Genomic DNA, 144,179 nt, shown 5'->3' on the forward strand with positions numbered 1-144,179 from the left:
TAGTAGTAGGACAAGGAGGAATGGCTGTAAGATGAAGGACAATCTGTTTAGGTTAGATATTAGGAGGAACTTCTTTACTGTGAGGACAGTGAGGCACTGGCACAGGTTGCCCAAGGAAGCTGTGGATGCTCCACCCCTGGAACTGTTCCAGGTCAGATGGGATGGGGGTCTGAGCAACCCATGGAGAGTGTCCCTGCCCATGGCAGGAAGTTGGATTGATGATCTTTAAGGTCCCTTCCTACCCAAAGCATTCCATGATTTTGTACTCTAAAATGTAAGAATTAAAGTCAAAGTATCTGACAATCCTCACTTCTCATAGTATGTTTCTCTATTGCCATCTAGATTTGGGTTTAATCCACCCAAATCCCAATTTAGCTTGATAGGAATAAAAATACAAGTCTTCCTAAATGTAGATCTCTTATACAAATGAGATTCATTTTCTTCTGAACTGAGAAGTTTCTGTTAGAGAAGACACTGTGTTTATCTCCCCATGTGCCTCTGGACTTCCTCATTGTCTGAATGGGTTGCAATTTTCAAGGCTAGGTATTCTAAATGAGACTGAAGTGTAAGTGTAAAACCTAAAGGAGGAGTTCAGGGAGAGATTTAAAACATCTCAAAGTATTCATGTGGCCATCATGTAATATCTCATTTTTGTATTCTTGAAAGGAAGAAACTCGTTTGAAGTATTACTTTTTCCTCTGTAGTGTCTGTGTTTTTATACATAGAGGAAGGATCTGTTTTTGAGGTTTCCTGATTTGTGATTTGAGAATTCCCAGTGTGTAACTATTTGAAATGTTTTATAACATAATAAATGATTGGGAGAGCTGGAACTCTTGTTCACTTCTGCTATAATCACATATTTAGTAATTAATTAATTTGTGTTGCTGGCTATGTTAAATTTTTGGCTTTTATCTTCAGGATTGCAGAAAGCCTGTGGAGTCAGAAAGGTCTGGATTTTAATTCTGTCATACCTTCAGCTAATTTGAATCTCTTTTCTGTTTCACTTCTACAACTGAATTAATATCTAGCTGCACTACAAGCCAAATATCAGAACAAGGAAAACAAAAGCTAATTTCCATAGTTGTGCACCGTTGTACACAGTTTGTGCATCACCATTGGATTGCTTCATGTGATTTAAAATGGATATGTAACTAGTATTTGAAGGGAATATGACTCCAAATGGGTCCAGAGCCAGGGAAGCAAAGGGTCCAGCTCTTTAAGAATATTGACTCACTATCTTGGTTTTTAGGTCAAGATAAAAACCTTTCTGAGAGAAGTGAAGTATTCACATCTTGCTCAGCTATATATACAAGTCCAACATTCTGTGAGGATTACTTTACAGCATGTTTAATAGGCTGGGGAAATTTAAGGTTCCCCTCCCATCTTTGTGAAAGAGTAAGATTATCAGACTAAGAGCCTATTTGTAAATCTCTATTAGATGGTATAAAGGAGAGGTTTAAGTGACTCTGTGCTATTGAACCTGTTGCAGAGCACAGATTTGAAATTTTTCTGGTATAAGAAAACTCCCTTGATAAAAGAATCACACAACACTATCTGTAATTTGACAAATCCTGGATTTTGAGGGATGACAGATTTCCTTCAAGATTGTTTGTTGTGAAGGAAAACAGAAGTTTTATTATAAAACACTTCAGTTTGGATTTAAAAACAGTACTCAATCTGGGCTGAAGAAATTATGTGATTGAGAGCCCAGCAGAGTAGCTCTATGATCAAGAATTCTCACAGCTCAAGATTTACCATTGAAATTTTCTAGATTCCATTTCAAAGCCTGATATTTATGAGTGTCAAAAAAAAAAAAAAAAATAAAAAAAAAAAAAAAAAAAAAAATTCCCCCCATGCTGGTAATGAAAGCTGTGAGCTACACAGAACTTAAAAATCATGGTGAGCATGTGGGGACGAAGGGCATTGGTGGACCTCCAGCCTTACAATGCATCTTTGATTTATCTTTGCACATTGTTAATTCTGCAGAAAAAAAAATTAAAATATGTGTCAAGTAATAACCTCAGTATGTGATGATAATTATTAAAATAGTAGTGCTATTTCCTTATTCTCCTTGATCTATCTCTAGTTATCCGTGCACAGACTACATTTACACTGTTAGCTACAACTTTGCATTAGGAACCCATGTTTAACTGTTTTTTTCAAGGAATTTGCCTTTATTCTATAAGGAATTTTTCTTCTGTTGATAACCACACATCAGAAATAACTGTAGGAAACAGGAGCTCTATCTTATCCATGTGAAAATCAAGGTTTGAAGGTGTCAGTCAAAAAGGTAATTATTTTTACACTAAAAATATTGATTTTTTTTTTCTTTTTTTTTTGTATGATCTACCTTTTGTGAATGCAAATTGGAGAACAGTATTGACCTTCTAGAAAACCTTGGATGAATGGTTAGTGGAATGCTTATTTATGTAACTCACTATCTCAATTAAATTAAATTTAGAATGTTCATGTAGTGAAGCTGGTGATTCTGAAGTTGTTTTTAAAATTAGAATTTTTAACTTCTGAAGAAAAATAATACAAGAAAAATGAAATCTGTTGTTTTACTAGTGGAATATCATATACATCAGAAATTTACTGATTTGGGGAGTGCAGTTCTGTGTTCTCCATACTGCCCACCCTTGAGCATCTGGCTCAATATAGGAATTTCTGTTGTCAATTTCTCTGTTTTTATGCATGTTTTCCCAGGTCTAAGAAGCCTGTGAGGCTACTAGCTGGCAAAATACGACATGATCTAGCTCTGAAGAGCTGTAGTGTTCAGAACAGGACAGTTTGATGTTCTGACACAGATCTTGTATGAGCTGGGGCTCACCCATTGGCCTCCCTGGGCCCTGAAATGTGCTTTCTCCAAGGGCACAGTTTCCTCCAGCACATGGATCCAGGAGTGTGAGAGCAGGCTGTTGACAGCCACGCACTGAGTGACGGCCTGCAATCATCAGGCAACTGAAGTGATGACTCAAGTCCAGCATCAGCCTAGGAAAGCCAAACAGGAGATGGGACTGGAGACAATAATTCCTGGGGTATAGCTCTGCCTGGGCTGAGGCGCTTTTTCTTGCTTTTCCTGCAGAGCAGATTTCACTTCCCACTCCAGCCCATCATGCTTCCTTGTGCTGCTTCTCTCTTAGCTCTGCTTTGATTCCTTGTTCTTTCTTGGCTCCTGCTCTGCCTCCAGTCTGATTTTCCAAGCCCTCACAGTTATGATTACATGGCTGTGAAGTTAATGAATATTTGTATGTCATTGTTGTGTCTATCGTTGCATTCATTTATCACTTTAGAAGTAATCTATATTTGATAAGAATGCCTGTGAAGTGTTAATCTGAACTAGAGGTCATTAAAAAATCTATTACATCAGTTCAACACTGACAGAAGATCATGATCTTTAAAGACAGCAAAATGAAATGCCCCATCCCTTCCTCATGGAAAAGATTCCATGGTATGTCAGTTCAAAGGGAAAATAAGCAGTGATAATTCTTTAAATATTTTACCAATAAAGTTCTCTCCTTCAGAGGAAATTTTTAGTGGGGCTTCCCGTGGAAGGAAGTGGCCACATAGTAGGTTCTCAGCCTTCTAATATGGAGACAGACATTCTCTGCAGATAATATAGACTTCTCCTCCAAACAATTAATGAACAGGGAGTACATTGTTTGCAACTGATATGAGCTGCCATTAAGAGAAATAGGAGTCAAGTGATCTTTTATTTTTTGAGGACACAGAATTTCTCAGATCACTGTGGTCCTCTTCCTTTTCTATGTTTATCTCTTGAAATTCTGTAATTGAATTTAAAAGCTAATGTTTCTACAAGATTTTAAAGTAGTGTGTATTGGACATATGTGCTATACACTGGGAAAGGTCAATTAAGAACTGAAGTATTAGGGCATCAGTTTGTTTTTTTAGGTAAATGACCTCATGTCTAACACTGGATGGCTCTGAAGTACACACTAGGAAGCCAAGTAAGGTACAGGAAGTGGCTAAGTTGCATTACAAAGCTTAGTTATGCATGGAACTAACTGGATAAGGGGTTTTCATGGTATTAACCTCTCCCAAAATAGTATCTCTTTAAGGTGCTATGCAAAGAGGATTTGTAAGTCGTCTGTGAAGTCTGATTCAGATTTTATCCTGGCATTATGACAGAAACTTAGCAGGCATTTGATATAGTGACAATTAAAAATATATATATTGAGAATTCAAGGCGGAGTGCAAACTCTATCCTGACACAATGCTGGCTAAGTTTCTGTCTGGTTTCATGTGAACCTGTCTTACCTATTGACTGATACACATAGTTTGCTGCCAGTTGAATATATGCCTTCTATTTAAGAAGGCTATTTCAGTGTTCATTAATATGAAGAATTTGCAGTGGTGCAACCCAGATGAGGACATGAACTAAGCATGCACTGAATTTAAAGCATAGTAGAAGTCCTCTGGATATTAAATACCCTCTTGCTTCAGAGCTAACCATGTGAGAAGAATGAAGAACAAAGAATACAATACAAGCATCAGATGACTGTCAAGGTCTCCTTCCTGCCTTCTCATATCTGTGCCTACTGTTTATTCTGCAGAATAAAAGCCTCAAAACATTCAATTTAGGGGTGATTTTGAAGAAATCATCTAGCCTGAATTTTAAGTTTTGCATTTTTCTTACACTTAGAATTTCTGTGTCTTCAGAAGTCTTGTGTTTAGCAGAGCAATAACAGGGCAAGACCCCTCCTATTTTGTGGATGTCAAAGACCTTGTCAAGTCCCCTGTCATTTGCTATGACATAGAGGCTATCTGCAGGAGTTGGGCTGGTTGCTTCATGACACTCCTGTAAAAAAAAATCATAATATTTCAAGCAAGGAAAATACATAATTGATGTTGCAAGGAATACAAGTATTTCCCTTGTTTCATTGTTCTTCTTGAAACCATAATGATTAATTTTAGTCTTTTCCTTAATGGCATGAGGTTAGTTTTTATGCTTGTACTACCTTGCAATATGATCCTGTATTTTGTCAGAGATACATAAAGTATCAGAGACTGCTCGGTTCATACCAAAAAAAAATCATTTTCCTTAAACAGTAAGCATAGCCCAGTATATTAAGATTATAATTTTTATAGCAATCATTACCTGGATGAGGGGTCCCAGCTTCCTGTTTATGCAAAGTTTATTTGCAAAGTTTATTTTTCAACAACCTCCCAATGGCCTCTGGAACACTTTCTTAGTTATGACTTCAAACTGGAGGATTCTGTGTTGGTAACATAAAGAAATCAATCTATGGTACCTAATTTTGGTACCTTTGTCCACAGATTACTGAGATCACTAAGTTTTTATCTTGTGTCTAGCACATGGAGACTAGCACATGAAAATGAATGGCACATGGCAGCATCATCTGCAACCATACTAGCATCAGCATCTGGCTAGTAATTAATATTTAAAGTGACTGAATAAAGCCAACACAGAGATGTAAAGCAGTAGAGGTTCTAGTAATATTTATGTCTTACATCCAAAAACTGATATTTGGTGACAGAACTACTGTGTCCATGCAGAGGTGTGGAATGAGCGAGTCATAGTCCAAGACAGACATGAAAACCAGAGCTGTGTTTTCCAATGCTGCACCACACCAATCACAGATCATAATAAGATATGACAGTCTGTGAAGTTCCTCTTTCTGATGAGCACCCACAGGGCTTTTGCTACATCTTAATTCTCCTGTCATGCTGTGTTGTTGCAGCCCCCTGAGCTGGTAGGTTGTACATGAGATACATGACCTAGAAGGCTAGAGATTGTTTTGAATCTATGATCAAAAAACTGAAAGTTTTTGCAGATGCTATGATAAGGATGGGAAAACTGTCCAAAAAAGAGGTAAACTTATCTAAAAAGAGGCAGTTTTTAGAAGTTAAGAATTCATCTTAAAGTTCCAAGAAAAAGCACACTAATGAAGAAATAAGGATATGGTTTAAATATATATATATATATATATATTTATATATTCATAATGTGATATGCAAACATGTCATAATATGCTTTTTAGATTATTCAGTTTTAAACTCTAACATCAGTGAGCCATTCCTTCACTTCCTATTCCCTTAAAACTTTTACATGGATTTTGTGACAGGGACAAGGACAAGTAATGGCTATTCACTTTTAAGCTCTATTCTTCTGTAACCTGCCAACTAAAAACAATAGTGACTCATTGTTCTTGTGTGTAGTTCTTTGCTGCACAATATTTTTTGATTGTGTGTGAAATGCCACATACATAAACCAAAATAAATGTGTCTCGTGGTATGTAGTTTGAAGTCGTAAATCCTGAAACACTGCTAAAAATACAGTGACTTTCCTATGAGTGAATGAAAAGTGTCTCACCTTTTCATCAGCTGCTGATGTCCGTAAGTAAACAATTACTTGGTCTAAAAGGAAGTGTAGATGGAAAGAAAAACAAGCCTTCCTTCTTGTGAAATATCCAATGGCATTTACAGGGGTTGCACAGAAGTCTATCATACTGGGGAGAGGAAAATAAATCAATTGTAACATGTCTATAGATTGTCCCACAAAATAATCCTGATCGATGCTCATGAAATTTTCAGTGTAGTTCAACCCTGAGAAGCCTTAAATTGTTTCTGACATTGTAGTGGTTTATATATATATTTTTATTGGCTTAATGAAATATACATGTGTACATTCTTCCTTGCCTGCCCTTGACTTTTCCTAATGAGCTCATCTTTTTCTATTCTTCATTTGCCATAACAATCACCTTAAAGCAAAAGGAACAGAATAAATAACTTGCTAACTGGTAGGAGTTACACTTGATATTAAGATGTATTCTAGGTATTATATATATTCTAGGCTTCATTCACCCATTCAAGCTATCTATCTTAACTCTGCTTATGAAAAACTGGATTACCTTGATAAAAAAATTCTTAGATAAAATTAGTTGACCACAATTATGCTGATCATATTATTATTTACTGCTTACTAGTATTTATATTAAAAATTTATAACCCACTGTAAGCCCAAGAAAACAATCAGCAAGAAGAAGCAGTTTTTAATGAAGAATAGGACTAAGCTTTAGGTGTTGATTCCTAATCAAACCCAAGTCACAGGATAAATAATTCTGTTCATTTTGAATATGGGATAATTCCGAGATATTTGAATTTGGGGAACCAAAAGCAGGAGTGTATACCTTGCTGGTTGTTCAACCCACAAATGATGTTCATTTACACCATGGTTTTGGTACTACAGATACCAGAGGGGGAAAGTGCAAAGAACATTATTTGTTTGTTTGTTTGTTTGTTTTAATTTATTTAAATTCTGATGGTATTTCTACATCAGGATAGACTGATCACTGTATTCTATTTACCTTCTTTACCATACTTTGTTTTGCTGTGACACTGTTTTTGCCTCCAGTGTCTGATAAGTGCCATGATTATACAGCCTTTTCCGTTGACAGAGCTCATCTGAGCACATATATGTACAATGAACATGCTTTGCTGATATTTGTAAACTTGCAAATTTTATTTCTTGGTTGATTATCTTGGCTAGTAAGAATTGAGAGAAAGAGGGAGAAAGAAGAAGTTATGGTATTTGATCTTCCCAAGTCATTGCTAAATGTGATGGGGCCCTGGCTGTCCTGGGGATGGCTGAATATCACATGGGAAGTGGTGTATAAATTCCTTGTTTTGATTTGTTTGTGTGCACAGCTTTTGCTTTATCTATCAAACTGGTTTTGTCTCAAGCCATGAGTTTTCTCACTTTTACTCTTCCAATTCTCTCCCTCATCCCCCCAGAATGGTAGTGAATGACCAGCAGCTTGGGACTCAACTGCCCACCAGGGTTAAACTTGGCACCTGATATTGTTTCTTATCAAATTGGATGCTCAGTTACAGAGTGCTGTGAACTCTTGCATAGCTTCATTACAGACTCTGACTTCCTGTCCCTGACAGTCATATTGCTCTGTCAGAAATTCATTGTGTTCACCCCACCTGACTTAATCCATCATGTCTCTGAACTTCTTGTCCCAGAATCTGCTCCTGATCTGCTGTCTCAATAGGTGCTCACTCCTTCAAAATCATAAGACCGTTTCTTTTTTAATGAGGTTAGCCACATGCTCTTTTTAGCACTTTCCTTAAAATAGAACTTTTTTCCTACATTCCACTTTTTGTATGAAGTGCCATTCTCACTGGTTTTGTGGAATTCAGTTACCATGGCCCAACAACTAAAAGGAATTTAATTTATCATGTGCTTCAAACCCAAATATCATCTTTTATTCTGCTTGCAAAGTGAGGGGTTTTTTAAATTTTTTTTTTCAACAACCATGTCTGCAGTCCCAAAGCCTGTACTCATCTCTAGAGATTTTAAACCATATTTGGGATTTTAGCTGCTCCATCTTTCCCATAGGGTTTATTTCCTCTGTAAGAACAACCAGACAGCGTCGTTCTACAGTCTCCCTAAACCAACAGAATAACTGGCTGCCATTAAAGGTAATGATCTCTCCATTACTTCCCTGCTTTGGCTGCACATCCTGCTATTGTCTATGGTCTGGTGCTAGCAGCTATCTAGACAAATGAAAACTCAGTCTTTTTCCTTTTCTTTGGCTCCTTTTCAGCTCTGTAAATTTCCTGGTCCAGGCTGTTGTACAGATGCAGAAATCCAGTCTGTCATAGCATAGAGGAGATAGGATGGAAGACAGAAAATGCACAGGACTGGAGAGAAGGAAGAAGTGCCAGAAACTTTGTCTTAATCTTTCTGCTAGAAATCTATTTAACTTGTATTCACCTTGTACAGCAAGATGCTTCATCCAGATTCAGATGTAATACTGAGCTTTTAAATTCAGCTTTTTCTACATGGCAAGACTTTTGACAACAGATGTAAAAACCGTTTTGATTTAAATACAATAAAGATTTCACTTGGGGCAACACAGAAATTGAAGTAGTCCTTATTGGTTGTTGTGTGCCTAACATCTTTCAATCTGTTTAGGCATGTTTAGACTGCATGGGCCGGAGAAGATCCTGCAAGCAGAATTTGGAACCCATAGAAAATAAATTAGTTTGTATATGACACAGGCAAAGTAGTTCAGGCAAACTGGTCCCATTGTTAAAATACTGAGCTTTATAAACACAGTCCTCAGTTTAGCCTCTGGGTGTATGCATGGCTTCACCTCTGAGTCTGACCTTGGGTATGTCTACACTGCAGATTTTATAGGTCACCTCACAGCAGTGTAATAGCATGCTGGATTGACTCTGGATAGATACCCTGTGCTCTCCAAAATTGCTCCATCACCGCCTCCTCAGCTAGACAGGAGAGAGAAAATATAATGAAAGTGTCATGGTTGGGATCAGGTTGGAAAGGGGTCACTCACCAATTACTATCACAGGCAAAATAGACTCAGCTTAGGAAAACTGACTTAATTTGTTGCCAATCAAGGCAGAGTAGGATAATGAGAAAAAACCAAGTCTTAAAACACCTTCACCTCATCCCTCCCTTATTCCCAGGCTCAACTTTTCTCCATTTTTTTTTTCTACCCCTCCCCAACAGCAGCACAGGTGCACTGAAAATGGAGGTTGTGGTTAGTTCAAAACTCATCTGTACATCTCCTTCCACCTATCTCTTCCCTTCCTCCAGTGTGGTGTCCTTCCCATGGGACACAGTTCTCTATGAACTTTTTCAACATGGAATCCTTACCACAGGCTGCAGTTCCTCACCAAGTGCTCAGTGTGAGTCCCTCATGATTTGCCATCTTTCAAGACCAGGCTACTCAAGTATGGGTTCCTGCAGGGTCAACAGTTGTGCCCCATACCTGCTTCCGCCTGGGCTCCTTTCCATGGGGTCACTGCTTTTTTTGACCATCTACCTGATATGGTGTGGGATTTTGGATGGGTTGTAGCTGGGCATCTCCTCCACCCTGGGGCACAACAGCCTTATCATGGTCTGTACTAAGGGCTGCAGGGGAATCTCAGTTCTGGTGCCCAGAGCACCTCCTCCCACTTTTCTCCACTGATCTTTGTGTCTGCAGGGCTGCTTTTCTCACATGTTCTCACTCCTCTCTCCAGCTGCAGTTGCTGTTGCACAGTCTGATTCCTCTCCCTGCTCTGCTCCCCCTCCCTTCACTTCTTACAAGCTATCTCAGAGGTGCTGCCACCGTCACCAGTGGGCTGGAACTGGCTCTGTCAGACATAGGGACAAGTGCTGGCAGTTTCTCAGAAAGTCAAAAACAACCAAAACCCTGCCATGCAAACCCAAAACAAATGGCAAAAGTTTAGCAGGAGCATCACAAAATTTTCCAGGAGCCTTCTGCAAGTGTACCATCACATAGAAGTGCTCTGTGAGGTTCTAGTTCACAAAAGAACAAATCAGTCTCAAATTCAATAGGAAGGTGCTTATCTCCAGGAAGTTTTGGATTAAGTAGCACCCAAGATGCTATTTCAATCAGTTTTCAAAATAGTGACTGCATTATCCCATTAAGAACAAACAAACAAACAAACAAACAACCCCCCGAAGCAAATGCAAGAACAAGAAAAATCACCACTGTTGCTACAGCAGTGGTAACATACTTTGTGACACAGAGTTTCAAAATGTTTTAGTCTACCAGGACAAAAAAATCCTGTTTGTATCTGTAGAACTTTTCTTCCTTTCAGATGCATTTTCAAAACACCTGAAGAGTGCATCAGTTTGGTTTTCTTTTTCCTGGAGAAAGATATTAGAATGCCAGGGATATGTGAAGAGTTCACACCCTCACTGTAAAGATCATGACCCAAATAAAGAGTGCATCTTGAGTTAGCTAATGAGGTTGTAACTGCTCTTAACTCAGCCAGTTGTTTTAATTTGAAATCTGAACACAGGACACTGCTGCAGAATTTGTAAATATACAGGGAATAGAAATGAAGGAAAACTATTCTTCATATAATTGTTTAAAAAGCCAAATGAAAAATAGAAATATTCTCTTTCTCTATTTTCAGCTGAAAAGCAAAGTTGCCTATCCACTAATAACTAGTTCATAGTGGATTCAAAGCTGGCAAAGGATTTTTCTCCTGTGCTCAGTTTTCTCTCTGGAAACTTCATGCAGATTATGATCACTGTACTAATCAAAGAGGCGATCACTTTGGGAACCATCCCATAATTCTGTCTTCCCTTTGGAAATGACTCACTTTTACAGAAGTTATGTACTATTCCTTATATTTAAGGAAATATTAAACAGTATTCAAAATCTCTCACTAATCTTTCTCTCATCCAAAATAAAGTGATATGTGAATTTCCATCTGAAGCCTCTCCATACATTGGCTTTTATGTTTAGAATAAAAAAAATGTTAGTTACCATATCTGATAGAAGTATATACATTAAAATTTTACTTCATGGGATGAGCGAGACCAGACAATACAGTAATCCACTTCTTTTAGATGATATTGTGTTTGGTGCAACTAATGCCACTGTTCTATCTCTCAAGGAACCATAAACACAGGGCATTATTTTTAAGAAGTTCGTTTGATGACTTGGACATTCATTTTTCTAGTTTCCATTCTACCTACCATCAGAAAGAATGGTATCATCTCAGGTGCAGGTAACTTCCTATTGCATCATCGTGACTGAAGGGAAGGAAATGGAAATATCAAAGATGGCATACAGATGAAGTAAAATCTAACATGTAAATTAGAAAGCAAAACAGCTGTCAAGTGGAATAAAGACAAAAGTATAACAGTGCATCAAAAAGATAAAATATTTGGGGAAAGAACTATTATGAAAGAACAAAGAGAAAAAGATAGTAAGAAAATAGTTTAGTGAATGAGGGTCCGGAGGAAACACACAAGGGAAAACAGATTTCATGGTTGTGAATTTGTCAATGACTGCTTTGAAAATGTATGCGAAAGACTGTTCCTTGAATGATTAATACAAGTTGAGTGTCTGATATGATGCCTATTTTTATCCTCTTTATACAGTGGCATTACTGAAATTATCTAAATATGTGGTAAAAATAATGTTAAAAATAATGTAGTAGAAAGATCAGAATAAGAATAGGAGAGATTTGGGGCTCTTTGTAAGTACTCCATGGAATAACAATTGTGTTTGGTCTTTTCCCATATGCTATGAATAACTTCTGAAAGCACGATGTTGAGGTTTTTGGAAGTGATCTAAGGGTTTGTTAATAGCTGTAAGAACAAAGCTGCAAAATTTTTAGCCTAATATTCTTTGAGCACAGAATCACAATAAACAGTTTCAGTACTTAATTTCTCTGTGGCAGTTATGCTATACTGGTTTTTGCTTCCTAAACATGTCTACTAATTGTGATGATATGAGAGTTTAATGCACTGAGGTTTTTTTTCCTGTGAATGCTAAGCCACTGACATTAAGCAGCTTGAACTGAAGATATTTATAGTTTGGCACTGTCTGAAGTCTTGGATGTTGAAAGGGAAAGCAGTAAGTGCTTCCTTCAATTATTTGTTTCTGACTATCAGCTTAGACTCTTGACATTCCATCCACATCTAGGAGCAGGTGGCCTGTTTTGTCTTGTATTCACTAATGTTGCTGAAATATTTAAAATTACATTAGTGAGAATGGTCTGATGACAGCACTGTGCTACCTGACCCATGATCCAGGGTCAGCTTCCAATTTTCAAGTATTATGACAGAGGCAAGTGAAGAGCAGTTCCACTTTGAGCAGTTCTGAAGACCATAGGGGGTTCTGAAAGACCAAAACACAGATGGAAAGGAGCATTAAAGTGCTTCTCTTTATAGCAGGCCTAAGGCAAGTCTTATTCTTTTTCACTCTTCTTCTTGAAAAGAAAATAAAGAATTAGTTTTTAATACCTGGATGAATTTATTGCAGAATCTGCTTTTTTTTATTGTTCTATATTGGTTTTGGTTTTTGTTTTTTTACATTTAAATTCATGAAGCCAAATGAAATTTTGGGAGATAAAAATGAATCTGCACAATTTCTATCTCCTCTGCAGCAGGTCTGACTTTCTCACTAGCCTTAAACTTCAGTTTGTAAATGGAACTGTGCAGAAAAATAAGGATTATTAAAATGGATCTTACTTTTAATACGGATATTTAATTTAAGAATTATAAACCAAGAAGTAGTAGAAGGAGAGTTCAGGGCCGAATGTCAGTAAGACATTTTAGTTAATCTGCTGAGCAAGGACTGCACCCCTGAAAGTTTAAAATCATCTCTTAGAAGATCCTTCAAGTCTGCAGGGAAAGATATTTCCTTATATTGGATATCCAGACTGGCATAATTGGAAAAATAAGCCTTCTGCAAGAAGTTATGGACACTTGAAATGTACCAAAAACCCGCCTGATTTTACCGGTGTTATCCTTTGTTCTAACAACTTACCTATAAAATATGGTCTGTGAGCATTTCAACAAAACATTATAGGTACTTAATTAAATAGAGTTTATTTTTGCTTTTTACGTACACATCTTATGGAAGTCTCTTTGGGACTTCAGCAAAGCATGCCTCTATTTGTTTAACTAGGAGAGGAGATACCTCCCATGTTAACCAGATTTCTCTTTCCTTCCTCACTCACATATAATATTTCATTTAGAAAGTATTTTCAATAGTTTCCAGCAAAATAATACTTTTAAAATGTTGAATGTTTATATCAACATATTTTTATTGATTCTGAGGCATTTTTTTGGCAGTTTAGCAAAGCCTCAGTGTAAATTGCTGCTACATTTAAAAGACAAATTGACTGATTGCAGTGAATGTGGCATTACGGCAAAGAGGTTATGTTGCAAACATAACAAACTCACAAATGATATTTCTTTCAAGCCACGAGGAAAAGAGATTATTAGAAAGAGATCCTTGCTTCAAAAAGTATCATAAATTTTAAAGTTATGGTCTTATTTTAAGATTTTTTCTTCTAGAAGGCAGCCTTCAAAACTTGCCTCTCTAAACCTGCTATTCAACAAGAAATAAAGGTCACTTAAAGGTTAAAAAACATCAGACAAGTGAGTTTTTCAACAAGCAGCTGCAGTCTTCTAATGGCAAATTATGAAGAGTATCTGAAATAGATTCAAACTAAAAAGGAAGAAAGAAGTATTAATGAAAAGGGGAGGAAATTTCAGATTACAAGGATTCCCCAAATATTATAAAATAGGCAACTCAAATTAAAATACTTCCGCCTCTAACTATTTTTATAATTAGTTCTTCAGTCTCTCTTTTCCCCCTCCATCATTATGAGATTTTCAGGCTATTTTTGTAATGAATTAAATAATCTCTTTATAGCAGTTTGCAGTCTCTCTAGGAAAACAAAAGTATTGGGAAGAACCTGTGGATTTATCAGGTAAGCTGTGAATTCTGTGTCTTGAAAACCTAACATTATCCGTGTCTTGAAAACCTAACATGAATGTCAACGACTGGTTTAGTTATACAATCTTCAGTTAGTAAGAAGTGGAAATACCTGAATATATTTCTCCCATTGTAACAATCTATCTTCTGCATATCTTTTTATTAATATAATAACAAATGTACTTCCCTCCCTCTAGCCATGCAGTCTTCTCTTCTATTCTGCCCCCTGCAGTGTTATAATTAGCTAAATGCCTAATTTTAGGCATTTAATCACTAAAGAGTCCACATCTAAGCTGACAATCTAGTTATCTTTTAGACACTACTGACAGAACAGAAGGTAGTCATGTCATCTGAAAAAAGACAGATGAATCAACTAACTTCTGCTTTAGAAGTAGATCTATCTCTTTGTTATTTAAATAGAGAGATACAGAAATAACTTAGATGTACTCTCAGTGAATTTGCAGATGAAACCAAGCTGAATGATGTAGTTGATACTTTAGAGGGAAGAGATGCCATCCAGCTGCACAGTGACAGGCTTGAGAGGTGGGCCCATGTGAACCCCATGACAAGTGTAAGAAACTGCACTTGTTTTGGGACAAACCCAAATGAATTAAGACTGGGAAATGAGTGGGTTGAGAGAACTCCTGCAGAGGACTTGGGGTATTGACGGACACAAAACTGAATATGACCTGTAAATATGCACTCAGCCCAGACAGCCAGTTGTGTCCTGGGCTGTATCTAAAGGACTGTGGCCAGCAGGATGAGGGAGGGTATTCTGCCCCTCTGCTCTGCTCTGCTGAGACCCCACCTGCAGTGCTGCATCAGCTCTGGGGTCCCAGCACAGGAAGGACATGGGCCTGTTGGAATGAGTACAGAGGAGAACCATCAGCCTGATCAGAGGACTGGAACACCTGTCCTGTGAGGAAAGGCTGAGAATTGGGGTTTTTCAGCCCAGAGAACAGAAAGCTCCATGGAGGCCTTATGGGAGCTTTCTAGTTCCTGAAGGGAGCTTACAAGACAGCTGAGGGGACTTTTGACAAGGGCATGTAAGTGATAGGAGGGCAAGGCTCAGTGGTTGGTGTAAATTAAATGTTAGGAAGAAATTCTTTACTGTGAGGATGGTGAGCCACTGGAACAGGTTGCCTAGAGAAGCTGTGGATGCCCCATCTCTGGCAGTGTTCAAGACCAAGCTGGATGGGGCTCTGAGCAACATGATCTAGGGAAAGGTGTCCCTACCCATGGCAGGGGCTTTAGAAAAAGATGATCTTTAAGATTCCTTCCAACCCATTCTGTGATTCAATATCTCTCCTGTATATAGAGTGAGGAGATTATTATTCCTCAATTTTTTTCTTCTTTTCAATGCAATTTGTTTACAAAAATTGAGAAAGCTCGTTTAGTTCAAAGTTCATTTTGTTCCACCCTAGGGATTTCCATAGGCTCGTATACTGTAGCAGTTTCATGTAAATCAGAGTTGTACGAAAAATGTAATGTGGATTTAGCTTTGTGACATCAGACTTGAACACAAAATAAAGGAAGGCTACTTACATTGAAAAACCTGGGAAGATGCTTATGAATTTTCTAAATACTGTCTCTTTTGACTGTATAATGAACAAATGACTTGCAAAAGACACTTTTTTCCTAACTTTTTTTTTCTTTGTGCAAGGCTTGGTGGTTCAAATATCATACACAAGACTCTGAAAGAACAGAGAAATGTAATAACTGTGTGTGGAAAAAAATGCACAGTTCTCAAATAACAGGTGGGAGTGGTTGTGAATCCCTGCAACAGTTGGATATTAAACCACTGGCATAAGCATATCTATTCAAACTAGCTAATTTCTGGATTGTTCTCAATAGTAGTACTATCATTCTCTGGTATAATGATGGTTGTTATGTGTCTATATGTCGGAGATAAAACAGGAAATAAAAAACCAGTACCTTTTGGCTAAAATCTGGACAGGAAGGAATGAAATGAGCCTAGCCAGCGCTTCAAAGAAACCAGGTGTCACAGAGTCCCAGAGATGGTGTAATATTATATAAAATATTGTCTAGACAACATTGATGACCCCTTTAGGGATCTCTTTTACTCAGAAAGAGATGGATTGAGGAGTTTGAAGAGTTCTCAAATCCATTATTTTCTAGTTGATATTCTGCTCTACTTCTTGTGAGTCATTTACACTTACTGCATTTTAAATACTAAGAGGCTAAAGACTGGAACTTTCCTGGAAAGATATTATGCTCTGACAGGAATCTGCTGCCTGCTTTTGTGATGCTCTGTCTTGCCCACAATGCAGTGCAAGCTTAGAAGAAGCACCAGGAACTTTGTTCATTTCACCCTGTCTTACCTTCTGAGGTTGCATTGAGTCTCTCATGCAGGTATAGAAAAGGTTATGGGAAAAAAGGTTATGATAATCCCACAAAATTTTTGTGAGTTACTTTGTCAAATTTTGGGGAAAATGCCTGAGAGGCATGCAGAAAAGAAGCTGCAGAGAAGAGACAAGTAATCTTTGTTTCTGCAGGGCAAGACTGTTTTTGGGGGGGGTTTATAGTCAGTGGAGCAGCAGGACTTGTTTGTTATCTATTTTGTGTTTGTAGAAGCAGAAAAATTAATTCCTTTTTCTTCTTTCTAGTTTATATCTTGAGGTTAGTCCAAACAATGGTTCCTGATCAATTAAATTAAGCCAAATTCATTGATTGTATGACCTAGCTTTAGCCACTGGAGAGGCTTTGGTAGTTAATTCATCACTTTCATGGAACTGCACAAACTGTTATAACTCAAGCCCAGTCATACAATGATGGACAAAAAAACTACACGGGAATTCTGAAAGCCCCTCCTGTGCAGGGAAGAGAAGGAATATGAATCATCTTGGTAGCTGAGAGAAGTGTACTGGTTACTTAATTAACAGAAAGGAAACTATAAAGTGAAAGCTGTGTGGGTGATGCCAAGCCGTGGCTTGGATGCTCTCCCTGTTTCAGCTTCTCTTACTCAGTGAGGGGATGGAAACACAAGGCTGGGAACCTGGGATGTTCTAGGCTCCTATTTACACTGGTGCTTGTACAGTAGCAAGCCTCGTAAGTGTAGAACAGTCCACTTAATGAGAGCATGATGTACAAAGGCTTCTTTTTTTCCAGTGTGAACATCAAGGCTAGAGAACTCAAGGCATATGTGTTTGTGATTGAGGTCCCTGGCTCAATGCTTACCTGGGATCAGTTACATGGTGCAGTATATACCATTATTAGATGATAATTATTGCAAGATTTTTAGTGAACCTCTTAATCTTTACATAACTAGTGGAAAGAATAAAAAACAAACAGCATGAACTCAGAATGGAGGGAGAGGGATCACTCACAACACTTAACATCCAAAGCAACAGGTCAAAATCAAGGTGTTTAAGGATCATCTTATTGCAGCTGAAGCATTTGAGTGCACCCATCACCCTTGCATTGTTTCTTTTGTCCATTGTCTGGCCTTTTTGACCCATTTAAAAGTCTCAGAAATTATCTTTCTTCAATTAGGTCAAACCATGTTAATTTTCAAGCCTGTGGAGCCATGGACTTGCTTTAGTGTCTTTGCATTATTCTTTCAGTAAGGAACATTGGGAATTGATCCCAACATCTGTAAACTTTGTTGCTAATATCTGTCAAGAGTGGCAGATAATTCTTCCAGTATACCAAATAAGCACAGACGGAGTAGCCTCTAAACCTGTAGACAGCAAGATGAACAGACAACTGGACACAAAACTGACAGTTATTGGATATTCAATAGTACAGAAAGATCAGTTGGTGCCCAAACCTCACACAGATTTGTGGTAATTGAAACACAAATCTGGGCAAGAAATTTTATGACAGAGGTTAAGAGTTAATGGCACATCACTGAATCAGAATTCACTGCTTCAGTGACTGCTGCAAACCTGAAAGATCTGTTTCTAATATAATTTGTTATGAATTACTTTGGATGTTTCATGCTGACTGCACTGGTTATTTGAATCTTTGAATATTATTTTCACTGTAGTGAAGTCCCTAAAAAAGGATACATTGGAAGGTTCTGCAGTTTCATCTAGTATTTCTGTAATTCCCTTCCAACACAACTCCCAATACAAATTTTCTTGTAATGTTTTATCCTTACTAAACAACCTATGGTTTCATAAAAGAAAATAAATTTGAAAAGTGAGCAGAATCAAAGAACCATAGAATGGTTTGGGTTGGAAAGAACCTTAAAGATAGCCTAGTTCCAAATGCCCTACCAAATCCCCTAAACTTTTACTAGACCGGGTTGCTCAGAGCCTGGTCTAAACTGGCCTTGGATGCCTCCAGGGAAGGGACATCCAAAACTTCTCTGGGAAAGCTGTGCTGGTGTCTCACCATCCTCTCAGTAAAGAATTCCTTTCTGATATCTAATCTAAATCTACTCTCTTTCAGTTTGAAGCCCTTTGTCCTGTCACTACATGCTGTTGTAAACAGTCTCTCCATTTTTCTTGTAGGCACCATTCAGGTACTTGGAAGGTCACAATTAGGTCACCCCAAACCCTTCTCTCCTGGCTGAACAAAGCCAATTCTTTCAGTCTTCCCTCATACGAGAGCTGTTTTATCCCTCTCATCACCTTGGTAGCCCATTCTGAATTCTCTCCAACAGGTCCATGTCCTTCCTGTGCTGGGACCCCAGAGCTGATGCAGCGCTGCAGGTATGTTCTCAGCAGAGCAGAGCAGAGAGGCAGAATCCCCTCTCTCGCCCTGCTGTCCACACTGCTTTGGATGCAGCCTAGGGACTGCATCATGTCCAGCCTCTCATCCTGCAGCACTCCCAAGTCCTTCTTGGCAGGATGGCTCTCCATCTGTTCAACCCCAGCCTGTGTTGACACCAGGGGTTTGCCTGACCAAGGTGCAGCACCTTGACTTGGCCTTGTTAAATTTCATTAGATTACCTTGGGTACACTTCTCAAGCTTCTCCAGGTCCCTCTGGATGGCATTTCTAATGTCCTTGGATTTTTTTTCAGCAAGTCGAGAAAAAACAGCCTGCCATTGATTCTCAAGCCTAAGAATCTCAAGAGCCAGAATCTTCTTTAGAAGGTATGCATTGGCTTGTGTTAGCTGCTTGTACATCATGAGACAAAGAAAGTAGCCTAAAAGTATCTAAAGGATAAAAATACTTAGAAAGATCTCCACTGGGATTAAAAATAAAAGTAAATATAAAACTTCAGTCACTTTGGTACAGCTGGAATTACAGCACAGAATTGAAAAACTGAGTAAGAATTTTTCAACATGAGTATAATTGTGATAAGTTCTCACTCTGTATAATCTCTATCTGAAAGTATTGTTATACATCTATATATAATGAAGCTGTTATTAAGCAAACAGATGAAATATATCATTATGCCCATATTAGATTAAGCCATCTAAAATATTTAGCCTTGCTGCAAGTGCTTTGTTTGTGACAATCTTGCTGATATGGTATTGCAGGGAACTGCTTACCAACACAGAGATCAGAAGGGGCACTCATTAATTTTATGAAGAACAAATGATGCTTACCTTTCCATGTGCTCAGTTTCCTGGGAGTTAGGGCTGTGGCCATGCTGGCATCTGTGCAGCTTAGTAGCTCATCATCTGTTTCAAGGAGACAAAGGACAGAATATGAGCAATTTAGCCTAAATGTTCTGGCAAATAATTTTTTAATTCAAAAATCTAAGTTAGCTGCACACTAAGTCATGCTTCTTGTTGTTCTGTATGCACACAAATACAGACACATGTGTGCATGCCTCTTGTCTACACGAGAAACAACCTGAAGATGTCCAAAATCCACTTTCAGAACTTCTGGTTACTAAGACACAAATGCCTAGACAATGTATAAGTATATCAGCAACTGTGTAAGGTGCTCCAGCATCTCTGAGATGGATCTAGGTTATTCTGTGCTGCTGGGTGCCCTAGCCGTAAACTCATTTTAGATTTATTGGTCAAAGACTGTGTCTTGTCTGCAGGTATCTTTCTGGGTTTTTATGCTGAAGTGGCTGCTCCTACAATACATAACTAAAACTTCCTACTTAAAGAAATGAAGGTGGCTGGAAATTAATTTTAGATGTGATTCTTAATGATCTACTTATTATCCAGACAGGAAGTATTCAGTAAATGAGGGATCTAAGTACTTAGATAACTGTTTGTAAAATCAAAATTAAAGGAGATTTGAAGCTTGAAAAGAACCAATCCATGCTCTCTCTTTCATAGCTAATGGAGCAATAAACTTACTAGCTTACTGCTGGTGGCAAACCACAAAGACAAGATTCATGATTGCATTGTCCTACATTTTTCAAATATGTAATTATAATGGACAAGGCATGACCTTCATGCAGAGCAGCAGGATTTATAGCACACTTCATAGAACATAGACTGGAAGTAAATAAGTATCTTTGGGAATAGACAGGACAGAGATCAGCAATAATCTTACCAAAAGTATCCTGACAGAAAAGACTCTCATCAGTTAAGACAAACAAAAAAGTGCTTGTTACTAAGGTACCATGGAAAGAACACAGACCTTGTTTTCTTTAAGCATGGGGAGAAAAATCCTGCTGTGCTTTAATGAACAGTGCTTGAGGAAGAATACTTATGAGAGTAATGGTATTGTGTCCAGTCAAGCTTTTTGTACTTTTACAAAGAAGAACTCCTGGACAGTGTAGGAAACCTCATCTGTTGATCATCTATTAAGAAAGAAAATGGAAGTTGCAAATTCATGAAACTAGGGACAGATGATTTGGAAGGGTGAATCTACCAAATCTGGATAATCTGTGTTATGCTTGAAACACACAAAAATTCAGCTATTTAATCTCTATCTGCTGTGGTTGGAAGGGTAATAATACATAACTGATAAGGACAATGCTGTTAATCCTTCTTGATTTTATTGGTTTGTGTGGAATGAAATTAAAGGGTTCCTGTAATTCAAACAAAAGGATAGGGGATTTTGATATTTTTCTGCCTTGATTCTTTCCTTGTTAAATGTTTCCATCTTCCCTTGTTTGTAACTTATTACCTATGTCTTGTGCACCTTTTTACCTTCACAAGCTGAAAAAAAAGTTCCAAATCAGTGAAGGAATTAATTTTTTAAAGACAATACATTAATAGATTTTTTGTTTGCTTCTTTATGTCTCATCCTTACATGGCCATCTTTCACCCTTTTAAAAAGTCAGCATTATTTTAATGTTTATGCAATTATTCATTGCCTGCTGGTTTACACAGCTTGGATTTAGCTTTCTTTGCCAGCTGACCTGTAGTAGTGTAGCCAAAATTAGATTTGAAATGAGTGCTCTGATTTTTAATTTCTGGCCTAATTTCTGACTGAGATATAAAGTTCCTGATCAGTTGTGCGTAATTGACCAAACATTCTGTGAAGCCTTTCTTATTCATAAAGATGTTTATGTTTTTCTGTCTTACATAAGTATTGTGAAAATATCAACAAGTATTTAATTTAAAATTATTGACATAGCACCATAGGGAACCTTATAAATACCCAAATTCTTCCCCAGTAAAATATGAATGAATGCTCTAAGAATATTTTGGGGGTTTTTTTGGTGTTACTTATCTGGAAAAATTTGTATTCATAACGCTGTCTGGTTTCTTTTTTTGTGTCATTAAATTTATCTTTGGTTTTTCAATGTGATTTTATTACCCGAATGCTGAACAGAATGATTTGCTTCCATTATGTGCTGGTTTAGGATAAATTAGGGGAAAACCTCCAAAAGGAATCCCCTAAAAAGACAAATGACCACCACCCCTCCCCCCAGCCCTGAGTTTGGGAAGGAATTTCTCTCGGAGGAAAAGTGGAAAAAACCGGTTTATTGACAAATGAGAAAAAAACACTCCCCAGTACAAGGGAAAATGAGTTACTGTGAAGGGAGGGCTGTAGAGCTTCTTTCGTGGGCCCCGGAGATCCCCAGAATTCTCAGGTCAAGTCCGGCGGGAAGGGGAAAAGAAAAGGGGAAAAAAAAAGACAAACAGAAGCAGCAAAAGCCAGCAGCAGCAGGCAGCAGCAGAGAGAAACAGCAGGCAGCAGAGAGAAGCAGTCCCAGAGGCACCAGGCAGCAGAGAGAAGCAGCAGCCAAGAGACAGCCCCGCCACGGCAAAACCAGCCCGCCGAAGGGGGGGCAGCTGTTAGACATAACAATGTAGTCCACGATATGGGATAGGAGGCATTGTCAACCCAGAACATTCCACCCCTTATCCCATATCGTGGACAATAAAATCTTTCATCTCACTTACTCAGACCTTCGACACTTATACGTTTCCTTCTGTTTCATGTCTGACTGATCTAACGCACAGACAATGGTAGTAACATTCAGCACATGTGAGTCTCAACCCACATTCAGATCTCCCTGGGGAACACATCGTGTTGTTCCATCTTTCTGCATATCCACCATGTATAACCCGGTCCTTGAGCAGAGACAGTTCCACGGATGGGTTTGCCTGTACTCGAGGCAGGGTTGATCCATACTATCTTTCCCAACAAACCTCTAACATGGGCCACTGGGGCTTTATCTCCATCTACTATATTAAGGAGCTAGGACTGAGCAGGACCCGCTCGGCTGGTGGAACTTCAGGTGTTAACTAACCAGGTGGCCTTTGCTAAATGCTGCTCCCAATTTTTTAAGGACCCCCCACCCAATGCTTTCAGGGTGGTTTTTAACAACCCATTGTACCTCTCCACTTTACCTGCAGCTGGTGCATGGTAGGGGATATGGTACACCCATTCAATGCCATGTTCCGTAGCCCAGGTTTTAATAAGATTATTTTTAAAATGAGTCCCATTGTCTGACTCAATTCTCTTGGGAGTACCGTGCCTCCAAAGGACCTGCTTTTCAAGGCCCAGAATAGTATTGCGGGCTGTAGCATGAGACACAGGGTAGGTTTCCAACCATCCTGTGGTGGCTTCTACCATGGTCAGCACATGGCGCTTGCCTTGGCGGGTTTGAGGCAGTGTGATGTAATCAATCTGCCAGGCCTCCCCATACTTGTACTTAGACCACCGCCCTCCACACCAGAGGGGCTTCATCCGCTTGGCTTGTTTAATGGCAGCGCACATCTCACAGTCATGGATAACCTGAGAAATGCTGCCCATGGTTAGATCCACCCCTCGGTCTCGTGCCCACTTATAGGTGGCATCTCTACCTTGGTGACCTGAGGCATCATGGGCCCATCGTGCTAGGAACAACTCTCCCTCATGCTCCCAGTCAAGGTCTGTCTTCAACTCCCCTATCTTTGCAGCTTGATCTACCTGCTGATTGTTTTGCTGCTCCTCATTAGCTCTACTTCTGGGGCCATGGGCCTCTACATGGCGAATCTTCACAGGTAGTTTCTCTAACCGGGCAGCAATATCTTTCTACTCTTCAGCAGCCCAAATTGGTTTTCCTCTACACTGCCAGTTTGCCTCTTTCCATTTCTTCAGCCATCCCCACAGAGCGTTGGCTACCATCCAAGAATCAGTATACAGATAGAGCCTTGGCCATTTCTCTCTCTCTGCAATACAGAGGGCCAGTTGAATGGCCTTGAGTTCGGCAAATTGACTGGATCCACCCTCTCCTTCAGTGGCCTCTGCAACCTGTCGTGTGGGGCTCCAAACAGCTGCTTTCCACCTCCGACTCATCCCTATGACGCGGCAGGAACCATCGGTGAATAAAGCATAACGTGCTTCCTCTGCTGGCAGCTGGTTGTATGGCGGAGCTTCCTCAACCCGGGTCACTGGTTCTTGTTCTTCATCTGCGACGCTGAAACTTTCACCTTCGGGCCTTCCAAAATTCCAGAGCGATTCAGTTTCCCAACTCGGGCGCGTTGTGTAATGACAACCCAGAACCGTCAACCCAGAACACATAACAATTTCTGCAAGGACTTAGCATCCGTGCCATCTTCTGGAATTAGTTTGTGTTTTCGCAAACACTTTTTGCTAATTTTTTAATTGTATTTTTAGCATATTATTTTACTTTGGTAGGCAACTTATCAAGTGGATTTTATTATGCTATACATAACTTTGTGCTGAAATTATCCAGCTGCTTTTTAAGAGAAAAAAAATCTAAAAAGCTGTATCAATTAAAGTATGAATCAAGTTCTTTTAGACCTATTGAAGTGAATATTTCCACTGTCAGAATGAGAATGCAGTTCTAAATTGGCAGATTCAACTGTATGTTATGTAAGAACTATAGTGATTTACAACCTAATGCCATAACAGTCCATGAAAGAAAAGGCCTGGGCTTGCATCTATAAAAGTCTTTGTCCTTCTTGCACTTGATTATTTCTTGCAGCTGCAACAATGGCACCATTCTTAATTTACTGTTAGCTTTTTTTTTCCCATGTGGAATAAAAAAGAAGTGCTTAACCTAGTATACTTATTCATTTTAAAATGTGGTTTGGACTTATAGGTATAGATCTCATAAATACATAAAAATGTTTTAGAATCAGATGCAATACATCATAGGCAAACTTAATTTGTTATTGTTTGCTATAGTTTATTAAAACCAGAAGTCATGTCACTAAAGCTGATTTCTGAATTCGAAGCATTATTTAGATTTCTCCACTCCAGGAGAAGAAATCACAAATTACATGATATACCAAAGAGCAGGAACTAAATTAATTTCTCTTTGTCCAAAAAGTGTCACTAGTTGATTTACACAGAGGGGTTTTAAGTCCATTGACACTGATACACATGACCTGTGTTTTAATAAAGATACTACTTTCCACTCCCAGGAATATAGATATTCCAGAAGAAAAAGGGGAAAAAAAATAAAGACAAGAAGTGTGAGCAGAAGTATAAGTGTCAGATTCAGCTGTGAGAATACACAGACAATAATATAGGTGAGTCAGAGCCTTCAACTACAATTTGGGCTGACTTATAGCCAGGCATCATACTATCATTTCAATTAACAGGCAGTGGTAGCAGCAGGGGCCTAATACCCTTGAAAATGAGGGATACCTTGTATCTCCAGCTTACGATCCCAGTACTGAATTTGGCAGACATTTATATGCCTATTTATCTATTATTTATTTATAAAATTTTCACAAAATGTTTGTAGTGGACAGGAACGTACTCCTTTGAAATAGCCAGAAAAAGTTAGATCCCGAAATGTTACCACTGAATTCCACTTACTTAGTAACATGCAAATATATTCTTAATTTTATAAAAATAATTTAAAGATATGACATTTATAAATATCATAGGTTTACTTGTTAGTTCTAACCGTGTTTCCAGACTGAAATGCCCTTTCCCAAGTATTAAGTACAAATGGAGTTTTCTGTTAAAAGCACAATGGCTGGCACAAGAGACTCCCACTCTCTGCCTAGCATCTCCATATGGTCTTATTTTTCATCCTTTAAAACAATATAACTACTAGAGTGGATGGAAATGCTTCTGTGTGGAAACCTGGGACTAGGCCAGAAAGCAGTGCCTCCTACTTATGCTCAGGACGAGACTGTTGCCATCTCCCACTCTCCAGTGAGAAGAGAGGTATTCTCATTTTGCCATTCTTGATGATGAAAAACTTTATAATGCTTCCAAAAGCACTCACAGGACTTCCATTTCAGATCCTTTTATTCACTGCAAGCCACTTCCAGGAACTGCACTGTATCAGTGATCTGGCGGCATGGCTCTGCCTCTGGATGCTCAGAAACGTGGTATTTCCCCATACCTAAGAAGGCTAAGGTGGCATGTGTGCCTGAAGACTGCAGCTGTGCAGCTTGGCTAGGTGCAACAAGCCTGCATGGAGCACCATGGCAAGCCTTCACAGAAGTTTATAAACAGCTTTAGGTGCTTCTGAAAATGCTGTCTAGCTAGCTCGAGAGTAGAGTGTTTTTGTGACGGAATTAAACGCCAGTGTAGCATGGCTGCTTTCGAACAGCTGACGAGCTGTGAGTGTGCATCTGTGTTGTGCTAATTTGCAGCACACATACCCAGTGACTGGTTCAGCCTGCAGAGAAGGATCATTGTGTTTAGATCACATTGCTCATGTTGTTTAGTCTTTTGCTGGCAGAGCCTAATAATTGCTTATTACTGTTCTGCTAGTGTTTGTAACACTGAACTGCTGAAGTACATGACTTTTATCTGGGTTCTAGGCTTTTACTCTCCAGCCAACAGCCAGCAGGTTGGAATAGGTAAGAATTAAAAGTGCTTTTCTATGCATCTCTGACAATCTGGCGGGAGAAGAAAATAGCATTTGTCGAGAGAATCTCAATTAACCGGGCTTTGACTACCAACCGTGGTCCAACGAGGCACGATCAGGCCCAAAGATGCTAGAAACGTGGTGTGGTGTTGTTTTTTTTTTTTTTTTTTTTTTGTTTTTTTTTTTTTTTTTTTTTTTTTTTCCAGAAAACTGGCCTAGTGGCCTTTCAGAAAACATATTCCCTTTGCTACCGCTTTCCTGTCTTGCCCCCACTACCGCTCCGGCAATTTCTTTTCGGGTTCATTCGCACGGCTGATGTCTTTCGGGGACGAGTATCCCAACCCCTGCCGGGGAGGCCGCTGAGCCGAGGTCCGGGCGGGGCGGGGAGGACGGAGCAGCCCCACGCCCGTGACCCGGACCGGGGGTGCCCATCCCGAAGCGCTCGGTCCGCCGGCCGGACGCGCGTGTGCGAACGCTGCCTGCCACGGGCGGGGGTCCCCGGCGGCCCCACGGCGGCCCCACGGCGGCCACTGCCCGGGCACCTGCGGGGCGGGGGCGGCGGGAGGCGGCGCGTCCCGCCCTGACGTCACGGCGCTCCGGCATCGCCGCCGCCGTCTGTCAGCCTCCGCCGGGCGCGCTGCGGTGCGGTGCGGTGCGGGCAGGCTCAGCGTCCCGGCTGCGCGGCTCGGCTCGGCTCGGCTCGGCTCGGCTCGGCTCCGCTCCGCTCCGCTCCGCTCGGCTGCAGCGCGCTGCCCTCGCCATGTCGGTGGCCGGGCTGAAGAAGCAGTTCCACAAAGCCACGCAGGTACCGTGGGGCGGCTGGTCCGCGGGCGGCGTGTGCGCTGTGCGGGGTCGTGCGCGGGTCTCCGTTCGAGTGAGTGCAGGGTGAGCGGGTTTGCGGGTGCCGTGCCCGGTCGTGCGTGATGAGTGGGCGTGCGAGGGGCCGTGTGTCCGCGCGGGGATGTGTGCGGTGTGTGAATGTGCGCGGGAGGCGGGGGGTCTGCAGGGATGTCCATCTGCGGAGGCCGGGCCGCCGCGCCTCCCCACACTCGGCTCCGGCCGCGTTGCGGCAGCGGCCGGGGGGTCCCGGCGTGTGGGAGCAGCTCCTGGAGTGCCCTGACCTCCGCGTTTGGAGCCCGCGGGGGCAGTTGCTGGAGCAAACATCCGCCATGGGCTCGGACCTTCTCTACCGAGATCTGTGCACCGTGTTTTCATAGGCGTTGTTTTAGTCTGACTTTGAGAAAACAGCAGTAATTTGTTTTGTGGGTCTCGACCACAGCTGAAATCTGAGTAATGAGGTTTGATTCTGTTGCTTTAGGCATGGTGTGATATTGCAGGGAGGTCAGGGTGAGTGTTTCACCAGTAGTTGAGTTGTTTCATAATACAAAAATCTGTGTGTTACAGTCTGCAAGGGTACAGTTTCTGACTCAGTGTGCTTTGGGGCTAAATCTAAAATGGTTTCATAGAAGTCAGAGGAATTGCTTTGGATCTAGAGCTGACACCTAGACCCGTGCAGTGTTTTTTTGTGGTGTTTTGGTTGTTGTTGTTGTTGTTGGGGTTTTTTTTATTTGTTTTGTTTTGTTTTTAGGGGTGGGGTTGATTTTTTTTTTTTTTTTTTTTTTTTTTTTTTTTTTTTTTTTTTTTTTTTTTTTTTTTTTGTAACTAAATACAAAATCTCCGGTTATTTCCTTCTACTTGCCATTGCAGACATCTTCAGGTAGGAGTCTTGGTCTCTGTAAGCAATCCATAAATGCAGGTATACAAGATGCATTCAGCTGTAAGACTTTTCAACGCCCGTGTATTTCCCTTTCTCATGCATCTCATCTCTTGTGCACTATGGAGAAGTACCTCCTGAAAGAATGATCCTTAATCTAAGTATTTGCCTGATTTTCCATACCTTACAGTTACACCAGTACACATTATCATTCTGAATGCAATGATTTTATGCCAAGTCCTGCATGGGTGTCACTGTGTCTCACTTTTCATGCCACATTGTGCGGCATCATTGGTAAAATAAGCCTCACAAGAAAACAGCTGCACTCAAAACAGATGCCATAAGGAGCAGGTAAGGGTGCCTGAGCCCATCCAGCAGCGCCCATCTGCTGCTGCTTACTTTGTTGACTTTGTTGTTTCTTCCTCTGCTACCCATGGGTGGCAGGGGAAGCCCAGGAATCACCATTACTGCAATGAGTTCTGGTGCTGAAAATATAAATTTCAGTGTCTGCACTGTCCATGTTAAGAAGCAGGCAAGCTTTAGTACTAGAAGTCTCAGTTCTCCATTAATGTAAGCTAATGGGAATGCAACTGCAGCAGCGGAGGTAAACATCTTTTTTTGAGGGAGCATTGTGTGAAAGGTCTGCATGCTGTTTTTTCCTTCAGATGACACTCTCACACAGATTGTCAGCAGTACTGTCATTTAGAAAGAAGAGTTTTAGCTGTCTGGAAGCAAAATATTTAAGTCTCTGATGCCAGATTTAGCAGCCTGACATCTGATGACCCAGCCGTGGGCCCAGCCTTGACTTTCTCAGTTTGTTTTCATCCAGGCCACGAAGACACATTCATATATGAGAATGACTCACAAGTATGTTGAAGACAGATCTGCTTATTGGCTTGTTTGCATTATGAGTGAGAAATCCACGACGTAGTTGTGCTGACCTTGCTCCAGGGAGTAATCCTTTTGACTAGCGATTAAACCCCAGGTGAAATACAGATTGACATTGCTGCCATGAATGAAGCTTTCCAGAAAGGACAAGACAAATAGGAAGTTTTAAAAATTCTAAATTATTAATTTGGTTCTTATTCATATTTATTTATATGATGTGCTGTTTTAATAGCATCCTAAGTCATATCAAGAACACATCTGGATTGTTTTATGGAATGTAAGCAATTTGTTTTATTTCATTTTTTGTTTTCTGACTTGTGGAATGTCAAACTAACCTGCACGAAGTACTGTCAGTTTAGAAGCCATGCTGAAGAACTTAATGCCTGTCAACTTTCATGGACCAGCTGGAACAGCAGTGAGTCACTGAAAAGCAGGAGGATATTTTGTACCTTCTGGAATGAGTTGGCTGTTCACTATTTTGTCTTTCAGAAAAACTATTTCTCTGTGCAGCAGAGAAATAAAGTTTACAGAAATCTTCCTGAGTTTGTAAAAGCAATGTGAGTCTGGAAGTCCTGACATTAATTACAATTGCAAGATGTTAGACTGACCAGTGTGGAGTGGTTATTATTATTAGGTTATTCATTTAGTTCTAATACCCACAAGGTACGTAAGAAGGAGAAATAACCACATTTGAATGTTAACATGCTGCTGTAGATCTATAATACATCTTGAAGCTAGGAAGGTTGACCTAAAGAGTGTTTTTCCAGAAATGGGCAACAAAGTACTGTGTCACCAAATGGTCCCTTTTTCTTTAGACATGCAAACTCTTTTGCCATAGTGCTATGCCAGTGTGACCGAGAGAATATTGCTTCCTACAGATTTATGTTCAGTTTTAAAACTACCACGGTCACTTTGGGTGATACAGATTTGACAGTCTGGGGCATTTAAACAGACTTGTTTTAAAATAGGATTAGCTTTGTTTCCACATGACTGCATTGATTGCTTAAAATGGCTCTTGTGAAGCACAGTCAAAAGCTTTCAGAAAGTAATGTGAATGAAAATAAACATTCAGAAAGAAATAATTTCATAGGGAAAGAGATTAATGAAAATTCTGGGAATGGCCACATCTGATGTTCCATTGAAAACAAATGAATAAATGTGACTGACATTTAAATAGCAGTATGAATGTGGTGATTTGAATCAAAAGCTTGTAATATGGTTTATTTTTGACCACTGTATTCTGCTTTTATGATACATCATGATTGAATTTGTCTCAACATCGAGACAAAATTAACCAGTTTATACTGTTTTATAGAAAAAAAATGTTTGATATTGAAAGAAACATCTGAGGAAATTACTTCCACTCCACTCATCATTGTCTGTAGCTTGTTAGTGCCGTCACTTTAAGTGGAAAGTACTGTGCTTCTGTCTTTAACAAAGTAACCTGTGAATGGCACAGTTACAAGGATGACTCTGCTGGTTAATAAGAAGCAAATGAGACTCCTGCCTAGCTATGCTGTTTTCCATAAAATTCTGTGGTCTTCCTAGGGTTTCTGTGCTGATTCCGAGAGCCCGTCTACAGGTTCTCTTGTGAAGAAGAGAATATTAGGGTTCATCTGCCTAAATTTATTTTTAATTCCTTGGTCAGAAATGTGTAAAATGTTTTTCAGTGGAATGTATGATGCAATCCACTTACTAGACAAGCTGCAACTAACCAGTTTCTCCTGTTCTTTGTTGATATCAATATTTTTCTAAATCTCTAGTACACTGTGCTTTCATAATATATTCCTGACTGTCCTACAGTGTTGACTGGGAGCTGTGTGTGCTTTTCCAGTGATAGGACATCACCGGTCTTTTCCAGCTCACTGTGGTTGAAGCTGTCCTCATATTGGGTCTGCTTTTCTCCTTCCATCCTTCCATCTCCTATCCTCCCAGCCTCACCCAACAAATAATAGTCAGTTCCTATGCATGTGCAGGTATGTGTGGGAGGTGGTCTGGAAAGCTAGGCAGCATTGTATTTTTCTTAGTGCGAATGCTGCACTGTGTGTCGCTTATGAGGAACTTAATGAGCTCCCTTCTCCTGTGGTTTGTAAACCTGTGAGTAGTCTGAGAAAGGCAGGAGGAGAGCTGTGTGCAGGGTGGTGTGGCTCTGAGAATAGTGCCCAAAGGCTGGAAACCTCTGCCCAAGAGGCATGCACCACTGGCAGTCTGTACGTTTCTCTCAGTGTGGAGCGCTACCTTTTGAGATCAAGGAAAGGGAGCAAATTTTTGATCTGGAAATAAAGACTATTTTTAGAAAAAAAATACTTAATTAGATGCAGAGGGGATTATTTCCACAGCAGGTAGAGAAATTCCTTCTGTTTGTGCACTCTAGTTTGATTGCCAAATCCATTATTCACATTTGGCATAATTCCCATGCGTGCTTTTATTGATATTACATAATTGAAAGGGTGAAAAATTGACTTTAATCTAAATTGATGTTTAGTTGGATACTCTGAAACCCTTCTGAGTTGTTGATAGCTTAAACAGTCTGTACCAGTTGCAAACTCGGTTTCTAAATCTGATTGGAGGAAGTGCTATTTTGTATACTAAAAGACTATGCTTTCTTTTTTCTTTTTTTTTTAAAGATTCTCAAACATCTATTACTGTTGTATCTTTCCAACTGATGGATACACTTTTAATTTTTATGTATGTATATAAAACCTCGAGCACTAAAATGCACCCATCTCTAACTGGAATTATTACATAGCAAGGGAGAACTGGATGCTCTTGGTCACTCATGCAAAACTGTCTTTGAATTTTAAATGTGTTCTCATGACTAGCATACAGATAGATAACATGCTGTATAAAAGTGCTGGAGCAGCATAACTAATTTTAATTGAAGAAAATTTTGCAGAGGTTACTGCACAGAAAATTCTATAGTTTTACGTGACTCCTATTTGCAAATGGAAGGGAGATGCTGAGTTGGTCTGACATATTTCTTGTGAAGGATGGAGAGTAGGGAGCTTGAACATTGACTGTCATGACCTAGTAGTATACCAGTGAAGTCTTTGGCTTTTAAAAGCTGGGCAAGAGTGATGGAGTTGAAAATCTGTTTTGTGGGCCCAAAGGAGCTACTGCCGCTCTGAGTACATCTAAGCAGAAAACTGCAGACAGAATTTAGTGGGAAGTGCCCTGATGAAGGAGACTCTTGCCCCTCTTATCAGTGAAAGTCTGTGGTATGTTCAGGGACAGTCAAACCTCTTCTCTTAGAACTAAAAGGTCTTCCTTCTGCTGCTTTCCAGAAACTTCTGTGACTCTGAGTCTCAATTTTTTTCTCAGGTAGTGGCCCCTGATGGACAGTGGTAGTGCTTATCCTTTTTTAAGTATATGGAGATAATCAGATGAAAGAAAATTGAGCTATAGCATAGTATTATTGTGATGATGTTTGCCACAGCACAATTACCTTGCTTTCAGTACTTATCTAATCCTGCACTTAATCTTGGAGACAAAATAGTAGCATTTTTATAATCTGAGGTTATAGCACGTCACAGGAATCCGTCCAATCTGTCATAGAAGTGCAAGGAGTTAATTTTTTTTTCCTCCCAAGGTGGAGGAAAAACCTAATATATTATTACTGTGTTTACATTTTTCATAAGATTTCCCTTTATGGAGGTTCTTGGGACCTGCATAGTAGAGAATGAAAAATTACAAGTGGTTATTTGAAGTTCAGTATGTTTTCAACTTGTCTGTAGATGGAAATCACTGTGATGGACCTGGACAGAATGATTTGTGGGTATGTAGTTGCACTTGATGTGATAGTGATGATGTTCCTGTGTCCACAATGGAGGACCTGTCTTTATTAATAAACATATTTCAATTTTTTTAATATTCTGTAGGCTGAAATTGGACAGACGTAGATGCTGCATTATTTTATGGTTCACAATGAGTGCAGCAGTTTACTCTCCCTTCTTTGCCCATCATCATTCCCTGCAGAAAGGGAGTGTTATTTGATCCCAGCAAAGGTGGTGCTGAGGCAGCAGCAGCATAACCTTGTGGTTTGGTGTGAGGACCTTCTGAAAGAACAAGAAATTCAACCACTCATTTGGCTATTGCACCTCTTACTGGAGGAGGGCTGGAAATTGACTGCATATCTATTTCAGAGTAGATAGGTGCCACTAGCTGGGATCCTTGTCAGCATTGATGTGATTTTCATCAGGCTGTGTTTTGGTCCTGTGTTCCTTGGATTTGGTATCACTGTCAAAAGTGGATACTATGCTGAATCCTTTGTAAGCAGAAATTCTAAAACAGAGAAAAATATGGCTTTCCCTGCCTTTCCCCCACAATTCTATGACAGCAGAACACACTGTTAAGATGTTTACATTCCCCTCTGCCTCTGTCATATTTTTGTGGATTTCATTTTGATGTTTTTAATAACTTGTGTTATTTATATCTCAATTGTTACTCTTGATTGCCTAATTTCCAGTTTCTATTGGCTGCAAAAGGTCTTTACATGTGAAAAGAGTTTATCTAAACATTTTGATATAGGGCTTGTTTTTCACCTTTGTGTTACAAAATTCAGTGACTGTTGTGCAGAAACACCAAATATGCTGTTTATCTTTCAATTTAAGGTGTCCTTAAACACTAGACATTGCTTTTGCTCTGCATGTGTGGGAAAGAGAGCAACTACAATGAAACAGGGTGGTAGAGAACAAGTTTCATTAGAGATAAAAACTGGGAGTTTTTTTCTTTAGAAAGAAAGTTTTTCTACAAATCTCATTGATTTAGTCTTTCATGACTTTTAGTAGACTATCAGGATTTGCTTTTTTAAGTAACACTAAACAGATATTTTTGCTGAGTTATTTTCCAATCTGTACTTTTCAGCTTTAAGGTATGTGCCAGAAATTCCTTTTCATGCAAAATCAATTTAGATGCAGAAAACCAATTAATAATTCATGAGGTATAAATGTCAAAAATAAATGGTGTTTGCCTTGCCAGATGAGTCACTTAGAGCTTGTCTGCCTTGGAAAGTTAAGGTGTCATAATCTAAAGGCTGAATTGGAAGTGCTGCAATTTTACAAGCATGACTCTGAAATGGATGGGTTTCTTTCTGCTTGTAGAAGAACAGCTTTTCAACTTAATTGAGTTTTTTTGCAAAGGGGGTTAAGGGCTTCAGACTAAGCCCCATCCTTCCACTACAATGAGGGTGCTTGCACAGAACTGGCTAAGGCATTAGAAATGAGCAGTTAGAGTATTTTGCTCTACTAATTCACCATATTAATTTGTTTTTCTCTAGGAATGTTATCTTTGTCATCCAAACACAGTTGGTTAAAACTGTATTTTGCTTCAGTTGAAGTAAAAGGTGGTTTCAGTACTTACAAGCAGGTCCTAACTGAGTCTTCTGTTGGTTGCTTCATCCCCTTTCTTGCATTGGTCAGGAATAAATGGAATTTAGTTTTATTTTCTACTGTTATGAGAGGAATTAAGAACTTTTGAAATAGAGTGAGGCATGAAGAATGTTCCAACCAAACACAAACATTTTTAGGAACCAGAATGTTTGAATGGACCTTAATGTGCAGAATAACCACGAGTGCACATTCACTGGCTAGAGTCCATCATCCAAAGAGCCTTTCACTAGTATTAACAAACGGAAGTTTGTCTTTCAGAAAGAGTGGTTGGATCTTATGTTAATATTTGCAGTTCAAATTTGAGGTTTAAATATACACATGGTGTTCTGAGGCTGGCAGGGAATCTTCCTTTCTCACAAAATTGCCAAAAAATATATTGCTAAATATGAGGCAAATTCACCACTGTCAGAAGTGGATATGACTGTCACAAGCAGTAAACATAATATGCCTGTTTTCTAGACTGCCGTAAGTATAGACAGATAAAATATGAATTTTTGAAGCATGGGAAGATATAATTGCTGAAAGCTGAAGTAAGCTCAGGTAAATTATGTAAATCTTTAGCTTTTTAATGCAGCAAAGTATTTTTTCCCCATCAGACTTTTTCTGTTTTATTTTACCTATGTTAGCTGCTGCTTCAAAAAAGGCACTGGAGCAAAATATAATATAGGAACAAAAGTTAAGTTTTGCATGGTAGGGATAGGATTTCCTTACTAGAGAGAGTAAGAGCCAAAAATATATACAACATCAAAACACATAAAATGTCAAAAGGTAAATAACCTTTTTTTCCTTTGTTTTACAATATTTTCATTCAAAATATGTAAATCATGGTGATTTTGGATCTGTGACTTTTCAAACGCCTGAACTGGAATGTTTTAGGAAGGCTGCACTTTTATGGCCAAAAATCTGTAACACTTGAAATAGAATATCAAAAGCTCTACGGCTTCTGGAAAGTATCCTGGTTTTTTATTTAACTATAGATTTGGGTGGGAGTAAATAACGAGAAAGGAAGATGAGTGAGGGTAAAAGACTGGAGAGATGCACAACAGGAATCCTTGAAAACTGAGCAGAGGTGAATTGTCTGCTCTGGTATGTATAGGTGACTGACTGGAGGGAGAAGGAATGGCAGATATAAGTCAATGAAGCTAGCACTGGCTGTTTCCTGCTTCATTAACCTATTATTTCCAAGATTCCAGTTCCTGATCTGGACACACTGATAATGTGTGTTGTTCCAGCCCAGGAGAAAAGACAACTGTTCCCAAAACACATACAGCTTAAGTATCACCAATGGGTTAATGAGGTCAGCATGAATTTAATAGTGTCTGTCAGTACAGGTGGAATTGAATGTGACTAACAAGGGAAAACACCAACATTGTTTCTAAAATTACAACCCCAGCTATTGCAGATTTCCTGTCTCATAGGGAGAAAGAATAAGGAAAAGGCAAAACTCCATTGCTGCTCTGATTTCAGGATAGTCTTTTAACAAGAACTGCTGAACTGCCATTGAAAAATAAGATTTTTATGACTTTGTGCTTTTTTCTTTCCCTCAGGAGAGTTTGCTGTTCTGAGTAACTGACAGAGCCTTTATATTTTGTGTGTGGAAAGTTCCCCCGGCACAGGCTGCCAAAGGTTCTGCTAGGTTTTGATCAGCTAAGTCCCTGCATCAAATCAGTGACTCATTCAAACAGTCCAGTGACGCTCAAAACCCTTCTAGGCAGAAGCTGAGCTCTGGGCTGGCGTATTCCTGGGGCTCTCTGCAGTGCTGTGATGTGCTGGGGCCCAAGGTGCTGTCAGTGACTGAAAGTGCCCAGCCAGGCTGCAAAGGCAGGATGCAGTAACACGTACTGCCTATGCAGGTGTATAGCTTTTGGAGAAGAAAGGCAAGATTGTCCCAGTGTGTCTTGCTTCTCGATAACCCTGAAGGAGGGGAAAGACCCTTGTCCTTTAACATGAGAAAGCATTGCTGCAGACTCCTGAGTTTCTGTATATCTGTAGAAAAGGAGCTATCCTTGTGCTCTGTGCTGTTCAGTGCATGTCTTAAGTGACTAAACCACATATATGCGCCTTTGTCAGAAGAACAAAGGTCTCTGGACATGTGCAGTTGTGGCACTTGGGATCTGGAGATTCTCGACAGCAGGAGCTGGGGTTTGGCTGTCTTGTTTCCTGATACACAACCTGAATGTGTTAGCCAAGGAAGGAGACGAGCATGCTTGGGTTGAGCTTCTGAGTTCCACTGCAGAATCTATTCTAATAATAAAAAGAAGTTCCTGAGATAAAACCAGATTGAAATGTGGATGGCTTTCTATTTGAAAATGTCTGCCAGACTATAGAAGAAAATTCATGTGATGCCCAAGGGCTAGCCTTACAATAATTTCTTTTGGGCTGATATGGTAACTGCCGATTTACCCTTCTGATCTTAAGACCAAGACCACTTTCCAAATTTTACTGTTAATTTATACTAAAACAGTTATATTAAATTATAGGAATTTATATTGAAAACATCCATGTGGGTTTCTAGCAACTTTTGTAAAATGAAGGCAGTCTTACTGAGCAAATTTGAAAGCTTCTCTAGAGGCATACAGACGTGGTGCTGTTATATCTTGTTTCTTGTAAAAGACTCTTTCTCTCTTTTCTTTCACAGCACATTGGAGCAAGAGAGATTTGAAAATTTAATGAAGCTGCAATAAAACAGCCTATTCTACTTCCATATTTTTTTCATATCTGTTTGCAGACTAACTACATGTGTGCCCAGGGAAACTTCTTGACCTACAAACAGACTGACTGCTGTAGACTTTTTTTCCCCTCATTTCCTCCTGGTATTTCTTTAAAATATTTGGAAAATATTATTACAATAAATTGCATTTCCTTTAAATGCTATATTAATTTTCTTGCAATAAAATTAAAGTTGGGAAGGTAAATAAAGCAGCTGAGAGAGAAGCCATGGATGTCAAATGAGCTGTTTGTTAAAGAATGGAGACCAGATCAGGAATATTAGTAACAGCATTGTAGATGTCTGAGCCAGAGGGCTCAGGGCTAGAAACCTAGGGAATTTTGAAGTATGTGATGGAGCAGGTAGCAAGGAGCTACAGCAAGTGGGGAGAGTGGGATCAGGTGTTGCCTTTGTGTGCTGTGTTTTAGAAATTTTATTAGTACTATATGGAGGACTTAACAGAAGAGAATGTAAAGGATATATTTTTTTCCCTATTCTCTATTGCAGCATCCTGTATTTAATTATGATACCACAGCATATCATGGCTGTATCACTATCAGAAATCATCAGGTGCCTGGTATGTCTAAAGTCCACCCATGTTGCCCTTGAGAGTGACTGGTTTTGTGGTTATAGGTTTAAGAAGTGAAATATTAAAGCTTAGAAGCATTAATAAGCATGGATGAGATAATGCCAACTTGTTCCTTAGTGTTCGCAGGTGAGAGATGAGAGTGCTTTAAAATGCTGTTGCCCTGTTTTTGCTTTCAAGGTCTTGCCTTGGAGGTTACTTTCTATACATTGAAGAAGAAAGTAGTAGTCATTTCTGGTGCCTATGCTAAGTTACAGGGAAGACTTGAGAGAAAGGTATAGGAATTCTGTCCTATCACAGATAAACCTAAGTCTCTGACTGAAATTCCCAGGGAAGAATGTGGCAGGAGGTGGACAGACAAATACAAAATATACATTAAAAAAGTGTATTTACAGGTACTTTGTTTCCTGCCACAACCCTCCTGAGCCTGTGCCAACAAGAAAAGCTCTGCAGTGCCCTCTTCTGCAACTATTCCTTTCCCCACATCTCTGCTGCAAAGTGACCAGGAGGGCAGAAATAGAGGCGTTTTGCTCTTTTTCTGTGCCATCCTTTGACATCTGAGGGACTTCTAGTGAGTTTGTGGGCCTAATTTCTTCTGCAGCAGATCAGGGTGAGCAGTGAGCTGACACTTAAGCAATCAATTCATTGTTTCTATTATTGTGACTCCTTGGCTGTACTGAAATAATGTGTTTGGATAGCAAGCTGGAAAGGCTGGGTTTTGTTCTGATACCTTTTCTGTTTTTAAAAGCAAGAGTCCTGTCATTAATTGTTCTAAATTATAAAGCAGTGTAGTATAGCTCTTAATTCTTTAATGTAATATTTTTAAAGATGGATAAATCAGTTTAGGAAAGCAGAAGGCATTTATGTATTATCACAGGTCTTGCAAGCAAGCAGTGCATAATCAGGATTTACAAAAATTTTCCCAGTATTTTGTTTTCAAAGGAGACTTGATATGAATGTACAATGGAGGTGACCTTGTTCTTAATATGAGACATTCATTAATGCATGTGGTATATTACTTGAGTCAGCAGCAAGAAAACCTTCTGCAGACTAAATTCTGTAGATCTGGATATTCTTGATCATTTATCTTAAGCATTCAGAGGTCATTTTTAACCAAGCTTTTAAAAATAATTTTTATTATTATTATTATTAACAGTGTTTCAGCAGCGTATAATCCCAAATGTTAAGGAGACATTACAGAATCCAAATATTTTAAAATTAGTAATACAAGAGCAAAACCTAGGGTTTTTTTATAACCACATGGTTATAAGACATATGTTTTGAGGGGTAAACAACACATAAATAACAGCAGACAAATGACAGGCACTGCAAAGAACCATCAGTAATTCCTCTGAGCCATTTTGTCTTCTTAAAGTTTATGTCCTTTGAGAGCTGTTTCAGTTTAAAATGTGTACCAAATCTTTGACAGCATGTGATTGTGCCCCTCCCTCTTGCTTTCTTTCAGACACAGTGATGTAGCACCTGACCTGAACTTTGGAGGCGATGTGTATGTTGAAAAGTCAGTGCAAAATGCTTGTGAAAATTGCAAGAAATATTCAGTTCCAGATGGGTTTTTCTATGTCATGTGAATATTTAAAGTTTTTTATTTTTTTTCAGACACCTGTGAAGAGCTCTGTGTTCAGCTGATGGGTTGACTTGAGTTTTAAATTTAATAAATTGGTTGGCTACTACTTACTTCCTTTACGAGCAAGGAGGTAGGTAGATGCAGGAAAAAAAGTAACACCATCCACACAGAAAAGAAATTATGTAGATTTATGGCCCAAGAGGTCTGTATTTTAAGAAATGGTATAATAATTAACAGATGTAGCAGAGCAGGTTTCTTTACCTTCACCTCATTTTAAAGAACCAGATTATACTTTCTGAGGCACGGAAAACACGTGACTTTAAAGAGACCAGGATGGAACTCCTGAAACACTCTCTGTGATCTCTGGTGGTCTTGGTAGCACTCCTGATTTGCCATCTAGGAGTGTCATCTTCAAGAAATCTGAGGTATTGGTACTGGAAACCTGCTGCAGCACTGACTGTTCACATCTCCAAGGTTTGAGTAGTGCAGTCCAGGAGGCTGGTGAGGAACCACTCTTGTGCTCCATCATGAGTTTTTATGTCTACCACAACTGGCCTAAGAAGTGAAGAATCCTTAACCACTTTGTTTTTGTGCACCTGGACATAAGCTAGGCAATAGGTAGTTGTAGTAACCGAGGGTCCCACACTGGCAGTGCAAGCTTTGCTCAGAATTCCTCTCCCTTCTTTGCATCACTTTTGTCTCACCGGTGTGCAGAAGTTGTGACAGTGGAAAAGCAGCTGCAAACTCACGAGGAAACTGTGAATTCATGATCTCTGGGTATGCCAGGGAAGGTAAATGTCTATTTATCCTGGTTTTTTTGCTTTGTACTTCTTTGTATTTTCCTGATCTGAGCCATTGCTCTCATGCAGCCAGAACCCAATGACTAGAGTGGTGTATGATCTTGACTGATGCTGGTCTTGCTGAAGACACATGCTGTGTAATTCTGACTTGCTAATTTACCCAAGTGTGCAGTGCTAGTGCATAATGGTACTGCCATATCTGTTTATTGTCAGTGACTTGATATACATTGTTTTAAAACCATGCTTTGCAGACAAAAATAGACCTATGATTTCTCCATGACATGACAACTGTAGTTTCACTATTGATCAAGTCATCAGTGGGACTGGAAGATCTGATTAATTTAATCTGCACTCAACAAGCGAAGCTCAGTAGAAACTGAAATATTTTAGGTGAGTATTGGAAGACCCTGGATTCTACATCCCTCTGAAGAGTCAAGAACACGATGCCTCCTGGCCTCTGGAGGCTTATCTTTCCAGTAAAGCAATGCACTTCATCAGAGCCACGTGCCATCTTGATGAATTTTAATCACCTTCAAATTCTTTATTTGCATTGCAACCTGTTTTTGTTGTGTGTAGCAGAAAGATGTATATTTATGTTATTTTTAAGGCCTTATATTTAATTTCTTTGAAGAGTTGAAGATTTAATTTAAGAGAGTGTATTTGGAAAGGTAAATTTTCAGCACTGAGAATTAATTGATGATAATGCATCATCTGTTTTAAATCTGGGCTGTTTGGCTACACTTCCCAAAGTTCACGCAAAAGCTTGTTAAATTGTAATAAATACCATTTCTCATGATTAACACTTTAATTAATCAGGGAATTTATAATTTTGTTCATATATGTTGGTGAGAGCCGTTCTGTATTTAAATTGATTGGTGTACCCGCTATTTAATCATAGTTTTCCTCATGTCATTACATATCTGTCTGGTTCTATAGAGTCATTGTGGTCTCTGTAACCTTGCTTGGTAGGGGCACGTGCATGGAAAAACTTTCAAGGCTGCATGGACTTTTGAAGTTTACAGAAAGCCCTCTTTGTTACTGAGAGCAGTCATGTGAAGTGGATAGTTTTGTTTTTTCCTTTAAATCTTCCTAAAGCAAATGTTGTCATTAGTGTACTTTACTGTCACACTTCGGGAAGGATGCTTATCTCTGCTTATGCAAATAGCCTTTGTGGGAGCTCTGCTCCTTCTGTTTTCATGTGTTTCTAGGGCTGTTATAACTTTTCTTCCCATGAGACCTAATGACATCACTGAGCAGCATTACAAGTGATTGTCATCCTTTTATTTGAACTAATCAGTCAGACAGAATTGTCCAAGGAGTAGACCATAACCTGAATAACCTGTGATGTATTTTTTCGGTGTTCAATGAAGTTGGGCACAACAAGGTCCAAGATCACATGTCTAAGTAATCACACAGAGATTGCTTTGTCTTCAGACTGCTATAGCTGATGCTGCGAGTAACTGTAAAGACTGGTGTATCCCAGTGGAATCTTACATATGCACCCAGCCCTCTACCTGTGTCCTTGCTGCTGTGAGGACAAAAATAGACAAAACTAGACTGTGACAGACACTTTCTTGGTTCACTTCCTTCAGACTGAACATATATATACACTAAGATGGTGTGCACAGTTGTGTCTTGATTTCTTGAGTGACATCATTAAAAGTAGCTATCCCCCTGAGACTAACCCAGCTCTACCTGTTTTCAGATGTCTTAGTATTTGTCTGCTTCTGGGGTGATGTGTATGTGGCAATTACTCCCCTTCTGGTCCTCCCTGTCTCAGGAACTAGGAAGCTCTTTAGGAACCATATAAATACATTACTTGCACTTGCTTTCTTACACTACAAATGTATTTGGGTTTATAGCATTTCTTCTGCCCACACAATCTGATTTTTTTCTGCTAATTTCACATATTCATTCTCTATGGAAAGACCTGTGAGTCAGTCTTTGCTTCTCTGCATTTGGCGATGAATTTGAAATTTTTGAATCCATGTAGACATGCAAGCCTTTTTCATTTTATGTTCTTCTGGTTTATTTGTCCATGTGGAACAAGAAGTGAAATTACTGTGGTGCATCCCTGTTCACGTATCTGTGTATGGTTATGTATCAAGCAGTCTCAGCCACGAGGGATATGAATGTAATACTCAGACAAAGGAGATACGTAATTTTGTGTATATGTCCATATTATTTATGTATCAGCATGGGAGATATTTAGATATAGACATCTTTCCCCTGGTAATCTGAAGTTCCTCTTTAGGTGGTGAAGTGGTACATCAGAGAAAAAGACTAGCTTTTGTTACCATCTGACCAGTGCAGAATATCTGAAAATGATGTATTCATTGTATAAATGTGTGCTGCAAACATAAACAGAAGGGTAGATGTGGATACTAGTAGAAAAGATATCATCAAGCTTTTTGTAGCAATCTTAAGCTTGAGCATTCAAATCAAGATATGAAAATGCCTTCTGAAGTGATAATTAATATTTTATGTTTTATATCCAAGTAGCAAATCATGGTAGTTTAATGAGACAAGGAGTACTATTTTGATATGTAGTATAATCGGCTGTGAACATTTAGGTTAGGGTTGGGGTCATTATGATACTGAGAGGCTGAATTAAACATATGATTTAAAAAAAAAATATATATATATACCAAACTGAGTTTGCATTTTTTTGTTCATGATTCCAAACCTTTCAAGCAGTGAAGGGGCCAAATGTATTAGTTTAAAACTCAATGAGAGAGATATTTTCAACTAAATTGTTTACCTCCAACATCTGAAGCTTTATGAAAATAAAATTGCAAGACTTCACAGTTTAAAAATCACAGACACTTCATAATCAAAGTGAATGCCTCCCTAGACTAAGTGTAATATATGGTCTTTTCGTCCCAATGTTGGCATTGGGATAATGACCTACCCAATAAGTGATGTTAGCTGCTCTTTGTAAGTCTTTCTCTGAAGATCTTTCACCCTCTTGGTCATCTTCCTTGGTCACGAATCTAATTTTTTAATGTCTTTCTTGAACTGAGCTCCCAGAACTGCACACAGAACTTGAGGTGAGGCTGCACCAGCACAGAGTAAAGAGGGACAATAATTTCTCTTTCCCAGGTGGAGATGCTGTGCCTGAGGAACTCCAGAACACAGCTGCCCTCCTGGCTGGCAGGGCCCTGCTGGCTCATATTCAACTTGCCATCAGTCCAAACTCCCTCTTTTTTTTCCATGAGACTGCTCCCCCAACTTTTATGTACACCCCAGGTTACCCCATGACAGGTAGAAAATCCACTACTTGCTCTTGTTCAATTTCATGTAGCTGATGATTGCTCACCTCACTAATTTTATTCATATCTCTCTCTAAGGCCTCTCCATCTCTGATGAAGTTCACAGCTTTTACTCTTTTGGTAACATCAGCAAAGTACTTGACCTACTTCCAATTTCTTTGTTCAGATAATTTATAAAACCATCAAAGAGCATTGGTCCTAGCACCAAACCCCATGAAGCCTGCTGGTGACTGTCTGCCAGCCTGATGTGATGTGATTTACAGTAAGCTCTATCCATCAGTCAATTTCTCGCCCAATATATTACTGACTTTCCTAGCTGTGTGCTGGATGTTTTGTCCAGCATGCTACTGTGAGAAATGGTATATTATTCATGCATAATGAATGCTTTCATTAAGTGCTATATATCACATCCTCTCCATTATATAACATTTTAAAACTATTTATATTCACAACAGGGCGAGAAAATTCTTTAGCCAGTTCTTAAGACTGTTAAATAAAGTTTTCTTGAGTGCTATATAAAATTTGCATTAAATCTCACCTCCTCTAGTTCTACTGTGTGAATTGTTTTCTCATGTCTAAAACTGCAGAGATGATTCACCTGTGCTGGGTGATATCTTGACCCCAATTAAGTGGTTTTATAAAAACAAAAGCATTGCATTTTTTTCTGCACTGAGAGAGAGACAGCTGCAGATACACTGCCTGTAGGGTGTTGTGCAGTGACAGAGGGAAAGGGAACTCTAGCAAAAGAACGGTCGCTGTCACCAGTATGGAAGCATTAGCCTGTGGCACTGATAAATAACTGTGATTGCTGTATTAAAAACATGCTGGGATTAAAGCCATTATGAAGCTCTTACAAGTAAAATGAACTGTAGAAGAAAAAATTGCTTTGCTGCTTCTGTGTGAATGTTTTCTTTTGGCAGAGGTCTGGAGATCAGGAGTCAGTTCCCAGCCAACACTTAGCTGTGTTAGGGCAAGTATGCAGTGTAGATCTGCCTGAATTGTGGGAGAGAAAAAGGAAGGACAGGGGTCTGGTCACATAGTGTTACACATGCTGGCCAAAGAGCTTGAAGCAATAGTGAGTTATGAGTAGCTTGTGGGGAAGACCAGGCTGCAGGAAGCTGCTGAGAGGAATAATGTTGGCCTGTGTCATGGGGATCAACATAAATCTTCAGGGTCTTGGAGAATGAAGGGCCTGGTCTAAAGGTACTGTACAGTTAAGAAAATAGAAGGCTTTCTGAAATTCTCTTTTGCTTTCAGATTTTTCATCTAGGTTTCAGGTTTTGATTTAAGGCTAGGAAGATAGATGAAACATTGAAGTGAATCAAAGCTTGTGGGATAGATATTTATACATAACATATCAAACATTAATGCATAGGCACTTTCTTTAACTTAATTAATTCCAACTACAGAAAACATGCAGATGTTTTAAGTTCTTAGTATCCTAATTTTTATTATCAATTTACTATCATGTATAATAGAACTTCTGTTTTACATAACTTGGGAAAGAAAATACATTAATTTTCTAATTCAAGTTCTGCCCATTGATTTTCTTTGAACTTGAATTCTCAAGTAAATGGTTCTTCAGATGTGTTAAAGAATATTCAAAACCCAAATACTTTCAAAATTTGGTGAGGACATGAAATAATATATCCAGTGATGATGCCAGATATTGTGATTATAGTAGGAACAACTGTCTGTGATTCTGAGGGGAAAGATAAGTAAAACTGAAAGGTTAATGACATCTTTCACTACTAAGTGATAATTGAGCAATAGTTAATATCTTGTTAATCTTGTATATTTAAAGCACAGATATGTATGGGAGATTAAGTATGCTTTTTCATGTCTATGTGAAATACAAGTTGACTGTTAAGTTCCTAATTCAGTGTTTCTTCTTTTTGCTGCAGGAGCCTCTGGATGATTTGTCTTGTAGAGGTGGTTCTTGCTAATGAGTAATCACATGATACAGGAGTAATGTTTTAACACCATCTGTAGAAGGAGCACTTTTGCTAAGAAATACAGGTTTTCACAAAATTTAATAAACTGTAACATTTATAAATGAGATGTAGAGGATGTACAATAAAGTCCATATAAGAATTTGATTGGGGAACAGAAGTTTCAGTTTGTGTTTCTAGCAGTCTGTAAGTTAGTGTGTCAGTGATTTCCTGCTCTTCCATCTTAATTAAGTTCAGTTTCTTAGAGTGGAAGAGGTAATTTAATTTATAAGTGAAAGGCTCTGAAAGCAAGAATGACCTCCAGTGATACAGCCTACTTGTGAGCAAGTAGGTGTGTAGTGTTGTAAGAGCAAAGGAGCTTACCTGTTGAAAATTTCTGTCTCTCCTTCCACAGTGGCAAGGACCGTATCATCTGGACCTTTGCCTGAAGTTTTCATACTGCTGCCACCAGCAAAATCAGTTTTAGTTCAGATGTCCAAGTGAGCAACCCCCTCACCACCAGGGGCAAGTGGCAGCAGAATCGCTGTTGGAAGAAAAGAAGGAGAAGGCTTCATGGAGTATCACTCTGGAAGACACTTTGTCAGGAGACAAACCAGGTTAATGATGAGTGTAACAGTGAGGATTAGTGGACAGGGCTGGTAAATGAAGCTTCACTGCCATTTTAAACCAAATAACTATTTATTATCCTTCATCTCAGCACCTCATGTGGAAGGCCTCTAGTTGTGCAAGTATGAGAACTAGGGATTTAATTCTAGTTTAAAAAGTGAAATTGAGTAAGTTCTTTCATGTAAATAATTGTTTTTTCATAGGAAGAGGAAAAAGACCTCTTTAAAATTTGTGTTTCCATTCTAAGCTGAATAAAAAAGGGCAACACAAACATTATAAAGACAAATTCTAGGATAAAGAAAAGCAATTTTGAGTTGTTTTGAGGGAGGAAAATGCTGATGCATTTCCAAATAGGGATGCAGCATTTATAGGAACTTTTGATATGCCACAATAGTTCCCTTAATGTTCACACAAATAACTTTAGGAAATGGTAGCTAACAATTAGTTAAGAAATGTGTAATGTGTGGTAATAGACAAACACTTTTGACTGTACAGTCCAAATTACACTAAAAAACAATTGGTCTTTCAATAACAGTCTTATTTTGTGTGATGAGAGTTCCTTTGTGACGTGATGATGGCTTAAGTTCTGACATTTTCAGGCTTTGAGACAGTCATTGATGCTCATTATCAAAATGCCACAGCACAGCTAAGCCAGAGTGACTGTTGTACTTCATCTTTTACTCTGCAACAGGCCCTATCCAACTTAATTTGGTAAATTACTTTAAACTTCTTTTGAGTACTCTGCAGAATCAAGCACTGTCAAACAAGGATTGGTTGTTCATTGTTCAAGGCTCCACTATGTGGATGCCTACAGAGGAAATCTGAAGAAAGTAGATCTGGATGGGAGATTCAAGAAAACGGTTTTGTAGGAATGTCATATCTAATTAGGACAGAAATGGGAATACTTTTCAGGGTACTTTGATGTTCAACTGCATCAAAAATATAATAATTTTGTAATTGAACTATACATAGAGAAGTTCATTTGTTATTTCAGTCATATTCGAAATACCTTATTCTCAGTGTGCATTCTTCAGATTTAGGTAGTTACTATGCCAAGTAGAGGCATTATCAGTGAACTAAGGGTTAAAGGAGCTCTGATTTATTGCAGTCCAAAGGTAGAGCAACACTAAAAAAGGTTGCCATATTTGTCACAGGAGTTTTCAAATGCGGCAGTAAAATAAAGTACATTGATTTGTTGGCTTTACGAACAAGACTATAAAAATATGAGCTTTTTTTATTGAGCTTTGGCAATTGAGAAATCGCCACAAAAGATATTCTGCAGAAAAGCCAATACTGACCTGAAATTTGGATCATTATGGTAATGATCCCTGTCCGTGGGGCATTTCAAGGTCACATTTCTTCTAGGCTTCTCCAGAATATTGCTGATTTGAAAATTGAAGTTTTTCACTGTTTTTTCCTTTCCTGCTTGCTTGTGCAGACATCACTGACATTGGAACAGTGATGCCTGTTCTGACACTCCCATCAAATCTGTGGTTTCCAGAATAAAGTATGCTATGTGTTGGAGTCCCAGAGCATATTGCTGCCCTGTGCTAAAGAAGCTTCACTTACTTTCAGCTCTTGCTTTTGTTTATTTCAGCCTAAGGAAAAATTCTCTGTGGAGAAGTTTGTCTTTAGTATACTTTTGCCTTCCTTCCAGCAGAACACTATTTATTTTACATTCTTTTTCAATTCAAATATATTTTAAATGTTCACTAAAAGAGGAACACTCAAGGAACTGCTGTCTTGTATTTCTTTGTTCCATTTTTCTTTGAAGTCCCCCAACACTGTAAGAAGGCGCTGTAAAAGTATTGATTAGCAGGCAACATATGATAAGAAAAGAAAAATCAGACTTGTTGAGAAGTCTATCTGGACATAATAATATTGCAACAGACTGGAGCTGACTACAAGAGTGGCTAGTGATTTGAACAGCTATGTAAATTGGGCTCCTTGAGGGAAACAATGACATGGTCAGGGTAAGTGAGTTGTTCAATATTATTGTCCATTCAAACCTCACTCTTTTGCAAATATATAGAAAGTTAATAACACTTTGCTGTTTGGACATGGCATTTTCAGGATACAGAGAAAACATCTACAGGTCTTTATGCTTGTTATTCCTTGACTTTCTTGCCACTGATAGCTTGGAAGCAGAAGCACTTGGGAATTTGCAGATAAACTGGGTCCTGCAAGGAATCACTAAAGAAAAAGGAGTTCTCTGCAATACTTTTCCTCTCTTTGCATGTCTGGCTATAAATGGATGAACACCACATCCAAGACTATATTTTGAAATGAAAATATCACTTTTTCACTGTTAAGTGGTCAATTAACTTTATATGCATATATATAGAAACACCTGTTACAGTCTCAGCTAGAAACCCTGGCTCTGACTCCTGCTTTAATGGTGATTACTGTTGTGGCTGACTGTAAATGAGGAACATCCGTGCCTAAAGATGCAAGATGGTTTAGGTTAATCTTGGATCTGTAGGCTCCCTGTCTGTTTCTATTGTCAGTTTACGTGATGCAGAGATACAGGATAGGAAGAAGCCATTGTTATTGGATCAGAGCTGATTCATTCTGTCCATTCCTTCAAAAAAAAAGTTGTACCCTTTGTGGCTGGCTCAAGCTGAGATGCTGACAATACAAAAATAATTGCCATTGTTTTTCTAAGAGGCACAAGTCATTCAATTCCTGATGAGCTGTACTTAAAATGTACTTCTGCTGTAAAGAGTTTGTCAGCGTCCTCATCTCCAGACAGTCAAATACTCTATTGAGGCTGTGTCAGTAACACTGATTAACATGTTCTCTCCTGCTAGAAGCTACAGCAACTATGCTGAAATCTTCTAAACTTATTTCTCCAAGACCCACATTGGTGTATTTTTAGGGTGTTGAGCAGCACGTCAGCACTGTTTGAATAGTTTTAAAGATGGCACCTTTGATGCCTGCAATGTCTGTGCCTGTAGAAGATATATTTCCTGTGTCTTGTACTGTGAGCACGTTGCCCGTGTTTGGTGTGAGGTGAGGCAGCAGAAACCAAGGGCTGATGGCTGGGGAGTGGCACTGCATTCCTTGGCAGCTGGGAGCTGCTTAGTGACTTCTGTACAGCATCAGTTCAGGCCCCCACTTAACAAATTTCAGTTACCATCAGTTAGGAGCGCTCAGGGAGAAGGGGGTCATGGGAGACAGACTTCACCCTGTGTCTGGCCTTTTCCAGTTGATTTAAGAGTATTACAGTGGTTATATAATGCCGTGTCCTGAGAGGCATGGGCAGCAGATCGCGTGCAGGAGGTTGCCTGATCAGAGAAATTCTGGCTTATGACATTCTTTGGGCATTGTTGGGCAGCCTTGTCCCCTGCCCTCCTGAACTGAACAGTATTGGAACTGAACAAAACAGTTCAAGTTACTTTTATTCTCTTGATTTGTCTGATAGGTTGTTAAGATTGTATTTAGTCACAGGGTATGAGAAGTTCTATGCGGTTTACCTGTAGGTTATGTAATGCCCCACAAATACAGGCTGGAGTCTCAGTTGGACCTGGGCTGGCTGTGCAGGGCTTGTGCTATGGTACTACTGTCATGGCCTGTATTTATCCATTTATTTAGAAACAGTTCTTCTATTTCGCACAGTCTTTATAAAAGATGCTAAGGACAAGTCTTAAGAAGTCAAGGCATTTGGAATAAGACTTTTTTTTTTTTTTTTTCATTTTTTTAAAGCTATAATGCTACATACATAGAAAGTGAAAAGGTGATATAGTTGCTATTAGTATTTTGCCATTCCTGAACTTTCATGTACCTTGGTGAGACCCATTTTTAAATATTTAAGAGCATTGTTACCAAAAGCTGATACAGTATTCAGTAATAAAAACCTGAATCCTTGGACAGTTGATATAAAGATCATTATTGAAATTTAACCCTGACAGGATTTTTAATCTGTTTTCTTTGTGCTTTATGAGCACTGCCCTTTGACCTTTAAAAAATCTGTTTAATGAAAGTGAACTAAAATCAGATACTGTTGTAGGTATTTATGAACTTTGTTTTCCTTCTGCAGTTCATTTATCTTATTATCTTTATAAAGCACTATTTTTTAAGGCAACTTCAATATTTCCTTAAAGTATTCAAAGGCTGCTTAGAAGACTTTTGCTCTTAATTAAAAGAAAGCAAAAAATAGGTATGGAAAGAGAACAGTAGCATGGAATGATATTATACTGTTTAGATGCTGTTTAAAGACATATTTCCTGTGAGGAGCTTGTATATGGAAATGTCTTTCAATACATATTTTTCTCCACCTTGGTATACACTGCCTTATGATTGTATACTGTTTGAAAAATCACTGTTTCTGAAATACATTTCTTGCAAACACTGCATCTTATGATGCAGTACTATATAGCACTGCTGTAATGATGATGAGGAAGAGGCTGTGGATGTCTCCCTGGACTTCAGCAATGTCTTTGACACCACCCCACAGCACTGTTCTAGAAAAGGACAAGTGCAGCCTTCATTCTGTTAAAATGGTTGGGCTGGATGGCCAGGCCTAGAGAGTAGTGGTGAATTCAGTTGGCATTCAGTTGACATCCAGGCACTGGTGGCATTCCCTAGGGATCAGTGTTGGGCCCAGTCCTGGTTAATATCTCCACTGATGATCTGGATAAGGGAAATGAGTGTGCCCTCAATAAATTCACAGATGACACAAAGTGGGGCTGAAGCATTGATCTGCTGGAGGGCTGAAAGGCTCTGCACGGGGATCTGTTTAGGCTGGGGATCAATCACATGATGTCCAACAAGGCCTGATGTTGTGTCATGCCCTTGGGTCACAACAACCCCAGGCAGCACCACAGGCTGGGGCAGAGTGGCTGGAAAGTGGCCCAGCAGAAAAGGACCTGGGGATGCTGATGACAGTGGCTGAACACGAGCCAGGATGTGCTGAGGTGGCCAAGAAGGCCAATGGCATCCTGGCCTGGATCAGCAACAGTGTGGTCAGTAGGACCAGGGCAGGGATTGTCCCCCTGAACTTGGCACTGGTGACCCACACTTTGAATCCTGTGTTCACTTCTGGATCCCTCAATTTAGGATGGACACTGAGATGCAGGAGTGTATCCAGAGAAGGGAAGTGGAGCTGGTTTGGAGGACAAGTCCTGTGAGGCTTGGCTGAGGCATCTAGGGTTGTTTAGTCTGGAGAAAAGGAGACTCAGGTGACCTTATCTCTCTAACTACTACCTGGGTGGGGGTCAGCCTCTTTTTCCAGGCAATTAATGGCAGGACAAGAGAATATAGTCCTAAGGTACATCATGGGAAGTTAAGCTAGGACATCAGGAAGAAATTCTTCATAGAAAGGGTGATTAGACATTGCAATAGGCTGCCCAGGGAGGTGATGGAGTCACTGTCCCTCAGGGTGTTAAAGGAAAGACTGAATGTAGCATTCAGTGCCATGGTCTAGTTGACATAGTGATGTTTAATCACAAACTGTACTATGATCTCAGAGGTTTTTTCCAGCCTAATTGATTCTGTGACAATACAAGTATCAGCCTTGACAATGTCCTTTTAAGTCTGTTGGCTCTTGCCATTCACTAATGCCTGATTCCTAATCTATTAGAAAATCAGCTTCAGCCACAGATCACAATACTACTGTGAAGGATCAAAAAATTTTGAGAATCTGCTACTGTAATGCAACCAGTTAACCAATAGTCAGCAAGTTACCAGTGTACAGCAAGCATTTATTTCTCCCAGGATTATTTCCTTTTCAGCCGTGAGCAATGATAGAGCAGTGGCCTTTCCTGCAGCTACTTATATATGGTGAATAATATTTCAAAAGCTTTCAGATCTTGTAGAAATTCTTCTCATCAGGTTTTGACAGATGAACTTTTGATAGCTGTAACGCTAGTGTGCATTGGGAAAGTACAATATTCAAATGGAAGTGAATTGCTTACCTTTGAAGACTTACCTGTGAGCTTTCTGTGGTGTAATTTTAAGTGCTTATTTATGTTAGGAATATACTACTTTCTGTCTGAAAGAGAATATTCTTGTATTGAAAAGCTTCTGTTATGCAGATGCTGTTAAAATCATTGTTTCCAGGGAAATGCCACTAGAACTTAAACATGAAAATGAAGAATGAGTGATAAAAAATTATTATCATGCTGTAATTTAAATGATTCTCAGGTTCAGACCCAGAAACCAGTTAATAAAGGAGAGACTTTTTGTTTCCATTTCTGAATATATGGAAACTTTGCAAGCAGCAACTGTACCAAAGTGGCATTATAACTTGTCATGGATTCTGTATTCTTAAGGTTATACCGGCTTACTAATTGATGCTTTTAATCAAGTTATCAGTGTACAAGAATGGAGATTTAAAATTTGCAAATAAGATAATCCAAAAGTAGCTATCATGATTGCATGAAAAATAAAATATGAATAAGCAGTGAAAATGTAAAAAGTTGAAGAAGAACCTCAAGATGTCACAAAAAGTTCAGTCCATATCAGAAAAGCTTCCATCACTTAGGCTTTGATCAAATTACAGGAGCCACATTTTTGTGTGGAACTTAACCATGTGTGTTGCTTTAGCCATGGAATAGTTTTATTCAGTTGCTTCAACATTTGTAAATATCTTCTACAAATAAATCAAACTGCAATAAAGCAGTTGGATAGTCTTGCAACAGTATTAGTACTTCTCCTTCTCAGCTGTGTCAAAATATTATGAGGGGTTACCTGTGATAGGATGCAGCCTAAACACTAAAGTGGACTCTTGATAAATTAAAATATCTAGTTAAGATAGACATGTGGAAAATATTTGGAGTCAAATATGAGTAAACAATGAACACATTTTACCTTAAGCTGTCCTTAACTATTGCAGCAGAATCTGGTGTCTTGCTTGCTGTATTCTGGTGAAGAAAAAAAAATCTTGCTAAAATCACAAATCAGAAGATTGTTGTAAAAAGTAGATGGACTCATATCAAACTCTAGGACTTGTTCTTTGAATACGGATTTTTTTCTTTATAGCACTAGAAATACGGCAGTGAATCTTCTAGTGCTTTTATGCAAGTCAGTGTGTAGCCACTTGAGATTTCTCACAGAAAAGGACTCAATAGACATTGAAATTGAGAGAGCAGGAAAATGGAAGTACATAGATTTGAAGGCTATATCCACTCTGGAGTAAACAAGCTAAATAAGGAAAAAAATATACCATTGTTTATAACAGTAGTTCCTTCACAAAGTCTATCCTTCATGAACAAAGATTTTGATTGGAAATAACAAATCAGTCAGAGAGTAAAATATAGACAAGGTATGCTCTACAAAAGTTGAGAATGTCAAATTTCTATGCTTTTAATCTCCTTAAGAGAGATTAAAAGGAGCATTAAGAATAGTATTTATTTTTGATAAACAATTGTCATTGTTTAGGAAATAATGTCTTTTTCTCCACTGGAAATGGAAGCCTATTTCCTTAATGTTCTAAATAGAAAAAGACTGGACATAGCAGCAAGGTTCAGTAATGGCATCAGTTGTGGCTTTCACCAGCCACATCTTTTTGCATGTAGGAGTAATCTGCAACCTAAATTGAACCCAGCTGTCTTAGCTTGTTATTTAACTGCTGCAGTTTCTGGAATAAGCATGTGTTCAGCAGAAGCTTCCTGGGGATTATCCATGCCAGTGAAAAGGAAATTGCAAAACTCTGGTATGTGCCTCACAGTACTGGAAAGATTAATTTTCGGTTAATGATCTGGGCCAAATAGGTAAAGTTGTTTCAACTGCCTTCTAATTCTGATATGTTATGATTATGCCACTCATCATAGAGATGAGAGCTTTTCTTTATGTGTCCTCTTCATAGGTCTTTTATTTATTTTATTTTTTTCCTTAGGAAATAAACTTTAAAAAATTGTGCTTATTAAAAAAAAAAAAAAAAAAAAAAAAAAAAGGATAAACTTTGAAATCTCTGCAGCTAGCCAGAAATAGAATCCCTGGAAAACTGATATCTTAAAGATGCCATTTCTTTCCCTCTCTGGTTCTCACTGTCAACTGGTATCAAAATGGAACATTGTCTCAAAAAAGTTTCCATGATTCTTTTTTAAATTAAGGACAGATTTTGGGGAATTCCAGAAAGTCCAGTTTGGAATTATCTTGCATGCTTTCTAGACTTAAAAATGTATAAACTTTTTAGTTTTTATTTTTGAGTCAGTGAAACCTACCATATGTATAAATAAATGTTTCTCCAACCACGTCACATCTCACCTATAAGAGATGTGCCGTTTAAAACAACATTCCTTTAGAATGGCTTTTGTAGTCTTCCTAAGCTTTTATCTGTTAATTTCTTGAAAAGATTTTTCCCATTGTCGGTCTTAATTTTTGATTTCTCTATGGAGCTTCATTTTGAAATTGTGTTTTATAGCAAAAGCTATGTGAATTGCATGTCAATCTCTTATCTGTTAGTGATGACTTCTAGTTATTGGTAAACTCTGACTCTTCCACTCCATTAAATTTTTAACCTGCATATAAATAAACAGGGCCACAAGAGGATTTTTTTTCCTTCTTACTTTCTATGATTCTGATTTGTGTTTCATCTTAATTAAAATCATAGCCAGAGGAGAAGTTAGAAGATGATGACCCATACAAATTTTCCACTTTACAATAGTACAGTTTGTGTTATTTACTTGATAGAATACATGATGATCATAGAGCTTGGGATGTGTCTATTTTACAGACACAAATAACTGTCTTCAGAAAGAAAGATTGTTTGGTTTGGTTTGTTTATTTTTCCCCTCAGCATTTGGATAGATGTTGTATTTTGGATTTTTGGCTGGGTGGGGGGCGGAATTCTTGTTTTTTTCACTTAGTGCGGGGTCAGTGATCTTTTCTGGAAATTAATTCACAGACCATGTTCAGTGAAGCTGGTAGATGAGATTAAGCAAGCAGATTTGGCATGCTTGTGGTAAAACTCAATTTCTTAAGTTTTTTAATTTTGTCCTAAAAATAAAACTATTAGGTAAACTTCATCTTCACAAGAACTGTCAGCTTCTTAAGTAAAATTTTAACTTCTTTATTAAATATAAGAAAGTATGATTGGGAAATTTCAGGGAATTTAACTCTAGGAGATATATTTCAGATGTGTTTTTCTCTCTATGGGCTAAGCTCTCATTTTGGGACTAAGTTGTATGAAAATGGGTATGGTCTGGTATGCTGTGAATTACTTTGCTTAAAAAGCCCTCCAGAGAAGGAGGGGCTGTATGAGATTCTTAAATTTAATTTAAGGACACCATAATACCTTTTTTGAGTTTTCTACCTAGGAAAGGGTAAAGATAATGTATTTTGACTATATTTGATTTGATACTTATAAGAACATTTTAAGGTAATTATCAGACAGTAAAACTAGCTTCATTTCTCAACTCTACTAGTTCTATTGAATTCAAGACAGGGGAAGATGAAGATAGTACAATGAAAATTATGTAAATGGTGCTTCTTAATGAAGTCCTTTGAATTAAAATACTAGTAAAGATTTTTGTAGAGTAAGGCCTTTTTTAAGTCTTTGTACAGGAAACAGATCAATTTGCTTCAGTAAAACCTTGCTAGTTAGTAACTGAGAAAAACTGGACAATTTATTCGGCTGAGAGTGGGCAGCTCTGAGTTTTGATCACCTTGTAACATGGTGGAAACACCACTTTTGTGACATAGTATTTTACTATATTTTCTTTTCCTTGCTGCTGATTTGTTTCTCAATATATGCAGACAAGTAGTGACTGTGTCTTCTCTGCTTTCCTGAAACATAATAGCTGCTAAAATAGTGTGTCACATAAATGTCTTTCAATGTCTGCCATCTGTAATTTCTGCATTTATCTTCTGCACACTTACAGAAACAGAGGCATAAAAAGACTAGCCTTTTTTTTTTCTAATTTTTTTTTTTTTAATTTTTTTTACACGGCAGCTTAGGATTTACCCACAAAAGTCACAGAGTCAGTGTTTATATCTGTCACATTTGCATTCCCATACTTAGGTTAAGTGTATTCCAGTACTTGTAAACATGTTTGATTGTTGGAACCTAGGTATTTTGAGGGGATATAGTGTTGAGTATAGAATTATTTAAATCACCCAAATGAAGAGATTTGAAATCTGCCATGTGACGCTGTTGTACACTACAACGATACAAAGACTTCCACTTTAGAAAGCTGAAAATGACTCTTATTTCTGGGATGTGGTTTTCTTCTTATACTATTTTACACATATCAATTTGATTGGTGACAAGAAGACAAACTTCTTCAATCATATTGGTCAGACTAGAGGGACATCAAGAAGTCCCTCCTAGGGAAAGAATGTAAACAATTTATTGTTACGAAAACATGTCTCTGGTTTACAGAAAATTCTCTGGGAAAGGAATTTCAGAAAACCAAGACTTTCAGGCACAAACCAGGGCTACAGCCATGAGGTACCTCTATCTGTTGCTTTATTCAGACACAGGTAACAAAGAATCCCAGCTAATTGGGAAAAGCTTTTCAGCACTCAATATTGAAATCTATTAATGGCATGCTACTTATTTGATATCCAAGAGCAAACCAAATCATCCATCTTTTCCCCCACTTTCCCACTTGGAAAATTAGTGGAATGATCATTCATCTTGAAATCCTATTTGCACTGATAAGTAGATATCATCCACTGTACCTCTAAAATGAGAATTTTACCACTTTCTGCATAGAAAAATATAGACAGAAGTAATACTAATGAAATTCTTCATTAAATAACATAATATGATGATACTATTAAAACATTAGGGAATGCAGCAAGGTTTATCTGCTATATAAGTGATTCTAATTGCTTATACAACTAAGTGTACACATCTTGAGCCTCCTTGTAGCTCCTGAGAACTACAGAAGAACCATTTTGGGCTTTTTATCCATAATTTTTAATTTTTTTAAGCTTTGGTTGTTGTTTTTTGTTTGGTTGTTGTTTGCTTTGTTTTTGTTTTGTTTATGTTTGCTTGTTTGTTTTTAAAGGGGAAATGAAGACATGGTCTTTTTGTTAGGCTTTTTGTTCAGACACAAATCATAATTGAAAAGCAAGGAAGAAATAGACATTGTTACTGCAATGGTGTGAAGTTTACAAATGCAAAACATCTTGGTATCATCTGATGCAGTCTTTTCTAGGTTCCTTTGAGATCCAGACTTTCTATCATTTAGACACTTTGGTAAATGTTTATTTTGAATTAAGAAAAAGGAGGAAAAAGTTTGAAACATTATGGATACTCCAGAACAGATCTCTGTGTTCTATAATAAGAAACTTTTTGCCATATCTGCTGTGTTAGGAAGGAACATACTTATAAGTTATGTCAGAAGATCCATCACTTCTTATGATGTAAATTTTTTTTTTTACTAAAATAAATTGTGGTTTTGAGATAGTTAGAGTTTTATCCAGCAAAATAAAAATGCGCCGTGGAGAAAGTGATATGGAGTTTATTGCTTGGCTGATGACAGTATTTCAACAAATACAAAATAAGTTGAATAAAAATGTTGGAACCCACAGTAAGTCATTGTCTCACTACAAATGAGTGAGTTTTGTCTTTCTAAAAGCTTTCAAGTTTTTTTGTTAGCTGCTATATTAAGCAGACAACAGCTGCTAGCTGGGATGTATATAGGTTTGTTCTTAGGCTTGTAATGAGTCATTCTGATTATGCTTACATTTGGGTTACTTAAAATAAGTTATCTCACCTAGTTATTCCTGTGTCTGACACTCATCTAGTTATAATACCATTTCTTCAGTCTGAATTTCTCATTAGAAGATACATTGTCGTGGCCTCATAGCAAAGAATCTTCTTAAACTTTGGTATTTTTCATTACAAGAGATAAATGCTTATGATTCTTTCTCAGATGGTAAAAAATTCTGCTTTCAAACTGCTTATAGGAACAAACTGTTCTCTTAAGCATAAGTTTTGACTAAAAATATAGGATTTCATGGAATTTTGATAATACACAAAGGTTTATAATACAAATCCAATGGGACCTGAAGTAATAGATACTCTGTATGTTTTGATATTGAGGACTAAGAACAGAAAAACCCTGTCTCAGCCACTGGGCTGTGTCCCATGTAATTTTTCCTTGTCTGTTTGGATGCAGTTTGCACTGGTCTTGGACAATAGGTCATCACTTCTTTTAGGGGAAATCATGTCACTTTTGCTTCCTCCAGTCAGAAGATGAGTCAGCCACAGTTGCCTGGCAGTTGATGTTTTGGCACTTTCTGGGGTAAGGTCAGTCTTACTCTCTTTGACTGAAGAGGTTGTGCTCAGCCACTGATGAGCTCAAAGATCAGTAATGAAAGAGCCATCTGTTATTTTTCATTTGGGACACATCAGGGATAACAGCTTAACTTATAAGCCAGTTTTATTCCTGCACAGGTTTACCATTCTCTGAGTGCATGAAAGGAATGTCTATATAATATTGTCTATATAATGTCTATAAATTGTCTATATAATATGACTTCTTGACTAAGTTTCATGAAGGTGCTGCATTTCAATGTTAGGAGATGCTTACAGTGCAGTTGTAGTTTTACTTTATAAGGTAGCTAAAATTGTCTTTTGGACTCTAGTTTGGATTTTTTGGCATCCTAAATGCAGTGATTTTTCTTACTTAAAAATGTCAGGCTTATTTTGATAAATTCAGTCAGATTCTTTTCTCCAGTACATATGGACATATGGTAATAGTACATGTTTTGAAGGCCTTTTGCCCTTACAGCTGGATCTGAAAGCAGATGTAGCTGAAATCTGTCCCCCAAATTCCAAACTTTAAATCCTGAAAAATCCTGTTCTGCTTACTCCTAGACCGGGATGCCTGCACAATTTTACTGGCTTTTGAATTCTTGTGTCACCTAGTCTTCAGTTTTGTGACTACAGTCTGTCAGTGACATTAGTTCTGTTTCTACAAAAAACCAGCTGAATTCTAAGCTTTAGGCAATTTAGTACCTGAGCACCTTGCTTATAATTCAGAAGAACAGGAGTTAGAAAACCTGGTTCTTATCTGTCTGAATCAGTCAATGCTTCATGCCTTTGATATAGTGAGAAAATTTGGTCTCATACTCACCTTGGGACTATCATCTCTCTTTTTGTGGCGGATTCATTGTACCCCTTCTCTTACCAGGACCTAAAACATTCAGAAAATGGGAGAATTCTTCTTAACACTAGTAATGTTCATCGTCTGTGCCTCCTGTTCTTCTTAGCAGTCTTTCAGTCACCAAAATGGGAATATTATACCTTATTTCTGAATCAGATCTTAAAAATATACAAGTGATCTTTCGAGTGACTGGGAACATGGCTGTGAGATGTGATCTTCTCTTGCCTGGTTTCTCCATATTGGATTTGGAAGATTTGTCTATGGACTGAGAGTAGGGCAGTGAGTCAACATTTGTAACATCTCTTGCTTAAGTTATTTTACTGCCACATAATTTTTGTTACACCAAATTTTAATTTAACACTAACCAAAACTCTGCACAAGGTCTTAAGGATTAGTGTTATAATTAAAAACCTAACATAAACCATAGATGTGCACAGTTACTGAAAATGTTTTTCTGCACTCCCTTCCCTTAAATATTCTCTGAGGTTTTTTGAAAGCTGCAGATGGAACAGAAAGCTGCTCTGCAGGTGGAAGGTGAAACACAGGAAAACAAACAAAATATTGTGGTTTGAAAATTGAGCTTAGTCTGGTGTATGTGGGTGTTAGTGAAGCATCAAGTGGTCTCCATAAGAGTGAATCCGTACATTTTTCTTTTCAGCAGAACATCATAAACAATTCATTCCACAGGACACTAAGGCCTGCTGGCATCTGTAGAGGTAAAGCAAGCAGGTTTTAGTAGTAAATGCTGTAAGAAAAGGAGGATTGGGGTGGGGGGAAGGAAGTGTAATGTTTTGGCTTCATCACAACAATATTTAAATGCCGACTGTGTCCTAGGCCATCTGATTACAGTTAATCCTGTGCATTTAGAGCAATTGGGTCACACATGCTCTGGAGACATCTGCTGCAGTATAGGAGCAGGACAGTGGGGCAAGGAGGGAAGTCTGTTTATAGAATATGCATTGATGTGTCCAGATCCTGTGACCCAAAAGGTACCCTGTCTGTCAAACAGTCAAGCAAGGAATTTATGTATCTTTTCTATGCTCTTTTATCATGCTGGTGTAGCAAGGCCTCCGTAGTAGAACTCAACCGCTTTTCCTCTTTCTCTGACAGGAAAGTGTGTAATATAGGCTCTGCTGAATCTTAACTTCACTCACATTTTGCTTTACATGAAGGAGTTCCCTGTATTTTCCACTTCTGTGAGTATTTGTGGATGCAAAGTTCTAGAAATCATGTGCAATCATTTTTGTAAAGTCTGTTTTGAAAAAATGAGGAGAAACGTAGAGAAAATGGCATCAATGGACACTAGGAGATTTAATTGAGCAAATACTCTTTTATAGAGCAATAGCACTTTTTTCTTACTGCCTCCTGTGACAGTGCCTAAAAGATTTTTAACTCTTTTCAAAGGTGAGGAAACCAAGGCAATGGTATAGACAATTTCCTTGGCTCTCCTGTGTAAGTATCATTTGTATGGGATGTGCATTTTAAAAGAGTAAAATCAAAAGCTATTTTTTTAATGCTTTTAGTGGGAAAATGGGTCATGCAGAGCTGTCTTAGGAGTTTGGACACAGCATTACTGAGATCCATTTCCATGTGTGTAGAAAACCCTAATAAACATAGTTTGTTTAGCAAAGTTATATCATTGCTGCTTATGTGCAGGCAGAGAAGATGCTTCTTATATAGCTGTTGCTCTTACAATTTCATCTGTAGAGTTAAAAAGCAGACTAGGTTAATGACATAAAGATTACTAAAATGTTAGTTTTACCCTCCTGGACTTTTGAAGACCTTAATGAGGAAATTGATGTTGCTAATAATGTTTTAGCCTTCAGTTTAAAGAGATTTTATTTGTAGAAAGAAGAACTCTTACTAATTCCTGATTTTGATAAAAATATGCGCTTTTCCATTCTGATACTGATGCCATGATCACAGACACCTACACTTTCAGTTAAGTTGCCTAAACTTAGCACCAGACAGGATCACTCTTAACAGAAGTTTTATTTAAAGACCACTGTGGGTCCGATAAAATTTGTCTTCAGAGGAATTCAGGGGCAGACATAAGAATACAAGTGGAGGTGTGATTATCTCACAGCTACTTACATCTGTATTAGTCAAAATCCCTGGTAAAATGCCCAAACTCACTTGTTCCTTTCCAAATAAACAGACGTTGCATGTAAGTGAACAGCTTGTGTTAAGAACATCAAGCTGCTAATTAAATTCTGCAATACTTTATTTCATTTAATCACCCAGTGAATATAATCCTAAGAAGTATATTGCAAGAAGAAAATTGTACTTTGTGAAACTTCATATCCCTGACAGAACCAGAGCAATGACTGGTTCTTGACATTGTTATCTCCCTACCTGCATTAAAAATAGAACCTGCAAGTACCTGAGCTTATATTTGATTATTTATGTATCATCCATAACAAACAGAAGCAATAAAATATGTCCAACTTTGATGATTCTTCGTAATATTTACAATTTCAACCTTAAAACTTTCTAAAAATAACCATTCAACAAGTAACAGAAGGACCACTCTCTTTTCTCTGGTTTTTCCTTTATGATCATGAACTGGATCAGTGAGTTTGAAATTAACTAATAGGTGGCACTGAAAACTCATTAAGAAATCAGTTTCTTTTGAAATTGAACATGAGTAATGTCCACCCCACTTACAGATTGTGCCACTTGGGAATGGCAATGATGGACTATGATCATAGGAATTGCCTTATCATGAAGACCTATTGTGTAATTAGAGACTGTGTCTAGGTGTCTTCAGATCACTGGAGAGTATTAGCACCTGTTTTCAGAAACTAATTTTTTAAAAAGACCAAATATTGCAAAACAAGTCAGTTGAGTAATTTTTTCACATGGAATATCACAGGAGAACATGGTATGAAGATAATGTTATCCAGACAGGGAGTCTTCATAAGTATTCTGTTTCTTTTGGATCTGTCTTTAGCAGAAAGATTTCATCTGCTTCTTTTCAAGGAAAAATTAAAATACCTATCTTCTTAAAAATACAGAAGACTAGTAAGTGATGCTTTTTCATGTCTTGCTGTTATACCTTGTTTACTTAGAGTGTTTGTTTTTCCCCTATTGCACTGTATTTTGAGTGTGTTACTCCAGAATAAAAGGAAATGTATAGGAAATTTGAAAAGCATGTTCAGTCTCATCTTTTAAATGCAAATGCATACATATGGAAAGAATATCTGCTGTTGTGGTGTTGTATTATATATTGTAAATTAATTACATTTGTACTTCAAGCACTGACTTCCATTATGTCTGGCTACTATCATGAATGGCATATGGAGCCATAAAGAAAGGATAACTGTGGAGTAGGCATTTAGTCATTCTCCTTCAGAGAAGAGGTGATGGCATCAGATCTCCTTTGAGCAAGACATCCTTGGGAGCTATATCACACCAGTGTAAGTGCAAGGTCTTTCTACAGCTGCAAGGCACTGTGTCCTACATTTGCAGACTGCAGATGGCTTACCTAGATGGCCAGGACACGTTTTAATATGTATTTCAAATGGCTGACTGTCTGAAAACTCAGCTGAACAGCAGTCAGCATCCTTGAAGTTGACTCTGGATTTAAATGAGGAGGACAGCAGTTTGCCCGGGCTGCATGCTGCTAGATTTTGCTTCTGTCTGTGAGTTCCAGCTCTTGCACCACTCTGCTTTGTGGTGGGATTTGCCCTTTAATGAGGAAGGGGACCATGGCCAAAATTATCTCTTTCTGAGTCAGTTTGCCTAAGTTGAATTCTTGAGATTTTTAATAGAAAATGTAGTTGTGTATATAGCAAGAAAATGCACATTTCATGGAGTAAGTACAGATTTGCCCACAGCTTTACTGGCACATTTTTGTCCAGATTAGTTACATCTGGAAAGAAAAACTATTTTGTTGATGGTGCAGCCTTGTCAAGACATTCACAGCTAATTAGGATGCAATTAGGATCCTCTTATCTGTTGCATGAGAGGTATCTGGGTTAGTTTGTGTCCCAAAATTGTGGGTTTGGTTTTGGGTGCCTTGTTCATATTTGTGCTGGTAGTATCCTGAGAATGGCAGTGTCTCTATGTTGATATGTTCTTAGCAGATTTAAAAAACAGCTAAAGTTTTACTGCTGCAGTAAAATTTGAGACCCAGTAACTTGTATTGCACTTTACAGTAGCACCCAAGCCAGATGGTCTAATGGGACATTGCAATGCAGTTACTCTCACTAGGACCAGATGGAGCTGCATGGTCACGTTGCAGTTGCCAAGGGTTGCCAACTGCAGTAAAGGCAAATACAGTGTTTGGAGGCCTGAGTTCTGTATCTGAGTATTCACACGGGGTGTGTGGACCCAGATTCTCTGCTGTCTTCCTCCTGTGATCTATCACTCACTTCCTGTGCTCTATATTCTTACAAAGTAATGCTTAAGCTCACTGTTAGAGTCTTTCAGTAGTATCTAAAGGTATTTTGCAATGATGTGAGAAGCAGATACCAAATGATCATTTCAGATAATGAATGAAATTGGCACAGTGCTGTTGAAGTTGTGAAGAACTTTAGAAGTCAAAATCAGCTTTGCTTTGTACCCTTTGCCTTCATCCAAAGTCAGGAGTGGCAGTTGAAGCTAGCTCTTAGGATTCTCATTTGCTGTTGGTATCAGGAGCATTTACATGACCAGCTTTTATTAAAGCTGATCAATCTGAAGCTAGATCCATGCTGAGCAGATTGCACTTTTGATACAGTTGGTAAGTGCAACGTCTTGATCAGAAATTAAAATGTGTAAGTATTTAAATTAATTGAGGTGTAAGATACTCAGTCTTAAACCAGTGAAGAAATAGAACTTTGCTGCACCTGTATTTAGCATGCCTCTTTTTCCTATGCTTTGGGGCATTGTACCTTAGACCAGAAGAAAACAGAACAAGAAAGGAAGCATAGCTTCTGCATGGAATAGTGTCAAGCCTCCACAGCTTAAAAAAGCAATTAGTACAAACCTTTTTAAAAAAGCATACTGCATTATCAGGTTAATCATTCCATTAATCATATTCAGAAGTGTAGCTTGCTTTTCAGCCCTTTAATGCTGAAGTTAGATGGTTCTGGTAGACCTTCCTGTAAAGTCCAACATGCATCTACCAAATTTAACAAAATCATGACCCCAAGTGATTTATTTTCACCTCAAAGTGTCTATCTTCTTTTTTGAATGGTAACTCTCTGGTTTTCTGCATGTCAATGTTAAATATCTCTCTAACAAAGGTAATGGTTACTGCAGATGTCTAGCAGACATTATATCCTAATATATTTCAAAGATTGGTAGTTTTGTGCTGTACATCCTTCAAATACTAATTTTTGTAAACTTGCTGCGAATTATATATATGTATAGTCACAGATCCACAATATTTTTTGAACATACTCTCTTTTAAGAAAGGCTTGTTTTGGTTTGGTTTAGATAATTGTAACTCAGTTCATTTAAAATTCCATTAAATGTTATAAATACTGCAGCCACATATGGCAGCCAAACTCGTCTTACAGCTAGATAATCTTTCTGATGTTGGTTTGGGACACACTGCAGACCAAGAAGAAGAGAAGAAAGGCCTTGACCTTTTCTTTAATACTCAAAGATAGCCCCTCAAAACTCACAGAAATGCTTCTCCACAGCTCTTACTCATTGTTTTGCAGAACACACCTTCAGCCAGTAAGGCAAAGGAAATTTTCAGCAAGGAACAAGAATAAAATAGCATAAATAGTAGCCAGCCTAACCAAAAAAGTGGGTTTATGTTCTCTCCAGCTGAGACTCCATCAGAGTTCAACCGATGCAGAAATAGTACAACTTAAATTGATATCACAGGCTCACAGAACTTCGGCTGGGAATTGAACTCTCACATTCTAAACCCTCTTTTTACTGACTATAGCTACCCTAATAATATCTTTAGGAGGAAGAAATGTGCATTGAAAAGAGTTGAAGGTAAATTAGGGTCAAGACCTAGGATACAGTAATGTACCTCAATGCTGCAGTGTGTAGCAAGCTTTTACGTATTCCATTAAAAGGTAATGAAGGCTCCAAAACTGGCAGTTCCATCAGGGAGACATCCCCATGACTCATCTTGCGTAAGCAGAGCTGAGTCCTCATGCCAAATATAGAATAAAATACTCCCATTCTATGACGTGAACGCAACATAGTTGTGGAAATTTTTTTTCCTTTTTAAATTTTTTTTTCTTTTTTACCTTTAGCTTTATTTTTAGTTGTGATTTTGTGGCTTTTAATTAAGCAAGATTTTCACAAACTCATAAAGTCTCAGCATGGAACTAAAAAAAGTCAATCAGACGTATGTGTATGTATAACATATTGTTACCACAACCAGATCATTCAGCACTATTTTAATTGTGATAGTTTTCAATTTGGAGGGCATTTTATTAAAAATGTACATTAATTTCCCTGTGTTCCATCATGATTTTAGAAAATGTGTCTTTTTAAGGGCATTAGGGAGTACATTTGTTAGATGTATAGAAAAACAATCTAAGTTTTTTCTTTTATATTGTGTGACTGTAAATGGTTAGATTAAAAAAAAGAGCCATATTTTTACTGTGTTTTCACAGCACCATGCCCAAAGATGTATTTTTTATCTTTTATATTTTGTCATAATACTATTTTTAAACATAAGATGTTAGTCATAATAAGTCAAGACTTTCAAAGTAGCAGTAGCCATGACAACCCTCACTCTTGGGGGTGCAGTACAAGGTATGTCGTGTGTCGCTGGACATATACTGCACGTGACTGGATGAAGTGTTACTGTGTATGGTAAAATTACTTATGACTTCATTAAAGACTGCTTTTTCTAGGTCATGCAACAAATTAGCCATAAACTGCAATTCAGAAAATCAGTTGTCTCTGATGTACTTGTTCTATCAAACAGTAGATAAAGACACTGTTTTGCAAGCAAGGTCTACTAAAAAGGCCATGTTTTGTTCTTTTTATTTCTTTCTATTTTCACTTTTATTCTCACATTCTTCTTATTTTTCTTTATTTCCTCCCTTTCTTTTTCTTATTTCTCTGTTTTTCTTTTTTTCTGTTTCTCTGTTTTCTGCTCTTCATCATCCTTTGTAATTAGCACTAGTGAATTTCTAAAACAAGTAAATAGACTCTTTTTTTAAATTTACTTGGAAAATGCACATGTTTTTTAACCTCATCTGAGTTAACTCATCTGAGTTGATCTTTAACTGCATAATTCTCACTGCAGTGAGTTGGAATAATTGAGATGTCTTGCAATACCTACCTTTAAGTATTTCAGAATTGAAATACAACACATTTTCTGAAGACATGTTTTCCCTGAGGACATGTGGGGCTCACCAAGGCAGTATTTCGATGAATGATGTTCTCTTGAGCACCATCAGTATTCAGCAATGCAGTTAGAAGTGTCTGAATGAAACTCTGATGCTCCTGTCGCTAACTGTACTGCAAATAAAATAATTCTGTGAGCAGGGTTTAAGCATTGTATGTAACAGCAAAGGTGTTTATGATCATGTATGCTTGTCAATCTATAAATACCAGATTAAAAGAATATCAGAACGGTATTTAGCTAACATAAAAAAAACGAGTTTTCTACAGTTTTTATCAAATTCAAACTTTTTTAGCTCTCAGGTAATAATTTATATGGTGGGAAATGATGTTATGAAGAATTTATTCTTTATGCGAGTTATGGTTTTGTTGTAAGACAATTCTGTACAGTAGAGATGAAACAACGTAAGATCCATGGGTTTTTAAAATTAATGCTGCCCATTCTACGTAGTGAATGAGAAAATGATATTGAAACTGCAAAAACTTGTAAAAGTTTATACACTTTAGTAATATATTCAGAGAGCACAGTAGGAGCTAAATTAAAGTTACTTAGAAAGTCTAATTGCTCAATTTCCTGTATTTTTGAATACATCTATAAAACCTTCCTTAATTTTAAAATAATTTTATGCACGTGGTTTAGTTTATGTTTTTATGTCACTAAAATACACTTACATAGACAGTATTTTAACAATAAATATAGATATAGTATTTCAGATATAATTTTAGATTGCAAATAACTCATTAGAAATACAATTTATTATTAAAGATACATTGATTATTGTTACATACTCTTATAAACTTACATAATATTATAAATTTAAAATAGATTTTATTTAAAATTTTATATATCTATTTATTTAATCAAAGAATGCAAATCTTCAAGTTAAGGCAACTGCTGCATTATGTCTCTGAATATTAAGGAATTTTTACTTTTCAGTTGGACAACTTGAACAAAGCTAACCTAGATTTTTTTAGGAAGTTGCTTGGGAATGAAATTGGGAAAAATTGTATCCAGGCAACAGTATCTTAGGTCTTAATTTTACAGCATATTAGATCCACTTACTCAATATTGAAGCCATCTTCTGATCAAAAAAGAGCAACTTAAGTAAACATCTTGTTTTGTATGTTGTTCATATGTCTGGATTTCTGGTAAATGTGGGAGTTCCTCCACATTAATACACAGCTAACAAGAAGTTAGCAGGTAGTTCACTTGCTCTGTATTGTTACAGGCGTGCACATCAAGCTTCACTGACAGCAGTGTAAAGTGGGGTGTTTTGACAGGCAGTGTCCTCTGTATTGAATGTAAGTATTACATTAGCTTTCAAATGGCATCAGGAGGTTAATGTAAAAACTGTCCTCCCCTGTAAGGATCTGGTGGCACCTGCTTCTCAGGAAAGCCAGTCTGAGGATGTATTATTCTTGCACTGTTGAGGTAGCAGGGACATGGAGTCTCCTGTTCTTGAGCCTGCGCATGGTGACCTTGACTGCTCAGAGGGAGGATGATGGGACATTTGCTCTAGTCCCCAGAAACAGTCTTGGAGGGCAGGGTAGTGATGCATATGGACCATGACATTTAACAAAGTTATCTGTGCTAAGCAAAACAACTGGAAAATTCCAGACAGGAAGGGAGGAAGAATATGGGGAAGAGCTAGGTCCACTGGGGCATTTCACATTATGTGAGGACAGACTGGGCATGGCAGCCTTTCCCCCAAGAGAAATGAAGGGGAGCCTGGCAGTTTAGGGTGGTGCTGTCCAAGAGCTGTCAGTACCAGCTTCTTTTTTGGCCTGGTCAAATTGGTCTCTAATGCAAAAAATCACAGAGGTGACAATCTTGCTTGTGATCTAGCATCTTCCACTGGAGTTTGCTTTTCAGTTTTGTCATTTGTACAAATTAAGAGATAAATCTGATTTACCTCTCTTGAGATAAATCCCAGGAGAGTTTCTTGTGATCAGCACAGAATATTCTCATGCATTGCTTAGGCCAGTTACATGCTGCATGTTTGTATCTCACATGACAGTATGAGCAAACTGACTCATATCAAAGATGATAATAGTGGTACCCCTGGCATATTAAATTATGTAATGACCCTTACTTCTTTGCTGAACTTGGACATAATCATGTTAATTATTCTGGTATGTTTGACTTCATATCTTCAAGATAGACCAGTAATTTCTCTACTTGCAGAAAATCTTCTCTAAGGTATATAGTATTTGAGCATGTGGAAGGTGAGTGTGTTGTTGTGGAATGTGAGCATTATGTTTACTGTAAAAGGTGATAGTTGGGTTTTTCTTTTGACTTGTGGCAGATGTGACTACTCTGTTCACTTCTCCTTGGCATTTGTATATGTCAGAAAGTCAGTGATAGCCTATGTCTAAATCTATCTTTGATAGAAGGATTGCTCCCAATATTATATTTTGTCAGGACTACCTATTTCTTAGATAAAGTTCTGTATTTATTTTTTTTCATTTACAGGGCTGTCCCTTGGATTTGAAGGTGGTCATTTTAAGATTTTTTTAAACTATAAATTCAGCCGAACCAGCTTAAAAGAAACCTGTCTCATAACCCAAAAGAACATTAATCTGGAGGACAAAATGTGGAAAAGGATAAATACAGGAATATATTGAGATCTTATGCTTTGTGATGGTAAAGAGTTCATAATTTTTTTAAAGGAATACTGTAGAGGTTTTTGTTGGTTGTTTTTCTAGCCTGTAATTTTGTTGTTGTTTTCAGCTAATTTATGTTTTCAGCTAATTTAAATAAAATGCTCTGACATTTTTCTGAGTATTTATGAATGGCTCAGGAAGTTTATTAAACAGCCTAGAACAATGCTGAGATACAACAGTGGAGAGAAACCTGTTCATAAATAAATTATATTTACTGACAGGAAGTCAGTGTACTTCTCTGGTAATGATTCTAACTTGATAATGCAAAGTATCCTGTAGTTCTTAAAGGATAGGGGAATTTTTATTTATTTTTTTTAATTGTATACCTGCTTGAGAATATCTCATTTTGTAAGAATTTCTTATTTTGGAAGAATTTATCTGTATCTTAACTCTTGTGTGAAATATTTCTTTCAAATTCTACCTCCTTGAATGCTTTTAACAAAGCCACACAGTAAATTTAAAATACAAATTATTTATTAATGATCAGGTAATGACTTCTATTTTAAAGCTGGTAAACCTTGTTCATGGCACAAGTGATAATGTTGAAGTTGCATGTCTATGTAGACATATGCTGTGTGCTGTATGCAGCAATTCCGTGTTATTTATTCTGAATAATTCAGGGAAAAGAAGGGCAATGAAACTGGTGAAGGGTCTTTAGCCCAAGTCCTGTGAGGAGTGGCTGAGGGAGCTGGGGGCATTTAGCCTGGAGAAAAGGAGGCTCAGGGAAAACTTTATTGCTTTCTACAGCTGCATGAAGGGAGAGTGTGGTGAGGTGAGGATCAGCCTCTCCTCCCAGGCAACCAGTGGCAGGGCAAGAGGAAACAGCCTCAAGTTGCCAGCAGAGGTTTGGATTGGATTTTAGGAGAAACCTTTTCACAGAAAGGATGATCAGACATTGAAAAAGTCTGCCTGGGTTGAATCACCATCCCCAGGAGTGGATGAGGCACTTAGGGGCATGGCTTAGCAGTGGACTTGGCAGGGCCAGATTAACTGGTTTGGACTTGATGGTGATATTTGAGGTCTTTTCCAACCTAATTGAATCTATGATTCCAAGACTACCTGTGAAAAAGGTGTGGTTTTAGTAGTAATTTACCTAAGTAATTACCATGGAAAATTGTTGATAAAATAAGGCTGTCCAAGTTTCAAAATTGACTTCTGGTTATCTGTGCCTGCTCTCTCACTATATTGAAGGTAAGAAACATCTGTCCGTGGACAATGTTTGCTTCAGAGACTCCCAATGCCCACCTAACCTCTCTGCTTCATATCTGCATGAGTAGCATTGCACTGGAGATGTGTAGGAGATATATCACATGAGATTCAGGCCTGGTGGATTAATTCTCAACCTCAATGGGCCACATTCTGGTTTTGCAATGTGTAAAGCACTGTAGAGCTCTAGAGATGTCATAGCTTACTGGATTCTATATATTTTTTTCAGATAACCTATTTTCTTGTGACATATATTACTCCTATGAAACCATGCAAAGTTGGGAGGGAGATGTGGGACCTCCATCACTGATAATATCACAAGACAATGGTTTCATCTTAAAGATAGTTCAAAACTTCAGCAAAAGAGAGAGAACAGACTTGACTTGCTGTTCCTAGTGAGGATCTGATGAGCTGTATTATATATAACTGGAGCATGTCAAAGACCCTCTGAACCTTGCAAATACTGAGTTGCAGTAGCAAATCTGAGAAATAGCAGACTGTCAAATCACTGTCTCAGGACAGTGCCAAATAAGCACTACAGCTTGAAAGCATTCTGCAATTGATTAAAGAGCTCTGCTCAGTGCTATGCTAGAGAGCTATGAGAAAGCAGATACTTCCTGCAGAAAACAAAGCAGAATTTAAAACCTCTTTAGGGCTCAGAATTCAGCATCCTTGCTAAGTCAGAAAATTTTTATAAGGTGAGAATAAGGACTTGAAACTTTATTGAAGCAAGAATCTGTTTGATATGAAGAAAAGATGATTTAAGACTAAAAGTCTATACTCTAAAGAAACAAACAAAGATTTGTCTGTCTCATCTTTTATGTCATCAGCAGTCACAGTGGGTCTCTGTAAGCAGAGTGCAATCTGTATATAATGTGATCATAGTTTTTTTTTTTTTTCAGATAGTGGTAGGGACAAATTTGAGTTATATTTCTGATTTTGTACTTCAGTAAAACACAAAGGTTTTAATTCTTCTTAATAATTCTGATGCTACGGAAGCAATATTAATTTATAGTATATACAGGAAAAAAATATGGAAAATTGTTCCAGTAAGTTGAATTGAAGCTTACGTGTTTGAAGAAATGTTCTCTAAAGTGGAAGTAAAATAAACCAATTAATGTAACCTAGGATGGCATATGATCTGTAAATATGTTATTATATGAGTTATTAAGGTAATTAAATGACCTGTCTCAAGGTGCTAAAATAACTCAGTACTGGTAAGGAGGTTAGCAAAGTTTCATCTAGAAGTCACCAGCTTGTATCAAGATGAATTGTGTAAGTGGAGCTAAAAGTAATGACGCACCTGGTCTGCTGCGAAGCAGTCCACTACTCTGCTTTAAAGCAAAACTGACCATGTTCAGGGAATTAGTCTTCTGACTCCCAGGGATGTTGCTGTGAGCACTGAGTGACATAGCATCTTATAAACAAGCTTCACCCGTCCAGGAATTTATGGCCCCAGGAAAAAAAAAAACATTTTTTTCCAACAATTTATAAAAAATTTCAATTAAATAATAACAAAATGTTATTTCTAATGGGTTTTGTTTAATAATATCTCTGGGATTGCATGTTCTACTGTGTCAAAAATATTATTACTCAGTGCAGGGTTTTGCCTGGGCTTTGTTCGAAAGAGAGTGAGGTAGTGTAGTAAAATTTTATGACAATTTGTGACAGGAATTTGTTTCGCATGATGCATTAATGTACAATTATATCAATAACCTGATTCAACATTTACAAAACAAGAGCACTGTTTTTAAAGTTATGTTCTCTCTGGGCCAGTTTCATAAATTGAAATCGCTTGATAATGACTCAAATTTTTGTGGGTTTTTTTTTATTCAGCAATATTGTATATAGATCCAAGGTTTCTCTCCTATGCAAAGGGATTGGTATTAGCTGGAAGCATATTTTAATATTTTGTTTACACTGCAGAATTCAAAATATATTGTTTACTTTTGCATTTTTTCACATAGACCTCCTTACATTTTTACCGATTGATAGAACTGACCTTTGCTGAGTTAATTGGTAAGAGAGTCAGCATTTGCTAGACTTATTCTAACAACTGGACAATTAATTATCATTAAAGCTAATATGATTTAGGAAAATTAATTCAACTGCATATTTAGTTGCCAAAATACATAAACAAGTTTTAACCTTAATATTTATAAATGAAACTGAAGCTATCAGCTGAGTAATAAAATGCCTTTAGATGCTTCAGAACTGGAACAGAGTGCTGGTATGAGAAAACTGTTGTGTTGGTGATGTGATGTGTGGAAGTGCTGCATCATTTTGTTACAAAGGTATCTTTTTACTTGGAAGTAGGTGAAGCGAGTGTTTTTTGTGGCCCTCACTTTCCTCTCAATTTTTTGTATCAGTGTAGCAAGGTGGAACCAAAATGTTTATTTGCTGAACTGAAACCCTATGGGCTTGCAAACTGATGCAGTTTGCAGGTACTTTCTGCAGGGTAAATGGTGATAAGGCCAGTTATATAGGTGATGCTTTGGAGTTATTTAATAAGTTAGCAGTCAGTTGTTTTGGGACATTGGTATGATAGAAAATTTCTTGCTAGCATACTTTGGGATTGAAAAAACTATAGTAGAGTTGTGAGGCTTCATGTATGTAATGGAGAAAAATTTGGTGAAGTTTTTATGGTCTAGTAACTCTGGGTTGGCATTTTTCAGTTGTTCTTGCAAGCTGCATGCTGTTCTTTATTTGTGAGGAAACATGTATATTTTTGTGAACAGCTATTGAACTGGCATAAGTTAGCCTGCTAGTTAACTGCTCATCATAATAAATGCAAAAAACCTACCAAGGATAAGGAAAAGATCAGAGAATAATGACAGGCTCGGGAGCCCTTCTAACCTACTGCAAAGTACACTGAATCAGGGACTTATCATCATAAATTACCAAAAAAATACTATCAGAGGGGGAATGTTGAGTCATTATACTTAGTGCAAAATCTAAGATGATTTAAAGAAAAAAAACCTCACTTCACTAATTGGGGCACATTCCCCTCGTGGTTTGAACAGACTGCAGAGAAATCCTTTGCTTGGACAACTCTTCCATAACTTAGTTTGTTCCAGTCTATGTCCCTTCAAAAGGTAACACGTGTTTCTTTGACCTGGAGACTTTCCATCCACTGCATGCATAATTACTCCTCTTGTGGGAGGTCTCTGAAATCAATTTTAATGTGTTGCTAAAACCATTGCCAAATGCTTAGATGAAGGTAAGATGAAGGCAGATGTGGAAATACTCTTCCAGGGCATGGTCTTGAGAAATTGTTTTTATTGCCAGAAAGATATCTTCTACCATGAGAAGCAATGCAACAAAAAATTTATATAGTGGAAAAGACTTAGATAAATTTCATTTCATACTCAAAAAGAAAAGTGCTTTATGTAGTGGTTTATTTGCATATACTTCCGGTGCAGCTAGAGAAATTACTTAGGTAACTTCTCTATGCAAAAGTACTAACACTCAGAAAGACGTTGTTACAATGACAAACATCTTTTTTTGCTGTTATTCAGCCAGCTGGTGCACATGGACATTAATCTGAAGCAAAGTCGAATCCTTTCAGGATATTGAATATTTGCTTAGGATATAATCCTTGCCCAGTAGCATTAGGTACTGCTCAGAAAAAAATGGTGTTAGTGTGAGACTGAGGAAAAATAATAATTTGAAATTTGATATAAGTGGTTACTATGAGACAGAAGGACTTCTGTTAAGAGCATTATAACATAGTTTAACACAGTAGTTATTCCTTTTTAGATCAAAGTTAAAAAAATTAAATAATTGCTGTTTCTCCAACATGTACTCTTCCTATGTGACTACTGTAATAGCACAAAAATATCCTGATCTCCATGGTTGGTAGATTCTGATCCTATAGATCTAGGGATTTTTTTAATAATAAAACCCCTTAGTCCTGACTCTCTGTCAATACATACCTTTCCCATTTGTTTTCTACTTAGAGGAATTATTTTAATTCTACTGGTGCCTCTCTAGAAAGCTTAACTCAGACACAAGTGAAAACCGGAGCGTGGAGCACGTGAAAGATTCAGCTCTGCGGCTCTCCCATACTTTTGAAATTGTTGTGTTAGCTCCTGAAGGTATGAGGAATGCATCTTTCTGTAGGCAGGTGTGACTGAGTCATGTCCTTGGTGCTGCAGGTCTCAGGTCAGGCTGTTTGGAGCTATTGCTGTCTTTCTCTAGCTGAATTCCAGCCAATCCTTCCTCGCTACCCAAGGCATTTTGATGCCTGCTACAAAGGTGGGTTTAGCTTCCTTCAGGACTATATGTTGGAGTATAAGCTTTCAATTTATAAAGAGAGGTGCGATTCATCCCAAAAATATTCTCTTTGAAATGAAAGTACTTAAAGTTCTCCCACCTGTCCAGTTTAGCTCCATCCACAGAGTCTAGAAAATTGCACATAAGCTCCTAATCTAGCAGAGATTTTACTTGTATTTCCTCCCTACCTATCAAACACCAACTGTCATTTTCTACACTCTCTGGGACCTTCCTTCCTCATGTTCAAGCCACTTGGACTCATATTTTTTATGCTGGTGCATAGGAGCTGCACAGCTCCATGCTTATATTGCAGTTACAGCTATTCTTTTCCGTTTTAGATTTATGTAGCTGAAAATTCTCTGCATGCACTGGCTGCACTGGCTTTTTTTTTTTTTTTTTTTTTTTTTTTTTTTTTTTTTTTTTTTTTTTTTTTTTTTTTTGTGTCAATTGTTTTATTCTTGTGCCCAGCAATTTCTCTTTATTTTTCTGTTTCTGCAGTGGTTTAATTTTCTTGTTTTGATTGTTCTAATTTTCATCATTTGTTTGATAGTAGATACTTTTCTTAGATGTATCTTTGGATATTGTTTTTATTCCCTTTACAGTTCTGTTCTATGTGTTTTTTTGCTTGTACTTTCCAGTAAACCTATCTTTCATTTCATAAGTAAGAAAAGGAAAAAAAAATAGGTTATATTTCTTAGACACAATAGTATTGGTGACTTTACTGACAACTCAAAATTTTTAGGATGGTTTGAAAAGCTTTATAGAACCATCCTTGAACCTAGCTTGAGACACTTAATGTGTCTTTAATTGTCTTTTACAGAATGACATTTAAGCATCTACTACTTTTAATTTTTATTTTATAGCTACTCTCTGAAAAGACTTTACATGGGGCTTACAAAATTCTAAAAAACTTGTGAGTTTAACAGTGTTAGATGTTAGCAGTGTGGTGAACTTGAGATGAATCAGTGGCACATCCAAGCGTTAGAATACCCACCACCATCTGTAATGAGGAAAGAACTGTGTCCTGATTATGAAGAAAGGCTCAAAGATAATATTCTGAGTCATACATAGCTCCACCAAAGTTTGTATAGCTGGTGTAGCTGAAGCTAAACTGTGTACACAGATATAGCTACTATTCTTCAAGTGAAAGATTAGCTTTGCTCAGGTACAAACACAGCATCTTGCAAAACAAAGCTGGAGCATGATTCCTCCTGAATAATCTTCAGACATAGACTTTTGACATGTTCCTAATATCTACATCAGACAATAGCAAAGCATGATCTGTGTATTAAAAATAATGAATAGAGAGCTTCGTATAATGTTGGTACTGACAAGAAAATAAGATCTTCTCATCATCTTGAATATCAAAGAATATTTACAAGGTCTCCCTGTTGCTAATAGTAACTGGCAAAATTGACAACAGCCATTACTGACTGTACATCCTTATTATGCAATTTAAAGTTCAATGAACACAGACTTATTTTGAGGACCTGACTGTAAGAGAGATTCCTAGTAATTGTGCCCCTGTGAATAGGAAGGAAGGAAGGTATTTTAGTGAGTCAGGTACTACAGTCCTGAAGAATGAGTCGAGTAAGAAGTAAAATTAGGCCCCTGAACTTAAGGAAAGCAGACTTCAGCTCTTCAAGGAGATAGTCAATAGGATCCCCTGGGGAACTCAGGGAAAAGAGTAGAACAGAGCTTGCAGATCTTTAAGAAGTCTTCGGTAGAGCACAGCAGCTGGCAATTCCCAGGACCAAGAATTCAGGCAAAGACAGCAAGAGATTGGTATGGCTAAGTAGGGAACTGCTGGGCAAACCAAAGGAAGAGAAGCAAATGGAGACAGTGAAAAATGAGGACTCATAACCTGGGATGGGTATAGAGATCCCTAGGTTCAGTTGTGTAGGGATGGGGTAAGGAAGGACAAGGCATTACTGACCTGAAACTGGCAAGGGAGGTAAAGTATAAGAAGTGCTCCTTCAGGTATGTTAACCAGAAAAGGAAAAAAGGAAGGTCAAAAGAGATGATACCCTCCCCTGCCCTACGCATCTCCATGTTAAGCTCTGATTTGATAAAAATCATTCTGTCACCTTGTCTTTGCAACTCTATTTGATGTAAATCATGTATAAGTATGATCAAACTTCACAGCCAATCTAAAGATTTCAATGCATTTCCTCCTGTGTCATCAGAGCAGCAAATTGCATATTTGGAGCTTCAGTGTTTGTGATTTCTGTTTCTCTAGCGCCATTTCTGCTGTACATAGATTGTTCACCCGAAGTGTAGTTAGTAAAGTATTCCAGTAGATGGGATCAGTGGAAGATATTTCTTTTCCACCATTTGTTTTAGGGAGAAAGACCTCTGATAGGGTGGGGGAGAAATGTCTGCAGTACAGGGCAGTTGGGATGCCAAGAAAGGAAATGTAAGCATGTGGAATGGCTGAAAACAGAATGGTTATGTGTTGACAGTAAAAAAACTACTGAGGAAACTCAGGAGGAAGACTAGAGTTCCACAAGCACTGGACATTTGATTATTATTTTACCATAGGCTAATGGTACAATATGGACAGCTAAGGGAGCTGACCATAGCTGAAGACTTATGGCTGAATGTCAAGTATTCTTATAGTACCTGCTATCTTGCATCTTCTACAAAGATAACTTTTAAAAACACCCTGTGCCTCCTGCTTGGAATAAGAGAAGATCAGAAAACAATTACTTCAGCAGTGGGAAAGTTTGCACACACAAACCATTTTGGGATCCATTTTGTATCAGGACTGGGACTGTTCCAAGATGCTTCAGAAGTTACCCACAGAGATTGAGCATTTTTGGTTTTTTTCTCCTTCATCCTGTTTTGTTGGGGTTTTTTTCACAGCATTGTATATAATATTTCTCTTATGACTCATGACTTACCTGACATCTTCCCAAACAAATCTATGACAGCTGAGGCTGACCTGATAATAAATAGGACTAGGTAGAAAGAAATGCCACTTATGTGAGAAGTGAGAGTGAGATTGTTTGTGTAAGGCTGGATTATGATACCTCAGAGAATATTCCTCAAATCCAAACACTGGTGAGAAAGCTGTCAGAATGGATGTATAGCTGACAGCATACCTGAAACTCTTCCGCTCTTTAGCTGCCATTGACAGTGCTGGCAGAAAAACAAAACTCAGTTGTGGTGTGGATAGTGAATAGTGGATATAAGCCTTTATACTGCTATGTAGTATATTTCTGCTCTGAGAGAGTAATACTTATAAAGCATTAATTGTACAAGTGTAAGAAAAAGTGAAACAAATTTTGAATGATGGTACATTTTACTTCTGAGTTATTGCAATAAAACTCTATGCTAAACTCTATCCAGTAATGGTTATTAAATTGATGGTAAAAACCTCTATATGATGAATACTGTCCCCTGTATGTGCAGTCCTAACTTAGGTCTAACTTAGATCTATCTAGGAGTGTTTTGTTGTTGTTTTGTTTTGTGTTGTTTTGTATACATACATACATACATATATATATATATATAAAAATTGGTTACAGGTAGGTTTTAAAAATATAGCATATGTCCACTGCTTTTCTTGAAAGCTCCCAGGGAGCTTTCTGGGCAAGACTTCAACATTTCTTCAGATAATTAGTGCTTTTTTAAGAAAAAAACCATGAAAAGGTTCATTCTTCAGTCATTTGAGGGACCTGTCTTATCTTCTAGGGTTTACAACAGGCATCAGTATTGGAAGTACAACTGTTAAAAAGGGAGTTATTTGGGGGATTTTTCACTGTCCATAATTTTGGATCTTAGAACTCCCTTTTTTATGTTGCACCTACTCAGTTTATAAATCAGCAAAAATGTGCTGTGTTTCTGAAACTTCATAATAACCTATGGTGCTTAGTGATTGTCAGCCTTGAAGCCAGCAGATTTCTTTTTCTGCATGCCTTTTTGAGTTGATGCTTCTGTAGCTCTGCATTGCAATTGTGTCTTAGTTATACCCTGCTTTCTTAAAATTTCTTCTTCTCTAAATATTTAACTTTATAAAAAGGTGCTGAACAGATGGTGAGATTCCAGAACATACCCTTGATCATATCCAAATGTTATCAGCCTAGAGGCAGAGTATGAACCATTAGTCTGTGAGAGTGATTGAGCCATTTTTCATTCATCTGTTTGATCATGCAGACAGTAGAATCTCTGACTGTTTACTGGGATAAACTCAAAAAGTATCAGATTAGGAATATTAGGCATTAGGAAGATTAGGAATGCTAGGCATTCTGGCCTTATCCACACCCCTTGCAGTTGTTCCCACCCTGTTCAGAAAAGGACCGCCATTTATCCTAACACAATGTGTAAGAAGCTTTTCCTGCATTTCTTGGTGTTCTTTGCCAGTTCTGGCTTCAGCTGAGCTCTGAAGATTTCCAATGCTGTTCCTGTATATGCAGTCAACATACATTCTTTCATTCCTTCTTTGCAGCGTCTAATAGTTGCCATTTCCTGTGCATAGAAGCTCAGCTGTGAGTGCCTGCTTAGTCAAGCCAAACATCTGATGTGTTTGCCTGTTCTCAATATGGAGACCCTACTTGTGCTCGGAGGTGGCTGCCTTTCAAGGTGTACCAGGCTTGCTGGCACAATCCTGTACTCTGTCTTCCTGTACTGCCTTCTGTGCAGTCACATCTATCATATCCTGGCTCTTATTGATGAGCCAGCTTTCCCAGAGGCAGCTGGGTATATTTGTCTTGGGGCTGCATTGTGCAGTACAGACATACACATCTGCCCTAATGGTGTCAAACAGGATACGTTTGATAATTTTAATTTGCAGCTTTGTCAGCATCCTTAACATCATCAAGTTTTGTTACCTCTGTTAGTGAAAGTATTTCTGTGAGGTAACTAGAAATACAGGAATGAAAAGAAAGCATGGGAGTGGGATGTCTAGATACAAAGGTTCTACTAAATGACTTAGTCCTTAAAAATTTTTACAAATACTGCCTAGGATAAAACCCAGCAATCCTTTGCACTGCACCGATGAAATTGTCTCAAATATCCACAAAACAGCAATATCTGTCTGAAAACTCTTATTACCATTTTCTCCATTGATAAGACTCACAGATGTAATACAAAATTACCATTATTACTTTATCCTTTGTAAAAGCAAAACCTTTAATTGGGTAAGCAGGCTACCATGCAGTAATTTTAATGTCTCAGTACAATCAAAATACATAGTTTACAGCTTTTTGTTACATACAAAAGAAAGTAGGATGTGCTGTGTCTTAGGAGCAGCAAAGTCTATAATGACAGCCAGAGTAAGAATGGTTGGTCATTTAACTCATCAAGAGCTATAGATTAATGGATTTTTATTGGGTAATTAAATTAAGAAACACTATATCATTAAGCTCATGGATCATGGAGAATATTCCTTGATATTTTTGTTTTGCAAGCAAGTTGTCTGTCTTGTGTATTTAATTACTTAGCATTTTCTGGTACCTTTTTAAGTGGGAATCACTAGACAAAATTTCACTGGTGCTATGATAAATTAACAAGACTTGGTGGCATTTACACATATGGGGGGATTCACACATTCTGCATTTGTAATGTTGTCTTATGCCTTTCTTACCTTGCTTTGTAACCTGCACACGTTCACTGATGACTTATTCTCACCACTGCCAATATCATGTTAGAAAAGGGGTTGGTGAATTAACAGGTCACCAATCTCTAGCGCAAGGTGTCTTCCATAGGATCTGTTAAAAACACAAGAAACACTGTAAGATACAAATTCATCAAACCAGGAAGAGCATGATGTTCTTGCCCTGTGCAGCCTTGCAAGGTTACAGAAAATTTCCTAACTTGCATGACCCTGAAAATAGTTCTGAGGCAGCAGAGAATTTTTGTGGAAAACGCTGTGAGCAACCTACTTGAATGTGTGCTGTCAACACAAGTTTCTCCTGTTCACTAATTGATCTTAATAGTGTCTTTTGGACCCTCCTCCACTTTCTGTGAGTTCTTTCCTCCCTTCACTTGCTTCAAAATTTTAATTCAAACTGTTCGAGAAATTCCTAAACATGCCTAAATCTCCTCTATAGTGTACTGGCAGTTACTGTTTACAGGTACTGTTCAGATGCCTTGAACTACAAAAATCTTTCTGCAGTTATTAATGGTGCTGATCTTGTGGGTTCCTAACTATCTTTACAAAGGGAATTTGAATCAGAAGCTATTACATAGAAGAGATTGCTAGGAAGAACAAAACATCATCATGCTCTATCATTTGACCTGTTTGAACAGAGCTCAGATCAGTCATCTCCTTGATTGTATCACATGAGGTGGCCAGTGTCATAAAAGCTTCAGTTTTATTGCTTTTGTCTGCAGCTTGCAGGAGACTTTATAGCTTCATGAAGAACATGAGAGATTTTTAGATGTATCCTTTTGCTGCATTTAGTATGTCAAAATTGAGGTGTACCTTTCCTCAGTACTACTGCCTCAGCAGTGGCAAGCATACAGTTCTGACAGGTTTAACTAGCATGATGATATATATATACTGTGTATAAAAATAGGCCCAGTGCTCCCTAGGCAGACTTACAGCTCCAGGATACAAAAGAGAGAAAAATTGAGGAAGTAGATACTACTCTTCATACAAAGAACAATGACATAGAAACATTAACAGCCTCATTTAAAGAAATGGCTAGCTCTGTCAGTATGTAGGTTGACCTGGTCCCAGTCTTGCAGTATATTGGAGTAAAATTTCTCAGAATTTTAAGCAGATTTTTTTCTGTTCCAGGAGAATAAAATTGTAACTTGATATTGTTTTCTGTTGATTGATTTTTCCAGTTTCAGATTTTAGGAGGATTGTAAAATTGGTTATTGGCAAAGCTATTTCAGGGCATAATGTCCTTACTTTAGGGTGTTTTTTCATACTTAAAACTTAGGGGGTTTTTGCTTTTGGGTTTTTTTCTGACACTCCCACAGTATAAGAGAAGGGAGTACTCATTTGCAATTCTGTTTGTTTTGCTCTGTTTGATAGAAGCAACATTGTATGTAAAGAAAAAGTGTCTTGGAAAAATCCCAACTTTACAAAAGAACTTTATACAGCAAATAAGAATTAGGAACTTATCAGTTACTCCTAAAGATAAGTAAAATGTTTGTTATAAGAGCAAATTACATGCTCTTTTCCATTAAGCACAGTAATTCTTTCTTCAATTTCCTCAGTAATTTAAAGTAGCATTATCCTTCAGAGTGGCTGTGCTGTGTTAAGATAAGCTTGAGAATGAAATAGAAACTGTAGAGCAGCAAAGCCTTTTCATCCCCTCACTTTATACTAAATAAAATGGGTCATCATGAGAGTGGAGTGCACTGCCAGGTTATCTTAGCGAAGGTTATACCGCTGCTGAAACTGTGAAAAAACAAAGCCAGGGTAGCTTGTGGCAGAACTGATGCATGAACAGATTCTACTGTGGTATGTAGTAATCAGAAATAAAAGCAAATGGTTGGGTGGCCACCAGAACAAGAGCTCATTATGATTTTTCTGACAGCTCCACAAATAGATGTTGCCTCATGTTTTTGAAGTACAGGAGATAGGCTACCCCCAGCTATACACTTTCTTCCCTTAGAAAAAAGACTTTGGGCTGTGCATTTTTACCCTCTTTTGACGTGTTTAAAAGGAGATGCAGTTGGCTTTAGTTTTCCTACTTCCACCCCCACATCCCTCCCCGACACATACCACTGTCCCCTTTCACAAGTGTAATGGCTGAACCAGCTGTACATTTCTGTGGTGCTGGAAGGAGGTCTTCTCCAAGTTCCTGTTTTTCAACCACTGCAACAGCCACAGCTTGCTTTCCCATATGTCTCTTTTGAAACTTCTAATACAAGCAGGATTCAATGGATCATGGCCCGCCTTGTCATGGTCCATTTATTCGTAGTGAAGAACTGTCATGGTCCATTTATTCGTAGTGAAGAACCTAAGGGTTGAAGAGTAAGAAGTTAAAAATAAGTCTTAAGAGCACCAATAGTACATGTATCCATGCAGTTTTTTCCCCCTGATTTGTCAGATTGTGTCTATCAAGCTAATTTTCACAGTGTCATTATATGCGATGTTCTTTTAGCTTTTGAAAAGTGCTGCTAAACTTATGTGTCAAGAATCTCTTTTGTACCTCTTGTTTAGCATTTGTCCATGTTTATATTGGCATAGAGTGTCTGGATATGAGATTTCTGGACCTTAATTAGAAGGTATAACATGACAGATTTGTAAATCCATTAGAATTCTTGCATATTTGAAGGAAATGATATAAAGATGGTTTATTTTTCTGTATCTTACCAGTCACAGAGTAGCTAAAGGATTAGATCACAGAGAAAATGTTACTCACAGTTCAGCCATATTCACAACGTGGCTTATTTATTGTCCACCAGTCTTCAAAATCAGTGACATATTCAGCCTAAATGGAGTATGAAAAATGAGATATTGCAAAATCCAATATGATTTGTCTCCATACTTCCTAGTTTCATTTCTAGATAGTTTTCAACCACTAAAATCCTTGATTTTGAGTTGCCATTAGCTAATGGTGAAAGAGAGAATGCTAGCACTTATATTTATAATATTTATATATTTATAAATATATTATAGATACTATTTTTGGGTTTTTTTATTATTTAAAAAAACCTCATTCATCCGTATTGATATGTATTGTAATGCCTGTATTACTCTGACTCCAGCCTGTGGTACTGCCTGGGATTGTTGTAACCAAGGTTGGGACCCAGCACTTGGCCTTGTTGAACCTCATATACTTGGCCTTGGCCATCAGTCCAGCTGTTCAAGATCCCTCTGCAAAGCCTCCCTGCCCTCCAGCAGATCAACACTTCTGCTTCACTTGGTATCATCAGCAAACTCACCAAGGGTAAATTCACCCCTCTCATTAGGATATTAATGGCCCCACTGGTGAATACCCACTGGTGACCAGCCATCACCTGCATTTAACTCCATTCACCACCATTCTCTGGGGCCAGCCATCCAGCCAGTTTTTCACACAGTGAAAAATGCACCCATCTGATTTCTTTGGGCCTCGTCAACAGCTTTACTAAAGTCCAGGTAGACAACATCCACAGCCCTTCTTCTCCCATCCATGAAGCAGGTCACTGCACCACTTCTGCTGCTTTCCTTTTGTAATGTCAGTGAGAATTTTTCTGCTGATCTCTGTGGTAAAAGGTCAATTCTGGCAACTTCAGCATGTTTCCTAATAAACAAGTTTTGCTACCTTTCTGCTGAGAAAATTTGTACTTCGTGAACATTCTAACTCCAAGATGTGTGGTGACTGGGATCCTCATTAATCCATCCTTCTGCTGATGTGGTGTAGGGAAGAATGTGTATGTGCTGAAATCTGGTTGCAGGTGATTACAGGACTTGGCTTAAATTAAGCTCATTCAGTGAGATACCTCACTGTAAAAATGTTTCAAACACAGTGGCACCCACGCACATGTGAGAAGAAGTGTGTCTTAGTACATCTGTATGTCTGTTTCAGCTGTAATACACGGTTTCCTTGTTTACTGGTTTCCTGAAGACTGTGAGGATAAATGAGTTTAAAATATTTTTTTAAGTATGTGTACATAAGACACCATCACAAGCAGATAACAGTGCAAAGTCTTTACTCCTCATGGACTCAGCAGCCTTCAGGTGGCACAATGCAATGGGATTCTGCCTGTCACTGAATGGTTTGTGCAGGCTGGTCTAGGATTTTCTCTAGATGGAAGGTGATAAGGTAGTTCAAGACTAAAAAGCATATTAATATATTTGAAACTGACCACTTCTGGATATAATTTTTGCTTGCATGTTTCTTTCAGAAACTGATTAGAATGTAGTGTTTTAAAGCAAGAAACAACAGTATAAAACATTTAGGACTTCTCAGGAATTACTTTTTACTTTGGATTGTGTATACTGCTAAGCAACTGCCAAGGCAGAGGAAACCAATGAAGTATTTAGTGGCCTTTCTCTCTCTGTGTTTCTTTTACAGCCAACTACATGTATCAAGGCTGTGTAAGAACACAGTCCAACTTATTCTTCCCCTCACCTCTCCAAGATTAAACTGTTTGGGTGAAATGAACACGTTAATTGTTTGCAAAATGGACAATAGCTCTGAACGCATTGATAATTAGGCTAATTAGTCTCATTCATTAATTACATTAAGAGGTATTTTTATTTGTGGTTGTGATGTTTAAATTTTGACATTTGAAAACCTCATCTGCTTTGCATTTTTGTTACTTTTTGCTTTTACATAACCACAGAAGGACATGTGGTAAATTTCATATTGAACATAAATGTTCTCTATTTAATTAGCAGATTAATATAAAGGATCATACATGCTTTGGTATCCCATACAGACTGCAATGTGTTTTTATCCTAAAATTCATGACATGTTTTTATACTTGCCAGTATGGAAAACATGGGGAGGACATATATTTTGATTACGTGCTAGAACCATAGACTCACTACTGCAACTACGGCAGAGTTTGTTGTGTTTCCTGTGTAGCATTGTGATCAGATGTGACAGTAGTAATGAACCAGTTGGTGAGATCAATGCTACTGTATAATTTTTTTCAGGGGGATTTTATGGTCATTTTTCCCAATTTTTGGTACCTTTTAGAGAGCAGTACCTATCAGAGAGCACCAGACTCTGTTTTAGCTTAGTACAGGTATGTTTGTGTGGCTGTGTGGATGTCAGAGGTGCTTTTGGTGGGTCTCTTGTTTATTTACGCAGGTTTTGTTTCCTTAAATTTTAAAATGACCTTCATCATTGGTAGCTGATACACATGGTGTTGAAAAGAGAAAAATTACCATCTTCAAATTTAAATATTAACCCCTAAGGCTGTGGCTATGCCTTTGTTTTGGTAGGAAGAGTATGCTCTTCCTCCATGCCAGGGATACTGACAGAATCCCTTTGCTGACCTTGCTGCAGCTGCAGAAGAAAAGCTGCCTATGCTCTGTGTAGAGTGCTCATAACAGTACAGTGTCAGGCTAAGTGGTGCCTCCAGTAATTTCCTTCTTATATCTGGGCATGTTTCATCCAGTCCTAACTCACTTAGTCCCCCTTCTCTTCTTTTTCTCTTGTATACATCTCAGAAACACAAAAAGCCACCATTTCAGTCCATCACAGGGATCACCACAGAAATGCCCAGTGGCTGATGGAGCATTTCTGTTGTAAGGTAGTGTTCTCCAGCCCTGAGAACAGGCCAGTGCTTTGGAATGTATTGCTCTTACATGGTGAGTTGAGACACAGGACATCAGTTTGGGAAGGCATTCAGTTTAATTTGTATAGTGCTCATGTAGAAAAAAAGAAAGCTTAAAGCAGATCTCAGTAATTTATAAATGGGCTCCTATCAAACTGAAAGTGTTGGATGGGTTTGGCTTGTTGTGTATGTAGTTAATAAGCTATCAAAATTGCCTGCCAACAATATAAGAATACAGTTTGGACTGGCACTTTGCTCTGTAGACTTTTAGATGAAGTCGTAATAGGAAAACCAGAAATAAAAGTACATCAGTACTAGCAACAGCTTATGGAGAGGATTCTCCTCACAAACTTCTTTTAATATCTTCTCTTAGGTAGATAACAATTAATTCAGTGAGAGTTTCCAACAAACTCTTTTCCAAATGTAGCAAGAGCAACTTCACAATAGCACAGTTTATATGGCTGCTAAATTGATGAATCAAATTTAAGCCATGTTCTCTTATCCTCTAGCAGCTTCTGAATGTTCCCTGTGTTCTTACATTTCCAGATGTTAAAGACTAGGCTAACTTTCACTCATCAGAAGACATGTAGATTAATATACATTATGTAGAGGTGTAAACTATACCCTAAATGGAATTAGTGGCTGTAAATTTCTCATGCTGTTATTTTGCCTGCATTTGGTTGTTGGTTTGGGTTTTTTAAGTGGTTGGTTTGTTTGTGGTCATTTTTGTTTGGTTTTGTTTGGTTTTGTTTGGTTTTTGCCAGGTTATGCCCTTTTTATTTCTGCTAAACTTTAATTCATTCCTGTATTGAGAGAAAAATTACAAGGCTTTGATGCTCTATAAAAATGGGCAGTTTATTTGCCTAATAAAGTCATGTCTGCTTTACCAATCAGTATTGTTGCATCACTGCTTGCATAATACTGATCAAATATTTGGATTCTGTATTGTGGAGATCTTAGCAAGCTGTAGCACTCTTAGCAAGAGTGCCCTAGCACTCTTTACCTACTATGGCTGTTTCTCACTGCCTGTGAAATACTTCAGTGTTTTTCAAAGTTGATGTCTAGCACATGTAAGTCAGCTGGATCAGTAGCCAAGACTGAACATTCTTCATGAAGACTGAGCAGGAGCTCAGCCTCTCAGCTGGCAGCTTAAACCACTGCTGCAGGAAACACAGTTTTGTGCTGAAACGGAATAGGTAAGGACAAGCAGTGTGGTGACATAGTTAAAGGAACCATGGGATGCTTTCAATTTCTCGTGACCTGTGCCCAGATTGCATCTGCTTTGTGGTAAGGTAGGCATGTGCCGAGTGAAGTAGTGTGATTGTAGAGATCATTGTTTTTGCTGAATTTAGAAGCTACATGGATGAAGCAAATGTGTTAATAGGTGTAGTTTATCTAAGATGGATCGTGGCCCATAAACATGCTCCAGATTAGGATGCTGACTAGATCGATACCTGGTCTGTGTTCTTTTCCTCTGTTTTTCCACTCCATATATTGTACTTGTGCCACTCATCTGCCCTAAAGTACAGCAACAAAATTTAAAACTAAAATTTATCTACCTAGAGGAAGCAGCTTTCCTTTGAAAGCCTCATAAAAATTGCTTTGAAGACATGTGAGAGGTATGGAAATTTGAATGAATATATCATTTTATGGTGTATGCTCTTTAAAATACAAACCCTGTATTTATACATGATAGTAGAGCATGATAGGTCAGGAGCTGACAACTGGTAGCATTCCAGATGAGAAAGCCAGTGCTGTGCACCTTTCTAAGAAAGAAACCTGAGAACTCCAGAAATTTTTAGTGGGTTTGGACTAGTTTTGCCACTCTTAGAATTTCCTTATCACCACCCAGCTGAATGATCTGCTTACATTAAAGAAACAGGCAGCTAGCAAATTTTTTTGGCACTCTGAGAAATACAGGACAGATGTCTTCTTTCTCTGTGGCAGTGCAGTGTTAGGACAGGGCTCCCACTACTGATGTGTGGTGGTGTACTTGTAAGAAATGTGGGTCTGAATTCAGATTCTTTGCACAGAAGTAAAAATCTTGTGGGCATTTTCTTGCTCAGAGGTTCACTATAGAGACTGACCAGAATCATGGTACTGTTGTCATCAGAAGTAGAGATATCATATAAGAATAGATTCTCTGCTCCTTTCCTGTACTGCAAAAAAGCAGATATTGGCATGTTTTCCAGCTAGCAGCCACCTTTTTAATACCAATTTCTTCCTTTTCTCATACTGGTGTCCTGCTGGGGACAGAGAGTGTTGAAGAAAGCACACAGTGTTCTGACTGTCTTCAGCTCTCTGTCAGCTTTTGAGCTTCTGCCAGCTTCTCTTTGTCAGCTCCCAAAGCCTCTCTAAACTTCAGAGGTGCTGGAGTTGTGACCAGCTTTCTGGCTGAACTTAAACTTTGCAGAGAGCCAGCCTCCTGAAGTGTGTGTTTGGTAAACAGGCAAGACTTCAGTAATAAGTTTAAATGCATGAAATTAATTCTATTACCGTGGATGTATTGCAGTGTCTCTGCTGTGGGCTCACTTCTGTCACAGGGCTGCAGAACGCTGATTTCAATTTTTCTTGGCCATAGGGCAGTACCTTCCTTATTTGTCATGTTATGGGTGCCTCTAGGCAGCGACTTCCCTTACTGAGATACTGCACGGGGCAGTACTACACCAGCACTTCCTCAGCAGTTCCTTCCCTGCCCTCACTCTGTTTTGTTCACTTAGCAGAGGACAGCCTGCAGTGTAATGCAGCAGCATTGCAGCAGAGACTGTGCAGTAGCTCCTGTCAGTGCAGAAGCTTGCGGCAGACTTTCACATTGTGCACTAGCGCTGAATGTGAATGACTTCCCCTGTACTGCTGGAGTTGCAGAAATTCTGCAGTATGGTCCTTGCCAGTAGGTAAAAAGCAAAAAGCTAGATCAGAGTGAAGAAAGGATTGTTCCAGCCACCCTCTTCTGTCCCCTTTGAATACTACTCTAGGTGAAGATGAGAAATAAAAAAAGGGATTGAAACTAAATGAAAAGAGTAAGAACATGGGACAGGTTCACAGTGTGTATTTCTTACCATATAACAATGCTGGAGGTTGGAATTCTGAGCTTTATGTATCTTTCTTGAGGAGAAATGGTTCGATTGAGATATTTTGCTTTTGCTGCACACTGGCATTACTGGAGAGCCTATCCCACAAAGAGTTTCATTCATGGTTTGACAGGCTTTAGCAATGGCTTATCTTCCACACTGACAGTTCCTGTGTCTTATGTATGTCACATCTATAGCCAATTTCCCTGGCTTTCTGATCTGCCTTCAGACTATTAGTGGAACTCATAAACAAGGCTGTGGGCCCTACTACTAGCAGCTGTGAGGACTAGCAAGGCCAAGCTATTGTATATATAAAAAGGGTATTTAGAAGATGCTTTGTGAGAGAAGAAGCAAGCCTTTTAGAGTGCAGTCATAGCCTTCCCTGCTTGAGTTTCCAAAATTCAGTTTATTTCCTGTTCTTTGAATAGCACACTTTATTGTTCACATTCTGAATCCAACAACAGAGTCAAGGGAACTTTTAAGGGTGAATAAAGCTTGACAGCCTGTGGCCAGTTTGGTGTTGTGGTGGAACAGGCCAGCAAACAAAGATTTCTTACAGGAAGAAAGTGATTTCATTTCCATCAGAGGACAGAGTATATTATTCCCTGATTAAATATATATCTACTGAGTGACAGAAGGGCAAAAGAAAAGATAATCTCAGGCTTGTCTGGCAGATGCTTACGTAAAATACATCACGAACATTTCTGTTAGATATGCTGCTGATGGCAAGCAGTAGCAGGTGCAAATTAATGCTAACCATTTTCCTATTTTCCTATGTGCTTTGCAAGTGCATTTCTTCATATTGCCTTGGAGAAAGCCATGCCTCAGTGGCATGATCTGTCTCAGTGAAAACAGGAAATAAAAAATTGAGTTCTCTGGAGATTGTTGGATCTGTAGGTTTGGAGGGTTTTTTTACTGTTGTCTTTCACACTGTCTTCATGACCCATTACAGCTTTTGTGATAGCAGTGGTGTCAGTCACTGTGCTCCTCAGTTCTGTATGGGAAAGATCTTCTGGTGCTGAGCTCCAGTTGGCATGGTGGCCTGCCATTGTGGCTGTATGGCTGAAGAAGAGAAATTTACTAATTAAATGTAGATGGACATCACTGTAACTTAAATGTATGTTAAATTTGGATCCTATTTTCATTTTACTACTGAAGTGGCTTTTCTACATTCTCATGTTGTGTTCTGTTGACAGTCTCTGTTGTGCACAAGTTGTTTACATATTTAAAAGAAAAATAGAATAAAATACAAGTAATTTTAAATGCAACTTTGAGTGTGATAAGCTTTCCTTGTGAAATCTGTTGCATTTAATAGAAGTTTGTGGTTTACTCAATTTCACTAACAAATAACTACAGTGTGAATGTAAGGCTAATCCCACATTTTGGGCTTCTTGTGAGATTTATCACATTTGATGTGTTTCCTGAAGGCTTTCCAACACTAATGATACTGAGTCATTTGACTACCCTTATCTAGATGGTTCTGGAAAAATTGAGTGAGATTGCTCTATGTCAGCTGATATGATTTTCAGTATATGATAAAGGGCTGTGAATCAACACTAATGTTTTCTACAACCTCTTAATGTTTCTCAGGTAAGGTATCTCCATATTAATCTGGAAAAGTCCTTTTGTTATTCTATATTTTAATGCCAGTTGAGAAAGAAAAAGTATAAAATGCAGCTAATTTACATGTGGGTTTTTCTTACCGTTCCTGTTCTAATTTATCTGAAAAAGCAGAAGAGCTCCTCTCTTGCTGACTGTTATTGCTGAGAATGTGATTTGCTACAAGATGTTTCATAACCTACAGAGAACCATGATTATAAATCTTAATTGTAGATGTCACATGTTTTCTGTCATAACGAATTCTGATACCATAAATGCCAAACAGTGCAGTATCAGCTAGACACAAAAATTAATCTGCAAGTGGCAGGTTTTTTCTTACTCTAGTGTGTGGAATGACAGAATTTTAAAAAAGTCTTGGTTAGAAACTGTGGGTTTTTTTAAATAAAAATGTTCTTTTTCAGCTGTTTTCTCCTGAAAAGCCTGCAATGTTGGAAAATCTTCACCATATACACACAGACTTCTTCTGATTAAAATGTGTACTTCTCATCACTTTCTTTTGCAAGTCAGCTATATCTTCATTGTGTTTGAAAAGTTCACAAAGCATCACAGCATTTTAGAGCCTATTTGAAAATTTTTAACAAACCTAGAGATAATTCTGTCACTGTGCTTCCTTGTTGTGACAGAAAAAACCTCAAAATGGTAAAAGGAGCATGGAAAAATATAGAAACGTGTGGAAGAAATACTGAGCAATCAGGAATTAGAAATCAATAGGGTGGCTTGAATTTAATGAGCATGAACTATGGAGACCATTATCTTTCTCCATTGTGAATTTGTAAGCTTCATTCATTACTCTTTGCCGTAGCTTTCATAGTAATAAAAAATTTCTTTCTACCAACCTGTTCACTATGTGAAAATTTGATAGGACTGTGCTGTCAACAGCCTTTCTTTGAGGAATAGAAAATTGTGCCATGGATACGTATTTGGAGTTAGGAATGCATTCAGTAAGGAGACTGTTACTCTTCAGTCTTACTGTGGTATGACCACTTTGCAAACAGGGTATTCAATTTGCATGATAGGGAAAGGCAGTGTATTGTGTTGGTAATCTGTTTAAAGCTGTTTTTCTCCTCCTCTATAGAAACAAAGCTGCTATCTATACTTGCTACTAAGTAAACTAGTGGGTCATTAAATGAATGGAGCTCCTTCATGAAACCAATAGGTGACTTCTAGTGTAGTTTAGTGCAGGTCTTATCTTGTCTTCAAGTTTGGGTCATGTTGTATCATACTCTTCAGGATTTTCTGGTAGCAGTTGTTTGACGTGTGAGTTGCTCAGAACTCTGGTTCAACGCAGTGTCCTGGAATAGCTGTTTAATGCCTGTTTGATTTATATTATTATTTTGGGAATAGTGAGAGATGACAGCATCAGAGACACATCTTTAGAGGACTGCTGTATGACATATTGAGTGAGTGATCATCACTGTATTCCATAAAAGGTTACTGGAATTTTCAAGGTATTCATACTGAATGCACAAGAATTTTTTGTCCTTTGACATGCTACATCATAACACAGCAATACACCAAACAAAAAGGGTTATTTGCAGAAATATATGAAAAATGGAACAAATGGCTTCATAATTATGACTTAACAACTTTTGTTATTTCTCATGAAATCCATCTACCAAATATCCTTCATGTTACTATGGGTTATATTCCAACTCCTGTCAACATTTACCAAAATCTATGTTCTATATTAACTGCCAGGAAAAAAAAAAAAAAAAAAAGAAAAAAAGAAGTTGTTTTTTTTCCCCTATGCGTAAAGAATCATGCTATTTTTTTTTGTTCCTACTGAAACCATTCTGACCAGCAGATGTCAAATTCATTTTCTGCCTGGGTTCAAATAGGATCTTTATAAAATTGGAATTTACTCTAAGCAACTATATAGCACTGTTTTTCAATCAAATAAAGTATGAAGATACAAACAGTAAAACATGACATTATTAGGGGTAGAAGTCTGTATATTCTTGATTCATAAAAATGTTTTCAGGAAATCCCCTCCTTCCTTAAAAAGCCTAATTTTCAATCTGTTGTAGAGCAAGAACAAAAATGTTCATACCTTGAAATGATGCCAGGGAGACTTTTAGTTTCTGGGTAGATGTAGCTGTTAGCTGATGACATTCCTGAGAGCTTCTGAAATCTTTGGCATGAGAGCAGATCCTGAAGCTGGCACGGCTTCATGACCTATGATAATCAAATCTGACAATCGTAGATACTGATGGAGTGGTAGCCTTATTGAAATGCTTTAACAGTTGATTTGGAGGATGACTATAAACAGACTGAAAAATACATCTAAATTTAGCCAATACTACAACAATTGCATAGATGTAGGCCCTATTGCAAATGCCTTTCTCAGGCCCAAACGTCCCACCTAACCACTTTTGATTTTGACCTTGAAAATGGGGTATGATACCCTCTTTTGAGCAGATTGTCCCCATCTACCCTAAGGGACAAGAACTGTTGAGGGTTTGATTTTTTTTATCCTTAAATCTGAATTCGTATTTTGAGTTCTCATCTCTGAATGCTTGGGTGACTGTGATCTTCAAGGAAAAAAAATCAAAACCAAACACTACTTAAATTTTTAAGTGGCACTTTGGTTCATCTGTTTTTTCCCTGAGGTCTCTCAGTACTTCTCCAAACCAGAGGTTTGTCTGAGAAATGGCGGTGAACACAGTTCCTTGGAGGGCTGTGATGTAACTATGCTGAGAGAAGAGACTCCTAGCCCCAGAAGGCCTGAAGTCTTAACAGCTCATCTCTCTCTCTCCTTTGATTCACCCTTGTTAGTTACAGAACTTGTAACAGAGCTTTACAAATTAATTTTCTGCTTAGCACATAGTTTTTTTAGCCACCTTGAATGAATGACTCTTGATGGTAACTGTGAGCCTAATATTGACAAGGTGAACAAAAACTGAAAGCAAGTTTTGAAGAGAGGGGTGACCTGCCTTTTTGACTTTACCACTCCAGAAAACTGTTGGTCTGTGCTTTTAAATGTCATACATTGCTAAGCTAGAGTAGTGATAAGTGTGAAAGAAAGGAGCAATTGCTATGCTTTATAGATGTGAATTAGGACATTTAGGGCATCTGTGGGGATGAGAAGATATGTCTTGTCTTTGCAAATCCTCATCAACCATGAAAATATTTCAAAATGATGAAATGATGATGAAATGTAGAGCTACAGCCAAAAAGGGCTGGGAGATTAATTAATTTTGAGTACTTTCTAGCATTAGAGTTGAACTACAGATATTAAAAATCTATTTTAAATATTTAAGTGTTAGTGTATTAGCATACTGTTATTTTCAGGGATATGAAGTCTTTATGGTAGGAAGCTCCTGTGCAGATTTAGCCATATTGTCTATAGTAGGATATCCATTTGCAGAAGATTGATTCTTGTAACTAAAAATTAATAAAAGCTTTTAGGACACTGAAACTATCCCTTGTCCACTACTCCTAACAGTACTGTGTTTAATTCTCTTGGGGCTCTTCACTCTACCTCTGACAGGCACAAGTTTGGTAGTACAGACCATACAAATTCATTTGTATCCAGATTATTGATAAGAGGGTGTCTCTATGGTTTTGCACATCCCTTTTGTACGGGAAAGATGAGATAAATATTGTTCCTTGTTTTTGTCATAGTATTGTTGTTTCATTAGTGCACCATTTTGGCTACTAATTTGTGAGAAGCTGACAGAAAACAAACAGAGCTGATAGCTATTTCCAATTGCACAGATAATTACAGCCTGCATTAGTAAGTGCTTGGCCATGATGCACTTGCAGCTTTTTAATAGTGAACTGAAGTGAATTTAAAATCATACAGATGTCTAGATTTTACTAATTGTATGTGAGTGACTGTGGGTACTTCTCCTCTTTATACTAAAAAATAGTATAAAGGACTTACCACAGTAGTTTAATCAAGAGGGGAAAAGTGAATTTTTTCTTTTCCTTTTTCTTGTTTATTACTGGAATCACTTCACTGAAATCAGTAGTTAATACCTTATATGGTGATTAATTTCTTATGACAAATATCATCCCAGTAAACGATTAATACATTAACTGAGTCATATGCACCTGATTTAGCTGAGGGATTATACCACTAAAAGACTTTGTGACTGACGATGAAGTTGTTAAAATCCATTTTGAATGCTGCTGCATAGCAGTTATCGTTCAAGTCTATTATAGTCAATATTACTGACTGTAAAGGGAAGCATAGTTCAATGTATTACATTGTATCAGGGAAATGAAACAGGAGCACAATATAATTTTCCAATTAGTTTTCAGACTGAATATTTTATAAAAAACTCAGAGTATTTGCTAAAGTCATACTACCAGAGTTCCCTTTATTTCTTTCTTTCTAGATAAGTGAGTTGTGTATTTTATATATTACTTACATAACACCCAAGCTCTTTCATGGTGTGACTATAGGGGAGGGTTTAAAATCAATCTCTCGATCTATCTCTCTATCAAGTTTATATATAAACTCTTGATTTTTTACTGATGATCTACTTCAGGTTGAATCAATATCTGAAAGTTCTCAGGCATGGATGCCTCTTGCCTTCTAGATGGCTACAGCCAGGCCTTGGGAGCTTTGTGCTGCCTTGTGCTTAGGTGCAGTTTCTATCCTTGGTCAAAGATTAGGTCTCTGAGGCTTAAGCAGTGATATGTTATTTCTGAGTGTTTAACTTTAGAGTGTGTTTGAAATAAGTTTTTCAAAAGGAATAATAAGTCTGACTGTTGTACTGACTTAACAGAAAAAACCCTAGCATTTCTACAAAAAAATGTTGTAGCTAGATTTTTTTCTGTTGTTGCTGAATCTGTTTGTTGTTCTTTTTTTATTTGCAGAAAGTGAGTGAAAAAGTAGGAGGTGCAGAAGGAACAAAGCTAGATGATGATTTCAAAGAAATGGAGAGGGTAAGTCTCATTACGCTGTATATTCATTATTAGCATGCATATTTTTTTCTTTCTAGGACAGGAATTTCAAAGATTTTGTTCTGGAATCACTCAGAAAATTTTGAAGTACCTACTTTTTATTCAGCAGGGCCTGAGAGGGCTGAGTTTCCATTTTCTATTTGTTTTCTAACCAAGGGATATGTAATGTATAGCACTCTATAATGCAAATATTTCATTCAGAGATTGAGGCTGAAGTCAGCTACAAATTATCTGCATTCAAACTATTGTACAGGATCTCTGAAAACTGAGTCAGTCTACATGACAGCCATTTAAGTGGCAAAGGGTGTTGGTAATTCTCGGCTCCTTGAGTATCAAGGCACTAGGCTTGACAGTGGCACTGGGGTATTCATTCACAGGTTCAGAGGTCCTGTTAGACAGCCTCCACTGGCTTCAGGTAGATGTGTCTAACCCTCCCACAGGCTGCTTGGTGAGGCTAGCAGTGACAGCATTGAGTGTCTCAGTGGAGGGAAAAAAAAAAAAAAAGCCACAGTGTGTGTGGCAGTGACAATATTTCACCTGGAAGGATTAGTAGGGGCAGCATTATTTCAGGCTTCAACTTTGAAAGGTACTACCAAATCTTGTAATAAAAGCTTGTGCTAGGAGATTTGTAAAATATGTATTGATTATATAACTCTCATTAAGAGAAAAAGAAGCTATTTATCTGTACATTTGTATAACAAGGTGGAGAAAAAATTTTGGATGGAAAATAAAGGGCATATCCTTTATATTTCCTATAAAGAGAGCACAGAGCTGGTTTCTCCCTCTCAGCTTCCGTTTGAATGGGTAACCTGTATAGGCATTTCTACTGGAAGATGTTAACAAGGATTCAGGAAACTGGGGTAAAATTTTGGGTGGAAAACAGGACATTGCAACAGCCAGTTGTGTGTCCCACATCATGCTTGTGGATGGGATGGATTGGCAACCCAGGATACAGGAGCATTGGAAGCTGAGGAAGGAATGGAGTAAACTTACAGTTGCCTCCACAGTCCTCACCTGGCACTGTGTCCACTGCCAGCTTTCCTGCAGGCAATGGACATGATCCTTCTGCACGTCCCTGGCCTTCTGTTTCCTCACCCCCACTATCCTCTGCAGCCTCCTAGTCATTTCTGTTTCCCTGCCAGGCAGTTCAGCTACTTACTCACCCAAGTCTGGCAGATCTCTCCTGCTTCTCTGTGTAAAGGATTGAGCAAGACCCAGCAGATGGCAGTGGCAACAGGAAACAGAAAGACAGCATGATGCTATCTCAGGTGTTCTTTTTTAAAATAAGAACTTGCCATTATGATAAAGGAGTTCACTCTGTGGGACACAATCTACCCTGCAGAGAAATGCAATGTGTCTTCATAAATACAGAGTACAGGACATTATGAGGATACTCCAATCTGCCAAAGTAGAATTTTTTCTCTGAGACCTGATTCTGAAAGTACAAATGGTGGCATGCCTTGCTACATCTAGGATGTACATCTACATCTAGGATGTGGATAGGGACTGCTTCCTAAGAAAGGAAGACTTCTTAATACAAAATAAAGTGGAAAAATGTAATTTTATTCAGTTCTAAGTTTTTTAAAATCCTAAATATGGGAATCAGCCAGGGAGAAATAAATGGTCAGTGCATTCATGCTGATAGGTTTCTTGAAACTGGGAACTGAGGGATATTTAGTCTTCCTTACCCCAATTTTACCAGACCTTGCTCCAGAAAGAGTAAACAGCCCATTTTATTGTTAGCAGTGACTTCTGCTTTCCTCTCATTTTGCCAGTTATTAGGGAATGAAAGATAGACAGTTCTCAAAAAAGTTGTCTGTTACCCCTGCCTTTAGAGGGGCAACACGTTGTGACGTGAGTGCGGACCCTCACAGAGGGCAGCATGCAGCAGCAGGATCAAACATGGAAGGCCCTTTATTATCTGACTCCAATAGGCTTATATACATTTTGTACAGAGGGCCAAGATTGGCCCAAGGAGGTTACAACCTCCTGACTCCATTGGTCAATATGACCATCAGTCAAGTTCTCCTCTTAGAGAACAACTATCCAAAACATACAGATAAGTTCTAAGAATACAATATTGTTTACATGAAGCAGCATGAGAAAGCCGCTTTTTGTCTAACTTTCATGTTTCTTCTTGTTTAACCCTCTGTCCTCTAGAAAGTGGATGTTACCAGCAGGGCGGTTGTGGAAATAATGGCAAAGACAATAGAGTATCTTCAGCCAAATCCAGGTAACCTAGTTTCACAATTTTGCAGCACGTTTTGAAAATACTCTTTCTTACCAGTATTAAGTCTCACAGATCTCATCCTCACTGGTGCAGTTAAGGTTGACACAAAATTGATGAAGTTACTGTAAAGTAAACAACAGAGATGAGTACGAGCCTCTATCCCAGGTTGACTTGGTGAATGGAGACTGGCTTCGGAGGGCTTGTTTCCCTTTTGAGTCTTCCTTCTTTAGGGAAATGGGCAGCACATGCCCATGAACTGGGTGCACTTACTTGTAGGAACCAGCATGTCAGCACTGTCATGTTGACAATTGAAGAGATGAGGTCCATGGTTTGCATGCATGAAGCCAATTTTTTTGATTACAGATGTTAATATATATACCTTTTCAGCTATAGCTAAAATCAGCAACAATCATGTCTGTTAGTAACCTTGCTAAATCATAGCTTTGCACAGACTCACACAGGCATATATGGTCCTGCATGATTTGTCCCAAACAAAGCACATTATCTTTTGCTTTCTCCTTCAGGGTTCTGCCGTGACTTGCCAGGGCTCATGGCCCACCAAAGTAGCATGTCTGTAATGAGCTGAGCAGTACTCTGAGACCCACTCTTTAGCTGTATTCTCATGCTGTGAGCATGGGGGACTCCCTTGAAGCTGTGGCTGCCCCAGGCAGCAGGGCTGACAGTACCCATCCCTTGGCTCCAGCCAGGAGCTAGAAGCGCTGGGGCAGCTACAGCCCTGGCATCAGGCACAGCCCTGGGCATGGGGCAGCTGAGGCCCCACCATCAACCCACACCTGGGGATCAAGAGAGGCATGATAGGACTGTCAGCATGTGGTAGCTCTTTTCTTTACCTTCACAGTCATTTGCTATGTGAAGGAAAAGGACCAGGCAGTCCTTGCAGACCATAGAAAAGCAAAGTTCCAAAGCAATTTATTTCATAGCACAATATGAAATACCACTTTTTCTCTGGTCCTCTGGCAATTTCCTATCCTTATTACAGAAAAGTGATGGTGTGAAGGAGCTGTTGATGTCATACTGTAGAAAAGAACAGAAAATCAAGTGTTATCAATCATGTCTAAATTGAACCCTCAAAATAGAAACCAATGAGTCTTTTCCATAGGGAGATGAAAGAACACGTTTGATTGGGCTGATGGAGAACTACACGTTCCTCTTTTGCCAAAGGTTTCTCGCAAGGAAGGGTGATCTGGACCTGCAATAAACAAGTAAACCATTACAGTGAATATTATGGAGATTTCTGTAGTGATCTAGGAATGTAAGTGTTTTGACACTAGCAGAAATCAATCAAGCATCACTGGTGAGGTCAACAGAGTTAGCTTGTGATGAATCACAGAATCACAGAAAATGCAGAGTTGGAAGGGACCCTTAAGGATTATTGAGTCCTGCCTCTGCACAGCACCATCCCCAAGAGTCATACCATATGCCTGAGAGTGTTGTACAAACATTTGTCAAATTCCATCAGGCTGGTTCTGGGTCTTCCTTGAAGGTAAAATTAGGTGTTCTGTGTACCGTAAGTGTCTTAGAATTTCGTGGAACTACCAACCAAATTCATACATTTACATTGAAATTTTACTCTAATAGCTGGAGGTAAATTTGAACTGCTGTGAAACATTTCAACTCCAGTGTGGGATGCTGAAGGACTATCGCTGGTACAGATTAATTGGTGATATTTTTATGTTGGACCACAGAAGAGAAGATAATATTTTGATGATGCTGACAGTGGAATAAAAAAAAAAAAACAAAAAACAAAAAAACAAAAACCCAACAAAACAAAATATAGGACTAGTATCTACAAGTTCAAGAACTGCTAGAAAGAAAATAATAATGACCAGAAGACTTTCTGTGTCAGCAGATGAAATTCTGTTTATGACTTGAGTCCACAGGTTCATTGCTTATCATAATGTACTCTGCAGGAAAAGCAACAGGACTGGCAAACATTATGAGGATAGTGATAAAATTGTTAACTGCTGTCAAACTGCTGTTTAGCAACACTGTGTAGACTGAGCAATAAGCTTTGGGTGTTTAGTGCTTCTCTGACTGCCTTCTTGACACATCTGAGTTGTTATGATTGCTGTGAATCATGAAGCAAATTCACAGCAAAAGCAGAGAGTAAAATTTCTGCAGGTAGTTAAGGGTGCGATTTCAGGCACTTCAGGCAGATGTAAATTTGCAGTGCTGCATGAAAGAACAGTTTCCATAGTCTAGCTTCATATCCCTTCATCTGCTTGTGGCACATGCAAGTAGAATCAAAAAATTAACATAGTAATAGGCAGGAGGAAGATTCACTTTTGTCGTTCAACACTTCATGTTGTTCATTCCACAACATGGAAAAGGAAAGGAGGACTAAACCTTTTCCACACTCACCTACCTGATCTTAGATTGTTTGATATAAGTTGCAAAAGGGCTCCCTATAGTGAGAAGAATTGTAATTTATTTTTTCAATGAAATAAAAAAAATTCTCTTTTAAAATTCTCCCTACAGCTGTATTGTTTGTTACATGGGTCCCCAAAAATGCTAGTTTCTAGTATTTCCCATATGCTTTTTCACTTTCATAAAAATTAAGAATATTACATTGGAAAAGAAGAGTAAATTTAATTTAAAAAAAAAACAACCCAAACCCCAAACAAGCCACAAACAGGAAACAAACCCTTTAACATCAATATTTTAAAGAAGATTAAGTTTACCTGGGGTTGGTAGGAAGAAGGAAAGTCTGGATGTAGCACACATTCCTTGATAAATCGGATGTGCCTGGAAAACACTTGGATAAGATAGTACTGTGATATTACTGATCACCTGAGTCCATGGTGTTTTGAAACATCAATAAAAGAAGTATGCATCATTGTCTAACTTTTGCTTTCTACACTTACCTTGCTGTCCAAAATATAGTCACTTCATTTTTTCATATTCCCTCTTGTGTTTCTTCCTTTAATTTCTGAAAATATTCCCATTTGCTCCTGATTTAATTCAGCTTGCTGCCTCCATTCCCTTGACTGATTTTGTTTGTGCCTTATTTTCTTTTGTACTTCTGTATTATCTTATTGCCACCACCATTTCAATGACATTTAACTTCATTAAAATGCAGTTTCTTATACTGAAGAGTCAGCAAGTCTGCTGACTGTAGTTTCGTAGTGGGTAGAAACAGAAGACATCAAGAAATTCAGATGTTGAAAAGCATAATCTGATTGCCCTCAAGGGTAGTGGGAAAACTGAAAAAAACCCATAATTACTAAATGTTAAAAATACATTGCTATTTCATAGCTGCTTCTCAGGCAAAATAAGTATTGTGAGACTTGCCTGATTTTCCTATGTCTGTTTCTATGTCTGTATCTGTGCAAACAGATACATAAGCTGCAAAGTGAAACATACTCAACAACAAAAACTCTCTCTTGATATGCACTTTAACAATAAATATATAAAAACATTTGTTGACTCCAGTCCACTAATACTTCATTTTGATGAAGTAATGTGTGCAAGGTTGAGTTTTGACCAATGAAGTCAGCACACAACAATGTGAACTATTAATGTTTTGTAAACAAGAAAACTAATTTTAAGAGCACCTTAAAAAGTCAAGCATTTGCAAGGGGGAAGGTGGAGGTATTCTTAGCTGCCCTCCAGCAAACACAGTAATGTAGATAAGAAACATGCTCTGAGTCTGAATTGCTGGCAATAGGATTTAGCTGGAGAAATACAAAGTCAAGTGGCATTAACTAATTCACTCTCTTCAGGCCATTCACATGCTGTAGTTGCAAAAATTCACTAAAACACATCAGCAAACAAATTAGTTCCTTTATATTTGCTGTCTTTGTTTTCATCCATTATGATATTTGTGTCCTTTTTTTTTAATATTTGTTCTTCAGTTGTATATCTGATATAAAATGCAGGCTAAAGTATAGTTGAAAACCTTATTGAAGTAGGAGTTTCCCTACATTCCCCATAAGAAGCAATAGGTGTTGCAAAGGTTGCTGCACATTGCTTGGGCACCTAGACTTTCCTTAATGTTCTACAATAGAAAAACTTTCAAACATTTAAAAAATGGAGGGTACCGCAGTTTCATCATGAGTGTATCTAGTCTGGACTTTTCCTTGAGGGGAAGGCTGGCTCAATCTGATATCCATCTGGTACTTAGGGATTTTATGATTAAGAAGAATTTGGAGATATCTTAAAGATTTTCTTCTCTGTCACATGTCAAACATGCTATCTTGGGAGTGTTCCTGGGCTTACTTCTGTCTAAGTCATTTTGAGGGAAGCTTTGACTTAAAAGTTCAGGATAGACTCCTCTCTAGTCTGCCAGCAAAAATAAAAATGGTATTGACCAACAACATTTCTTTCCTTTGCTCTAAAAAGAAATTATGAAAAGCAGGGCTTAGTCCTACACTTACATAGTGTCTTTTAAATACATTTTAAGTTGCTCAGATAAATTTAAACACAAGAATGGATTCATGCCTGTATAGGCAAATGATTGCATGTTTGTAACCTCTGTCACTTGCCTTCTTCAGCTTCCAGAGCTAAACTCAGCATGATCAACACTATGTCAAAAATTCGAGGCCAGGAAAAGGGACCAGGCTATCCTCAGGCAGAAGCCTTGCTGGCAGATGCGATGCTGAAATTTGGCCGAGAACTTGGTGAAGAATGCAACTTTGGTAACTTGTTCACTTTGCTTTCCATTATAATGCAATAAAAATGGTAGGAAAAATTCATATAGCTTTCATTATTAAAGGGCTGCACTCTTACAGAGGAAGAACATCTGCAAGAAGCATTAGAGTTCTGCTTCTCTGCAAGAAGCGTTAGAGTTCTGCTTCATCTGACTTTTCATTTAAGGTTGGTCTAGGCCTGTTTTGAGTATCTTTTGATTTCTCTTTCGACTAGAGAAATTTTTCTTATAAATGAAAGTCAAACTGTTTCTATTTGGACCCATAGGCTTTAGCTCTCTGTCATAAATTGTGATACTGTGGCTGTGTTGGATTGAAATATGTACATGTACAGAAATTTTATTATTGTCTATGCATATATAGAACAAAGCACTTTTTTCTTCAGAATCCTTAAACTGTTACTGTCATCGCTGCAGGTAAGGAATAAAAACTAATAGATTTTTAATAGGCTTTGGCCTTTTTTTTCTGACCAAATTTCACATTTTAAGGCACTAGTGAATACCCCTGCCTCATCTATTAACTGCTCCTCCCTCCAAGCCCAAATGAGTTTACCGTTGTCTGATTTACAAATGTTAAATCGACTGTTAAAACTATGTTCAACAATAGAGTTCTGATTATTAAAAAATGATATTCACAACAGCGTACTTTGTCTTTCTATCTTGTTTGTGTGGACTTCTGTGTGGTCATTTTTACATGACAACATACAAGACCCTCAAATAGGAATGTGAAAATACTATTCTCTATTTGAACCATCATAAAACTGTTTTCCTGATATGAAGACATTTAGAATGGAAAAAGTACTTTTTTAACTTGTTTTATGTAATTCACTAGTAAGCTTGAGAGATGTATTTTGATTTGTGCTAAATACTACTGATTATTTTTAAAATTCGTTGTCTCTCATTTACTAAATTCAAACATATTTTTAAAAGGAAAATAAAGAATTAATATAATCTAGTTTCTGCAAATTGCTTTATATTCTGTAATAACTGCACTACCATGCAGCAGAATAGATATGGTAATTATTTTCAGATTATTCAATAATAGCAGCTATTATGGCTATTTGTCCCTCTTTGTCCAAATCTGGAAGGCTCTCTCATTTTGCAGTGCATTACTGGCATCTGCTGTTTGGGAGACAAAGCTTCTTATGATTTCTCACTTATTTTGGTTTTTCGACCCTTCGTATTCTTTGGAAGTGGTTTTTTTTTTATCCCTAACCTATACCTCAAACCAGGAGGGTATGTTTGAGCTTCTTGCTTTTCTTTTTATGCAGCAGAAGTAAAACAGAGTGGTAATTTTTGTGACCCTCAACTTAATCTTGGAAGAAATTTCAAAAGGCAGTTAGGATTATTGAAGTTTATGGCTTCATACACCTACACTTGAGTAGTCTGGGTAGTAGACCTCTCAAATGTAGTAGTACTATGAAGATTATAATCTCATTAAAACAAACTTTTATTTAAAGAAAACAATCTATGAAATTGTTACGAATTTTTACATTTGGTACTATCACCAGTCTCACTAATAGAAATCGGGAGACCTAGACTCAAATTGAAACTATTTTTTAATGCAGTGTGGTCATGATACCACTGAGTAAATACAGTTAATTCTGTTCTAGCATATTTATTTCAACAGAGTGAGGAATGAGCGAACAATAAGGGATGTGGAGGAGCCTCTCTTGACCTCGCATAGGACCACAAATTCAGCTGTATTACAAGGCATGAACTCGTGGCTACAGGAGTGTGAAATCTCTGTTGCTCTTTCACGTAGTGCATCATCCTCTGTTTCCTTCCTAAACTTGAGATCTAAAATTAAATACTAACTGAAGTTGCCATGAAGTTTCCATGACTCAATTTCATTCTACTGTGATTCAAAACCAAGTTATTTTTACTGCATTTTTTCTTTCAGGACCAGCACTTGTTGATGTGGGAGAAGCTATGAAGGAGCTTTCTGAAGTCAAGGACTCCTTAGACATGGAAGTGAAGCAAAACTTCATTGACCCACTTCAAAATCTCCATGACAAAGATCTGAGAGAAATACAGGTATTACCCTCAATGCAGCATTTTAATAATGCCAAATATGTCTATATGTTTAGAATTTTTGTTAGTTGTGTAGTTTAGGCATTCAGGTTTGAAAATGACCTGATTTTTTGGCTTGAATTTTACTTTTCAATTCTGTCTCTTTTTTTGATGAAAGATAAAAATTTGAATATTTTTTGATGGCAAAATTTTCAGTCTTGTGCAGGTATGAACACAGTATTCTTGTCTTGCCATTTGAAAGCTCATTTCACAAAATAGATGTACCGATGTTTACATTCCATTTTCTAGTGTATGGCAAGTGCTTGTCTGTGTAAGTAGCAGCTCTTCTCAGGTCAGTGAGGCTTTTGTACTGTTAAATATATGTGGGTCAAAGGTATCTTAGATGAAAGGTATCATGTTTATATAATTTAGAAAATGGGTAGTTATAAATATCATAGTGGTTGATAAACTGATTCTTCTGAGAGAAAGTAAACACCTCAAGTAATCATGTCATGCCAGTAAGCATTAACTTCTGGCCAGCTGTACATGGCAGCTGCCAAAGAGATGAACCTAAATGTTGCCTCAGTTAAGAATTTAGGAAGTCTTCGGTAAAAGATAGCATTAAGATAATTTAGTGGTCTGATAGAAATTATAAAAAATTTTTTCTGTGTTGCTTTGTCTGTGAATACTGTTACACAGACAAAAATGTACTAACTTTTGCTTTTAAAAAGATTTTCTCCTGAACATCTAGGGAAAAAAAGCATAGTGTTCAGGTAATTCTTCATTTGAATTAAAAAGCAAGAAACCTGCATATTGGTAATTGAAGGTGTCCATTCTGCATGGCCTTTTATTAGTGTTGGTCTGTCATTTAGATGACATTGCTTCTTAAATGATAAATAAACCCACATATTTCATTGTTCTGTATTTCTCTCCACTGGGAAAGGGTTAGTAGCAGCAGTGTATGCTTCCAAGTGTGCATGGACTACCTGCTTACAATGCAGTATCAAGAAAGTTGGGGAAGGTCCTTTATTGTCCGCTTGCATTTGTGTTTTTTTGATTTTTAGCATCACCTGAAGAAAATGGAGGGTCGACGCCTGGATTTTGATTACAAGAAGAAAAGACAGGGCAAGCTTCCTGATGAAGAACTTCGTCAAGCTCTGGAGAAATTTGATGAATCAAAAGAAATTGCTGAGTCAAGCATGTTTAACCTTTTGGAGATGGATGTGAGATAACCCTTGTTAATCTTTGACCAGTCTTAGAAAGATAGTGGAAATACTTTCCTCCTTATTGAACATAGTGAAAGGCTCAGAAGCTATAGTAATGTACAGTGTGTTCATGTAGGAACAATTTCTTAGGTATTTTATAGGTAACCGAGCTAGAGTCTTCTGTAGCACTGATGTGCTTCTTAACTGTAAAGTGTTATTTAGAAATCCAAAGAACTTTCTTCTTAGAATTATGTAAATATAACTAATTATGTTTACTTGTGGTTACAGGGTTTGTGCCAAGGCTTTTTTTCCTGATAGATTGGTTAGGATTAAGCATTTCCTAGGTTTATCTAATGTTACATTTATAATTATTGTTGAAATTATAAAATGAAGCAAGAAAAAACATCTCTATAGCACATCGACTGAGATCTGTCTTACAGAATATGTAGTCAAGGGAAATTAATTTTAAGTATTTCTATTGATGTGAATTATTTGACTTATTTTCAGTACACACCTATTCTAACTCCTCATTTTGTTACCAGATTGCTGTAGAGGAGCTACCACAAACCTGAAAATATTTGCATCTAGAACTTAATATTTGCATAGGTGTTAAATACAGCTGCACTGAAATGAAAGAAAAGTAAAAAGTTTGTTGTTTTAATCTTTGTAATAACATCCATGCCCATGTGTGTAAATACTGTTGGCCTGAATTTCACTGTTGTGGCATTGTGCACTATGGAAATTGCTAGCAATTGCATTGCCCACAAAGTGAGGGCCTGGATGTTTTTTTCCCTCATGAAGTGGAATGCTCTCTACCTGCACTACAAATATTCTCCATCCTAGAGTATGTAGTATCTTTCTGTTTTGGTCTGCTTCACAGGTCAGAATACAATTGAAGCATGACCATAGTCCCTATGGTTCTGCACTCTTCAAAGGCAGGGAGGGAGAAGGTGAATTATACTCTGATTACAGTCTTGTTTTTACTTTCATAGTGTTTGCTGAGTGTGGTAGGTCTGTAGGCTGCTGTTCATGAAAATCAGCCATGGGGAGATGAACAGTGGAGAAGAGCTGCAGTTACCATTCCAAATCAGGTCATAACCTGACATGGTAATAAATAAAGACTGATACGTAAATATTTACTGCTAACTACAAAGGTGAATCAAGGTTTTAGAGAGATAAGTTAAACTGCCTTTGCAGTGGACAGTGGTCTTTATTCTCTATTGCCTGAGCTGTTAGTATTCTCCTAAGATCTGATGTTTTAATGTCAATCCTCAGATTGAACAAGTGAGCCAGCTTTCTGCTCTTGTGCAAGCCCAGCTGGAGTACCACAAGCAGGCCACACAGATCCTACAGCGAGTTACTTCCAAACTGGAAGATAGGTAATGCACTTTTTGTAACTTTCTTGAATAGTTTATTAGTTCTACAGAGATAGAAAACCTATGAGTAGAATGCAATCCTGTTATCTTTCTTGACTTGGAATTTTTACTTTTATGAAGTTAAGGGCCATTTCATTAGGTGATTGCAAACTGAGTTTTGAATGTTTAGGAGATGCATCTACTTCTGAGTATGAGTTCAGGAAAGCACCTCAGCTGAGTAAAGCTATTAAGTGTGAGTTAGCTGAAAGTGTTTATAAATACTCAATTCTGTGACACTTGGATTCCTTGCTGTTCGTGCGTGTGTTCACAAAGTGTGTTAATTCTGAAAGAAGATGTTAAAAATTGATTTTGCAAGAGTATCTTGTTGCATTCTTGTTTGCCTGAAGATCTTCCTGAGCCAGTAATGAGACCCTCCTTATTAACTATTTTATTAAATACTCCTCCTATTATCAGATCAAACTTAATATAAGACTTGAGCTACCTCTTCCATCCCCATTTGTATAACTGCATATGCTACCTGAATTCTTACAACATCTTTTTGGAAGAGTTTCATAGTTTTTACTTTAGAATTTTTGTTTCCATCAAAACTGATTGATCAGCTTCTCACACACGTTCTTCTAAGAAATTTAACATTCAGGAAAGGTTTCTCTGTGGTTCTGGAAGACTTAGTAAAAGCTGGATATAATTCCCAAGAGGAGATAATGTTCACATACTGTGTGAAGGCAGCTGTTTTCTTATGTCATTTGTATAGATCAAGTTGCTAATACTGCTGGGTCTGTCAGTATTAATTTTCTCAGAGCATGCAGCCTGAAAACCTCATTCAGTTCTAAGTCTTAAAGTCTTTGTGACTAGGAGCAGCACTTGTTTGGGTGGGAAGGCTGTCCAGATAACTGTTCCTGGATACAGTTTGCAGTACTGTCTAAGCAGCTAACAGAACAATTTTTAGCACTTGCAAAAGAGTATTGCAATTCAGTTTCTTTATAGAAGCATTAAAAATTCCTCAGGTTTTTTATCTGTAGCACATAAATTATGCCATTAAGTAAACATACATCTCTACAACAGATTTCTCTTCCTGTATCACTTCACATGATCCTTTGCCATTTTAAAATTTCTGCTCAGTATTTTTGCTTCAAGTTTCAGCTGTGACTGATTTTATCCTTTCAAGGACCTTGCATTGGAATGCTATCATAATTCAGTTGAACTAATGAACTAACTTTTGCATCACTAATTGTAAAGAGACTGCTGGCTAAATCATGCTTTATCCACACCACTGGACACAAATTGAGCACTGTGATGTATTCACACCAGAGATGAGTCAGGGGTGTAGAGCTGTTACTATCCAAACTACTAGTCTTTCCCTGCTGGTAATAGGCAGGTAGCAAGCAAACCTTATCATCGATGGGGTTTGGTTGGGGTCTTTTTTTTTTACTATAGGGACCAGAAAATAAATGATTATTTACTTTTAAGCTGAGCAAATTTGTTACTGTTGACTGTCAGGACAATGTCTTATAACTACCAAGACTGTCCTGTGTAAAATATTTACAAAAGAATTTTTTTGAAGTGTGAGTGAGATCGCAAAAACTATGAAAAATTTAAAAATGCACCTGTCTTCTATTTTTTCTGGGCTGTTTAGATTAGACTTTAAGGCTTTCTTCAGAAAGTATGAGTGAAAGAATTTAAATTTTTTCTACACATTAGTGGAAGGCATAAACTTCCTTAAAATTTTCATGATTCCAGGAATTGGGAAATATGAGCTTGGCGAATATTGGAAAACTTCTAGTAAAATTAATGAAAACTGGAAGGTCTTTTTAAATTCCCTTTTTCACCAAGTGAATTGAGGATTCAGTTTTCACAACACAGTATCATTACAGAGCAGCTGGGAAGCAGGAATGGTTTCTGTGGACGTATTTTTTTTCTTAAGAAACATGGCTCATGCCTGAGCTTTTGGTTGATTTTAGCAAGTCATTAGAACTGTCACATTCAGTTCATAAGCTGAAAAAAATGGTGTTTGTTTCATGAAAGCATTAAGTGTAACATAACTAGTTAAAGGATTTTTTAAAAAAATTGAAAATTTTTCAAAAATTCTAGAAAAAAAGTCTTGAAAAAACAACTTTTGCTGAAGAGTGAAACAAAACAATTGACCGCTTCAATTATTGAAGTGTTTTGTGGGGGGGGTGGGGGTGGGGGGGGGGTGGGGTGGTGTTTGCTAATGGATTTGGTTTTTTAATGTGGAAGAAAGGCACTCTCTGGGAACTGATTTATATTGGTATTTTGGATGGTGAGAAAAACCCTGTTATGAGAATCAGAAGTCAGTAAATTAGATGCAGATCTTTTAAACAGATAAATCAAAATGTGCTACCAGCAGCAAGTCTTGGGTTGATACAGAAAAGGTGAGAGAAATCAACTTGTCTTTTAAGTACAGATTAAATGTTCTTTCATATGTGGAATTAGAAATACATGTGGTAGTTGTTCTGCATAAGCTGTTCTGATTCTGTTCATACCTTCCTTGGATTTTACCCTGGAATCTCTAAACAGAAATTTCACTAGGAACTCTAGATTTCTCAATTAGAAAAATAAGTTGAAATTAATAATAAAAAATGGTTATTTTGAGAGTCAGGAAGACTGGGGTTTTTTCCCTTTGTGAAGTAAGTGTTCCAAATTGCAAATTACCCAAGCAAGTAGCTGAAGTCAGTACATTCCCACAGAGTCTTCTTGCAAATTGACAAGAGTTGGCATCAATCAGCTGAATAATTAATGTTTGCAAGGGTTAGAAGCAAAAAGTCGTGCTAAAAATGGGGACACAGATATTTGTAAAGCCCTTCTCTAAGCACTGATATTCACGTAACAAGTTTTTCTTTATTATATGCTCTTTTTTTTTGTTAGATGAAAGGAAGATAGACAAATTGCTAGGTTTCTAAAAGGAATGAAGAATTAACAAATTCATGGCACATCGACTGGTTTTAGTAATTTAAACTACTATTGTAAACAAAAACTACTCCAAATGACTCAGCTTGTTTACTATGGAAGATTGGTGGATGAGAAATTCAGCCTTGGAAATAAAGGTATTTGATGCATCTAATCTGCTAACAAGATATTAACTCCTGACATTTAATTTTCATGTTTTGTCAGAATAAAAGAGGCATCATCTCAGCCCAGGCGAGAATACCAGCCCAAACCTCGTATGAGCCTGGATTTCTCAACTGGTGACAATACACAGCACAATGGTGGAATATCCCATGCCACCACACCCAAACCATCAGGTAATGTCAGAGCTTTGTGTCAATGCAAAAGTTGCATGCTTTCTTCTGAAGATTAGTTTTTCCATGAGAGAAAATGAGACTAGGAATAGTACATAGGAGAGAAATGTTTGAACTGTTGTTTGTGAAGTGTTTATATCCTCAGGCAGGAGGACAGAGATGGATTTTTCACTGCTTTAAATGTGGGTTTTGGTCAAAAATTTCTTTTGTCCTAGAAGATTACTCTGAAATACAGATCTTTACAAAATAGGCATTTAGAAAGCCAAAATAACAATTGAAAGTTTTCCATGAAAATGCAGAAACCTAAGGCCAGCCACACCTCCATAACCATATCCTGCTTTTTAAAATCAGGTATTACAACACAACAAGCCTGAAAGTAAAAATAACTAAAAAAGAAAAGCTAAGCTATATAAGCTATTTTCTTTGTCCAAGTGGGAGCAGCACAAGAAAGATTAAGCACTAGTATGAATATGCATAATTACTGTCTTAAAGAACAGTTTATTTAATATCAGCACATACCACAGAAAGCTTGTTATTTGTTTTTTGCACAATATTGATCTGTTAATCCATGGTAGGGTGAGGGCTGGCCTCTTTCCAGACCCTAATTTTAATTATTGCAGTTTACCTCAGTGACAATTGCTATCATGTTCCACCTTGCAAGACTAGATTTTTTTCACTAGACCTTTAGTTAGGATTTCCTTTCTTTCAGTCACATCCTGATGTGAATGTTTGATTTTCTTCCACATTTAGACAGAAACAGTATCTCCATTTGGCACTGGCAACTGGAAATTATCTTACGCAATCTTGCAATCTCCTAGCAATTTCCTCACTATGCTAATAAGGAGAAGTAGAGATAGTAGAGACTCCTTGTGCATGAGTGTGACTCGAGTGTTGCATGCTGGAGATCTCCTTGTTCCACCAGTAATTTTCTTCTTCACTCCTTTTTTGTAGTGTCATGAACACTTGTCTGTGGTAAGCCAGAGCAGACTGAGGTTCATGTTTCTCTCCAGCATCTATATTTCCCTCTTCAGAGAGCAGTATATAACATTTTCTTCAATAGGGGTTCTTTTTTTTGAAATGTTTATTGGTTTTAGAGTAATACCTTCTTTGAAAATTCTTGAATATATATTTGGGAGTGATTAATTCAAAGCATTTATTTGTTAATTCTTCTAAATTTCAGCTGGTAGCAATGAGGATACCAAACACTCTGTAAGGCTTGTTGATATCAGCACAGTAGTCTTCATGACAAAGAAACCAGAATACACTGTGAACAACATGTAAAGAAAAGAAAATAAGATTTCACTATAGAATTTCATAAATTAAATCTGGTGTTTGAAAAATTTGCTCTATTGATCTATAGAAATGGAAAGTTTTTGTCCTAAAATAACTCAAGCATATGGGCTTTCTAACCAGAGCGAATTTTCAAAATGAATGTGCTGAATGTTTGAGTTTTAAAGCCAGTATTCATGAAAAAGTAGAATATATATTCTTAGAGCTATCATTATGGTGAAGTGGCATGTGTTGGTTCATTTAGAGCACTGAAAGTGCATGAGCTTTTCCTATGAAAATTCAGGTGGAGATATGATTCCTTGCAGTTTTGTGCTGCTAAATCCTAAATATTTTGACCAGTAACAATTTTGGTTTTGGTAGACTTGAAGCTATAGAGACTTCAGGGGGAGGGAAGAGGGAGAATATTTGTTAATTTCATATAACATATGAAAATCCAATCAAACTAATGACTTACAATAGTATCCATTAGTTATCCTAAAGAGTTTATGGTCAGTAGCTCATGAACTAGCGTATTAGAAAGCTCTCAATTTCAAACTTTTTCTGAATCTATCCTGATGGCCCTGCAATGAAGTGTTTTGTGGGAATGGGGAATAAAATGGAATCTTTGGAAATGTGATGCTAAAATTCAGAGGACTAGGAGTGTAAAAGTGGTATAGCTGTACCAGTGAAATTTACAAATAAAGGGCAAACACTCAGTTGTAGTTTCACTATTGTTTAAAGCTACCACTTACAGTACTTACCTGAGGTAAATAGACAAAGTATCTATCTTCCAATAAAGCTGGAAATATGTTGCTTTTGTTTAATTTTTTGTATTTTGTAAACAGAAAAAAAATAGATTCCAAATTGATCATAGCTGTGCTTATAAGTCTGGGCTTGACTATAGCTTGGTTCTTTTGGGATTCTCAGATTTTACCAGTGGGCACTGACAGTAACTGAAGACTTTCAGAAACTGATGGTTGTCTCCTAACAAAGTTTAGCAGTCCAAATGCAGATGTTATTGAAGAACTGTCATCAGAATATGAGTGATAACAGCAAACAGCAAAATCTGTCATAGGTACAGTAGTAAAATAGGTACTCTTAAGTGTTAAGATTTTTAAGCATGTTGTTTCTGTGTTTCTTCTCCTTAGGTGTTCACATGGATCAGCCATGCTGCCGAGCTCTGTATGACTTTGAACCAGAGAATGAAGGGGAGCTGGGATTTAAAGAGGGTGATATTATTACCCTCACTAACCAGATTGATGAAAACTGGTATGAGGGGATGCTTCATGGCCAGTCAGGTTTCTTCCCTATCAACTATGTAGATATTCTGGTTCCATTGCCCCATTAGGAATGCTGATCCACCACCTCTGACACAGGTATCTGTGTCAGTACCACTGCTTTCAAAATGCTGCTTCTTACACCTTACAAGTGCAAACTGCAGTGGTTAGAGTTACCGATTCCTAATGAGCATCTTTGGTTTACGTGTTGTCCTACTGTGTGGTGGTGATGCGTTGTATCTTCAGAGCCAGCACAGCGTGGGTTAGTTTATTGACTGTGCTCACCTGGTAGTAACCAGAGCCATTAGTGAGATGAAACGGGGAAGATGATGGCAAGCAAAGCAGGTAATTCATTGTGAAGTAGCAGGAAGTGAAGGTGGTGGGAAGATAATGCCTATCACCACCATATTACTTTTTCAGTCTTAGTTCTCTATAAAAAGAGGGAAAAGTTCTTGCCATTCCATCTTTCCATTTCTAATTGATACAGTTCATACAGGTCTAACATTGACTAACCAGAATTGTATCTTCCAACCAAACTGGCTGGCTGTTCTCACAGAGAGAGCATAAGTGTAGATCCTCCAGTTTTTCAGAAAGTGAACCACTGTACTGTGTGTCCTGCTGCTCTCTGCTAAGTTTTATATTCTTAATTATTGTTAAAAGGCCTATTTCCCTCCAGAGGTGAACTGTAAGCTATCAAATGGGGATTCCTGTAGTAGAAATGTTGGACCACGAACCACCTGAATTTGCCCTTCAGGAACTTTTAGCATGCTCACCAAAATGCCAGTAAATGGGCAAGATGGGGAATAAAACTGGCATTTATTTAATGTTTCTTGTCAAGTCTTGGCACAAAACCTTGCTGCTTAAGCACCAGATATCCTTTGTAAACTCATTCACTGAGGAATACAGTAACCAACCAAACACAACCCTCATTTCATTTGTTTCTGTCTGCCATGTGTTCTTTGAACATCCTTTGTGCATACTCTCTCCTCAATGAGGACAAAATAAAACATGCTATTTTTTTGTTGAGCAACTGAAGACATGTGGCTGTATATACAAAAAACATTTCCCATCTGTTTAGTTGGTTCTCCTGTGTTCCTCTTTCCTGCACTTGGTGTGTACAGTGCTGTGCCTAGCTTCTTGGCATTCTTTTGGTAACAGTTGCAGAAGTTCTGTTAGTTTAGTTATCCAGAGTTCTATTTATCTAAATTGTACAGACTCTATCAGAGGTTTAATGTGCTGCTTCGAATGTGCCACTTCAGTACTGGATGATGTGAAATGAAAATAATTCCCTACTGCTTAATGTATAAACTATATCATGGAAAGTATTGTTATTTCAAATAAATGCTGAGAAAATAAGTAGAATATTGTTGTGGATTTTTGCCTTCTTGTTTTTGATAACTTCAGCTAAGAAGGATTTTATTTTAGGAAGCATATTCCTCATTTCCTGCAAATGGAAAAAATCTCTTTCTTTTTTTTTTTTTTTCTGGGACTATCATTTTACTTCAGTCAAATCTCATGCATATAATGGCCTTTATAAGCAGGATGAACTTAACACTGACCATATTAAATTAGTTTCTCAATGACTAGCATGCAGTCTTTTAGATACAGGTTATTTCTTATCAAAGAATCCTTATGTCCACAATGCTAATGAAGCTTAAAGACTTGGTAACTTACAATTTATTTATGGTTTTTAGTAAAAACAGATATATTGTCACAAGCAAAGCAGGCTTAACCTGGAGAAAACTCATTTAAACCAATTCAAGTATTTTTGTGCAATAAGAACAAAAAGATTCGTTTTTCCTGTCCCAGTTCCCAAGCTCAAATTCACTCCTGACTCTCCCCACTGGCTGCTCACTGGCAGGGGTACTTGTGGGTGTGCAGTATGTCCATAAAAGCCCCTCTCTGCTGCTTCTCCCTCCTTATTGTTTTCCCCCATTTTCAGTGGTGAGTTGAGCACTGGACTCATTGGAAGTATCTGCTGGTGTGTCATGGACTGTCTCCATCTCATTTTTCTTCAGCTTTGGTGTTCTCTCTGCTAAGAGGGTTTCCCACTTTTATTTTCCCTCTCTTCTGCTCTCTGCCATATGTTCACATCCCAGTATATGTAGACAGAGACTGACAGAGCAGAAGAGTCTGTCAGAGATGGCATTCAAGGCTCAGTTCAAGGTCAGGCTGGGCAGGCGTCTGAGCAAACTGGTGTAGTTGAAAATGTTCATTGCAGGGGTCATGGACTAGGTGAGATTTTACAGTCCCTTCCAACCCAAACTTTTTTTTAAAAAATAGATACAGATAAAATTCATGGAATTTTTTATTACAGTTCAATCCTATATCCTATGGCTGGCTACTACGGAAGTTTCCATCAGTGATTGGAAGAAATCTGTTTCAAACTCAATGGACCTGAAACCTTTTTACAGGTGCATTAATGGTGCCATACTACAGATACTGTTAGTTAGTATAACTATAAGCAGTAACAGAACGATTAACTATGTTAATTATCAAGGCCTGGCAGTCACAGGTACTGCACTGGCACACCTCTGTTTTGTCAGATTATTATTCTGTAGCATTTGTGGAGAGCATGCAACCACAGGGCAACAACCTCAGAGATAAATTTACATGATTTAGAGCAGAAGGGTTGTTGGCATGCTGTGCTGCCCCACCCTGCTGAGGCACCCTGGTTTTTAAGGTGTAGGGAGTGATAGTGTCTTTCAACAAATGGGACCAGAAGGATTGTACAGAATAGTCATCATGATGACATGGGCCTGGTCTTGACATGTTGCACAATTCTTGGCACTTTCTTATTGCTCTGTTCTGTGTCTCCTGCAGGTAATACCTAAAGAATGCTTTATTCCTGAGATGTTAAGATCAAAATCTGACTTGGCTAAGAGAGGAATTACCAGGACTGACAAAAGTTTGCATCTAAATCTTCAGTACTAGGATAAAGAGGGTGATCCAAAAAGAAGAACAGGAGGGTGTTTGCTTTTGTACATGAGGTAGTTCCAAGCTTTGCCTATGGAGATCCATGACTCTTTCATTCCAGAATCACATAAGATATGTTGTTGATGGATATAATCTTTTTTTCTCTGTGAGACTTACTGTCATCCTGCTTGTGTATGTTTTCAGAAATATAAAAATATGACATGGGTTCCTAGTTACCAAACTTGGCTGCGGAACTGTTCCTCACAGAGGAAATTAGGAAGCCTGCCAGCACTGAGCTATCAACTGCCAAATATAGCTAAATGTTTTAGGTTTGATGTTGGTTTCTTTTTTTCTGTTGAACTATAAGGTTCTTAGCCTGCTTTATTTACTGCAGAGTTAATCTTCATGAAAAACATAGCAAAATACCCCAACATTCCCTTGAACAGTTCTCCATTTAAATAAAGAAGTGATAGAAAATGTGGGGTTTTCCTTTTAAAACATTCCTCTTGGAATGTTAAAAGCCTCTTCCCTCCAGAAAGAAAGAAGATGGATGTAGTCACATCCGGAATTTGTATTCGAATCTGGCTTACAGACAATTCTCCCTTTGAAGACAGTCATACTGCTTTTCCCCATATGAACTACTTTGACAAGACTTGAAAACTGCTATGAGGACTTTTTCACTCTTCTAGGTCTTACAAATCTTTATGGCCACTTGTACGCTGAGTAATAGTTCTGTTCCAGAATGAACACTAAGCTTCTCTATTTCGTGAAGACAAGGACTCAGGTGCATGTAGGTCAGTGGAAATAGATTTTCTTCCCAGCACAGGAGTAGGCTGACTTTGTGTTAGGCAAATGACACAATGAATTTGGGCATATACTCAGGTAACTCTGTTTAAAAGCAAGTACATTCTATAGATATGTTTAATTCTTGGGAAAGTAAAGTAGGTTGTCTTAGACTTAAGCTTAGAATGTCTAGAATATTCTGTAATTATTGTTTTATCATTTTTAAACTTTTAGCACTCTGGTAGTTCAAGCACTGATTTGGTGAAATTTCCAGAAGGCTTTGCTGTCTTTCCTTGCAGTTTCATCTAATATATTGCAGAAGGTGGGAACAGATTTGCCATACATATTCTTGCTGTACATTGTAGTTTACAGAAAATTTCTAACCTTTTTATCTTTGTTAGTTTTTCCTTGGAGATACAGCACAGTGGAGCAGTCAAACAACTTCTGCTATGCCTTCCTAGAGCTGCTGGCTCTTGAAAGCTCTGGTAGCTCTGGAACATGCACAGGAAACATCTCCTTTTCAGGTGCCACTAGGGCAAACAGTGGACAAGCTGAAGTCCTTGTAGTGAGAGCCATCTCCTCGCCCACAGCTCATTTGTTGCGGTAGTGGCAGCCAGCATCATCCTTCTTGTTCTCCCTTGCACAGTGCTTAGAGCTTGTGTCTTTCCACCATTTGTAAAACATGGCATTGAAAAGAAGCACTTAGAATGCAGGAAAGATAAAGCAGTTCAAGGTCTTCTGTGTCTCCACATCTGTGAATGGAGAGACTCCAGGAGAGGCTGGGCCTCTCTTTGACAAGATCTGCTTTCCCAGCACCTGCAGATACAACAGGTACTTCTTTGGGTCACTGAAACTGGAGGATTCAGCAATTTATCCAACTACTATCAACAGTGCTTATCTAGGGACTTTCCTGTCCTTCAACAATCACTGACCTGTGGCATGTCCTGTGCTGAGAGCATCACATGTGTGGCAATGTCCTTCAGTAAGCACTAGCTGTATTGCACCAAGACATCTGTTTTAGTGGCATTTCTAATGATGCCCGTAGTCACTCTGTCTCCTCCCAGACCAGAGGTTTACAAGGTTATTCAAGAGGTTTGCTAAGGATGTCAGGATTGATGCAGAGAAAACATGGCTTCAAATAGGGACCCTGTGCCAGGATATTGTGGGGCTGCACACCTCTGGACTATAGGTATTGTGCCCTGGACTTGACACCTCATGGCTATTTCCCATTTCACCTCCTCACTGCAATGGGCACCAACACCACCCTCCATGGGCTGCAAGAGTGACTTCCTATAGCTCCCTGTTAGCTGTGTTGTGCTTCCACACCACAAAGACCATCTGAAAAGTATTTCACTTTCTTGAACTTCATGAACACCATTTCTCTGACCTGTCCAGGTCCCTCCAGATGCCAGAATAACCCTCTGTATCAGCCACTCCTTCCTGTTTTGTATCTTCAAAGTTATGGAGAGTGCCCAGTCTTCCAAACTATTAATAATGAAATCACAGTGTCATAGAATGACTTGGGTTTGAAAGATGCTTTGAAGATTGTCTAGTTCCAAGCCCCACCCTGTCATGGGCTTTCCACTATATCAAGTTGCTGAGAGCCCTGTCCAACCTGAGTTTTAATATTTTCAGTGATGAGGAAACTACTCTGGGCAGTCTGCTCCAGTGTCTCACCATCCTCCTTATAAAACAATTACTTTCTTATGTCTAATTTGAATTTTCCTGTTTCAGTTGAAACCATTTGCCTTTTGTTTTATCTCTACAGGTCCTTTTAAAAAGTCTCTTACCATCTTTCCTAGAAGCCTCTTTTACATGTAGAAAGGCTACAATAAGATCTTGCTAGTCTTCTCTTCTCCGAGCTGAACAACCCAAACTCTCTCAGCCTTTTCTTGTAGAGACGTGCTCCAGTCCTCTGGCTGTGTTCATCATCCTCTTCCAGACCTACTTTAAGGAAGAGGAACAAGTTGAGCAAGATTGGACCAGTGGTCACTGGTGTACACCATTCATGTCTGATCACTGTGCCACTGAACACAGCTGTCTGGGCCCAGTCATTCAGTGTTCCATCTGCCTAATTGTCCCCTGGCCTGACATAGTTTATCACTTTGACTATTGTGATGTAAAACCTCAGAGAATGTTGTATCACAGGACTCTAATAAATTGTGTATATTTCTGTAGCACTTGTCTATATGTAGAGCAGGCCATGGTATCCTAAAACACTTTGATGCTTAAATGATGGCAAGACTCTTAAATATTGAATACAGTTAAATATATAATCTATTTTCATGTTAGTTGGTGAAACAAATTTTCATGAAACCAAGGGAAAATTTAAATTTGTAGAGTCTAATTCAACCTCCTTCTCATAGGAGGTATGATTAGATAATGCTGCTCAGTTCCATGTCTTGTTAAGTCTTGAACATATATAAGCTGGAGGTACAGTTTTCCCAATTTTTAATTTTATTTTTTAAGAGAGGTAGAACATCCTTTGTTTCTGCTGGAAATTGTAAAATCCTAGCACTGTAAAAGTTAGCTGGTATATGCTATGCATTATGACTCTGTGTGACTGTTACAGCTATAATGGCTGTATCTGAAGTATTTGAGGGGTACTGAGGCATCTAATGGTGCATGTGTGTTCTGGATTGACAATAAATATACGACTTGCATAATTGCACCAAGCTGACTGCAGAATAATTCCACAAATACCTTGGCGAAGTTTCAAACATTTAACATGCATTTGAAGTGCTTGCAGTTAAAGTTTGGTTTCTTGAAGTGCCCATTGAGTTTTTACTTAGCCCAGTTGCCATTACAGGTTTTGTTTGTAAAGTTCCTCAAGTATTTGTATTTATTATTGAGAAGCAGTAAAAGCTTGGCAAAACTCATGTGTGACCCTCTGCAATCGATAAGCTAGATAATCCTCTGCCAGTTCTGCAAGTAGAATAGAGTGCAGTTTGCAGTTAAATTCTCTTGACTTATGTTGAGATCTGTTGGGTGATTTGATCTTCAATACATCTAAAATGTTGAGCAAAAATTGGAGCACTTAATATAATTGGGCAGTCCCAGTTAAACATTTCATATCCCCACCTACCTGCATCTTCCAGAGATCACAGTAGGAAGACCCCAGTAGATCCTGGGTAAGAATGTAAGAGGTATCATATGCCTGAAGCTTCAGCCCATATATGGGGGGTGTTCCATGATGGACAAGGCCTTCTTAGCTTTAGAAGTGGAAGAAAGGAAGTTCAAACTGCAAGTAAGAAGTTTCACCAGAACCATCCTCATTCATTGCTGAATTTTCAGGTGATGCTGGAAATGAATACTTCCTAAATCATAAGGGAATAGCAGAGTAAGAAAAAGAGGGGAAAATTTTATTTCTTTTCTGTTCTTCTAGATAAAGGATGTGTATTCTTGGAATTTCTCTGATTTTAGCCTGGAAGTGAAACATGATCAGGGGTGCTCCTAGAAAAAATGCTGCACAAAGAGAAAACTAATCATAAATGGAAAATCCTTCAAGCATAATTTAATTCTTCAGTTTGAGAAAAAAAAAAGTGGTCTTTTGCAGTCCTTTTGCATTGGGCCACAATAGCCTGTAAGCAGCTTCAGTTACTATTATGGAAACTTGAACCATGAGGAAAAGATACAGTATGATGATAGACATCACCACACATCAGTGGTGATTAGTCCAGAGGAAGCTGCAGATGCATCAGCCTCATCAATCCTACAGTGGACTTCTGTTCAAATGTGGTACCCAGTTCTTCTGTGGGGTATGGAGAAGAGTGGTGCTAAGGCAGTAGAGCAGTCTCTGCAACTCCTCTAAGCAGGTGCTTTAAAGTGTCGTCTTCCAGGAGTAGAACAAACTACACATATAAAGTAAATAGAAGGCAGCTGGAATGTTTATCCCATCATTTAAATGCTTCTGACCAAGAGGATAAAAAGCCTAGTACACTATAATGTCCAATATGACAGAACAGAACTGGTATCTTGGCTATGTGTAAATCTGAGACAGCTTTTAAAAATGAGTATGCTTCCAGAGGCAGGACATTTTAGATCATTTCACCATATCCTCAGCATTCCTTCACCTAGAAACTCCTTGCTTTCACTTTGGAGCATCATGAGGTTACTGTTTGCTTTGGCCTGGAAGTCTAGCAGTGTGTCATGGGGTTCCCAAAATCAGGAGGTCACATGCTAGCTGATCAGTTTTAGGTTCTAGGATGGAACTCAATATAGATTTGATTTCTCATGGTGACAAAGAATTGTTGGCTGGGCATTTAGTATTAATTCCCCAGCTGTGCAATAGGGATGATAATAATTCCATATTTCACAGAGTGGTTGACAATAGATACGAATGTGCAGAAAGCTCTCAGAGTTTACACTATGGACTTGAGAAAAAAATCTGTTGTTTTCTTTGTAAAGCCATGGTATTAATCCAGCCAGAACAAAATTTCTGCATTTATTCAAGGCCAGGCATTTTACTTTTGACAGTTTAAGAATATTAAGAAAGCATTCATCCTCTAAACTTCAGCTTAGAGTCTGAAAACAGAATTAAGCTGAAGGTGTCTTCCACTGAATACTGGGATGTTGTTTGGCAACAAAGAAGTATTTATGCACTGCAATTTCATAGTTATCTGGAGGTCAGAACATTAGCACTTCACTAGACTGTGCAGCTAAATGATGATGTGCTCTCCACACTTTCATATCAGAGGACCTGTCAAGTAATACTGCAACAAGCATCAGTGCTTCTTTTCTATTCTGATTCTCAGCTTGCAAAAGTAATAAATAATGCCCAGCTTGCACTGGGCATTAGAAATTTTTAATTTCTTTATATCTAAAGGAACTTAATGGAATTCCAAAATTTCCTGTAACCCAAGAAAATCTCTCGCTTCCTGCTTCTCTGCAATATTGAAGTATGAAGAGAGGTATCATGAAACAAGTCTGCTCATCTGGCTTTTATGCACATTTTGAGAGATACTAATGCTAATACTAATACTAAAATCCTGGTAGAAACTGGAAGCACAGACACGTGTTAAAATCTTCCTCCGCATGTCAGACACTGGATGCTGATAGCCAGCATCAACTGCTGCCACTTGGGAGCAAATATTTCCATTTTGGAATGGAAATGTTTTGCATGAGAAGTTTTTACTTGATATCTGAGGCATGTTTTTTTTAATTGATGTTTGTCTCCCTCTTGATAGGGTGCAACTGTCCACCTTTTTCTAAGCTTAACACAGGCCAGCAGCCCATTTTTGTCACAGCTTCTGTGGGGAACTACATCGTGCAAAAGCAGGAATTTCACAATCCTTGCTGAACTTGTAGGCTCTCACGAGATGTAGAAAATTTAACAGAATATGCTTTTTTTCTATTTTCATACCCGGGAAAGCATTTTGTCAATTGATGATGCACAACCTTGCAGCCTTGTTGATGCATTATTATTGTAGTTCATTCTTACATGCAATCACAGCAGCCACTGGAGAAACCAGTCTATTTCTTCAAGCTGCGTACAGCCCATGGTACTGCCACCTTCTCAAGACGTGGGAGGGATGTAAATCTGTTTTTGATGAGTGCAAGATGTTCGAAATTAAATGCAGCAGTTGATCTTTTATATTTTGGACCACGCTGCATTTACAAATGCCTCATTTTTGTTACTGTTTGGTGCTACTACTGTGAGCCAGTAGAGGGCACCCTGACATTTCATTTTAGTGTTGCTAACTTTTAAATAGATACTCTGTCTTTCTGAAATTTTGAGTTTTAACGGATGCTGTTAACAGACGTAGAGCTTTCTGTAGACAATGGCTATTGTACCACAACAATTCTGAAATCCTGCTTTTTCAATATCATCAAAACCTGAATCTTAGGATTTTGAGCTCCCCAGACAACACAAAAACTCAATCTGTGGAAATTGCTAGAGCTCACCCTCCTTACTTTCATCTGTCACATTTTCATAAAGTAGGCAGGGTTTTTGCCACTTCGACCTTCAGGATTGTTTAATAAAACACATCTAAGGGTTGAAACGTCCAGTAAAACAGTTGAATAGCATCTACATCAGCAATTTGTCCTGTACAAAATCATTTTTAGATCTCAGCTTGCTACAGATCATTCCAGCACAAAACTTTATTATTTCAGTCAGACACACACCCTAAAACTAAGATTTTTATCCCCTCTTCTCCATATAATAATAGAATTGTGGATACTCACCTTTAGAAAGCATAAAATTAAAACAGAAAAATTTGAATACCATCTGAAATTGTTCATTCATGCAGAAACTATTTATCACAAAATCCATCTGTCAGCCTTAAGCTAGTAGGAGAGTTGCTTACTTTAGGCCAAATTGTCTCAAGGAATATATTAGAATGCGAGAATTTTGACAGTTCATAGCATCTTTCATCTGAAGTTCCCTGAATATTTCACATATATTAATTGAGGTTCCTTCTAGCAGCAGATTTTTTTTTATTATTATTATAGCTAGTTTATATTTGAGCCGTTGAAGAATAAGTGATTAAAAACCTCTTTTTACAAAGTGTGTTTTTAAATTGTTTTCTCAGAGCTCACTGTGAGCATAGGGTAATTTCAAATGTGTTTTCTTTTGTTTCTCTAAAAATGCATTAAGAAGAAGAGGAGGTGTGGGAACTAACACTGTCTAAGAATTTAATTAATTTGTAACTTGACTGCCAGATACAAGTGAGTGAATAAGGAACAATAAATGTTTTTAGGAGTAAAGTTGCATTCTCCAGGAACATTCTGAAAGTTATTCCTATTGATAAACAGCAAAGCTGAAAATACTTCTTAAAAAATGCTGAAATAAGTACTCCTCATGAGAAATGTTAAAACCACCTACATAACTAGATTGTAATCATATCAACCTCATGCCCATGTGCAGAAGGAGAGAGTGGACAAAGCAGGAGGATAATAAACTAAGGCACTGAAAATTTGGAATAGATGAGGCAGAAAAGACACATGATGTCAAAGGTACAGGAGCAATGATAACAAATTATTGCCATGTTTCCCTGCATGACTCTACCCAAGATGTCATCATCAGTGCCAAATGTCATCATCAATGCCAATGCTTTATAAAATGTGTCTTTGTCCAGCATTGCACAGAGACACATTTTTCCTAGACTTTCACTATTCCTAGAGTTAGGAATTTAGAATTAATTAAAAAGAAAACAAAACAGTCTGACATAAAGAAACTAGGTCTTTTTTTGTCCTTATTGGAACAGAAAAATAAATGAAGAACACAAGACTGGGGATAGAGCTCCATGGATACAGGCTTCTGCTTCCACGAGCACACCACCACAGGAGGGAAGGCTTACAAGCTGTGCTCCAGGCATGACAGTGTCAGCACATTCCTTGCAAGTATCATGAATGTGCAAAGTAGATATGTTATGTTGATGAGCTCTGGAAAATCCCTTCTAGCAACCAATCTTTGCTGTCTTTATTCCTTCATCCTTTCAAAAGCATCATTAGTGACAGCAATTATATCAGCTTGTTCTTTGTTCCTAAAGACCTAAGGGAATTCCTTACAATTAAACTCATCTGGATTACAAAACACAGGGTTTCCAAGGAACGTGCAGTCTCAATGCCAGATTATTTGGACATTTTGTGCTGTGATAGATTCTCAAAACTTCTGGACAGTACAGATGGCAAAATATCTTGTGATGGCTGAAAGCAAATCCTTTTCATAGGATGTTTAAATTTTCATTTTTTTCCAAATATTTGATTTTTTATGTCAAAGTATTTTTTATATGCTGCAGGATTATTGCAACCATTTCCCTAAGTCACCTAAGCATAGTAAGCCACAGGTGACAGTCATGGAAAGAAGCAAGAACCGAGTAGAATTGCCCATAGTATGGATCATGGATCAAAAAGTGCCAGGAGAACAATCCCTGAAACAGCTGGAAAGGCCTAGTGTGATACCATTCTGTATCCATTTGAGACAGCATGGTGGCTATAAACATCCCCAGCAATAACAGCCTGGGGAAGCTGGTATGTGGACATGTGGCACCATGAAGAAACAGAACATCCAGAATTCAACTGTTAAAACATTGTCTGCCAAGCCCTCAGGCAGAGTCCATCACGGAGCCACTAGATAGTGTCATTTTTTCCACATCCTCATCATTCTAGCCCAAAACTTCTGTGCATGGCACATGAGTGCACACTCCTTTTCCTGATGGTCCATTCTGCTGGTTTGGTCCACTTAATAAATAAGTCAACTCATCTAAGTCATGTTATCTGATGTTCTTTTTTCCCCTATGAGATTACATTATTATCAAAGAATAGAAGTTACCTTGCTGCAAAATATTTTCTCCCTTTTTGTGAGACATAACTTTTTCTTACATTTAAATATGATTTTTAATTCCTTACATGTAAATGTCTCAGTGCTGAGAATTTTTTCTTTTCTTCATTAAATTCATGCTTTTGACCCAAAATGGAGGTTGAAAAGATTCAATGTTCTGCTATCTTGTATGCCATTTTTTTTCCTGGTTTTCAGTAGAAAAATACAAACAAACAAAACCCTGAAAAAACTAGTATTCCTGATTTAGGAAAATATTTAAAAGTATTTAAAACTTTTACTCTCTTCAAGTGTTTGACTCGGTATTCTAAGAAAAAGGCCATTGGAGGCAGTTTGTAATTAAGTCATAATTTTTCTGAGAAAATGTCTTGGGAAGGGACCTTAAATATCATCTGGTTCCTGCTCTCCTGCCATGAGCAGGAACACCATTTTTTAAATCAGATTGCTCAGAGCCCCATCTAACCTAGCCTTGAAACTTCAATGAATGAGTGCACCCAAAACTTCTCTGGACAACCTGTCCCAATGCTGTATCATCCTCTAAATAAGGAATTTCTTCCTGATATTTAGTCTAAACCAGCCCTCTTTCAGTTTAAATGTGTTACCCATTTCCTCTCACTCTCTGCCCATAAAAAATGTCTCTCTCCTGTTTTATAAGGCACTTCAGGGTATTGAAAGACCACAGTGAGGTCTGCCTGGAGCCTCTTTTCTCCACATTAAATAACCCCACCTCTCTCAGTCTGTCATCATAGGAGAGTTGCTCTAGCTCAATGGTCATCTTCATGGTCCTCTTCTGGACATGTATTTTTTGTTTTAAGGACCCCAGAGCTGGACACAGCACTCCAGGTGGGGAATCACAAGGGCAGAGTAGAGTGGGAAAATCCTCTCCCTTCACTTCTTGGTCCCACTCTTTGGATGCAGACCGAGGACTGGCCTTCTGGGCTGAAGGCACACACTGTTGGCTCATGCCCAGATTTTCATTCGCAAGAACCCACAGTCCTTCTTGGCAAGGTCAGTCTCAATGACTTCTTCTCCCACTCTGTATTTATATCAGGCATTGTCCCAAATCAGGTGCAGGACCTCATACTTGGGCTTGTGGAACTTCTTGCAGTTCTTCTGGGCTTATCTTTGAAGCTTGTCTAGATCCCTCTGGATAGCATCCCATCTTTCTTGCTGTTGTGTCAACAGCACCTGTTAACTTCAGGTCATCTGTAAATCTGCTGAAGGTGTACTCAAGCCCACCATCAATGTCATTGATAAAGATACTGAGTACTTGTCCCAAGATAGAGCCCCAAGGGACATCAGTAGTCACTATCTTCCACCTGGACATAGAACCATTGACCCCAACTCTCTGGCTGTGTCCGTCCATCCATCCATCCATCCATCCATCCATCCATCCATCCATCCATCCATCCATCCAATTCCTTGTCTGCTGAATTATTGTCTTGGTTTGGAAAGACAGGGATCCGCTAAAGAAGGCAAGAGCCTCCCTTAAAGATGTAAACACCCTCTCTCCAAATTATTATAATTTTGAAATTAAGGAGCTCTCAAGCAAAGGTATGGGAATAACAGTTATTTACTAGAAAACTGAAATAGAAATGTGGTAGTACAAAAAACACCCAATCAAACAAAAATAAAACACTGACACCTGACACACTGACGACCTGTTGATCAGGTTGGTAGCAGCTCAGTCAAGTCCTCTAGGAGTGACAGATGTGTGTCCTGGGTTCTGTTGGAGCAGAGATGATCCTGTAGAAGGGCATAGTTTTCCTCTGAAAGTTCAGTGGTAATGAGATGGGTCTGGTCTACCTCTGAGAATCCAGTGGAAACAGACTGCCCTGGTGTTCTGAATCTTAGGTTTTATCCAGGCAGGAATGCTTGGCTCCTTCCCATAGGTGGAGCATCTCACAATGGGATGATGTAATTTTATCAGTCATGCAGTGAGACTCAATGGCTCATTAACAGCAGATACCCTCTGGAGGGAGGATGGGTCATGGAAGACATTAAGAACACTGCCCCACCTGGTTTTAACAACTGGCCCATTAACAGAAGATACCACACTCTCCCCTCCACCCAGAGTTATGAGGAATGGAAGAGATAAAGAACACTGCCCCACCTGGTTTTAACAGATTGTAATAGAATACATACTTTTGGTTACATCTTTCATTGCAACCTAAGACAATTCTCCATCAATCAACTCAGTATTGGGAGATGAGGATATCATGTGGGACCATATTGAAGGCTTTACAAAAGTCTAGACAGATAACATATGTCAGTCATTCCTTGTGTCAACATTGATGTTGCCATCATTCCATAATAGAAGGCAACCAAATTGGTCAGGGCGAGATGTGCCCTTAGTAAAGGGCTTTGCTGGCTGCCCCAGATCACCTCCTTGTCTTTCATGTGCCTTAGCACATCTTTTGGTAGGATCTGCTCCATGATCTTGCCAGGCTGATGAGGCTCACCAATCCGTAGTTCACTGTATCCTCTCTTCTCCACTTTTTAAACATGGGAGCAATGTTTCTCTTTTTCCAGTAACTGGGAACTTCACTTGACTGCCATGGTTCTTCAAATGTGATAGAAAATGTCTTGGTTACAACATCAGCTAGTTCGCTCAGGACCCTGTTATATAAGATGGTGTCTATAGATGCTTTTGGAAAATTTTGTCTATAGATATTTGGGAAAACTACTGTACAACTAGCACTGTGTCTTTTTCACTCCACAATTTTCCAGTATACAAATCGAAACAACAGCTTCTATTTTTGTACCTTGTTCATGGTTTATATAGGGTAACTTATGTTTATGTAGAGGATGAACATCAACTTGTTAAGAATCTTGCCTTGAAGAAGAAAAGGTTGTTAAAATAATACCAATATCTGAATCTCTGTTATCAAGATTATTCTTTTTACTTTCATTTTTTCCTGTTATCACATCTCTCCTGCATATTCATTGTAAATCTTGAGAACTCATGTTCCAGAGGACACCAAAAATAGTTACTACTTTTCATCTCTCCCGGCTGTATATTAGAATAGCATCAGCAATTCTTTTCTGTTTGGCCTCTGTCCTTGTCTGCTTAACATTCTGTAAAACTTTATGTAGCTTTTCCATTATTGTTGTGGATGCTCAGACAACAGGGAACTAGTTGAAAAGCACTTTTTAAAAATTCCCTAAATTTGTAACTCCTGCCTGTATTTAGTGGCGCACTGCCTCAGGCTGTGTGCATCTCCTGTCTCTTTCAATTATTTTGATTCTATGACTGGACTTATTTCTAACTGGTCACTTATTTCTACAGGATTCAGTACAGAATGAGGATTTTTTTTTTTTTTTACAAGTAAACATGGTGTGTTTCTACAGTAATTTTGCATAACAATACTTAGCAGCTGTAGATATAATCCTACATAACACCCATTATATCTAAAACTTGTCTGAAATAGGTTTTTCCATATATTTTCCATAATATTGTATGATTCAGATCTACTTTAAAAGATCTCCTGTACTAAGGTCTGTAATGATAATCTAGAGTGTAAGCATAGTCTTTAGATGCTGTTGCTCAAATGCACAGAGAAACAAGTAACAGTCAAAGTGTCTTGCATCAGCAGTATTCCCAAACAGTTAATCCTCTGCAGTTGGTATCCTTGAGGTCAGCACTTGTGCAAAGCAGAACCCACCAGTGTGGGTATCCACACACACAGGGAGATGGAAGGAATGCTGAAGCCCAGGAATCTGGTAAGGAAAGGGTAATTAGAGATTCCTCTCTGGTTCTTATCAAGAAGAATGCCATACAATTCCTGCTCAGTTTGACACAAAGGAAATACAAAACACAAGAAGCTTCTGACTTAATACTCTTCTTTCAAAGTAACAAGAGGGAAATTATTAGGATATGTTCCTCTCTTCCAATCAGGTCTGAAAATATTTTCTTGTGTAAACATCTCACCCAAGTTTCTGGTTTTATTATTTCCAGTTAAGAGCAAAAAAAGCTAAGGCTTCTGTCTTGGTTTGAAAGACGGGTGTCTGCCAAGGAAGGCAGGAACCTCCCTTGAAATGGAGAATACAGCCCCCTTCCCTCCAAGTTATTACAACTTTGAAATTAAGGGGCTTTCAGGCAAAGATATGGAAAAGGAATAACAGTTCTTTGCTATTATGTTTATGTATAACAAGACAAACAAACAGCAACAATGGCAACAACAACAAACAAAAGGAAAAAATCAGAAAACTCAATGAAGTCTCTTCTGGCTCTTTTAGCGCTTTCCCCATGACTGCAGTTCCGGTCACAGCCAGCAGGGGCGCTGGTGGCTCCCGGCGGGCACAGCAGGTGCGGTGATTCCCCGTGGCTGCAGGGGGCGCTGTGGCGCAGGGTCAGGGAGCGTGCAGCAATGGTGGCTTGCCCGAGAGGGGCAGGGGTAGAAGAAAAGCTTTCTTTACAAACTCCCAGGGACAGCCAATCCCAGTGCCCCAGCAGGTCCTTTGGAAGCAGCAAGGGTAGAAGAAAGGCAGCAGGAGGCAGAGACCAGCACTGGTGGTGAATTCTCCTCACAGCGACCACAGTGTCTCTCCTCTCCAAATGCTGAGAGCACAAGAGAGGGAGAAGCTGCACTCAACCCCTTTTCCCCAGCCCAATTCTCCTGGTATCTCTGCCCTTCTCAGAGAAACCCCAGAGAAGGTATAAAGGGAGAGTAGCCAGCTGCACCCTTTCCCTGAGCTGTGGCTACTTCTTTTGTCTCTCTTAAGTACCCAGTCCTTATTTTCTCCTAGCAACACATGAAAAAATTCCCAGAGAGAAAGAAACAAAAGGAAAAACCCCAACACCTTTATACAAAATATATTTCCAAAGTGTTCATTTACCAGTCAAAATATTTTCTATAAGCTTCTGTGTGGATATGCTTAATATATTTCTGACATCTTTAAAAAATAAAAGGCTAGATTTTCTGAACCGCTTCTCTTATGTTACAGCTGCAAAAATCCAGAAATTCCTAGTAATTCTGTGCAGGTAATCTTACATTTAGAGGAATTTATTTGAAAAATATGTGGTTGATTTTAAGAAGAGACCAAAACTCATTTCCTGGTGTCTGCTTAGGCTTTTCAGAAGGGTCTGAAGATTTGTGAAGTTTTTCACCCCTATCTTTTACTCTCTGTGCTATTCTTCACCTCTGCAATCTGTCGGTTCACCAACAGAGCTGAGGACTTTGCCCCACTCAGAACTGGTTTTCATTCTGGGCTGCTGTTAAAGGATGGCAAACAGAGATCATAAAAACAGGGTCATGTGCATGAGTTTTATACTATTAAGCTCCTTCCAGCAATTCAAAAGAAATCTGCACTTTCTTACTAACAACAATGCATCCAGCTTTCTGAAGTATGTAAATAGAGTAGTAATCAGTAGATGCAAAGATGAAGAGTTTTTGTGAAACTGATGCCAGTACACAACATATACCTCTAACATTAACATTTACAAAGACATTAAAAATGTAAATGTGGAAAGATACTTGTTAATTGTTTGAAGGCAAGAGAAACACTCTGGTGGAAATCAATCCTTGTGTAGCTTACTAAGAAATAGAAATTATTTTTGTAGAAAAATATTATTTTTTGTATAAATGGAATAAAATAGAGAACTAATTTCATCTACTAAATCTCGTAAATACAATAAGAAAAGATAGTTGGCCCAAATATAAAGGGAAAAAATGCATTCCTGGTCTGTAGGTAACTGAGTCCCTTCCAAACTTCAGAGCATACAATAAGGCAGAGTGTGTAGATGTAGTTACAAAGTGACACATGAATTGAAATCCTAAGGCTTGAATAAATTTGTCTATATGTTTAATAGCCCTTATCAAAGAAATTGATAGGGAAGAAACCAGCAGAATTGGAGAGCAGCGAAAGAAATGAACACACTATCAAAAGGGATGTAGATAGTAAGAAAATAGAGCAACATGACAGTAATGACTTCCCCTTCAATAAATTAACAGCACTGTTGGTTTATGAGTAAGGATTTGTGTTTGAAATACATGAAGAATGTTTTTATATGATACATTATGCCAGGCTTTCTCTCTAAAGCCCTCTCTCCTTTCTTGAAGGTATGCTGAATGGGTCATTATACCTTACTACAAACAAGTCAGACAGACCAACAGGGTAACCTCAGTTGAAGGGGTTAATAGAATCTGAAAACCTACAACTTCTCTCTTGTATGCTGTCAAAATCAGCTAAATATTATAATCTTCCATTCTGGTAGCTAGTTGTCAGTAGTGATGAAATCCATAAAAAGTGTGTGTAGTGGGTTGACCCTGGCTGGATGCCAGGCACCCATCAAAGTCATTCTATCACTCCCCTCCACAGCTGTACAGAGGAGAGAAAATATAATGAAAGGTTCCTGAGTTTAGATAAGGACAGATAAAGATCATTCGCCGGAGACCATCACAGGCAAAACAGGCTTGAGTGAGAGATGTTAATTGAATTTATTGCCAATAAAATCAGAGCAGGGCAAAAGGAAATAATACAAGACCTTAAGAAGCACCTTCCCCCCACCCCAACCTCCTTTCCAGCTCTACCTCCTTCCCCCCAGCAGCAATATGGAGACAGGGAATGGGGGTTATGGTTGGTTCATCACATGTTGTTTCTCCTAGTGCCTGGGGAGAGGACTCCTTCCCCTGTTCCAGCATGGGGTCCCTCCCACAGCAGACATTTCTCCATGAACTTCTCCAGTGTGAGTCCATCCCATGGGCAGCAGTCCTCAACAAACTGCTGCAAGGTGGGTCATTCTTCCATGGGCTGCAGTGCTTCAAGGACAGGCTGCTCCAGTGTGAGTCCCCCATGGGATCACAGATCCTACCAGGAAATCTGCTCTGGTGAGGGCTCCTCTCTCCCCAGGTCTGCAGGTCCCTGCCAGGAGCCTGTTCCAGCACAGGCTTCCCATGGGGTCACAGCCTCATCTCAGGCATCCACCTGCTCTGGGCTGGATCTCCTCCATAGGCTTCAGGTGGATCTCTGCATCCCTGTGATCCTCCATGGTCTGCAGCACAGGCTGCAGGGGAATCTCGGCTCCAGCAGCTGGAGCACCTCATGTCCCTCTTTCTGCACTAACCTTGGTGTCTGCAAAGCTGTTCCTCTCACAGGTTTTCACTCCAGACTTCTCTGGCCACAAGTACATCTGCAATCACTTTTTCTTTCCTTCCTAAAATCCTCTTAAATCATGGAGGCACTACCAGGATCTCTAAGTGGCCTAGCCTTGGCCAGCGGTGCATCCATCTTGGAGCCACCAGGGACTGGCTCTGCAAGCCACGCTGGAAGCTTCTGGCAGCTTCTCACAGAACCCACCCCTGAAGTCCCCCGCCCCACTGCCAGACCCTGGCCATACAAACCCAATGAGACATGTTAAACAGAAACTCACGAATGCATGGCAATATTTAGTGCATTATTGTAAACTACACATCTAGGTCAAAAGAGAAGAGATTAGAAAAAATAGTGAGGTTTTCAACTACATGGTTTCTCAGTATGATTTAATATGACACAATTGCCTAAGACTGTCAGTTTTCACTGAAGTTCTTCAAACAAACAGAGAGCTTAGGGGAATGACCAGGATATTCTTAATGTTTAAACTGCATTTTCATATATCTGTGGTTCACAGTAATTATGCAGCACTCATTACCTGGGGGAACTTCCTTGTCTTTGAAATAAATAGAAAAGCCTAAAAAATAAAGGCTAAGTCTCACAAAACCAAAACAAAATATCTCAGCACTGTTTTTCTTTAGAAATTTTAAACTAGTTCCTCTTCACTTATCCTTGGCCTTTTCTAGTGTTCTTCAAAGTGGAAGATTCACACTTGTGTAGTTCAAAAAGAGAATATAGCACAAAGAGCTTTCTAACATATTCAATCATGTAAAGAAATTTATTTGGTATTATAGAGACAACCAGCATTTCACCTCCTGTATTGAAAATTTACCTTACTTCATCCATTTTCTTTGATGACATATGTATGTTTCTACAGTCCATGAAGAACAAGACGGTTCATATTAATGATAAGTAATTTAAAAGTTAATGGATGTTTTAGCCCTATCTAGACCCAAAGAATGTTCTTCAACTGTGTTGGGATACTTGCAACTGCATGCTGAAACAGCACAGTGCAAAAGAATTGTTATCACATTGAAAATCTCTGCCCAGCTGGCACACAAGTACTTTTTCTTTCTCTTTTTTTATAGAAAGCATTCCTAATGTCAAGCTTTACTAGCACACTGCTGGATTCCCTGCATATTTTCATTTTACAAGAGAAACTGCATTATCCTTTCTTTTTTCATATGTAACTACAGAAAGAGATTAATTCCTTGTGCAGTAAGTACCGTATTGAGTAATCTTTGAAAGATGTCAAACAGCTCCTTCTGATGGTATGAGTGAAGTATATAATGTAAGTCTCATACAGGCATTTAGCTAGAGATACAGAGGACAAGCTGATAGATGATAATGACAAATAGTTCAAGAAATTATCTGTGGTTTCTTTTTCATGAATAATTAGGAAGGCTTTGTCTTACTTTCAGCTCTTCAACAACTTTGAGCCATTTACACCAGGCCAAGATAGATACCTGCAAGTGCATTTAATACACTGAAAAAGGGTTGCATAGCTTTCAGGGAAACTGAGAAGAGCCTTGGTGATGAAGAGGGAATACTGTTTGCATTTGGAAGTGTTCATTCAATATATTGCTTCATTTTTTCATTTGTTCTCACAGAGCACATTTTAATGGATTTTTGTTTACCTCATTATTATTAATATCTTGGACTCAAAGATATGCATCCAAAAGTGGTTTGTGAAAAGGTAAATTTGAGTCATAAAGTTTGGAGGTACAGGGACATCAACAGAGAGGAGGAGGAAAATAATGCCCAGAATTCTTGCCTGTTTTAATGGCTGCACCAAGTTTTCTGCTAGAGTCTATATATTGCAGTATCTGTTGTCTAATTATTCAAACTTTATTGCCTATCGCTTTGAAAGATTTTTAAGTTTTACCATACATCTTATTCATATTTACCATACACCACAATTCATATTTAACTGCATGGATTATAAAAAGTAAAAATACACATTTTGGCATGTCGCCAGTTGATGTCCAAATTTTCATCTACCAGCACTCACAAGTCATTCTTGGCAGGACTGTTCTTTATATATTTATTCCCCAGCCTGTATTGATACTGAGGGTTGCTGTGACCCAGGTGCAACCTTGCTCTTGGCATTGTTAAACCTCAAGAGATTCCCACTCCTTCAGCTTGTCCAGGTCCCTCTGGATGGCATTCTGTCCCTCAGGCATGTCAACTATGCCACTGAGCTTGGTGTTGTCTGCAAATTTTCTGATGGTGCCTTCAGTCCTACTATTTATGCCATTGACAAAAATATTAAACAGTACTGGACCCAACACAGATATCTAAGGGACAGCACTTGTCTCTGATCTCCATTTGGACATTGAGATGTTGACCACTGCTCTCTGGATACAACCATACAGAAAATTCCTTACATTCCTAATAGCCCATCCAACAAAATCTTCTCAGTGTAGAGAGAAGGATGTTGTGGGGGACCATGTCAGAGGCCTGCTTACAGAAGTCCAGATAGGTGACATTTGTAACCCTTCCCTTGTTCATGGATGGAGTTACTCCGTCATAGAAGGTAAGATACCTCCACCACCATGTTGGTCAGGCAAGACATGCCCTATGTGAAGTGGTGCTGGCTGTCTTGAAATACTTTTCTGTCTTCCATGTATAAATTGTATTTGGAGGCCAGTAGCTACCAGAGTACCTGAGATGTCAATACTTGGTCCAGTCCTGTTTAACCCCTTCATAAATAAGTTGGATCACAGAGCAGAGTGTGACCTCTGCAAAGGTACACAGAGCCTGGGAAGAGTGGCAGATACACCAGAAGGTCATGTTGTCATCTCACATGGATTTCATCTGGCTGGAGAAACGGGCTGACAGGAGCTTCATAAACTTCAACAATGACAAGTATATGGTCCTGGGCAGGAGCAGTCCAGCAGTGTGTCATTGCAGTAAAGAAAATAAATGGGACTCTGGGCTGCATTAAGCAAGGGATTGCCAACAGGAGGCAACCCTTCTTCTCTACTCAGCACAAGTGAGGCCACATCTAAAGTCGTGTGTGCAGTTCTGGGTTCCTCAGCGAAGGAAAGACATGGATGTACTGGAGAGAGTCCATGGCCAGTAGCAATGTAACTGTTGGGCAGCACCCCACCAAGCCCTCTCCCACTCTGTCCTGTGAATTAGTTGGACAGCAACGTAACTGGTCACCCAAATGTGCCTATTCCCACATTAAATTCAAAGGTAAATGAGGAAAGAAACATGGGAGATGAGTGAAAGAGATTTCACCACCCACTGGACTGAGAAATTACAGTGGTTTTCAGGCCTCTTATACTCAAGAGAGTATAGTGTTCGCAGTATTCTAAATTTCTAGCTTTAGACTTGGGAGTTTACATCAGTCAGAGATAAATGACTGCAGGTCCATTCTCTTGAGAATTTGCTGAAGATGCAGAGCAGAAGTAAGCAAATGTCCCTGTCACAAAGATAGTTTCTATGTGTACACCATTCAGCTGGAAGCTTACTGTGTTTTGGAGGAATGGTGGCTCCCTTCAAGACAAACAGAAGGCAGAAATGAAGGGTTGTGCCTGTCTCCAGAAAAAAGGTGCCATCTGAATGGAATAGGTCAGTGCTTTGGAGATTACAACCATCAAATGCTGCCAGGCTCTGATGATCCTTTTGTGGGGTGGGGGGGAGGTAGTGTTTCCCATGCCAAAGGATTTTGTCAAGGAACTTAGGCCAGGAAAATGGCCTAAGTGGCCTTTCCAGGAAAGTGAATAAAAATAGCATGGTCTTGTGTGCTGCTATCTTACTATGTGTGCTGCAGGTCAGGAGAAAGGCTCTTACCATGGAGATCTCGGGTAAACTGTGGCTGTTCCAGGAGCATCTGAAAAGGAAAGACTCTTCAGTTGTGTCCCAGAGCTGCCAGGGCTTTCCAGACCTGCTAACTCTAGAAAGGCAAGACAGCTGCTGTTGCTGCTTTTTTTGGTCACTGCCTTGGACTGGAAGGACAGGGAAATTTACCCACCCATCTCCAGCAGTGGTCCTTTGTGGGAATTTCCTGTCCCACAACAGCAGTCATTGACCTTTGGGATGCATATATGCCACATCCATATATGCATTGAGGCACTGTAGCAGGTACCCAGCTGTAATTCCCATCACTGCCAGTATTATAAACTCTGATGAAATTAGTCTTTCTAATGCTCCCTGCACAGTCTCCCCCCACATCAAGATGGTAGAAGGTTGACTGAGAATATGGGGAATTTGCACACAGAGAGGTTTTAGCTCCAAGTGGAGACTTTCTTGAGGGGCCATGGGGCCCTGCACATCCCTGGTTTCTAGGCATGCTTGACATCCCACCATTTCACCTCCTTGCTGCAGCAAGCAGCATGTATTTCCATGCCTCAGCTGACACAGAGGGGTGGCAACAGGATCCCCTCACAGGCAAAGCACTGGCAGCATTGTCTGGGGAAGGAGAGTGGAATATATCCTGGCATACCACACAGATCATGTGGTATCCTGCGAAGACATGGACAAGGCAGTGAGCTTTCTTGCCACAGGATGGTGCTGGCTCTGCTGTTGGACTGTCAAGCCCAATCAGGCAGGTAAGCTTGGTGCAAACACAGCAGCTGAAGAGCAGCCTGCCTTTGCTCTCCTTTTTTGCAGCATTGTAGAATGCACACCCTTGCTGGCTGCTGTCCTGGGACTCTTGAGATCCTGCCAAGCTGCTGTTGGCTCTTCTCCCTACCCAGGCAGTCTCTTGTGATCTCAGAGAAGCCTTTCTCCTCCTCATCATTGTGGAAATGAGGCTGTCCTGAAAGCTTACATGCTCTCTCTTGGCTGCAGAAGTATTGCCTGTCTGGTCTGATCTCCTCCAGAAGGTGGAGACACTGTTCCCAAGAGAACAGTGTCTGACAGGGCTTCCTATCTTTCTCGTGAATTTGATTTGATTTGCCCTGTGCCCTTGTGAAAAATCCCCAATAGCACTTGCTAATCAAATATTGTTAATATTAGCCAACCTGGTAAAAACCTGCAGTTTATGGGATAGTTACCACAGCATTTATTCACCTTGCTCTGAGTACCAGCCTGATAGATGAAATTATTTTGGTGGCTGTAAAAACACAGACATTGTTAAAGTATGCACCTATTTATTGGATAAAATAAAGGCACCTATAATTTGGATAATACACAATTTGTTTGCACTGTTTAAGGCAAATGTGTGTATATTTATACTGGTATAATCTAAACTGAATCCTAATGTAGTGTTGCAGTTGGTTCAATAGGCATTGTATCAGAACTGAAATCCTGTAGTGTCATGGATGCCTTTGTGCTGCTCTTGCCAGCCAGCCCGGGCACCACAGCAACACTGGGGTTTTGTAGCCAGGAGAGCAGAGCCTCAGCTATGGCACAGATCAAAAGAGAGACAGGACTCTCGGAGGTAGACCAACTCAGTTTTATTCTCGCACACAGGGTTGTGCCTCAAGAGAGGCCCCGAACACCTGTGTGCACCAACTTTTAAAGGGGGGAGGATCTCAAGGGAGGGTAGAGCAAAGGACCAATAGGGATAGACTGGGGAGTGGCTCAGGAGGTGACAATCATAGAAAATATCAAATCAGGTAAAACTGGGAGGGGGAAACCTAGACCCTGACCAACCACCTGAAGCCTTTCCTGGAACATTCCAGGTGTGGGGAGAGGCCTCAGAGTGACTGGCAGGACCAGATGGTTATATAACTGATGATTGGCATATAACTGTAAAAGGGAGAAACCAACAGGGAGAAACAGGAGGGGGGTACATAGAACAAACCGTTCACAATGAAACTAATGAGAAGCATGCCTTGCAAATGGAGAATATGGTTCTAAGTCCTCACACGCCACCACACTGTAGTGACCAAATTGATGACCTCTTCTATCTCCAGCATCTTTAACACGAAGAATTAAGTGCTGTCAGTGAAGTACTTGAAACACACTTAAAAACACCAGTAAAATAATCTCCTATAATCTCTCAATCAAAATCCTCTTTAATCTGCTTATTATATTTTATTTTCTTGTTAGGCACAAGAACAAATATGTGAAGAAAAATGCTACATGCTTCAGCCAATATAAATGAGGAAAATACTTCCTGTGTTTTTGTTCTGACCTGATAGAGTCTGAAAAGAGTGTGGATTACTGATTGTTTGCAGTCTGGCTTTGCTCTATTAATATGCGCTTTGAGTTTTCTGCTTGTTGCTATGGAGCGTAATTTCTTTGCCAAGGAAAGAAGACTCTTCTCCACCCTCTTTCCCTTCCTCCCCGCTTTGCCCCACTCAGTGAACACTTAAAAGATTGACTATTGGGCACTGTCATACTTCTCTGAAGCACTGCACTGAAAATCAAGTAAATGTAGACCAAATGTGACTACCAACAATAACTTTTATCTGGTGTCTGACTGAGGAGACAACTAATATTGGTGTCATTTAATCACCTGTGGGGTTTGGAGTAGAGAAATAATTTTGCTTTAGATCAAATTGGAACAAAATTTATAATTTTTTCTTTCTCCTCAGTAGTGTAAAACATGATTTCCTGCTGAGGATCGTCTAGGAGGTTCACCACAGTGGGGATCCATGTAGGAAGCTGTAAGATTTATGAGACTTTCTGTCCTTTCTGCTCACTTCCTATGTTTATACTTGTGGATTTTCCTTATTTGGCTTTGACTTTTCTATAGGTTATTGAGTAATGTTGTGGGTTCTGTGGTGACACACAGAATAGAAATCCTATAGCTAAATCTTTTTGACAGTGGTTTTTTTTTTTCATTTCAACCACCAGAATAAAACAGACGTACAAGTCTTACTGACTTGCTGCAACCATGTACTCTAGGGTTAAACCTAAGAGTATCATTGAATCTTCAGTTACTAATCTTAAATTTCCAGTAAGACTGTTGATTAATTTTGACTGTTATAATTGCTTTGCAACAGCCCTTTTTGGTTAGCTGTACATAGCATTGTATCTTATTACCAGGCCTGTGAAATTTGAATTTTTTATTTGATGTGAATTGAAGAATTTATTCTTGCTGCTTGCTTAAAAGTTTCCTGTAATTCTTTCCTAACAGAATTTATTCCCTTTCAAAATTAAGCGGTTGCAGAAATGAGAGACTTTCATTCCCTGACTGTCCTTCTTTCTGTGCCTACAATGAAGCAAGGTAGGAAGAATTTAATGGCTAGTTACTAGGGAACTATCTGTTTTACCAACACCTTCAGTGGACCAGTATGAGGAGATCCCTGCCAGTGTAGATGTCTGTTCTCTTACTTTGATTATAATTAATGATGATCTGTATTTCACTTATCTAAATAAAGCTTCAGTGCAATAAGTGTAAGTGATATCCCATTTCCACTCCAGTGTGGATATCATCCAGTCTCTTGAGTTGACTGACTGAAAATCTCTGGAAGCTAAACAGCTGGTTCACAGCTCTTTTTTTAAGTCTCAGGACTGCGATTGCATTTACTCATCCTGGCTCAAGATTTCAGTCTATATAAGAAATCTCTGTTCATATAGAACTCCCTAGCACTGGCTTTAAATATAATTCATAAACGTGTAATGAAGGATGTGTAAAGATGAAGAAGGCAGCAGTGTGTTTAGGATCCAATGTTGCATTGCTGATAAAGACTTGATCTTTCTATAATTACTAATAGTAGACACAGAGGAGTGAAACCACAATTAAATTATGTTCACAGCTTTTTACATGGCATTGTTTCAGGTCTCTTGACCAGTGCAGTCAAAAAGCAAAGTTCATTGTAAGAATTTCATGCAATATCTCCAGTTTCATTTAAAAAGCTCTAATATTTGCACATGACTGGGTATAGGAGAAATCTTTTAAGTATGTTTCTTGCCCTTGTAGAAGCTCAAAACACTTAGAAGATTTTCAAATTTTCAAAACTTTTTAGAGTATTAAAAAAATTAAAAAACAGTGTGGAAATGTAAAAATAAGCATTTCCAACAACAACTTGAATCTAATTTTTTAAACGAATCTTCTATTTTTGAATGGCAGTTATATCAACCTTCAGGAAATGCAGTCTGATAAACATCTCTGAACAATCACAAAAGTCAAGAAAATATCCTGTATGAAAATTAAATTCTACATCCCCAAATTCTCCTCTAAGAGAAAAAAAAATATTTCAAAGATGATTATCATGCTGCCCTTTCAACCTTTCAAATGAAGCTCTCTATAGATAAATACATGTGCTCTGGGTCTTTAATGCAGCTAACTGGTCTTAACGATGCGTCTCTTCAATGAAGGTGTCATTCAGCCCCCTGTAGAACAGTGGTAAAAGCAGTTTCACTTCTATTTCTGCTACTTCTGAAACACAGGTTTTGGATAAAGTGAGGCACATGTACGATGTGTGTGGTACCTAAGGAAAGAGGAAAAGGGCCCATGAAGCATTGAGGAATACCAAATATCAGAAGCATTTGACAGATCTCTGGATTTTGACAGATGGCTTTTTCTTTACAGAGAGAGGGAAACAGGGAATAGTCAAGTCGGGCAGGTTATTTTTGGGAGTTATTTTGGGGGGTTATTATTGGGAGCAGCAGGCAAAAAAAGAGGGAGAGAAACAGAATATAGTAGTATAAGCAGATGCTGAGCTTCTGTTTTGTGGCAAAACCAACTTTTTCTATTGGTCCTTTTCTTAACCTGTTATTTAGGTCAACTCTCTTTATTGTGTGCATGCACAGGTACAGTGCACACAGGTATAGTGATGCTCAGACTTTGTTTTGCAATAATTTTTCTCTGAAAAATTGCTGTCAGGTGCTTTTTGTCTCAGTATTTTCATCTCACATTATATATATGGAATACTTAAAATGTCTTTAAAAACAGTGGCATTTGAAGGCCACAGTTTATCTTTCTATGGTACAAAATTAATTGATGTGTGTGTGGCAAACAAGGAAACAAGGAAGTGTTCCTTATTCAGATTTTTATTCGAAAAAATTGCCTCTTGTCTTTCAAGAGAAAATATTCTGATGAATACCAGAGATTTTCAAGATTTCCAAATTACATTAAAAATGTTAAGAATTCTGAGTGATATGTAAGAAACCATGCTATAAAGAAGTGAGCAGCTCAATAGGTGGTGCTTTGTGCTTACAAAACAATGCAATACTGTATGCAAACAAAACTGATAAAAGCCCTTGTGTTCCTTCATAAATGTCTAGTACTTTTTTTTGTCATAAAAAGGTGGAACCTATAGACACATAATGTATGTATATTTTGTGTGACTAGTAGGGAGTGCACAGTTAAAATTTTACCTAGTGAATATGTGATAAATTCTAAGTAAGAAAATTTAAAATTAGTTGATCCAGTTCCCTAATATGGTAAAGTTCCTCTTAAATTATATTTCAAAATGTTTTGGTTTTTACAAAGCTCAATCATTTTACTTGCTTAGAAACATGCATGTATTGTAACTCAGCCAGAGCTCCAAACTAAGGCTGAAATCCAAACATCTTTAAAACTCGGATATGATCAGATCCAAAGTTTTGGTTCAGCTCATTATAAGACAGCTGCAAAATCTGGATTCTGATGCAGTAACTTTCTCAGAGTTTTGTAGTGTCCAGATGTTTGGTGGGGAGTGTTGCTTGGTGGGGTCATTCTAGCATTTGTTCTTTGTCTTTTTTTTTTTTTTTTTTTTTTTTTTTTTTTTTTTTTTTTTTTTAATATATACTTATATGTTTATATTCATCTTTTATCTGACATATCTGTTGAGACAGTAAGCTTTATATTGAGCTTGAAACACTGAAATATCTTTAATCCCAGTTTGCTTTTATTTCCTGTGCAATAGAAACAGTGGATAAACATGATTATGTAGAGGGACTATCTTGCATGAATTAGTTGAGAGATTTTGCTGCTGAACACTGTCTTTGATTCAGCCTTGAAATGAACTAATGTATCATTTCAGGGGCTGGAAATCCTCAAGACCTTGCTACTGCCTTGTAAGACCAACTAAGCTAATCACTGCAAATTTAAAACCATGGAGTAAAAGTACCTTAGAAGTTTTATCTCACTAACACAATGGTGTCATGTTCATACAGATTTAATAATGTCATTTAGATTATAATATCCAAGACAAGTTGTTTTCAAGTTCTGGACTCTATAGCTGGTGAAAACCACCCAGTTTGTAATACACTAGTAGATCTAACATTTACATTTATTATTATGAAGTTTTTGTTCCTCCTTTTGGAATTGCTTTACTCCAACATGTCAACTCAACTCCCCCATTGTTACTGATTCTTTGCTTACTTTTCATGTGATAATCATTCCAATGAGTTGAAAAGGGACATTGTTCTTGAATTACTGTACCTTCTCTAAACTGTTCATGGAAATGAACCTGAAGGAGTAATACTTTTTGATTTAAACTAATGATATCACTTAAGTAAGTACCTTAATCATATCAGAATACACTTCAAGAGACTTTGTTTTTCTTTCTGATTAAATTAAGCCCAGAGGACAAAAACAAGGATGGACTTCTAGGTCAATTTATTTAATTTAGAAAACAACTACCCTGTGACAGTAAGTAACATGCACTAAAAATAGTGACTGTTCTGATTCTATATTGTAGGCTGTACAATGTGCAAACAAAATCTTTCAAGGAGAAAAGAGGCAAAAATAATTTGCTCTGTGACATCTAGACATAAAGAAAAAATGAATCCTGTGTCCCATAAACACACTTCCATTCTGCAACAGTGTGCTGCAGGTGGTGACCAACTGGAGGCAAGGCTGGGAGTATATCTTTGCAGGGAGCTGGAACATGTGACATTTCTGCATGCTCTTCCTGCTAAAAAGCCCTGGGTTGTAAAATGGGTTTGGGGTGGGGAGGGTAGGGCCATTCTTTGTGTGTCTCTCGTGCCCTACGATCAGAATACACTTGGAGAGTGCTATGTTCAGTCAGTATGACTTCATTAACAGGGGACAATTTCAATATGTGAAGGAAGGAGGAGCAGTGCCTTCTAAGTCACAGATATGTTGACAAAGCTGAGCTGCACAGGAACAGTGTGCAGACAAATGTTTGGCACCAGAATTATACTTGGGCTCCAGCAGTTTAACTTCTCAAGTCCGGTTACACTCTGCAGCCAAAATCACAATGCTCTCACTTCCCAATTTATAGAGACCTTTGTGCCTTTCTATTAGGCTTCAATCTCTGCTCAGTTCAACCTACTCCATGGTGTATTGGGAGGAACTCCTTGCAGTACCCTGAAAAGGTGTAAATATTTTCTTACAAGAATGGCATAAGATGTGCCTTTTTCATAGAAAAAATGACAAAATTATTATATTTGGAACTGAGCAGGACTTCCAGCTTCTGCAGCTTGGGGAGGTCTGAAAGTATGTATGCTGGCTAAACTCCTACTTAGCTGTCTAATAGCAAAAATTTTAAAGGAAAGGCTCAGGGACTTTTTCGTGTGCCACCTTTACTTGCAATACTGTTTTATTTCATAAGTAGCCTAATTGATCTCTGAGATAATTCTTGGATGGTAAATTACTGTTTAAAGCATGTAAGAAAAGCAAAATTAGATCATAAAGCAGATTACCTTTACAATCATAGGGAATTAAAGCAAGTGGTTTTATAGCGGGCCAAGGAATTGCTGACCTTTTTTTTAGATTTCTGTCCATCTAATCCATCTCAACAAGCTAGGCTCACTCTTGGTATTTAGCAACACTTTCAGGGAATGTACAGAGTGTGCTTCCAGCACCAGTGAAGAAGTAGGAGGCTCCCCATTTGCTTTATTATGGTTCCTCCTTAAAGAGTGCTTCTAGTGTATCTGACAATCTCCATTCACCTACATGTAGAGACAGAGGCATGTTGTACTTTTTCATGTATTTTTTCCTGGCAATCTGCTCAGTAAGAGTTTTCATATTCCTTCTAGCACATAAACAAGATCAAAGGTGACATTTTCCTTATTTCTTAAATTAACTTTTAGCTCTTGTAATAGTAGATGTTAAACATCTTGCAGAACAATCATGTATGCATGTTAGTGCTGTGGAAAAAAGAATCCTTCCTTTTCCTGACATGTGTTTATTACACAAAAGAAAAGATGGAGAATTGCTTTGTGAGGTACCATGGAGTAGAGCTGCAAGTACTGGAATCAGATGACAGTAAAGAGAAATCAGCATAGGCTGAGCAACCAAAAAAAGTTCTTAATGAGCTCACATCCCAAGAGGCATAGGGAAAACTCTGTCATATGGAATGCTTAACATTTCATTTTTATCATCAGACTGCAAAATGCATTGAATGAGGGACTAATCCTGCTCTGGCAGAGGAAGGTACTTATAATGCAACTAATATTTTCAGGGCCAAATTCTCTGCTTGCATAAATAAGCCAAACTCTGCTGAAGTCTAAAGAGACCCATCCCTTCATGCCAACAAAGGATATAGTCTTCCCTGCTACTCTGGATGTAGCACAGTCTTGAATGGGGATCATTAAATTCCATGAAGCAAGAGGCCTAGTAGATTACTTGGGTTTCCAGGAGAGTTTTGGGGTTTTGGTTTGGTTTTGTTTGAGGATTCCCCCCAGTTATGATGAAAGATTGAATAAGAAAAAGCAAACACTGGCATGCTTTCTTTAACCCCCAGTGTGTAGTGTTTGTTGACTCTCATAGAAGTATCTGTCACAGTTGTGTCTCATGCAGCTGTGTAATTTTTTTTCAAATCTG

General features: G+C 38.3%; 1 protein-coding gene across 4 annotated transcripts; it reads left to right on the forward strand.

The window, feature by feature from the left end:
• Positions 1-12,711: 12,711 nt before the first annotated feature.
• On the forward strand, positions 12,712-113,847 carry SH3GL2 (SH3 domain containing GRB2 like 2, endophilin A1). 4 transcript variants are annotated; one of them, XM_083883932.1, is made up of 10 exons: positions 27,147-27,197; positions 60,064-60,149; positions 95,106-95,174; positions 97,353-97,425; positions 101,937-102,080; positions 103,992-104,125; positions 105,166-105,324; positions 106,582-106,685; positions 109,812-109,942; positions 112,357-113,847. In XM_083883932.1, the coding sequence occupies exons 2-10, from the start codon at positions 60,120-60,122 to the stop codon at positions 112,554-112,556; spliced, it is 1,044 nt and encodes a 347-aa protein (XP_083740058.1). In that variant the 5' UTR covers positions 27,147-27,197; positions 60,064-60,119; the 3' UTR covers positions 112,557-113,847. The 4 variants fall into 4 exon arrangements, with proteins under 4 accessions (XP_083740060.1, XP_083740057.1, XP_083740058.1 ...); XM_083883934.1 differs by lacking the exons at positions 27,147-27,197; positions 60,064-60,149 and adding an exon at positions 12,712-12,729 and having other exon boundaries at positions 95,110-95,174; XM_083883931.1 differs by lacking the exon at positions 60,064-60,149 and having other exon boundaries at positions 26,434-27,197.
• The last annotated feature ends 30,332 nt before the right edge of the window (positions 113,848-144,179 follow it).

The sequence above is a fragment of the Zosterops lateralis genome (assembly GCF_965231275.1).
Source record: "Zosterops lateralis genome assembly, chromosome: Z".
Taxonomy (NCBI): domain Eukaryota; kingdom Metazoa; phylum Chordata; class Aves; order Passeriformes; family Zosteropidae; genus Zosterops; species Zosterops lateralis.

What these genes read in the sequence shown, in the direction of transcription:
- SH3GL2 (XM_083883931.1), top strand. Translation starts at nt 27,153, where the DNA reads ATGTCGGTGGCCGGGCTGAAGAAGCAGTTCCACAAAGCCACGCAG. An exon ending in ATTTCAAAGAAATGGAGAGG is followed by an intron (nt 95,175 to 97,352) that starts GTAAGTCTCATT and finishes TCTGTCCTCTAG; the next exon opens with AAAGTGGATGTTACCAGCAG. An exon ending in ACTTCCAAACTGGAAGATAG is followed by an intron (nt 106,686 to 109,811) that starts GTAATGCACTTT and finishes ATGTTTTGTCAG; the next exon opens with AATAAAAGAGGCATCATCTC.